The following is a 117,554-nucleotide window of genomic DNA, read 5'->3' on the forward strand; positions in this document are numbered from 1 at the left end:
ACGTCTCGGACTGCACACCATTAGAGAGGCAGTTTTGTTACTTACAGGCTTATTTAAATCCAGCTTAAACAATACAAAACAAGGTAACCAGAATTTAGGGCTAACTTGGATCATACACCTTTACACAAAGGCAGTGTTGTAATTTATACATTCAAGTCCAGCTAAAACACTAAGTAAAGGGTCTCGTGGGTAGGCTTCGGTGAGAAGGGCTGACAGCGGGCCCCGGGGCTATTCTCGTGCACATGAGGGCTGGGTAAGGTCTGGGGCAAGAACCTGTCATGCGGCAACCAGGTTCAGCATGGACGTGCTTGACCACTGGCTTAGACTTGATGCAGAGGCGACGTGTCACGCTGGACTCCAGGACGAGCAGCACCCAATGGCCTGGGGCTCACCTCATTTCCTGCTTCCCTTCTGTCAGGCTCACAGCATGTGCCTGCCTAATTTAGGTACATGACTAATTTGGGGTGGACCTTTGGATGCATGTAGTACTTCTCAGAGCCCTGAACATGAAGGGATTGAAGCTCTGCCACCCCATCTGCCAGATCTGACATCTTGACCATTAGGTAGAGGGCAGTGGTGACAGGAAGCAGTGGTCATACCAGACTGGCCCAGATGCAGGCTGCCTGGTAATCTTTACTGTTTGCCAAGGGGCTGAGGGGACCAGCTGCTGAGGCCTCTCAGGTAACAGAGATGGGCCACGTCAGGTCAGCTGAAGGGGGAGCTGTCTGAGGCCAGTCCACTGGGGAATGCACCCTCCCTCGAACCTGCAGCCAGAAAGCACTTGGTCACGGAAAGACAAAACCTCCAAGAATTTAAGTGTAGAGACTCTATTCCTCTCCACGGCTGGGTGAGGCCTCAGGCCTTGGGAGCACAGGAGCTGACTAGGGACATATCCAGAAGGCAGAGTTCCCTTCGAAACCCATTAAATCCACATTCTCCTAACTGGGGCGAGATCTGCACCCTACGAGGCTCTCATCAGGCTGACCCTCACCGGGAACAGGTTTTTGGTTTGTTAGTTTTGTTTGGGTTTTCTTGCACATTTGCTCAGGAGGGGCGAGAAACAGAGGAAGTACACCAGGATGAGTCTGGAAGTGAGAGGTTACAGGTCAGCTCTCCCCGCTGGTGGAAACTAGAGGAGGTGGGTCCCTCCTTACTCCTGGGAGAAGAGAAGCTACGCTTTGTGTCCATTATGTAACCAGTCAAAAAACAGTCCTCTAGTTAGTAGCTACACCAGGGCAAGGAATGAAGTGAAAAACAAAAGGGAGTTTAAAAACAAAACCCAGCAGCCTGGTGGGGCGCTTCCCTTCTCCCTGGCCCACCCCCATGTGTCTGCCTTACCAGGTAACCTGTCTCTCCCACTCCTGGACAGGCTGTGTTATGAGGAGCTTGGGGAAGCAAGAAAAGTAGAGGAGCTCCTCAGTTTACCTACCTCTTTGGGATTTCTATTTCCTCAGATGTAAAGGTAATGTAAGCGTGTGAACCCCTGAACTGCCACGTCAGTGCTACCGCCTACTCACAGTGGAAGTAAAAGCACTGTGTAAACGTGATACAAGTGTTATGCAAATTGTACACGACTCAGGCTAATAGCGGGGAAACCTTCCAGGGCAGGAAAGGGGTCTCCGGGGATACTCCTCCAAGCTTAGGAGCTATAAAATAACTCCCGGCCCACAGGCCAATCATCCAGCCTGGCTCTGGAGAACCACACACCCTCAACTCCCACCAATAATACTCTGGAATTCTTAGCATCCCTTGCTTGCTAAAGGCCAACCAATGCAATTTCAGACCTGAAAATCCCTCACAAGTGGAAAAGATTAATTTCCATTTCACCAAGATATGTGAACTGAAACACAGGGGTTAACTCACCTAGTCACTAAGTGACCAGGCCAAGATGACAAATGGTGTTCCTAACGCCAGCCTTTTTCTTTCCACCGAATCCCAACCCAAGTGGTTCACGCAGGCAGCTTTAAAGAACTCAGATTCTCAGAGACGGACTCAGAGGTGTGCAGTCTGGGCTTCTATTCAGGGGAGGCAAAAAACCACCCCTTTTTGGGGCTTCCCATGGGCATATGGGCTTTGTGGACTTGCTGCTTAAGGAGGAAGACAAAAGTACCAGCAGAATGAGACCCAGGGAAGGAAGAGAAACCTTCCCAGCAACAGATGGCCCACAGCTCAGCCCTGGCTCCAGAATGCAGGAGAGACGATCAAAAATAGACGCTCAGCCAGAGGCATCTGCCGCGCACCATGCAGCTGCCACAGCTCTGACTAGGAAAACACTTCTCATCCCACTTTCCACACAGACTCTCCTGAGACGCAGTGTGGACTGGGGGGGGGGGGGGGGAAGGGGGAAGGTATGGCGGCAGCAGACGGAACAAGAATGAACGCAGCTGAAAGAGCCATTCTCCTCTCGCTTGGCAGGATGGAGAGGCGAGCTGCTCTGCCACCAAGTCCGGGCAGGAGGCTTCGCTCAAGCCATTTCCCCCCCGGGCCTCAGCGCAGTGGGAATCTGCCTCGGTGACCAGACGGAGATCCCAACACCTTTTTCAAGCCCAGATTTAGGACTTGAGACCCCACCCCAGGATCAGTCTCTTCCTCTCCGCCCACCTCATTCTCCAAACCTTCTCTCCCCTGCGCCCTCCAGGGTCCTTATAAAATGACCAACAGCAGAGGGGGAAGGTAAACCTTTATTTAGAAAAGAGAGTTTAAATGACCATTTAAAACCCCCATTTCATTTCTAAAACAGAAACCAACAAGAAAACAAACAAAACAAGATCACCTAGCAAGCTACCTGCCTGCCCCCTGCCACCTTCAGCCATTCTTAAACGGCATTTCCTTTCAGAAGAGAATAGCGATGGGCCTAATCCTGGAAACCAACAGGGCACTGTCTTCAGACCATGTCAGGAGGTGCCCAGGGAGAGACAGAGTGAACGGTGGGCTGTAGACAGGCAGGCCCAGGGCTCACACAGACACATGTCCAGTGCCCAGGAAACAATGGTTAAAAACACACACGAATAGATAAATTCCCCAGAACCTAGGTATAGAAAGCTTATAACCTCAAATGCAGCAGCAGAATTCAAGCTGGATCTTTGGCTTTCAAAGCCCAAAAGGGAAAGAACATCCATCTCTGGCTAAATGTCCCTAAGTCCAGCCTCTCACAGACTCCTTCAGTCCTTTCTGGACACCAAGTGAGGCACCAGCAAGTCCAATCTGCAGAGGAGCTGGCCCAGAACACCCCAGCAACAAAATATTAAGGCATGAGGGTGACACGTGTGGGCACGGGAGTCCCCTGGGTGGGCCAGGTACCCCTGTGCTAGGAGACGGAGAGCAGAGGCAATGAGCAGAAATCCTCAGGCACTGTCACCTTGAGTCCTTGAATCAGTTTTGTCCAAGGTGACCTTTCTACTGAGAAGGTTTGGCCTGAGCTAAACAGCAGCTTTTCTAAGGAGAGAATGGGCGAACATGGAGGCAGCAGCCAAAGTCCAAAGTGGGAGGAGAGGACCGGAACACTGCTTCCGAGGTGTGCAGAGGAAGGAGAACCAGTCCAAGGCGGAGAGTCCTAGCTCAGCCCACCTGCTCTTCCCCTACTGGGATTTCCACCCTCGCCCGAGTTCTGCAGACTGCAGAGTCCACTGAGACAAGAGTTTCCTGAAGGTTCTTTCTCCTCATCCTTAAAGAGTTTTTAACCTCAAAACACTATCCCAGCCCACTGACCCCCCACATAGGGGTCCAAACCTTTGCCTGGGGAAAGGGACTAGCCCTAGAGAAAGTATGCCAGGCCTGCGGGGTGCTGTGGGCAGGGAGTGCCTCCCCGAGTCTGTTGCTCCAGGATGTGGGGCCCAGTGGTTCCCAGAGCCCAAATGAGTGTGCCCTGGCTGGCGTGATGAACGCCTAATGAAACATGGAGGCTGAAAGGAGAGAAGGCTCCATGGTCCTGTGCTACCTGGCATCACACAACTACCAGGTCATGCTCTCTACCTGCCCTCGGCCAACAGCCCCAGTGTGGAGAGCGGGCTGATCAGAGGCAGGCATGGCCACACAGAGCAGTCCCACCTTGAGACGACGCACACACACTACACACAGTTCGTATGTGTGTACTTGGCACGAAGGCTGGGCCCAGAGGTGATGAAGGCAGGGAGAGGTCAGATTAGAAGGTACCACCAAGAAACGGCCTAAAACCAAATAACCAATGAGATCAATAGCTCCCGCAACCCTGGTAATTAAAAATCAAGGGGGAGTGCTGGATACATGGAGGGAAGGCGGAACCCCCCTTCTGCCTCTCCCAGGGCCACTGAGTATGTGGCACCAGATTAGGAAGAGGTTGGGTGGGGCAGGAATCACGGGCGGAGAACATGGACAGGCCTGGAGAAAACCTAACCCAGGGAAAACGGGAATAAGGAGGGGGAAGGGAGAGGACGGAGTTTCTTGGCTCTAAGTTTCCAGAAGCATGGGATAGTTCCACAGTCTCTGATTCAGTGAGCTCTTCTGGAAGAGAAGCTCTCTTCCCCTGGGAGCCCTGTCATGGGGCGGTGACTTCCATCCCGAAGCTGGCCAGCAGGCAGAGGTGGTCTGAAGAGCAGAAGGGGTTGGGTAAGCCATTGGCAGCCCAGAGAATCTCTTCAGAGAGGAGGGAGAGACGGCCCAGGAGCTTGAGAGTTCCATCTTGATACAACCTGCGATCTGGGCACAAAGTGGAAGCCAGTGGGTAAAGCAGCCACAGCCCGGCTGCACAGGGCAAGCGGGGCTTGTGGAAGCTGTGCCTTATGGAGGCCGACCCCTGGCTGGCCACCCTCCCTCACCTCCTCCTGCTGCCTCTAGCTGAGACCTCATTGTCTCAGCTACTCCACGATATATCAATACATGAAGCAGGGTGGGTTCTGAGGACTGCCCAGGCCCAGCACTACAGATCTTCTCATTTTCCAAGAGAAACAGGAAATCCAGATTTTCCATATAAAATCTGATTTGTAAGCATAGGTGATCAATTTAAACATTTTAAATGACGTGCTTTAAACAAAATAGATGTGGGGCTGGTGGACTGTTACACCGTGACTACCAGTGTGGGGTGAGGCCACAGGAAATAGAGTTTCTAACCTAACCAAGGTCTTCACTAACCAGCTGCCATTGAACAAATCCAATAACCTCCGAGTGCTCTATTTTTACCTCTGAAACAGGGATGGAGAGTGCTGTTCTGCCCACTTCTCTAATGCTACAAGGATAAGAAGAGAAAGTGGACACGTGGCCTAAGGGAAATATGACGAAAATGATCCGTGCCAGGTAGGAATGAAATCTGCCCCTTTGCTGGTCAAGCCCCAGCTGCCCAAGCCATGCCACCAAATGTCTGACCTACCATCAGCTGTTCCAAGGACTCGTGGGGTGGCTTCTAGGAACCCAGGATCCACCCACCAGACTTACCAGTTCTGTTCCCATTCTCGTAGGACTCAGCTGAGAAGAAGATGTAATCCACCGTCGTTCCAAGACCCAAGGGCATTGTAGTGACCTCTGGGCGGCCAAGCTGGGGCAGGAAATGTGTATATACCGAGGTCAGGTGGAGGCAGTGCCGGATGGTGCCTGTGGTCCTACAGGGATGGAGGGGAAGATGTCAGTCAATAAATATTACAGAATGTTTTTCAACGTCACTTTTTCTATGGGTTTTATAAAGCATTTTTAATGAATGATCTCAAAGAACTCAGTCTCAGCAAAAATTCCTTGCCATGCTAATAAGAGGCTGACAGTCTTAGCTAAAGTCAGCCTAGAAACGTTTACACTCAGTCGCCCCCACTCACCTCGTGACACCTGGGCAAGTGTACCTAACATACCCCTGTCCATGAGTCGGCAAGCTCCTCTGTGAGGCCGTACTCCCTTGAGGAAAAGTACATGGTGAGAAGTAAGTTTTTCATCTGCAAGGACCTGGGTGGGCCACCTCTGGCCTCTGCACACCTGTCTGTCCCTCCAGAAGCTTAGCAGGTATTAGGGGAAGAGAGAGCTCAGCAAAAAGAGCTCCCCCAAATTAGCCTCAGGAAAGCCAATGGGAATCTCTCTCATACACTTAGAGAAGCTGGAATGCAAGCTGAAGGGAACAGGAAGGAAGGTTACCTGGGACAGACAGGCTCAGGCTCAGATGTGTCTTCCTCAAGGACTGACTCGGCCCAGCCAGCAGGTCGCTCTGTAGAAGATGGGAGAGAAAGAGGTTTTATCTTTCCCAGACAGTGAAGTGGGCTCAGAACCTTGCATCTTGAAATCTCCCTCAGGTCTTTGACTGGGTTGCTCCAGAAGGAAAAAGGAAAAAAAAAGAAAAGGTGAGGGGAGGAAGAAAAGAATGGACCAAAGTCAAGAATCTTAAGAAGGCAGGTAGACAGAGGCCTCGAACATAGACATTGCCTTCCTTGGCTCAGCACATTTTTTGGAAATTAAATTTTTAATAGGTAATATAGTCACGTGGTGCAAAAATCAAAATGTAGAGAAAAATATGAGTAAAAAGTCTCCCTTCCACTCCAGGTCCCTTACCACGAATTCCCTTCTCCAGAGGCAACAAATGTTAACCAAATTTCTGGTGTATTCCTCTAGAGATTTTCTATCAGACACCATCCACTGTGTGTGTGTGTGTGTGTGTGTGTGTGTGTGTGTGTGTGTGCGCGCGCGCGCACGCGCGCCTATGTATGTGTGCACATACACCTGTACGCATACACATGTATGTATACATACTTATGTACATGCACCCATGTATATACATATATGCACAAAGAAAAAAGACACGCATTACCAATATCAGGAAAGAAAGAGGGGATATTATTATAGATCCCACTGATTTAATGGGTGTGATGAACTGAACGTTTGTGTCTCTCCAAAACATGTTGAAATCCTAACCCCAAATGTGATGGTATTAGGAGGTGAGGCCTTGGGGAGGTAATTAGGTGATGAGGGTGGAACCCTCATGAATGGGATTAATGCCCTATGCAAGGGATGCCAGAGACCTAACATCGTACTTAATGGTAAAAACAACAACAAACAGGTCTTACACTTCTCTATTTCAAACTTATACAAAGCTAAAATAATCAAGACAAATAGATGAATGGAATATAACTGAGTCCAGAAACCTATACGTCCATGGTCAACTGATTTTGCATAAAGGGAGGAGTGAATGGAAAATGACTGCTAACGGATATGGGTTTCCTTTTGGGGGTCATGATCTTGGTGATGGTTGCACAACCCTGAATATACTAAAAGCCACTGACTTGTACACTTTAAATGGGTGAATTTTATGGTATGTGAATTTAATCTCAATAAAGTTCTTTTTTAAAAAAAAAAAAAGGTAAGGGAATGTTATAGATAACTTCATGCCAATAAATTTGATAATTTAGATGAAATGAAATATTCCTTTATATGCCTTACATTTTCCATTAAATTAATTCGTTTTTTTTCTTTTTGTTGCTATTATAGAGTTGTTTTCATTATATTTTAACAAATATGTCATTATTTCTCTATAGGAATACTATGGATGTCTGTGTATTAATAGCTTCTTTCCAGAATTATCATAATGCTTATAATAGTCCTTAGTTGATTCTCTAGGATCACCAGTTTTATAAGAGTATTAGCAACAAGTAATACTTTACCCCCTCCTTTCAATTTTCACTTCTATTTTCTTACTTATATTTCTATTTTCTACTTCTAATTATGTTGGCTGTTACCTCTGAACTCAGTTGAATACAGACAGTGATCAGGTCATCTTTGCCTTGTACCTGACTTTGCTACTAGAGTGTCTTCTTCAAGTAAGATGCTGATTTGGGGAACAGAGATAAAACTTTTCTTTTCCGGCCCCAGGCAGCTCTCCCACTCCCAGCAGCCTCGGCGCCTACCTCCCACCAGTGGATCACTGCCACCACCACTCGCTCTAAGATAAATGTATATGAATGTCATAAGGGATTATCTATTATTTCCTTAATTTATGAGGGCTCTTGTAAAAGAATCTAGACTAGATGTTGAATTTTAACAAATGTCTCTTTGACAGCTATAGGATGCTTTTCATATATTTAAATAGATTTCATACATATATTAGCATGATAAATTATATTAATAGATTTTGCAATACAGCGCTATCTTTATATTTCTGATCAACTCCATTTGGTCATGGTATATTGCTCTTTGAATGTGCTGCTAGATTCTGTTTCCTGATTTTCTAGTTAAAAATGTTTTTGCATCAATATTCATAGGGGAGAATATTAGAGTCTGTAGTTTTCTTTTTCTGTGTAATTGTTGTCAGGTGTTGGTGTCAAAATACTTGCTTCATAAAAATAACTTGGTCCCTTTCTTCCTCTGCGCTCTGTAACAATTTAAATAGTAGTGGACAGAGCAGTAGTCAGACCTGAAGCTGAAGCTGAAATATACTGCATGTCAACTGTAATTTTTAAAAAGTAAAATTATATACACTCACACACACACGGTCACGAGATGTTCAGTACAGCACAGGGAATAGAGTCAGTAGAACTGTAACAGCTATATATGATATCAGAGAGGTAGGAGATTGGCGGAGGGAGGGTTATCATTTTGTGAGGGGTATAAATGTCTAACTATTACATTGTTTTGTACACCTGAAACTAATAAAAAAAATAGTAGTAGAATTACAGGTTCTTTAAAAGGTTTGATGACCTTCTCCTATCAATCTGAGTGTGATATTTTTGTGGGACTGCATCTCTGAGAACTTTTAAAAATTTTTCCCCAGGTGGTAGGTAGTCTATTTAGATTATCTCTCTCCCCTGCAATCATTTTTAGTAAATTACATTTGCTAAAATTAATGTATACAACTAAGTTTTCAATTTTTTTTACACTTAGTTGAGCAAAGAACCCCCTTATAATCCTATGAATTCTTGTATAGCTGGATACTTTTGCTTACTCCTCCCAAGCCCCCGTAAGTAGGTTAGCTAATGGACTTATCTAATTGACAGCTGTTGTTTTTTTTCCCACCCAAACCACCAATGCTTAAGAGTTTATCAGTTCTATTATTTTTCTGTTTTCTAAATTATTTTCATTTTTATCTTCTTTCCTTCAGCTTTCTTTCAGTTCATTTGTTCTTTTTCTAACTTACTGAGTTGGATGCCTAATTTACTCACTTTCATCTTTTCTTATTTATATAGTTCTATGATTCTAAATATTCTATATAATTCTATGATTTTTTTCACTGAACATTGTTTTAGCTATAATCCCACAAATATATGGTATTTTCATTATTGTTATTTTCTAGATATTCTGCAGTTTATTTAAATATCATCTTTGACCCAAAAGTTGTTCGAAATTTTTTAAATGTCCAGATGATAGTATTTTCTTGTTGTTCTTAATTTCTGTTTTTACTGCATGTATGATCAGAGAAAGTTGACTATACTACTTCTGTGGTTTGAAAAATATTGAAGTTTTTAGGTGGTCTAATATATGATCAATTCTTAAGAATTTCCTATGGATACTCAAAAAGATGTCTGTGCTCTGCTTTCATTGTTCAGAGTTTGATACTATATCAATCAGATTTGCCATACAACATGCTACTTATGTCTCCTATTCTTAGTTCTCTTTTATCTACTTGATCTATTGGGAGTGAGAAAGAGGAATTAAAACCTTCTACCCTTGAGCAGGACTGACACAAAAGTGTTTTTCTTAATGAGCCACTGATGTAGTCAATTATCAAAATTCACATTATAATAAATGCTGTTCTAAGAATTTTGATTAACCTTTAAATAAATGTTACTTTGGGGTGGGGGGGGAACAAAAACGTTCTACCTTTAGTTATTTCTATTACTCTTTAAAATACTACAGTTTCACTCTGTGACTGTTGATGTGATGTTATTTGGAGCATAAATATTCATAGCACTAGTATCTTCAATTTGAGTCACCTCCTTTACCATTATGACATGCCAGAAAGATCACAGTGACCAGCAGGACATTGAAAATGGTTTCCCTCAACCCCAGGCTCTGCCCACACAGCACCGTGTACAGACAGCATTGCTCTGGCCGTGGCACAGGACTCAAGGCCTCAGCATGGCCCACGAGACCACAAGAGCTCATGGGCCACAGCTGCCTCTACCTGAGCTGCAGCACCTTCCTGGCCCATTCAGCACCCAAGCCAGCAAGCAGCAGCCAAGCGAGGAAGTTGTTCTGCAAGTACTGCAAAGGGATAACAAGCGCTGTCATGCACCGGCCAGAGGAGAAGCTGGATGCAGAACTCTCCTGGTTAGAAAACTGATCAGACAGCCTTTGCTCTGTGGCCCTCTGGTCAGTTTGTAAGTAGTGCTTTACAAAAATCATCTCTTAGCGATTGTTTTTTTTTTCCTGTAACGCACTTAACTGGGCACACGGTTTGTTGGTCGGTGTTAAAAGACCTGAAGCTCCAGAGTTCAATATAAACATGTAAGTGCTCATGTGAAAGAAAACATAATAACCCATCTCAGTGACTTTATGAACCATACTGGAAAGAAATCATTAATAACTGAAAAAAATGTGTAATGTGGGGGACTTAAAATTTAGATACTCTTCTGATGAATTATTGCCTCACAGAAGGAGTTGGGGAGAGCGCAAATCACAAAGTTTTTTATTATGCAACTTGGGGGTGATGTAGAATGCTCCGGTGCAATGCAGTGTCAATGTCAGCTCGTGGAAAAGTTAGGCCATCACTGCCAAGCACTGCAGCTCCTTTTGCAACTTGGATGTTACCCATTAAAGTCAGCGGCAGTCAAGCTGGCAGGTTTTGATGTGCACAGCTATGCTGGATGACTCTGGTGATGCACTGGAAATATTATTTGCTAGGACATCTAAACACATCCTCTAGAAAAAAGATTATATACTATGATCTCCTTATACTGTGCTGGAGTCTTTCTACTCATGGTCTAAAAATGGTGGTGGCTTTTTACATTTGGGGACTTTAGAAGAGATCCATCAGGAGCCTGTCTGCCCTCGGTGGGGGTACTGAACAAATGCAAGGGCATGTTCACAGTCTCTGGTGGACGGGTGAGTTTATCTAAATTTAACCTCAATTTTGAAAATACCGCTGTTATTTTGCATTGTTAGTGAACTGGGTATTTTCCCCCTATATAATAATTCTACTTACAAAGTGATTATCAGTATATATTGTAAAGGTTCTTGGTTTAATTTTATTATCAAATTGAAATGTTTATGTTTCAAGTACAGCACTGATTTTTTTTTTTTAAATAACCTATTTTTAACAAGAAATTAATTACCTGTGTGGGCTCCTACTACTGTTTAAGATTTTATAATCTTCAAACACTGAGCCACTGCTTGCCTGCCTGAGCCCAACTGACACAAGCACTTATCCCAGTTCTTGTCACAATGCAGTCGCTCAGTGTATGGCAGCCTTCATCATTTATCATTGCTATTGCCAGTTATAATAATATTTTACCTTTGCAATTAAAAAAAACAGAGCCACTGAAATGTTCGCAGCTCTGTGCAAAATGCCACTCAAATTAAATTCCTACAAGAAAAAACAATTCATTGCTTACCACCCCTCCTTCTACTATATTTTTTCCAGTCATTGCTTGGTTGTCTTAAGTTAGTCTTCTAGCATCTCTTCAAGAAAGGCTTTTGGTTGAGTATAAAATTCTTGAGCCATACCTTCTTTCCTTGAAGCCTTGCTCATCTGTCTTCTAGAGTTGAATGTTAATGTTAAGAAGTCTGAAGTCAACCTGATTCTTTTCACCCTTAAAAGTAGCCCAATCTTTTCGGTTTAACTGCCCAAATGATTCGCTTACCTTTTACTTCTAGTAACTTCACTAGGATATCTCAGTGCTGATTCTCCTATGGCATTTTTTACTGAGACATGGTATATCCTCTCGATCTGAAGAGTCAGATCTTTTTGTCTTTGGAAAATCTTCCCTGAATCATACCTTTAAATATGTCCTTTGTGCCACTATATTGGTTTTCTTCTTGGGGAACTCCAATTATGCGTATGTTGAATTGCCTTATTTTCCACCACTGTCATTTGCTCTCTAGTGCTTTCTATCCTTTTACTTTCTTTTTATTTTGCTTTCCCCACCCTGCCCTCTGTCTTTTATCTTGTTTTCAGCAGTTATCTATTCTCTCTTGTGCTGCATCCAATTCTGTCTTCATTTTATGTGATTTTTTATTTTATTCCACTTCTTTCCTCAGCTTTGCAGCTTACATTTCATATTCTGATGTCTTGCCATGTGTCTGATCTTATTTTAAAAAGGAAATTATATTATTCTTGTGCTCTTATTTTATAAAGGCAATTGCTTTATTTTTTTATTTATGGGAAAATAAGCATAATTCTCATATGCTCCAAGGCAAGACATTTTACCTTTGAAGTATTCTTTATTTGCCTTTTATTTTTCCTGTTCCTTCCACCTTTTTTTCTTGTAGTCTTCTAGTATGGTTCCTTGCAGTATTTTATGCTGGTTCCTTTTGGGCAGCCCAGCTGTGAATGAGCTGAGGTTTCTCTACCAGCTATTTGTACAAAGTTTATATAGGGAAAGACTGAGTATGCATTCCAAGTGACAGGAATTTTCCTTATGACACAGGGCTGTACATGAGTCCCTTTCATCTTCACTTCTCCCCAGCCAAGAGAGATATGCAGCTCTGTATCCCATCTTCCCTCACCACTTAAACAGACTGCTTCATGCAAGTATGGCTTGATTCCTTGAGCAGTCTTTCCTCCATTGCCTCTTAGGACCAAAACGGGCTCAGACAAGCTCCTGTCACAGCCTGTGTATGCTTTTCTTGCTGATGAAACAATGATTTTGGTTTTGTGCCTCAAGGTACACTCCTCACCTTGGAGAAATGCACTCTGTGGTTCTTTTTAAGATCCTTACAGCCCCACAGATAAGTCTCTCCATACTTCCTCCTGCACCCCTGCATGATCTCCAGTGCTTCTTGCAGCTATTCCGCTTGTGTTGGGGTTCATGGTTCCAGATATCTTCAGATCTCCAGTTTTCTCAAAGATGGAGTTTACATTTCTTTTTTCCATTCTCCTTGTTGCTTTGGCATTTCAGAGACAAGAAGGGTAGAATGTCAAGTATACTTTGCTACGTTCAATCTGGAAGTTCTCAGTATGAATAACTTTTTATTACAACCAGGACTACTTTGATTTTCAAAGCCCTAGCATGCGGCTCTGCTTTCCTATATATGCTGTATACATGCCAGTTACTAGCAATTTAAGCCTAACAAGGTTAAGTGGCTACTGGAGGTCTCAGAGCTGATAAGAACCCAGGTCTTGATTCCTGGTGCATGTTCTTGCCACACTGCACATTCATGCATGCAGAAGGCCACTGAACTCCACCGACCTTCCTTCTAAGCACTTATTATCAGAAGCTGATCTTTAAGAATTATACCTAAGAAAGACTAAGAATCGCATAATTGACAGATATGAGGGGGTAAAGAAGAAAGAAGACCAAGCAAACCAGTTTAGTTCTCATTACCTGGCTTAATGTCTGTCACTCCTTCCATAAGAACCAGTCCTACTGGTCGCTGACAGGCGATGTGGCAGAAGCGGAAACGGAGCAGGAAGTCTCGGCTATACTCATGTCTCTCTGTAAACCAAGAAAAGCCATACAGTGAAAGACAGGAAGAGGAGCCACATGCTGAGACCTCCTCAATATCAAGAAGCTTCCGGTGTAGGGACACAGAGGAAGTCTGGCTCGGAAGACAAAGAGGCTTTTACAACAGCTATGACTTAAAGTTGTCCGTTTCACTAGGTGACCATGAAGGGGTCAGTGAGAAAAACAAAGGAACTTGCTAAGAGAATTGAAAAGGTTGCATTATGCGTCACTGAGATGCCAGCTTTCTCCCAAAAAGAGCATGGAGGCATAGCCAACCAAGAATGTGGCACATGCTCACCTGATGTCTTGGGGTGACAGGAGGTGACATATTGACAGCAATCAGTGATGCCCAGGGAGCTGGGCCACAGCGGGGCCTGCAGCTTCCTCTGGTAAAGCTGATGGGAGAAGTCTTCCTGTCCAGATACCTACAAAGAACGGGTGGGAATGAGGAAAGCGAGATGGGAAAAGGGAACAGCTCATGTTTTGGGACACGCGGACAAAAGGCACACACACATAATCATACACGACATACATAATATAAGCAAAATAACGTAAGTCTCAGGGGAAGGTTAGAAATAAGGAGATAATTAAAACTTATTATTATTATTTTTTTTACTACAAACACTGAAATGCCCATGAGACAGGAATGAGGGGTAGGAGAGTGAGGTATGTGAATCAAAGAACAGAACTGTATGAACACGTGGTCCCGAGTTTCACCTCAGAAAAACCTTCACGATTCTCCACAGGGAACGTCAACTTTCAGGGGCTCTAACATGCAATGGGAAAAGGTTTATCCTAATCTTCTGGATTAAGGTCTAGCTTCTAAAACCTATTACTGGGAAACCAGGGATCAAACCAAACGGGAAATACACCACAGCACTTTACCATACGTACGTCACCATCCTCCGTCAATGAGCAGCGTAGGAAAGGACAGAGCATAGTAGGGGAAATACTCAGCAACATCAGTCATCTGTACACCTCCAATGTGTAGCACAATTCCCTTTATTTCATTTACTGACAATAAATATTTCAGTGCCAACTATGTGCAAGACACTAGCTAAGTGCTGGGGAGGCAGCAGTGAGAGACACACTCTCTTCGCCCTTAAAGGATGTAGGTGTTCAATACGCCATCCAAAGTATTGGGACTTATGGGCCGTTTACTAGCTGTGTGACTGTGAGCGAGTTAGTTAACTCTCTTGGGTTCAACATCCTCTGCAATCAAGTGGGATGATACCACATATACTTAAGAATCTTGATAATAATAACCACCACCAAATTACTGACTGCTTCCTTTGAAGCAGGAACTGGAAAACACTTCATGTGAAGTATTTTATTTACTCCACCAAACAAAACAAGAAATCCTCTGAAATAGGTTCAGTTATATCCCCAGTGTAAAGATGAGGCAATGGGGCTTGAGGAAGGTAAGTAACCTGCCCAAGGTGGCACAGCAGGGATGTGACCCCAGGACTGTCTGGCTTCAGAATGAACGCTCTTACTCATCACGCCTAATGGTACCTGTCACGAGGTGGGCACTTAGTAAATGACTTTGCCTATTCCCTGAGCTCCTTAGTTAAAGCAACTTTCAGGCAGGATAATGCCTTTCTCTGCACACATGGCAAGCAGGACATTGCTGGCATTTGAGTAACCTCATTAAAATAAAAGCCCAAAGTGCGCTACAATAATTCAGTCATTTTGCATCCTTCCTCCACTGTGCCTTGCCAAAAGTGAAGCCATAGCTCGATCAGTAAGGGCAAACAGAGGAACAGGGAGATTAAGTGACTTATAAAAAATTATCACAAGCTGAACACCCATCAGCACGGCCAAATAAAGTATGATAAGCTATGAGATATATATGCTATGAATATTCAGCAGTTAAAGGGAATGAGATCCATGTATACGTCACCAAGTGGAAAAAAAAAGCGACACAAGGAAATGTACGGTAATCTACCATGTTTATAAACACACACACACGATAGACTATATGTCAGCTGTTAGAAGCAATCACAGCAGACTAGTAATGGAGGGCAAGAGCTCTGAGACCAAAGCACCTGGTTACAAATCCTGGCTGCACCACTAACAACCTGCAAGTAAGCCAATTATCGAACTTCTCTGTGCCTTCATTTCCCCATTTATAAAATGGAAGCAATTAAAGAAACTGTGAAAATTAATGTGTTAACACATGTAAAGTGCTTAAAATAGCGCCTGGCACACAGTGAGTGCTTAATAAATGTAAATTATGATTAAATTATCACAGGAACAGAGATTATCACTGTAAATGCATACAAAACGATCCGCAAGAATATTACCAAACTTCAAAGTTATTCCTTGACTCTCAGGGGAGAGGCAGGGAATGTAGGTAATAAAAGGCACTTTGGCCTTACTTTAGGGTGTTGCAATTCTTGCAAGGATGTTACTTATGTATTACTTATAAACTGAAAATAAATTAATGATAAAAACGGAAAGGATTCCAATATGCCAAAGGCACTCAAGCGCTCCTAACTTCCAGACTTTGGGGACAAGAAAGCAGGAGGGAGCCAGAGCAGGTGTAACCGAGGTCCCTGCCAGAGGAGCAGCACTGAATGCCAACAGCTGAGTCTCTCCCTAGGCCACACTCCCACCCCGCAGGGGCCTCCCCCATTTCACCTTCCAGGCCGGCATCCCATGGTATTGGAGCTCTCCGTCCCTGATGAAGTTGTAGAGAGGTGAATCAGGGACAGAATTCAGGTCCCCACACAAGATGATGGGGCAGTGGCTGCCATCTGACAACCTGGCCACCTTGTCCACTTCAGCCAAGAGAATGGCCATCTGGGCCAGCTTGACATCGCCCCGGCGTGGGTTGTACAGGACGTGCGTATTTGCCACACATAAGGGGGCCACTGCGACTTGCCCCAGGCCTTCTGGGACTAGTGGCTGCAGCAGCAACACTAGGGCCACGTTATCCCGGTTGAGGAGCTCCAAGCCAGGCCGGAAGTACTCCACGGGGCTGGCACAGAGCAGATGGAATCTCGTGGGCTTGTAGCAGACAGCACAGCCATCTGTCTTACACCCGGTCCTCCTCTTGTAGAAACAGGTAAAGCCTGCAAATAACACCCCGCCCAGAAGAAGGATCAGAGTCCTTGAAGCCTGCATGCCTCCAATCAGTGGCAGTAACCCAGCGTGTGTGCGTAAGGCATTGCGCTTGCCAGTCAATAAGGGGAGGACCTGCCCTTGCCAATTCTTTGGTTCTGCAGAGGTTCCCTTATAGCTTTAACCAGATGACCGAGAGGCTCTACGGGGAAGGACAAAGGGTATGAAGCAATATAAGTTGATAGGAAAAGCATGGAATCTGAAGTCAGACAAGTTGGTGTCCGAGCTCCACGACCTACCAGCTCTGTAGCTTCGTGACCTTGAGCAAGTCACAGAAAATTTGAGAACTTGTTTCCTCATTGTAAAATAGGCATAATAATTAATACTCAGCCTCACAGGGTTGGTCACTTCAAGGATCAGGGCCCAATTAGGGCACAATTGCTTTAAAATTGCAGAACGCTGCTTTCGTTCTCACCCGCACAAAGAAGGAGCTAGCTCACAGGTGAGACGGGGGACTTACTAAGACAAAAGAAAAAGACAGTGCCTTCAGGAGAGAGCAGACAGGGCAGTAGGAAGAAAGAGCAGAGAGCTGCATTACCCATCATGCGCAGGGAGGGCTCCAGCTGCTCCCAGTAGTGATCTTCCTGGACTTCCTGGAGACACAGGATCTGGGCAATGGACAAGGAAAGCCATCAGTCCAGAGTAGCCAGAGTGCTGAGTGACTCCCACTCGAGGAGCAGGCACGGAGGCCAGGTGGGAAGCTGCTATGGGCACTCCCCACAGGGCTGACTCTTCTCAGACAGCCACACCCAGTAAGGACAGGCCCCGAGTTAAGCTGAGGAGACCAGACGCATGCTCTGGATTTTCCCAGTGCTTGAATCCCGCAAGTCTCCCTCCCTGCATAAAGGTGCTGGAAAGCGCACCTAGGGAGAGTCTTCTCACTGTCTGCCAGAACTCATTTACTCCAGGCAGGCAAGCTGCAGTCCTAGGCATGACTCCAGTCCTACGAATGGCTATGGGAATGAACTCATTTCCTAAGAGCGTTGGGAAACAGCCGAGGTCCAGAGCAAATGCAAGGTGGCACTCCGCCTAACCCCTTCACTCACGTCAGGGTCCCAGTGCTGGAATTCCTGCATGAGATTTGCAAAGCGATAGTTCCAATTAAGGATATCCGGGTGGCAATGCACATAGAGCTCGGAGCTCTGCTGCATCAGGTCCTGGGCCAGAATGTTGTAGGACATCAGAGTGAACTGGAACTGAGGGCCATCCCCTGCCTCCAGGCCCTGAGCATCTAGCTGAGTGGAGAAGTCCTCCCATTCTCGCCACAAGATTTCTGCAAAGGGGTGAGAAGAGGTGCACAGCCACATGTTACCCACAGGGCCCACCATCTCCACTCTTGACTCGGTGTGACTGTGTCTGAAGTTCCTTTTTTCATAGTCCATGTCACCCATCCCTCGCTGTGGTGATTTGAACAGTGCTCTAAGGACATTCTCAGACTAGACAGGAAGCTCCACAAAGCCAGAGGCTACCTTGGCCTGTTCACCACTGTATCCCCAGTACCCAGCACAGTACCTAGCACCTAGTTCATGCTCAATAAATACAGGCTGATCATTTCTCACTTGTGACAAACCCTTGGGTCTCTGGGGAATTATTCAGATGAATATGCTTAATAGTTACCTGAGGTTAAAGACATTTCTAGAGTAATCTCAGCCTTGGGTATTTCCTAACTCTACACCTGGAAAAGTCTGTAGGGTAGAAACCACAATGTGTCCTCTATCTCCCGTAAAGCATGGAGCTGCATAGTGGATTCCAAACCTACTTGAGCCACAGAACTCATTCTTCAAATTTTAATGGAAGCCCAATATGTAGCACAAATAAAACAAGCTATTCTGGTTGAGGCAGAGAGTGGACGCCCTCCACTCTCCACCCCCACCCACCCCCCAGAAAGCCCTTCGGTCACCTCTAGAGAAACAACAGCACTGAGAATCAGAACTAGGGTCCACTTTCTGTTCTGCCTCTAACCTAGTGATGTGATTTAGGCATGTCCCGCTACCTCTGCACCAGGGTTATTTCATCTGAAAGACCACGGGGCTGGAAGAGAGGGTCTCTAAGGCCCCTCTGTATGTGACACGGCAAGATTCTCAGAAAAACACAATGCAGTGGCCGAGCTCCCCATCAAATATCTTCTTTAGCAATCGCTCTGCCCACACACACCACAACCTACCACTCTGGCTCGCTCAGTCCGTTGTCAAGACTCACCATGATAGGGAATTTCCATTGGGGGAGGCTGCAACTGCTCCAGGCCCTCAAAGGACCAGATGGGAGCCTCTTCCTGGGGCACAGGCTCAGGTGCTATGCTCCAGGCCACCACTGCAGGGTCCTCTTCCCACTGCTCTGCAGCCAGGGCACCCAGTGGGAGGACAGCACAGTTTGCATACTGGAGACCGGTCTGCATGGGGACAGCTGCCCACATTGGGCCCTCGACCTCTGGCAGTGGCTCCTCTCCTAGCACCTCAAGGAAAGGCTCCTCCAGGCTCTCTGCTGCCCGCAGGTCACTCAGCTGCCTGCTGGACCACTTATCCTCTGAAGCAGCATCCTGTTCTCTGGGATTATCCATCAGGAGTGCCAGGCTGCTCTGGGCTAGTCCCTTGTCTACGAGGGGACCCTCGCTCACAGTTGAGAGCACCTGGCTCGATGTTTCTTCTTGCCACTGCTGCAGCAGGCCCTCACGCTCCTCCTGGTCTGGGCCCCGAGGAGACATGGCAAAGTCACTCTCTACCTGAGGGGACGAGCTCTTTGCCAGGAGGGCACTTTTTCGACATGTGAAGAAAGCATCTAAGAAGAGAGCCAAAATACCATGTTATAAGATGACAGCATCACCCTAGCCACGCTCCTCTCCCAATTAGAGGTGCATCCCATTCAAGCAAGAATCATGTGCACCTTGCTCGTCATTGTGTCATCACCAAGCCCAGCCCTTTTGGTGCCTGGAACACCATCATCATCCGAGGGCAGTGTTCACTGCGTGCCAGGCACTGTCCTAAGTGCTTCACAAGTATTAACTAATTGATATGGTTCACGAGCTGATAAATGTTCAGTGCAGGAATGAAAGAATGGCTATCCCACATAATCTAGGACAGAGATGGTCATATATAACACACCTTTTTATCTAGAGGTTAAGACTCCTCTTAGATCTCTGGTTCTAAGAGCCACATTACATTAGAACCACAACTTGATCGAGAATCAGAGCTGTGTGTTATGGCCTAGCACTGACATTAACAACACTATATGACCTTGGACAATGCCCCTAGTGAGATGGACTCACTCTTGACTATAAAATGGGGACAAGGGAAATCTGAACTTGGTAATCTCCAAGAGCTTTTCTAGTTCTGTAAATCTTCTAATCTATGAATGCATTCCAAAAGAAAAAGTCCTAAAGTGGACTAAAAAGATGTCTCAAAATCTATACAATTTGCTTCTTAACAAAGGTCTTTGGTCCTCTTCTCAAAGCTATTTATTCTACTCATAGACGTTCACAAACTTCATTATTAGCTTTCCCATTCCATAGCACAACAGAGGCTATAAATCAGAAGGGGCCAACAACTGACAGCAAGAGACAGCTGTCATCTCTCTGCTACAGCAGCCACAAATGACAGGCAACAGCCAAGAAAGCAGGTGGGAAAAACTCTAAAATTAGAGCCCCCAAATTCCAAGCACAGTATTTTGGTGCAAACACCCCCTACACACTAAATCGCTTAAGTTATGACACAGGACAAGTGACATGCACGATGCTGACCCTCAGTCACCAGCGATTCATTGTATCAGCTCTATTTTTTTAAAAAAGGCAAGAACAGTATCAGAATGGTTCAAATGTTGAAAGACACTATCTTATTTATGGCCTGTGTGGATTTACCTCTCTCTAAACAAGCAGTTTTCAATCAGGAGTGATTTTGCTCTTAGGGGACATTTGGCATTGCCTGGAGACACTGGTTGTCACACTGCGGGGATGCTACTGGCATCTAGTGGTTAGAGGATAATGAAACTGCTGAACATCCTACAGTGCAAAGGACAGCCCCACAGCACATTATCTAGGCGCAAATGTAATAGTGCTGAGACTGGGAAACCCTGCTTTAAACCCAGCACTCCCTGGCTTTAGTCTCAGGAACTTGCTGATTTCCTGCTCCGTAAGACATCCTCTATGTATACCAGGTGGCAGAGTTTCTTTGGTTTACATGTGTGCTGTTACTAGTCTTCAAATTTAGGTTTTTATTGGTGGTAGTGGTTTGTTTTCAGCAGCAGAATCGCAGAATCCTTTTATTTAAAGGAAGGAAAGGAAGGAAAGAAGGAGGGAGGGAGGGAGGGAGGGAGGGAGGGAGGAAGAGAGAGAGAGACTGTAAAAACCAAGTACTCAAAGTTAATTTAAGTGGAATTACTTTAATGGGGGGGGGGGGGGAGAGATGGTCCCTCTTCTGAGATCGCTAAAACAACAGTCTAGAAACCTCTGGACTAGTATATGTCACTAAGGTGCCATTATGGACATTGGGAGAGCTCCAGAAATGATAGCAACATGGTTAAAGGAATGTGCTTCAGCTCTCTGAAAACAACTACTTTTGTGGAGTTTCTCATTCCTCAGAGTAAGTACACACAGGCCATTCCTAAATTGAGGGCTCTCTATATTCTGAGTAGTGTGCTTAGCACTAGAGACACGGTGAGCAAGACAGAAATAAACATTGTGCCAGACAGAAATAAACATTTTATACGAAACCTATATATATAAATGTAATATAAATTACACACCCAGCAAGGAAAAGCACAGAATGCACAGTTGGAGCCCTCATTTATAAAAACTTCTTGGCCCTGTCCTGCTCCCTAAATTGTCAGAGAAGAGTCTGGGAGTTCTGTGGGGCCTCTGGGAGGAAGTGATGGTCACCTAAGAGCTTCGGGAATTTAAAGACCAGGAATGAAAAAGCGCAGCCAGATCACGAAAAAGTGAAAGAACAACTCTCTCTTCTCTCTCTCAAGTACCAGCTGGGCCTCCACGCCACTTCATCTCTAAACGCTAAGTGCACGGGAGACTGCTTCAAAGCTGAGGTTTAAACGCGGCTCTGGATTCTGAGCATCCGTTTTTCAACCCAAGACTCCGCCGACAGAGGGGAACCGAGAGGCAGCTGTGAATGGTGTGGAGTCAACCCAGGGAAAGACAAGGGACGCACAGGTCTTTAGCCCACGGTGCCCCAAGGCCGACTGGCCCCTACCAGAGAACTGGGACATTCGCCTCGGCCCCGAGTTCCCAACCCTCTCCGACACCCCCAGGGCAGTGACTCAGCAGACCCCAGAAACTTTCAGCATCCCCGGAACCGGGGAGGGGCGGCTTCTGCCTCTTCCCCAGCCCCCCTCCGCTTAACCGTGGCCCAAGGACACCAGGCGGCAGGTGTGAGCAGGGGGCCACCCACGAGGGCCGAGGGCCAGGCCCGGGACCCATGGAGACCAGGACTGGCACCGTGGCCGAGGGCCACCTCCCCACACTTCAGCACTGCTGGGGAGGGCGGATCGCACGCCGCCTCAGGCCCCGTGGGCCGGCCCGGGCCTGGCTCCCGCCTCTCAGCACGCGGGGCCAGTACCTGAGAGGGCACGGAAGAGGCGCGCGGCCGGCAGCAGCAGGTAACACAAGCACGAGGCGATCATGGCCGGAACCCGCGCCTGCACCCACCGCCCCTCCTCACCGCGGCCAGCTGGGTCTCCCGCAGCTCGGCCCGCCCCGACCTCGCCCCGCCCCGGGGCCGTCTCACGTACAAGTACCGCAGCGCTTCAAAAACAACTTTATTGGGAGCGTAGGGATACACGGACGCCCGCACGGGCGGCGGGGGCGGGGACGGGGGGGGGGTGTTCCCATGGCAACGGACGCGGCCTGATCGCCGGAAGTCGTCCAAGCGCCAAATTAAGTGCCTTCTTGAAGGCTCCACAGTATTATTCAAAAGCCACTTCTGCCACCTAAGGGTCCACCAGATAACCTCTCCGCCCCTCAGTTTCCTCATTTGTAAAATGAAGAGCTGGACTTTCTCTAAGGCCTCGCCCAACGCTGAGTTCTATAATCTCACTCTTCCCAGCTCATAAAGAGGAGAGAGGAACTTCTTCCCCATGTTTCTTTTTTTCCTGACTCTACTACTGTCTTCCCCAGCTTAGATTCTAAGTCACAAAATGAGTCCACACCTTTGTCTTTCTCATCCTGTTCCAAAAGGGCCCTCTTTTACAACCTACTCTGTAAAAAAGAAGGTGGGGTGGGGACGGGTCTAATCAGTAAGGGAGTCGAGAAAGGGGGAAAAGAAACTTCCAAAATGGCAGGGACCAAGTCTGTGTCTTTGATTGGTTGGTTTTCATGAAGGTGTCTCTCTAGTGCCTACGACAGTCTCAGGCACATAGTAGGAACCAAATAAATCTTTGTTTACGGATTGAACAAAGCATATGTCTCTAAATTAAGGCCAGGACTTCTATTAATGCTACGCTACCCAAAGACCTCTTTGAGTCTCCCCCATCTCTCACCCGCAATCTTCTGCCCCCACTACCCTCTGAAGAAGGGAGGACTGTATAAGGCCACCAGTTTCAGTACCCTGTGTCTGAGCTGTGCAATTTTCAATTTGTGCCTGGAGCCTCGGTTGTTCAGGGAAGCCTTCTGGGGAGTCACCAGATCCAGGACCAGCTGGGTACATCATAACACTGAAAGGCTAAAAGGAAGAAGAAGGAGAGTTAGTACGGTGATCTTCCCGTTTTCCCTTAGCTCTAGAAAAGTGTCTGCCTTCAGGTAATAGCACTCATGCCTTGGCCTGAGATGAAGCAGAGACTCCCAGGGGCAATCTGAAGGTTGGGAAACCTCTTGGAAACTCATGTATAAATGTTACCTAAGGAGCCCCCAAAGCAGGCCCACTCCTTTGATGTGGCTTAAATAAACCTTCCTTGTACCTTCCTGCCATTTTGTCTCAATAGTTACCGAGAAGTCCAAGTTCCAAATCAGACCCTAAATCAAAGTACTTAGCTAGAGGCTATTTTTATCATTTTATGAAATTCGGGTTCCTTATCCAGTTGGAAAATGTCTTAAAAATATAAATTCCTAGGCCCTACTTCCAGGGTTTTAGCAGGTCTGGGGTGGGGCCCTTAAACACTGACCAAGTTATTCTCGTGTACATTTGGGAACCTCTGCTGAAGGACCTAACCTCAACTGGGCTATTCAATTCATGTGTGGGCAAAACATGTCAGGCCAACTGATGCCATGTTCTGTCAGAGGCTTTTCCTGAGGCCAAGTAAGCAAGGCCGCCTTCTTTTTGTTTCCGAATCCATAATCAGCTCTGTTGAAAAGTGTGGGGTAATGTGAGCATCACAAGCTTTGGAGTTAGACCCCCTGAGTTCAGATCTTAGTTCTGCAACTTCCTACCCATGGAATTTCTCCAGTTACCTAATGTCTTGGAGCCTTAGTTTCCTCACTGTGCTCGACCCACGGTAAGCTCTCAAATACTATTATATTTTTAAAATTTAGGCCCAAAACAGCTCTGGCTACTGCTAATGTAAGGTCATCTTCCACAATCCCTGGCAGAAATAAGGGCCTTCCAAACTGTAATATCACATTGCTAAGCGAACCATAACTGCAGATTCTAAGAAGACGTGGCCTGGAGAAGTGCCTCAGGCTTCCCGGGTCAAAGGAACATTACAAGTATAATCTGTACTAACTGCAGCCTCATTATGTCAAAAATATTCCAAGAGAATGGAGGAGCCCCTCAATCCACCCCAACTGATAACAGTGGAGGCAATGATAGACCTCTGTGTCCACTGAATGGTTTCAAGAGTGCAACCTGTCTAATTGGCAAGTTTTGCAATACCGTTAGTGGTTTAAAATGTTCTTTTAGAGGCAAATTGTCTATATATAGGAAACGTAAGCCCTTGAGGATTTAAATTTTACTTATGCCAACAGATACGTATGGAAGTTCAGCACAGAGGCTGTCTTTATTAATTCATTGGTTATTATACCAGGTGGCATAATGCTTCCTTCCAGATTGCAGAGACTACTGACCAAGGCCCAGAGCAGTGCTGCCAAGGAGAAATATAATGGGAACCACACATGTAATTTAAAATTTTCTAGTAGCCTCACATAAAAAGTAAAAAAAAAAAAAAAAAAAAGCAGGTGATATTAATTTTAATATGTTTTATTTAACTCCATATATCCAAAATTTTAGCATTTTAACACATCATCAATATTTAAAAAGGAAATATTTTATGTTTTTTTTAAGAATGTTTTGTACTAACTCTTTGAAATCCAGCATGTGTTTTATGTGGACAGCACGTCTCAGTTCAGACTAGCCACGTTTCTCGTTCTCAGTAGCTATAACGGGCTAGTGGCTACATATTGAAATGTACAGGTTGAGAGGGCGCAAACAGCCTCTCAGATAGGATAGGTTGAAAAAATTGTCCATGTTTAACTCTTATAACCTGAGACCCGTACGTTCCTAGTAACTTGTCTTCTCTGAGTCTAGTGTTTCCTCTGGGATCTCAGGATGTATGGCTAGATATCCCCAGAATGTGCCAGATTGGTCTGAGTTGATGCATTCGTTCACTCACTTATTCACTAATTCATGCATTCATGAACTCCTTAGTGATTTATCAAGCACTCATCAGTGTCTTCCCCAGCCTCACCCCTGTCTTTTCTCGACCTCAGGCTCACGCCTCCTCTCTCATTGAAGACCCTAGCCCTGAACTCACAATATTTCCTACCTCAGGTTTTCCCATCACCAATGTGGATGAGCCATCCCACATCCTAAAAGGTCATCGTCACCTCCTCCTCATTGATCTCATTCCCACTGTGCTTCAGACACCCTTGATGTGTCACTACTGGGTACTGCACCACCTTCGAAATGAGAAATTCACACACACACTCTGATGGATCACCCTGTGGTTTTCTGCCTTTCCTACTTGCACTTCTGCACTGTCTGTTCTTTAACGTTATCAAATCCCTGGGTTCTGTATTCTGCCCTCAAGCTTCCCCCTCCGTCATCATTTCTGTCTCTCTCCAACACGGAATCCCTATGACCCGTATATTAAATCACTCTCTTCCCAATATCAACTCTCATGCCCACTGGTCTTTGATTATACCTGCCTAGGTTCAGTCAAACCACTCGTTTTTCTTGGCTCTTACATCCGGGCTGCTGAGCACTGGTGCGTAAAATTAACAATCACACGAATTGGAGTGATTAGTGTGCTGGTCTCCAACCTCACTTCAGGCCTCAACCCTCCCCAGCAATCCTGTGTTCTTAATTAGCTTTCTCTCCCATTTCCACAATGACCATTCTTCTCAAACTTGCTGTCTTATTGCCTTCCTTCCTGCTCTCTGGAGATCATCTCCCTATCAACTTTAGGGAAAAAAAATAGAACCAAGTGAAAAATTCTCTACTCCCTGTTGCCACACCAACACACTGACCAGCATGCATAACCACCTTTACCTCTTTCCTTCCCAACACCATGGCTGACCACTGTGCTGGGTTTGGAGTTCCCATCCTTCTGCCTCCTCAGAGATTGTGCCCCTTAGGATCACCCCTCTTCTTTTCTTCCCTGACTCCTTCCATCAACATTTAAACATGCTCAAATTGGGCGGCCGGATGGCTCAGTTGGTTAGAGCGCGAGCTCTAAACAACAGGGTTGCTGGTGCAATTCCCACATGGGCCAGTGAGCTGCGCCCCCTGTAACTAGATTGAAGACAACAAGCTGCCACTGAGCTTCCAGAGGGATGGCGGGATGGCTCAGTTAGTTAGAGCGCGAGCTCTCAACAAGGTTGCCGGTTCAATTCCCACATGGGATGGTGGGCTGCACCCCCTGCAACTAAAGATTGAAAACGGCAACTGGACTTGGAGCTGAGCTGTGCCCTCCACAACTGGATTGAAGGACAACAACTTGGAGCTGATGGGCCCTGGAGAAACACACTGTCTCCCAATATTCCCCAATAAAATTTAAAAAGAAATAAAAATAAAAATAATAAACATGTCCAAATTGCTCCTATATTATGAAACCCTCCCTCAGCCCATGCCCCTCCCCCCAGCCATCCCTCCATCTCCTCACCTCTCCTTCACAGCCAGGCTTCTTGAAAGAGTTGTCTGTTCCTGCTGTCTATAGTTCCTCCTCTCTCTCATTCATCTTCATTCCACTGAAATATAGCTACCACTTTCATGACTCCACTGAAACTCCCTCACACAAGTTTCCAGTGCCTTCCCTGTTGCTAAATTCAATGGACTCTCTCCAGGCTTTATTATTTCTTGAATAGTCTGTAATTTTGCATGCCCCCCCTTCTTGTAAGATTCTCTTACCTGAGTTTCTGTGACATTCTTGTTTTCCGTCTAACTCTGTGGGCACTTTGTCCCAGTATCTTTCATTTCTGTTCCTCTGAACATCCCCCTTTTAATGACGGTGTTCCAAAGATTTCATCCTTGTTCTCTCTCCTCTCATTTTAAAGTCCTTCCCTGAGAAATGCTTACCACTCCAATGGCTTCAAGTACCATCCATATTCTGACAACTCACACATCTACATTTTAACTGCTTTCCTGGGCCACTGACACAGAAATCCTTTTGCCTGTGAACCTCTCCAGTGGATATCCCAGGGGTACCCCAAAGATTCAACATACACAAAGTTGCGCTCATCACCTTCCCCAACCATCCTCCAAAAACCACTGCCTGGCTCATCTTCCTCTTCTTTATGAACGGCACAATCATCTATCAAGTTATACTGGCCTGCTGCGTTTTCTTCTCCCCTTTACTTTCAGATCTGATTTATGCCCAAGTCTACGTGATTTGTCCTTCTTTATATTTGTTTAGCCAGTCCACTCTATCCCTGCAGCCACTCCTAACTGGTGTCGATCCTCTTCCTAGCTTCAGTCCACTCTCCAGCCTGCAGCCGGAGCGATCTTTCTACTATGCAAGTCACGCCAGGCCACACGCCAGGCTGCTTCAAACCTCCCTGCAAAGCCCCACTATTCTCAACTACAGGCCAAACTCCTTAGCAGAGCATTACAGGCCCTTCATCGCTGGCCTCTGCTCACCTCCCATCTCATCTCTCAGCTCTTCCTTCCCACCACCACTCTCCCCACAATGAGAATCACACTCCAGTCTCACCAAACTACGCGAGACTCCTTCAGCACACCATAGGGACTTTGTATATGCTTTTCTCTCAGCCTCAAATACCTTTCCTCCTCCACTGGCTCTACCCCATCTCTCTGCCTTCACCTAGTAACTGCCTGACGGGCCTTCCTGTCTCAGCCTAGACATTCCTTCCCCGAGGAAGCCTTCCCAGATCTCCAACACCCCCACACACAGACACACCACTGCCCACAATCTAAACCAGAAGTCTCCCCCTATTTGCTTCTGTATTGCCCGCCCTCGCTCTGGGCTCAACATTGTCACTATCTGTTTACTCATCAGGACCCCTCAGTAAACTGTACTTCATGAGGTTCACCACTCTTATCTTCAGCATCTAGCCCAGCACCAAGGCATTCAATGCATTGAATGAGTGAATGAATGAATGAATGAATGAATGAATGATCCTTCTTTCTGAAGAGCTTCAATTTCATACAAAACCAAGCATAATAAAATCCAAACTTGCAAAAGTGGACACAGAATGGGGTATTTCTTTGCATTTTCCAAAGATTTTTGTTTTACAAAATAATTCTGAAAATGCCTTTCTTTCAAAGATTCCCACCCCTGTATTTGAAATCTGACTTGATTTACAACTATCATTAAATAAATAAAAGCCATTGCATAACATTTGACATTATTACACCTAATAATAATGTCTTCTGTTTCTTTCTTTGTTGTCCTTCCTCATTCGCCTCCTAATGTGGTTCGTGCCAACTTTCTTTCTTTGATTCTTTCCTCTCCATTCTTTCCCTTGGAGAACTAGGACCTTCAGTAACTATCTTATGCCAATGACCATCGCATACAACCACAGACTTTCTTGTAAAGGACCAGATAGGAAATAGTTTGGGCTTTGCCGGCCATAGGTCTCTGGAGCAATTGCTCGACTTTGCCTTTGTAACATGAAAGCAGCCACAGAAATACTTAACTGAGTGATCATGACTGTGTTTCAAAAACAACTTTATTTACGGAAACAAACAGTGAAGCAGATTTGGTCCTCAGACTGTTGTTTGCCAACTCCTGAAATCTATCACCTGAGCCCTGACCTTTCTGAGCCATGAGCAGCAGTTACCCTGAGTGGGGAAGCACCTTGTTATGTTCAATGAACAGCAAGGGGATCAGTGTAGAGAGGTAGCATAAGCTCTGCAGCCAGACTGGCTTTACTTATAACCCAGCTCTGCCACTTTCTAGCTGTGTGACCTTGGGCTAGTTAGTTAACCTCTCTGTGCTCAGTTTCCTCATCTGTAAAATGAGAATACAAATAATATGTCATACTAGCATAAGAACAGTTGTTACACAATTTTAATGTGTTTATACATATAAAGTCCATAGAACTTATAAGTGCTGTATAAATGGCAACTTATAGGATAGTAAAGTGTCCTTCTGCCTTGATCCCCACTAGTGGAAGGGTTGTAGCAAGAATATTGGCAATTAAGAAGGAAATTGTTATTCCCTTAGTATTTGGCCATACTTTGCCCCAGCTGACATTCTCTTTGACTCATTTCAAGTCAAAATCACAAATCACTCTTCCCCTGGGACTGTCTCTTTTGCCCTTACTGTGAATTAACTATAGAGTCAGTTCATCTCCCACCCACTAAGTGTCTTAGGCCTACCTCCCAGCATGATGGGAGCTATTCTCATAAACTGGTAGTTTAAGAGTACAACAGTTCCCTTTCTCCATGGTTTTGCCTTCCAGTTTCAGTTAGCCACGGTCAATCAAGAATTGAAATATTAAATGGAAAATTCCAGAAATAAACAATTCAGAAGTTTTAAATTGCCCGCCGTTCAGAGTAGTGTGATGAAATCTCATGCCATCCAGCTCTGTCCCACCCAGGACATCAGTCATCCCTTTGTCCAGTGTATTCACGCCGTTAGTTACTTAGTAGCCATCTCAGTTATCAGATCAACTCTCACTGATGGCAGTGCCTATTCAAGTAAACCTCATTGTCAGAAGGTCAATAGTAACCTAATACTATGTCACAGTGCCTACGTCATTTACCTCACTTCATCTCATCATGTAGGCATTGTATCCCATCATCGAAAGAAGGGTGAATACAGTACAATAAGATATTTTGATAGCGACCCCATTCACATAAATCTTATTATAGTATATAGTTATACTTAATTAGTTATTGTTAATCTGTTACTGTGCCTAATTTATAAATTAAACTTTGTCATACGTATGTATGTGTGAGAAAAAAATATAGTATCTATAGGATTTAGTATCATCCGTAGTTTCAGGTATCCACTGGGGATCTTGGAACATAGCCCCATAGATAGGGGTAGAATTGCTGTACAACATTTTGTTTAAATAGTACATCACATGCTGGTTATGTGGTTTCTGAAATACTAACCCCACAAAAACACAAAAAGGATGCATATAGTCAAGTGATTTTTAACACTGATAAAAAGACAATTAAATGGAGAAAGGACAGTTTTTTCAACAAATGGTGTGGGAGCATTTGAACACCCACATGCAAAACAAATCTCGACCAATACCTCAAACCTTATACAAAAATTAACTCCAAATCATAGAAAAAGTTCTAGAAATGGGTGGTGATAGTTGTACAACATTGTGAATATACTAATGATACTGAATTGTACACTTTGAAGAGTTAAAGTCATCAATTTTATGTTAATACAGTATATTTTACCATGATAAAAAAATTTTAAGGGGACCATAGACCTAATGGAAAAGCTAAAACTATAAAACATAGAGTAAAACACAGGAGAAAATCTACATGAGCTTGGATTAGGCAGAGAGTTTTACTATGGCACTATAAAAAAAATGATAATTTTGATAAAACTTGACTCCATCAAAATTAAAATTTGAACTCTGTGACAGACAGTGTTAAGAGTAAGAAGCTAAACCACAGACTGAGAGAAAATATTTACAAATCACATTTCTAACAAAGGACTTAAATCCAAATATTTCAAGAACTCTCAAAACTCAGTAAGAAAGTAAACAACCCAATTTAAAATGGGCAAAAGATCTGAACAAACAACAAAGGAGATATACAAATGGCCAATAAGCATATGACAGGATGCTCAATATCATTAGTCATTAGGGAAATGCAAATTAAAACCACCATGAAATACTGCTACACACTTATTAGAATGGGAAAGCATAAACAAAACTGGCAATATCAACTGTTGGCAAGAATGTGGAGCAACTGATGCTCTCATACATTCCTAGCGGGAATTCAAAATGATACAGCCACATTGGACAACAATTTGACAGCTTCTTACAAGGTCAGACCTACATCTACTACCGTGTTTCCCCAGAAATAAGACTTAGCCAGACAATCAGCTCTAATGCGTCTTTTGGAGCAAAAATTAATACAAGACCCGGTCTTATTTTACTATAATATAAGACCGGGTCTTATATAACATAATATAATGTAATGTAATGTAATGAATGTAATATAATGTAATATAATATAATACCAGATCTTATATTAATTTTTGCTCCAAAAGACACATTAGAGCTGATTGTCCGGCTAGGTTTTACTTTCAGGGAAACAGGGTATGTGACCCAGCAATCCCACTTCTAGGTATTTATTCAAGAGAAATGAAAACATGTTGACACAAAAAATCTGTATGTGATTGTTTATAGCTGTTTTGTTTATAATCACCAAGAAGAAGAAAATACGATGTCATTTAGCAGGTGAATGGATAAAGTGTGGTACATCCCTACAACAGAATATTACTCTGCAATAAGAAGGTACAAGGTACTGCTTCATGTGATAACATGGGTGAATCTTAAATGTACTCTTTCTAAGTAAAAGAAATCAGACCCCCCAAAAACTACACGTTGTATGATTTCATTTACATAACTCTGGATAAAGCAAATCTATAATGATGGCAAATGGAACAGGGATTGCCCCGGGTTAGGGTAGGGGCAGGGATTAATCATAAAAGGGAAGCACGAGGGAAATTTTAAGATGCTGAAACTGTTTTGAATGGAAACATGGTGGTGGACACATGACACTATGCATTTGTCAAAACCTATAGAACTGTGTACCACAAAGAATGAACATCACTGTATGTAAATTAAACAAAATCAATGAGGATATGAGGGGAGAGATGATATACAGGCTGTGACAAATGACTCTATGATATAACTGAATCAAATAATAACAACGAAGGGTATAGGAAGGAAGAGTTGAGGTAAATAACTTGGGATAGAAGTGTTTTGACTGGATATTATAAGGATAAACACACACAAAAAACTGCATACTAACGAACAGCTGTACCTAGCTGGTAAATTTGTGTCCAGGGATATGGTTTAGCAATTCTGAAACTATCTTATATGTACAGTTGACCCTTGAACAACATGGGGGTGAGGGGCCTATAACTTTTGATTCCCCAAAAACTTAAGTTGTATCTGCAAGCGATTGGTTCCAGGACCCCCCATGGATTCCACAAGTTGCAGATGCTTAAGTCCCTTGTATAAAATGTCGTGGATCATGCGTACAACGGCCCCACACTTCTGAGGACTTCCAACTGCAGATCGAAAACAGTACAGACATTTATTGAAAACAGTTCGTGTATACGTGGACCCACGCAGTTCAAACCCATGTTATTCAACGGTCAACTGTATATTAGAGAGGAGCGAATAAGTACAAATATTATAGAAAATGAGAGCGGGGTTTCTGAGGAGAAAGAAATGATAATTATGAAAAGGGGGAAAACATGAATGTCTCCTGTGCTGCTGACTTGGAGTCAGAAGTATCAGGACAGATTTACCGTTTTTGTTTAATATATATACAGATAGATGAATATAGAAATAAAAATAGATGTGGGTATAGAAATAAATAGAGACGTGTGTTATGCATGGATTAGTATACATACATGCATATATTTCCTAGCTCTAGCCTCTGACAGGGATTAGAAGCAGTGACAACCTAACTGCATGTTATCCCCGAGATCTAGGCTTCCATTCTCCTTGGAAAAGGGGTTGATTCCTGAGGTGCCACAAAGAAAGGAAGGGATCAAACAATAAATAAAAGGGGAGAGCATGTCAAAAAGGCACAAGACCCAACTTGAATGAGCTCTCATAGCCAAAGTTGGAACCTGAACAGCAAAATAAATAATAGCATTATATGGTAACCCAGAGAATAAAATAAAAATCCATGAGCCTCTATTAATATAAACAATTGAATAAACAAATAAATGGGGGAAAGGGACCACTTTCTCTTACAGAAGAATACCAATGAACAAATGAAGAAGTATTATAAGAATTAGAAAATCACCATCAGAACACCACAGTAATAAATGTTGAGGCAAGATACATCAATGGACCCTAAAATTAGTGGGCAAATGTTTAAGCAGATCTAGGACATTTACATAGTCTTAAAGCATCTTCTCCAAAATATGGGCTAATTACAAAAGGGAAAATAGTAACTTTACAGAACAGAAACCTGGAAAATACCTTGACCAAGTGACCAATGTTATACATATTATGTATCCCTGAGATGCACTGAGAAGGTAACCTTCCCAATAACCCTGACAAAACACCAGACAAACCCAAACTGAGGGACTTTCTACAAAATATCTGACCAGTACACTTTAGAAGTGTCGAGGTCATGAAAGACAAAGACTGAAGATCAATATCATAGATTGGAAGAGACTAAGAGAGACATGGTTAACAACGCAATGTGGAATCCTGGATTGAATCCTGGAACAAAGAATGGACATTAGTGGAAAAACTGGTAAAATACAAATACCGTCTGCAGTTTAGTTAATAACATCGTACCCATGTTAATTTCTTAGTTTTGATAATTTTCCGATAGCTATATAAGATGTTATCTATCATAAGGGGAAGCTGGGTAAGAGTATATGGGAACTTGACTATTTTTCTAACTCTTTTGTCATCTAAAATTGTTTCAAAATAAAAACATTTTTTAAAAAAGATATCTTGCAGTAATAGTGAAAATTTAAAAATAATAACATATAAAAAGAAGTTGCAGATATTACATTTCATGATCTTTAAAAAGATATAAAAGTTTAAAATTATGGTCCTTGAACATTTTCATTTCTCCAGAATTAACTCATGCAAAAAAATATATTGCTGGTTACCATTATAAAGAAAAGCTCTGATTAAATCACATTCCTGTTCAAAAATCTTCAGTGGCTCCTTATTGCCTTTTAATTACATTCGAATCTATCCCTGAAATTTCTTTGGTCCTTGTGGCCACCATTTACCTACTACTCGTTGCACCCTGTACTCCCACCCCCCCTGGGCTCTGCTGCCTTCCTTGATCCTCCATTTCCGGAAATGACTTCCTCCAGACGCTACTTGTCTAGAGCCCATGAATACTCCCCAGCATGAAGAAACCTCAACCTCCCTTGAACTCCCAGAGACTCTCCATCACGACCCTTATCGGTGCCTTTGCCCAGTGGCTATTTGGAGTACCTTCCTCCAAAATTTTCTAATTTGCTCTTTGTACCTGAGACAACATGGTCCTATCTAGGCAGACCACTCAGAGTTTAGACCAAGACCAAATACTCTCTAGTCCCCATTTCTCTCCTTTAAGGACACTTTCACCAGTGTGGGGTTGACCAGATGATCCAAGGGTCTCCAGGACTCATGCCTACCGAGTTATCTTAGAAGTTGATCACTCCCCCCAGCCTGTCTGATATTTATTTCAAGAAACCACAAGAGATTGCACCACTAGAATGGTTACCATGCTGTTTAGGGTGACTTAAATTGTTTATATGAACAGGAGCTCGCCAAAAATACTTGCCCGGGACCCGCACACTCTAAGGGTAGCCCTGTCAAATTCTATCTTGTATCTATAATATGCCCTGAAAGGTTCCTGTCTAGATCATGTCGACATTCCGTCTCCAAAATGGTGGCTATCTTAGTGCCTTGTACATAGTAGATGCTCCACAAATATTTTTCAGAATGAATGCCTAAAGGAATGAGTAGTATCTCAGATTTATATATTTCTCTTGATCCAAGATTCTATGTTTTTCCTACACAAATTCCTAGATCTTCATCATTCTTCTGAGTGGCAAAAAGGGAATTTCACGTCCCCAAGCCCTTCAGTCACTGACCTGACAGTTGATGTGCTGCAAGCTTATCAAGAAGGAACAAACACGCCTCCAAATTCTCTTGACAGTAAACTGCAAGTGAACTTCAACTCCAAGACATGTGAAAACAGCCAAGCGTGGGAATGACGGTTGAGTAGTTTCAACTTAGGCAGCCCAGTAGTTTGAACTCGACAATGGTTTGGCTGCAACAAACCATAGTGATAGAACGTAAGTTTGTCGTGCTTTGCTTTTGATCTTCTACTCCAAGGTGGAGGACACTCTCCCAAGGGGGAAAGAAAAAAGGAAGAAGAACTGCATAGGAGAAAACGACTTCACCCATCACTGAAATATTTCGTACCTGAAGTACAACCACCTTGAGAGAAGAACATGGTGGTGGCTCTTCACGGTCACCCGATTAAGGGGCTTGGGTTTGGTCCTGAGTTAGAGGGAAATACAACACCTCTGACAGCCCCCCACCCCCACAGCACCTGCACACTCGCAGCCAAGCCTGGGCTTGGCCCCAGTGGACATATGAGAAAAGATCACTGCCAGAGCCACCAAGAGGGTGGCAAGATTGCTGTTGCCAGGTCCACGCACATTGATCACAATGACTGCATGAGGTCATGGAATGTTGAAGCTGACATGAAAGTGGCTCCTACGTCACAAAGTCGTAGGCGGGTCGGCATCCTTTCAACAGGGCTCCTGGGAGCGATCCCATTCTCCCTGATGATCCCAGGAAGTAGTTACCTGTCCCAGACAGAGGTGGGGTCACATTCATGCATGTCCAATTCCCACCAAAGCCCACTCTCCCCAGGGGTTGCTGGGATGGAAGGATAACTTTAAGCCCCCCTGGAATTTGTCTATGTGAGGGCAGAGTGCACAAAGTTTGAGACAGGGGTGAATGGACAGGTGTGCTTCTTAGGGAAGCAGTAGAAAGGTGGCAAAAAGCTGGCAGCATCCCCCAAGAGGGACCTGGCACCATGGACGATGACGAACCTCTTGAACACGAAACAACAGGTGAAAAGACATCCCATCTCTCACCACTCAGGCTTCCTCAGTATTACACCTAGTGATCACGTGGACCCAGAAACGCCCTTCCCTCCTCACCTGGGACCCTCTAGACTTGGGATAATGTGTTACATTGACTTTGCCTCAGGGCTCGCCAAACAGGGAGTGAGAGAGTTGAATGCAATGTTGTGCTGAAATTGGCCTCTACCAACTCCAGCCGACTTTAAATTTCATTTTTTGAGCTGGTCAGTGTCATGTTGGTAGTTTGAAATTAGCCATGTCGGGAACATTTACACCCCTGATATTGGCTAACACCATACATCAGGATTTCTTTTTTTTTCTTTTCTGGAGAGCCAGTTAGATATTTACCAGTATTCCACTGGTTGGATGGAATTCTAAAATTGTTCAACTAATGAGAAAATTAAGACACAGAAAGTCAACACTTCTTCATGGCTAAGCTTTCTGGCTAAGCTGCTGTATATCTTATAAATCTTGTAACTGTCAGGCCATTAGCAATTCCGCCACATATCACACAGACCTGTCTTACAGGCTGGGAAATAAATGTTGGAGCTTGGGTCTATGGACAAGCACTAAGAAAGACACAGACCAGTGTGGATTCATTAGGAACCCCATTATCTTAGAACCTGGGTGGTCAAACTTGGGATCCCTGCCACGAATATTCAGCCCACCCAAAGCGTAGGTTAGTTAAGTTCTGACAGGCCACCTGGTGGTGCAGCGTGGCTTCCCCAAACCACTGCTTCCCGCTGATGTGGGAGGACAAGCTCTGGACCTTTGTGTGTGGCTTTCAGGCGCCCACAGCTGGTCCCAGATCAGTGGCCCAGCAGCAGAAAAACCACGTCTAGCAAGTGCAGGGAACTGGTGTGAGGGAAGCTCAGGACATGTGTGTTTAATCATAGCAATGAACTTCAACCCCAGGGAGATTTTGCAAGTCCTTCCTTCTTCATGGTTATAAAACAAATGTTAGATTGGAAGGGGGAGAAGCGAGGTCAAATTCTTAGGAATCCAGTCATCCGTCCTGCTTCCTGGGACTGTTCCTGCTCTGGTTTATTTTTCATTGGACCCGAGTTGCCTGCCCTTCCCTCCCTGTCCTTCCCAGAATCACTGTCCCTGCCAATGAGGGAACCTAGGTATTGGCACACATCCTTTCTCCAAAAGAGTAAAACAGACTCTGAACCCCACCGAAGCCAGTAAGAAAGAAAAGAGGGAGCAAGAAGCCAACATCCAAGGCAGGACCAAAAAGGGAATGGGGCAGAGCAGTGAGTCTCCAGAGAACACAAGCGGGGGTAGCACAAGACCCCACAGATTTGGCTGGGAGGCAGCAGTGTCGGGGAGGGAAGGCTTGCAGAATGGAGTCCCCTGGCACCTTGAGCCACTTGAAGTGGGGGGGGGGGGGACAAAGGCTGCAGTCAGGACCTGACACAGAGGTGTAGGGAATCCAGTGGTACTCCACCTGAAAGGCCAGCAGTTTTCATTTCTAGAATCAAGAAGATGAGTTTTTCTTCCAGATGAGACTGAAGCTCAGCCAGCACCACAGAACAGTGATGAAATGTTCTACTGTGAGTTCGAAGCTCCCCCGGCTGTTGAAAAAAATAAACCAGCCCGGGAGAGCTCAGAAACAGACCTTGAGATTGAAGGTAAGAGTGGGCATTCAGGGGTGACGGGAAAACTCAATTTTGTCCTCCAGCTGCAGAGATCTGGTTTCCCCAATTTGCCATGGCCCTGCCTAGCAGGTCGCCATGTTGTCCTGCAGAGGGAAGGTGACAGAAACACCTGTGCTTAATTCTGTGCCATGTCTTCCTCAAAGCTGCCCTGGTGACAGCAGCTGCAGCTGCCCCCATACTCGTGGTCTTGCTCCTAAGCCGAGTGGCCACATCAGCTTATTGAAAACTGAACCAGTAAATGAACAGGGATTTCTGGTGTTCTAAATGTTTCCACATGTGCATCTTACATCATCTTTGCCATAGCCCCAGGAGGGAGGCATTATCACCTAATTTGACAGAAGAGGAAACTGAGGCTTAAAGAGATTGTATGAGTTTCCCAAGGCCATGGAGAGCTTGCCAATGTGCGCTGATCCTATGTTCGCTCTGCTCTGCCCATCTGCCTCCTGTGTTCCATATACCAGGGGCCCCTGGAGTGTTTGTGGCCCATCCTGCATCCCGGTGACTTTCCCCTACTCACGTTAGAGTTCTTGTCCCCCATGGCCAATCCAAGCCCCGAGGTATGGGGGTTGGGGGTCGGAGGCTAGCTAAGCTTCAGCAACGACTCTCTTACTGCAAACAATACCTCCACCCTCTTCTCCTTCCCAGTTTCCCCAAGAAGGGAAGTGCCACAAAGAACACTTGTGCAGCAAGGCTTGAGAACAATGCTGGCCAGCCTCAAACGTCTCAGGCTGAGGCTAGCCCGGTGACCTTTCCTCTCCTGTGTTCTGGCAGCTGAGGGGTGGGCAGTGACCAGAAGCAGCAGAGATGCAAGGAAGTTCCTCTGTACGGTCAGCTCATAACCTCCCTGCCGTGTCAACATGCAACTCTTCCTCCACGCAGACCTCCTCCCTGCCACCCTCTTACCCCTTCCCGGCATCTTGTTGCTCTTTCTTTGACTTCTTTTCCACTTCAAGGACACTGCGAATGTTGCTTTCAACACTGAATTTCACCTGGTTGGAGCAGGTGGCAGGTAGAAACACTGGATGTGTTATCCCAGACTCCTGCTTCTACTCAGCCCCCTCTTCACTCCCCACTCCCTGCAAGTGACAGCACTGTTACAGCTGCTTCTAAAATATAACCATAGTGAAGCTAGAAGGGATCAGCAGAATCCAACAGAGCAGAAACAGTGCCAAGGATAAAGCTGGGGTTACAGACGCTGCCTTGGCAAACAGGAACGTCTAATGTTTGAATTTGGCACCAACAACTCCGGGCTGGGACAGAAACTTGGGGCTCAGCTGCTCCGCTCCAGTGGCCCCTGCAGCTGGGGCTGAGACGCTGGGAATGGGGCAGGAGGGGCTTCCTAGGATGGCCTGAGACATGAGCTGGGGTGGGCATCGGAAGCTAGTGGTGGTGAGGCTACAAAAGAGGGAGAGAAGAGAGCAGAACTTGCTCACCCACCTCATGCTGTTTCTCACTCAAAGGTGATGTTGCACCTCAGGGGGCATTTGGCAAACTGGGGTGGAGGGCTGCTCCTGGCATCTCATGGGGAGACGCCGGGAATCCTGCTAAATCTCCTACATTGCACAGGAGAGCCCCTCACAACAGAGAATTATCCAAATCCAAATGTTAATCAATAGTGCCGAGGTTGAGAAACCCCGCTCTACAACCATGGCAAAGAGAAGGTCAATTTGTAACTGTGCCTGCAAAATCAACTTGCTTGTCAAGTTGTCCCATCACCAACAAAGCTCTCATTGTCCGCCTTAGAAATGTTTGGCGTGAGTTGGCAAAGGCCCTGGGATCTGGAGGAAAACTAGATGCAGGTTTGGACCCCAGCTGGCCATGGGAAGCCCTGCCATTGACGGGCTTGCCTAATGAGGATGCAGCTGCGGGGGCGTCTGGAATCCAGGCAGGCTCATGCCCACTGTCCTCTGCCCACAAGCCAGGCTGGTCTAAGCCTATGGAACAAAGTCCCCAAGAGGGTGGAATGGAGAAGCAAAATCCCCAGTTCTGTTAGCTGGCTTTAGCACTGATCAGTTCTGTATGCTTTGGGGCCGATTTGTCATTGGTAAAGTAGGATGACAGTCCTTTTTGGAGGACAAACAACAAGCATGTCTTTGAAAGAGGAAACTCACATGAAAGTTTCTTTCTGGCTGATTTGGGAGTCTATCCATCTTGCACTGATTTACCACCTTGAGAAGCCCACTCTGTCCTACTTGGACTTATTAAAGTTGGTACTCCTCCGAATCGTTAGTAATGCTTTACTTATGGCTCCCATTTTAACAGTGGTAGCAAAACTAAAACTGAAATGGAGACTCCCTCAACCACCACATATCACCAGCTTTTTGTCTGTTTGGCCTTTTGGAGCTGTCACAAGGTGGGCAGGAAACCTAGGCCTTCAGACATCCTTGGTGACCAGTCACTGAATGCAGCCAACCCAGGAAGGTGGTGGGGAGGGGGGCACACTGCTTCTTCTCCTAGGAATGTGTGGGACCTAAAGCTGGGAACCTATCTCTTACCCAAAGGGAGACGTCCATTTGAGGCTTTCCGGAGTTAAGGTCTCCCTCTCCCATCGCTGGCTGACTTCCCAACTGGAGTTGCTCTCTCGAGCATATACCCATAGGGACGGGTCCTGAGAAGTGAACGCGGCCTGGGGTTAGAGAGGAGATAAGACAAAGGTAGAGGAGAAACCTGCCTTCATCCATGTGCATCTTTTCTTGCAGATACCGAGAAATATTTCACCGCCGGACAAAGGGAGCTGTACATGGAGGCCTGCAAACTGTTGGGCGTAGCACCTGTCTCCTACTTCCTCCGCAACATGGAAGAGTCCTGCATGAACCTCAACCACCACGGGCTGGGACCCAATGGTACCAAGGCTATTGCTATAGCCCTGGTGGTGAGCATGCCAGTGGGGGCACACCAAGCCTGGCAGAGGTGGGGGTTGACAGGCTGGCGGGCCCAAGAGTCAGAGAGGCCCCCATGACACCCAAAATGTCATCCTGCCCACCCTGCCCTAAGCTCTGCTTGACTGCCAGTTGATTTCCCCAACAGGCATGGACTTCCCACCAGGTTCTGGGAAGGAGGCTGCTAGAGAAATGGGCCTTGGAAATCTATGCTCCTTCTTATTCAGGAAGCAAAGGAACCAATCTGTGGGTCCAAAAAAATAGCTGGGCTAGTGCTTGAGCAAGAGCACAGCACAAAATATCAGCCTAGGTCTCAATTCCAAAGTTCACCTTTGCTATAAATGGGTTCACTATCGAACCATTGCATTCACTGTCTGCCTTTTGCAATGCTGTAATTCTTAAGGGTCACATTATCGACTGGATCATGTTTTCCCATAGGAATAATGTTCTCTCTCTCTCTCTCTCTCTCTCTCTCTCTCGGCTTGGTATGAGTGAACAAGGATTTGACCTTGAATTCATCATAGTTTTATATAATTATAACTGATTATATACAGAACTGACTCCCATCCCAAGAAAACAGAAAATTTAACAACTGTATGTCAGCACTACATTGTTTGTTCACTCAGGACAGTAAAGAGAAAGTTTGGTTACAATAGAAAAAGCATGCACTTATTTTTGGAAACATAGCAGCATCTGCATTTAGTACATGCACATTAAGAAATTCCATAAAATGTGAGATTGTGTTGCTTCTGGGGAGGGGGCGGAAAGGAAGGGAAGAACAGAGAAAGAACAAAGCCATCTTGAAGTTTATTGAGCGTTGAAAGACTGATTAATGAAATGCTAGGAATGCACCATTACCTTCTGAGGTTCATGGGAAAAAAGTGGATAATAATGATATCCTCTCAGGACTTGGGCCACATGTTTCTGGTGACAGCATTTTCAGTCCGGGGGGAGCTTCTTCTCCCTGGATTCTTGGTACCACATGCAGTGACAATTAATCACTGCGACGTTCTGCAGAACTGACGTTTCATTTATCTTTTGTCCTGTTTAACTTTTCACATGTTGTGTTTCCCTGGCTTAGACTAAAAGCACTCTGACAGCAGGGATCACATTTCACATTTCTTCATGTCTATTCCTCACCCACCTGTGTCCATGCCCTCGCACTTGGCAGAGTGCAGGCCGCTGGAGAGCAGTGACGTTCTCTGTTTATCTTATTTCCCCAGCAGGCAGCACAGAGGGTGACCAATAGATACTCGCCTGTGTAAGATGAATGTGGATGGACTTAGTGATCAGACCACCTGCTGCGCCCCACTGTGCTGGTCCCCAGAGTGACTCCAGAAGTGGTCATGCCACTCCTGTTTCTGGACACTGCTAAATGACGCCTAGACTGGGCGGCCATCTGAGCTAGCTGCTTTACCTTTAGCATAATGGAATTTTGCCCACCCAAGAGAGCTGAGGCCAGAAGGCGTTTCATGAAGGCGCTGGGTGGGCCACCCTGCATTGCAGTTACTCGAACTGTCACATTCTCCTTTTCCCTGGAGCCTAGAACGCCTTAGCACTTGCTACTTCTCTCACTATTCGGGGTGCTTTGAAAATGTTCACATCCAAAGATGTGTTTGTTCTCTGTGCCTTTCTGTACTGGGAACGAGGTGGGAAGGGAAGAATAAAAGTTTTGCTTAGGGCTAACCCTAGTTCCCCATGCTTTAATGCCAATCATTCCCTCCCTGTGGCAATGCAGACTAGTTTGGATATAGATATTTATTTAAGATTTAAGTCCAGCTCCTTCCAAACAGCCTTGAAGCAATGTCCTAACTAAAAGAGGGTACCAGATAAGCCTGAACCCTCAACTAGAAGAAAGGCTTTTGAGGGAAGCAGACAGAGCAAATGCTTTGTGCTTAAAGCCTTATGCTTAAATATCTTTATTAAATGTATCAAGTTCTTTTTCCTCTGGGATCAGGTCACAGGCCTCTCTCCTTGAGGCTAAATAGTTAAAATTTGTTCTCCTCCTTGCATCTCTTACTTTTCAGGGCTTTGTTTTAATGTCCCTGTTTTAAATTCCCCTGCAGAGCCCCTTTTCCTGGAGGTGTCCAGCAGAAGCATATTGCCCTAGCAAATATGCATATAAAATATGAGCATGTAGTCCTAGCCATCAATGGGACAGCTCATCTCCTCCACTGTTCTTGTTCCTATCTCCTCCTCCAGAATTGCTAGACTGTATCCCTGTACCCCTCTGACATGGCTGGGATGTTTAAGAGAGGGGATAGGTTCTGGGCAAGGGCAGTGAGCTGACTAGGTCACCAACCACCTCTGTCTTTCTCTCCCTCCACTTGGGGCTGAAGTCCAACACGACTGTGATCACCCTGGAGCTGGCAGACAATTGTATCATGGAGATGGGCGTCCTGAGTCTGATGGAGATGCTACAAGAGAACTACTACATCCAGGAGATGGTACTGTGTCCTGCTTTGCTGGTTCCTACCACCACAGCTGGCAGCTCAAAAACCACTTGAGATAAGCCAGAGGCCCCCGCCTGAGCCCAGGCCGGCCTGCAGGCTTTCTGCAGTGAGTCTGGGAGCCCTTCTCTTCTAGAAGTGACTTCTCAGAGGAGGGCCACGCCTCAGATGCTGGTCAATGGGACAGTGTGCCCTGTGGCTGTAGGTAACCCTTAGAAACCATTTCTGTCTGGACCTCAGAAGCCCTAAATAGATGAACTTCCTTCTACTGTATAGTTGCCTTAAAGAGAAAATTTAAAAAATAAAGACCTGAAATAATGTCATAAAGTACAATGTGCCTGGAGAGAGATGATGGTAATAGTTGCATAACAATATGAAGATACCGAAGACCACTGAACTGTACACTTAAAAATGGTTATGATAGTAAATGTTGTGTTATGTGTGCTTTGCCACAATTCTTAGAAATTGAAAAAAAAGGGGAGAAAAACAAGATAATAATGGCTGGTTTATATAAATTCCCTCCCACGAGCCTGAAAGGACTATGTCCATTTCTATCCCTACCTCTTCCTAACAGTGATTTCTGCTTCATGAATCAATGAATGGAATTTCCAATGATGATTTACTCTAAACTCATTTTCCAATAGTTTTATGCCAAACTCTTCAAATAAAGCTATCTTGGGTTTGGGGCAGGGGCGGGAATGTCACAATGTGCTTATCTAAAGTACCAGGGCTAAATTGGGGACTGGAGTGTCACTGAAGCTGAGACCAGCCCGAGGGCCTCCCAGCCAGGCATTAGAAAAGCAGAGCTCCTGTCTCCCTTCTCTCCTTTGCGTCACCCTAACCCTTCCCATCCTTTCACCCCAGCCCCCCTCCCAGACCTTACCCCCTCAGTTTAGGACTTAAGTCAGCCCCAGCCTGACATTATTTGTTAATGAGGGCCCTTCAGTGGGATTTGTTCATACATAAGTGTTTTCTTGCCTTTTAGAATATATCTGACAATGATCTTGGTTTGGAGGGAGCCAGAATCATCTCAGACTTTCTCCAAAGAAATGTCTCTTCGCTCTTGAAGCTTCAGCTTTCAGGTGAGCCCATGGAAGCGGTGAGAAAGGACATTGGGAATGAAAAGGAGAGAAGAATAAGGAGAAGGGCAGAGAAAATCAGGGTGTAACTGAACCCGACCAAGCCCTTCTGATTTCAGAGACCCTGCTAAACCTTTCCGGTCATCCGTGCCCCTTCTTCACAGCTGCACTGGCTTCTAGCTTTCCTGGACAAGCAACTTCTGACTCACTTTGCAACATTCCTTCCTCTGCTTTAAAGTCTCTTCCCCCAGATATCTCTGAATGACTCACTCTCTCACTTCATTCATGTCTCTTCTCAAATGTTATCTCCTTAGGGATGTCATCTTCTCGGACCACCCTGTCGCAGCAGCCCCTCTCCATCACCATTACTCTCTATCCTGCTCGCCTGCTTGGTTTTCCTTAATGGCATTTATTGCTACCTGACCCCCTACTATATACCTATTTTTAACTAGTTTATTATCTGTCTCACAGCAAAATAAAAAGTCACTTGAGAATTCTAGTACCCACAGACCTGCCCTAACTCAGGTTTGTGGTTTGAATTTATACTATCCACAGGGTCCTAGAACCCCAAAGTCAAGAAATTAACATTAAAAGTGATCCCAGGCTGGCAACACCTTGCAGCATGCAACAGAAACAAACATAAAACCTCTTTGGAGGAATAACCCCTTGACCCAAGCTCCATGTTGCTTGGGATTCCCACAGATAAAGCTCTGTTAAAAAATGGGCTCACAATCCAAAACTGCAAAACAAGGAAACAAAACACCATGAGAGTTATCCGATTCAACAAGTGGCAGCATCAGGCTCCCAAGAACTTCAGAAAATAGAATCATCAGATACATACTGTATATTGAGTGACCATATAATTTATCCTCTAAACAGCAGAGGAGTACTATTAATTAAACTGCCAGCAAACAGATATCTTGCACCCAATTATAAACTATATTTAATATGATTAAGAAAACACAAATAAAAATATACGAGAACAAATCACTATTTTTTAAAAGATTGCCCCCTAAAATAGAACTTCTAGAAATGAAAAATATGTAATAATTGGAATTAAAGACTCAATGTATAAATTCAACAGCAAATTAGATACAAGTTAATAAAATTAGTGACCTGGAAGAGAGATAAAAGGATATTTTATATAATTTGCAGTATAGAAGCAAAGATACAGAGAAAGAAAAATATATATATATATTAAAAAATAGACCCAATATAATTAATAGGAGTTCCATGAAGGAGAAGAGAATGGATGAGCAACAGTATTTAAACAAATAATAGCTGACATATTTCCTGAGTTGCTGAATTCTAGAATTACCTAATTTTAAACATTGACTAGCTTTTTATGTCATTTTATTGCACTGGTACCAGACACAGCCAAAGAAGTATTTGTGTTTTGGTGGTTGCATTCATTCATTCATTCATTCAGCATTTTATTGAGCACCGGTTATGTACCAAGCACTGTTTAGGTATTAGAGATACAAAAATTATTAAGAGTTCAAAGGAGAGGGCCAGCCGGGTGGCTTAGGTGGTTGGAGTGCCTTGCTCCTAACACCAAGGTCACCGGTTCGATTCCCACATGGGCCAATGAGCTGCGCCCTCTACAGCTAAGATTGTGAACAACAGCTCTCCCTGGAGCTGGGCTGCTGTGAGCAGCCAGAGGTCAACGTGGGCTGCTGTGTGATGCCATGTGCTACCGTGTGCTGCCATGAGCTGCCATGAGTGGCCGTCAGCCAACGAGAGCTGCCGTGAGCTGCCGTGAGTGGCCGATTGACGACCGACCACCAGTGACCAACTGCCTCAGCCTGGGGAGCACAAGGCTCATAACACCAGCATGGGCCAGGGAGCTGTGTCCTACACAACTAGACTGAGAAAAAACGGCTTGAACTGGAGTTGGGGAGGAGGTGGAAGAAGAGGGGGGGAAAAGAGTTCAAAGGAGAAATTTGGGGATAAGTCTCTGTGTCATTTATTTCCCAGAAATCTTTTAGAGTGCTTAGACTGCTTAGCAGGGCCAGAGCTAGGGTAAGATAAGGGAGCACAATTTAAAGGGCACGAAATAGCTCAGGAACTAAGTAAATATCTTGATCAATATTTTTAAAAGTCAAAATTAAGGCAAAAGGATTAATAAATCTGGGGTGAACAATATCAGCACTATAAATGCAAAACAGGATCCAAAAGGGACAGATGGGGGTGAGAAGAGTAAGGCTTAGCCATGCAAGCACAGGGTCAGATCCTGCCTTTATTTAAAATTTAAAAATTTTGTTCATCACAGATGTTTTTGCATTGGTTTCGATTTTTTAAAATACTAAGCTATTACTCATTTGATCACTGAGTTTTTCAACACCCTAGATTTTGCACGCAAGACAAGTGCTTCACTTGTGCCCCTCTGGTCCAGTCATGCTGCTCAGACTGGATTAGCATTTTTTATAATGTTACAGACTTGAGGCACGAGGTTAGGGGTTGATGCCGCCAATGACTCACAGGGCATGTGTACCAACTCCTGGGACTCCCTGGACAGTCATGGCAGAAAGAGAAGGGGACATTAAAGAGGACGGTCAATAGTTGCCCTTTCTTCTCCTGTTTTCTTCTGTGTTCATACATTTGCTTTCAGTGCTTGCCACCGTCTCTACGTCTGATCGTCCAAAAGGGGAGGGGATGGCAGAGCCAGTCCTATGGGAGGGTAAGGGAGCCCTAGTCTGCAAAGCATTGCTAATGCCCAACCTTCTATACAGGAAATAACTTCAAGGATGAATCTGCAGAGCTGTTCTTGCAGGCCCTGTCGGTAAGCAAGGGGTGGGTACAGCCAAGCCATGTGGGAGATGTCCCTGGAGCCCTGGGTGACCTGGGGGTGGCTCTGGGCATAGAGAAATGAGGTCACTTGTATGGTTTAGGCTGCTCCTGAGTGTTTGGGCCCTGGCAATGCTGACAAAAGCCACCGCAAGTGGTAGGGCTGCTTGGATGGTACTAAACTCTCCCAGTTGTCATCAACAGTTAAACAGAAAATGAACCTCAGTCCACCCAATTTGGGGAGTATGGGAGCCCTCCACCACACTGCCCAGAGGTAAGTAAGGCATTTGCAGTCATATGGAAGATTCAAATGACCTCTCTCCACTGTTTTTTCTCTAGGTCAATTACCGAATTAAGAACATGGATCTCAGTCACAACCAATTCTCTGATAAGGGAGGGGAGCTCCTGGGACAGATGCTGGGTGAGTCCCATAGAGGGAGGGGCCAGCAAAGGAGAGGGCGTCATTTCCTGTTTTTGATTGTTACTGAGTGCTCTGGTTATAAAAGTGATGTAAACCACACCCAAAGTCCATTTCAAATGTGGGAAGTAAAGCTTTAAAAGGATTAGAAGAACATATAGAGAAATAACTTGCTAACCTCAGGGAGGCTAAGGATTATTAAATATGCACAGTGAGTATAAACTGTAACAAAAGTGATTCATATATTTGACAACAGTAGGTTTAAAACTTGCCTATGATAAAAGACATTGTGGGGCAATGTGAAAAGACAAGCAGCATTGGGGAGTAGATATTTGCAGCATTTGTATAATATAAAAGATTAGTATTCAGACTGTTGATAAAAGATCCTGTAGATCAATTAGACAACGCCAAATGAAATAATGGTCAAGGCATATGGACAGTGAAAAAAGAAAGCCAATGCCAACCTCTTTAGTAATTAGAGAAATGCAATTAATAAAACAACAAAAAGATCCCCCCTGTCATCTACCAAAGCTGCACAATTTTCAAGTCAGAGACTATCCAGCACAGTGAACACAAGGGAGAAGGAAGAACACCCAGAAGCTGGTAGTTAAAGGTACTTTGGAGAGCAATTTGACAGTATTTGGTACAACTGAAAATATATATATTCTAGTATGCAGCAGTTCTCGTCTACATATCTCAGAGAAGCTCTCACACATAAGAGAGAGCTGTCTGTAGAGGTTCATTGCAAACGGCTATAAAAGAAAAAAAAATAGAAATAACCTAAACGTTTTTTATGGGGGGACACTAATTGTTTCTTCAAAGAAGAAACAGCCTTGCTCAGTTCTGGAAGCTCAGCCTTCCAGGAAGAAACAGAGCCTGGCGTATTTGAGGAACATGAGGGGACAGTGCGGCTGGAACAGACTGGGCAGGGGAGGAGAATGAGGGAGAGATCACTGAGGTGGCCTGCAGCCACTCATGTCAGTCTTTGTGGGCTTGGACACACACGAAGTCTGGATTTTCTTCATGTGATGAGAAATCATTGAAGCGTGTGACAGTGGGGAGTGACACAGTTTGAGTTGCAGTTTTAGGACTTCTGTATGAAGAATGCAACTGAGACCAAGAATGGGAGAAGGGGGGCCAATTAGGAGGCTGGTGCACTGGTCTGGGCAAGACAGGAGAACAGCTTGGGCTCAGGGAGCAGGTGGTGATGGAGCAGAGTGGATGGATTCAGAATGTATTTTGGAAGTAAAGCCAAAAGGACTTGTTGATGTGAAGAATGAGGGAAAGGGAGAGATAAAGATAGACTCATAGTTATTTTGTTTCAGCTAGTGGTTGGATGGTGGTGTCATTTACTTAGATGGGGAAACAGGGAGTCACAGGTATAGAGCAGCAGGAGTTAGGAGCCTAGATTTGCATTTTGGCCATGAAATGTTTGTGCTGCCCATTCCACGCATATGTGGAGCTGTCAGGAGGCCGATGGCTTACATGAGTTTAGAGGTTGGTCAGGACTGGACATATGTACATTTGGAAGCCAAAGGCATATAGATGTACTTAAAACAATGGGACAAGGTGAGATTGTCTAGGCAAGGAGTGTAGATAGAGAGGCCATCACACTGACCCTGGGTCCCTCCAACATTCTTAGGTGTCACAGAGGGGAAGGAGGACCCCGACAAGCAGTGCTCAGTCAGATGGGAGGGAAAGTGAATCACACAAAGGAATCACAAGGAATCACACAAAGGAGTATTTCAAGAAGGAGAAACTGGTCATCTGGTCAAGTGTTGCTTACAGGTCAAATAAGATGAGTCCAGAAAAGTGACCACAAAACTTGGCAACAGGGAGCTAATTGGCGACTTCCTTGAGAAGTGCTATGTTAGTGAAGTAAGTGTTTATGAAAACCTGGCTGGAGTGGGTTGCGTTCAAAATGGGAGGCAGAGAAGTGGAAATGGCAACTCCACAAGCTCCACCGAGACAAGGCTGGAACAGAAAGACAGGTGACAGGGAGGACAGGAAGGTTTTTAAGGATGGAAAGTGCTGAGAGAAGAAAAGAAGAAGAAACGGATGATGCAAACGGAGGAGGAGATACTTACAGGAGCAAAGTCCTTGAACAGACGGGAGGCAACGGCATCCAGAACAAAAATGGAGGGGTTGCCTCACAGAGCAGCAGGGACCTTCCATTCACTGAAAGAGGGAGGAGGCTGACAGTGGGTGCAGATAAGGGGAGGCTGGTAGCTTTTGTGGGGGGAAATGAAGCTCTCCCATCTCATTGCTGCCATTTTCTCAGTGAACTATGAGGCAAGATCTTCATTTGAGAGTGGGGTACAGACAGAGAGGTTTGAGGAGAGGGGAGAAGGTATAAAATAGCATTGAGGAGAGGAGAGGAACAAAGGGTAAAAGAATTGTTGGGCAGCCTGAGTCTCCATTTGAAAACACTTATTTTCAAACATTTTAAACGAATTTTTGAAACAAATTTAAAGTGAGAAAACATTTTGTTTTCATCAAACTGTATATGCAGCTTTAAAAAATATTAATTATTATTAGAGTTACCAAGTATTAAGTGACGAGCATCCTGCTAGAAGGCATTTTGTATGAATCCTCACAACGACCCTTGCACAGGTTAGTATCTCCATTTCACCAATAAGAAAACAGAAGTAGGAAAAGGTTAAGTAATCTGCCCAAGGCCACACAGCTAGTGAGTGGCGAAAGCAGAACGAAAATTTAACTTTTGTGGCCATTTAAGAGATGCAGGCATGCGAGGTATGACGGGTGAGGGAATTGGCAGGAAAGAACAAGGGCAAGAAGAGAATGAGGGAGAGAGGGAGGGAGAACGTTTGTCCTCAAAATAATGAAAGGTATTGTGCCCTTTACTGAAAGTACATCTGGGTGATTGACACGAGACAGACGTGATCAATACACAGGGCACAGTCCGTTAAAACAAAATAGAATAAGGTGTTTTCCCGGGCCTGAGGCCTAAAGGCAATTCTTCTCATTCAACAAAGCTTCAAGGGTGTTTTAGCATCTACTCCAGTGGTGTCCTCAGTATATCTGCCCTCCCCAGATGAAAATAACAATGATAATGTGTTTAAATAAGGTGTTTCCCCAACCCTGTGTAGTTGTAAGCATGAGTATCTTTAAGTTTGGAAACAAAAATTCAATTTCTATGCAAATCGGCTTGTAAACAAGCCTCGCCACTTTCAACTGATTGTGTCCCTAAAGCTCTCTGGGATAGAAATACAGCCACCACTACTCTCATACATCCCCATGAAAAAGACATCATGGGATGAAATGGGCCATGCTCATCACAGCCTCCCTGTGGAAATACAACCGGTGTTTTCCATGCTATGTCCATCTACTTTAATGCTTGTATGATATTCCACCAGATGGATATTCATGATCTACCTTCCCCTTCCCCTGTGAGTCACAAGTCTTATTTTTGTAAGTGGTGCCATGATAAACATCCACAAGCATCTAGCTCTTCTCATATCCTGTCTCCTTGGGAAGATTCTCAGAGGTGATACTGCCATGTGACCAGGCACTCACATTTTAATGGGAAAATATCTGTGACCAGATATTTGCCACATAGATTGTATCAATTTGCTTGCCCCCTGCAATACATGAGTATGATTATTTTACTTCATCACTGCCAGCATTGAGAATCACCTTATGATTTTTGTGTTTAAATGGACAACGGAAAAACGTTACCTCAGTTTTTTACTTTGTATGAGCATTGAGCAATCCTTAGCCCCAGTGGCATGGATGCCTGCCAACTCTGAGAGTAAGTTTCTGGGATGTGAGGGATGCTAAGTTGACTCCCTCCTTCCTCCAGCCCTCAATGTAGGGCTCCTGTCACTGGATCTGAGCTGGAACCACATCTGCTCACAGGGAGCTGTGGCCTTCTGCAACGGTCTCCGGGTAAGATGCTCCCTGGCAGTGGTGTGTGGAGCCCGGCTGAGGACAGCCATGGCCTCCAGTCCTGCCATCTTGAACCTCTTCCTCACGGTTACCACTGATGGGGCTATACTGAGCTCTCATCCACTGCTCTTCACATTGTTGGTCTCCCTCCCAAAATTCCTGGATGCACGTTATTCTTTACTATAAATGCTGGGGCCTACGTGTCATCTCTGAGGGTACTTCAAGAGAGCAGTTTAATTATGGGATAGGGAGTGACCAGAACCCAAAAGGAATGAGTCTCAAGAGTACTTGAGACTCTGAGAGACCAGTTGGGAAAGCCCTGCAAAGATCTGGCAGAGATCTCTCATGGAGACCACTGATCTCTCATGGAGACCACTGAGCTCCTAGTCTGGACACCAACATGGGATAAAAATTGGGGCCCGTTTGGCTAGAGTTGTCATGTTTCAGGCAACCTTGATTCTGGTGCTCTTCTCCCCTCTCCCTGGAGGTTAATGTGACACTCAAGACACTGGATCTCTCCATGAACGGCTTTGGAAATGAGGGGGCCGCCGCCCTAGGGGAGGCCCTCAGATTCAACAGCTCCCTGGCCCACCTAGATGTCAGCAGCAACAATATCAACAATGAAGGGGTCTCCAAAATCAGCAAAGGACTGGAGTTCAATGAAAGCCTGAAATTTCTGAAGGTAAAGTCTTTACCTAGCTGGGAATGGGCTGTTTTGTGTGCGTGCGTGCGTGCGTGCGTGCGTGCGTGTGTGTGTGTGTGTGTGTGTGTGTTGGGATAGGGGCAACAGGGTCATGGGGCTGGATATTGCTAAAGAGAATCATTGGGAAAATCTACTTTGTGCTTCACGTGTGTATATGCGCAGCAGTCCCTCTGCTGTAAACCCAATGCCTCACCTGGTACATCCAGGTAGTCATCTCCTGACTGGTCTTCGTTCCTTCCATCTGGGTCTCCTTCAGGCTCTTGAACATAAATCTGATTTCCACCCCAACCCTCTATGTACTCTCCTCCAGCCTAGGTCCCCCACTGGCCTCCTGCCCCTCAAATCCAGTTCTCTCATCCCTGTGTGCTTCTCAGACCTCGGTTTACCCGTGTTTTCCCTTGCTCCCACCCAAGGCCTCCGGGGCCCCTTTCGCCTCCTCTCCCCCACTGCTCTCCTCCACTTGCCTTAACTGCTTCCTGCCTCAGAGGGCAGCTCGGGCAGCAGTTCCTCAGGGAACTCTGCCAAACCCTCAGAACCCTTTTCACCCCTTCATGGAGAACTTGCCAGAGTTTCTCTTTATACTCTCAGTTGAATGACTCTCTGTCCCCGACTAGTGTGAGAGCTTCATGAGAACAAAGACTGTTTGCTGTTGCTCATTTTTATACCCCCTGTACCTGGCATAGCGCTGGGCATGTAGCAGGTGCCCAGTGACTGTTAGTAAATGAATGAATGAATGAATACATATTTCATTTTAAATTAATTTGCTTCTAGATGCTACTGTATAACATAGAAGCTTATGGGCAGTTGGAAAACGGATGTACGATGAGGCTGGCTTTCTGGGGCTCCTAGCATGAGCCAGCTCCTTACTCACAGCCCAATCCTTGAAAGTGGGCTCCATTAGTTCCACTCGTCAGATGGGAAAACAGGCTATGTGACTTGCTCAGGCCACACAGCTAACAGGAGGCAGAAGGAAGTCAACTCTGACTTTCTACTGCAACTCGGATGTCAGCAAGATATGGGGTGGCTTAGGGAGGACCATAGATATGGGGGTCCTGGTGGAAGAAGAATGGCAGTTAGAAATCCGTGAAGGTGAGCTGGCATCTGGGTGGACAACAACCTTAGAGTGCTAAGGTGACAAGAGGAAGTCAGATTCTGATGAGAGGAGGGGGCATGGTGACTGCAGACCAGACCAGACAGCCATCTAGTGACAAGTAGAGCTGAGCGTCTAGCCTGGCTGGAGTGGGACCAAGTGCCACTCAGAGAAAAGAGATTGGTCCAGCCTGTGAACAATTCAGCCTCGGTGGCCAATGAAGTCAAGGAAAGTTCAGAGAACCTGAATTTTAAAAGACTGAAGAGTTGCCTCAACAAAATGTTGGCAAGGGTTGTTCCTGGTTATTAGGATATAGGTAAATTTAACATTTTTTCCTACTTCTTTTTCATTTTTTTCTACAGTGACCAAGTATAATAAATACATTCTAATTTTTTAAAATGTTTTTAAAGAGAGAAAGAAAAAAAGCTTAAACTATAACTCTCAGTTTGGTCAGAGGTGGAGGCCACATCATTTTTGCCACCAGAATTATTACTCTCCACATCTGGCCCCAGCCCTCTTTTCCCTAATCTTGGAAAAATAATTCCCCCTAGGAGGTGAGTCAAGCAAAGAATTCTATATGCTAAGCCCTCTGAGAGCAGGGCTCAACTCTATCTTTTCTCACTGGAGTGCATTACAGCTGACACATAGTAGATGCTCAATAAAAGCTTTGGCCTGCTTCGTCATGAAACCACCCAGCTGAAAGCCTTCAATAATAACTAACATCCATCGGCTGCTTACTATGCACCAAGCACTCTTTTGAATGCTTTGCTTTCAAAATATATTTATTGAATGCTCAGAGCAGTCCTAGATGATAGTTCTACAGTGGTCAGGGAATTTACGCAAGGCTGAAAGCTAGAACGCAGAGCCACTGGGCTCCATGTTCCCCACTATAGCTTCACACCACATTTCAATGGTTCCCAGCACCGTTCGGGTAGTGCCCTGAGTGCTCAGCTAAGCTCACAAGGCTGTAGGTGATCTGGCCAGCTCTGTGGCTTTCTTCTCTCGACTCCTACTCACAAAATATTTGCTGTTGCCCAAACACCTCTGCTCCTCGGCACTTGTTCTTTTTGCTGCATCTTATTGCCTCCTCTGGTCCTTCCCCCGCCCCACCTTCTTCGTACCTCACTAATCCCCATTCATCCTGCAAGGCCTGCTCAAGTGTCCTCTCCCCTATACGGGTTTCCCCTTTCCTTGCTCCCGCAGTACCAGCGTGTACCCCTGTCACTGTCATCACACTTCTGATGCCATTTGCTTGTTTGTCTGTGCCCTCTCTAGAACATAAGATACCTGAGGGCAGAGACCTTGTCATGTCTGCCTGTGCATCCCTCAGTGCTTAACCCAGAAACTGGCACATGGCAGGGCCCCAATAAACGTTGGATGGATGGATGGATGGATGGATGGATGGATGGATGGATGGATGATGGATGGATGGATGGATGGATGGATGGATGGATGATGGATGGATGGATGGATGGACAGTGAGATGACAGGTGGGTAGATGGGTAGATGAACAACGAGATGAACAGGCAGACGGATGATTGGACAAACAGATGGACAGGGAGACAGGTGCTTACCGAGGAGTCTGGGTGGATGACAGATATTGTGATTTGATGGGAAGAAATGGAAGCCATGCTCTGAGCCAGTCTCTCCTGTCCCCATGTCCCGCTTCCTGTCTCGCCCCACCTCCCACAGCTTTTTCTGAACCCTATGAGTGTGGATGGGGCTACTTTACTGATCCTGTCCATCAAGAGGAACCCCAAATCCAAGATGGAAAAGCTTGACATTTCCGTAAGTAATCGAATGGTAGTTGCTCGCACTGGGAAGCAACCAGTTACCATGACCACTCTGTGTCAGCAGGCACCAATAGCTCCCTCCCTCACAGGCCCTCACACAAATGCTCCATGAAAATATCACTCCTTTTGGAGTACAACTCTGCTCTTTCCAGGGGTCCTTTCAACAGGAGTAGCCATTCACAATGTGAAATCATCTACCAGTTCCTGGGAACCCAGGACCTGAGCACCAGAGAGAGGGCCTGAGAGTAGAGATAAGAAAATGACAGAAACAAAGGCGGGAGGACCCCAGAACAGAATTGTTGACTGTCAGCTTTGCTGAGAGATGGCCCTGGATCCCAGAATGGTTCCAGAATCACAGGAGTTTTAGAATCTGAGTAGCAAAACATGGACAAGCTTTTATTTTCATTTCATAACTTAGCCTACTTAGAGTAGTATTTGAGAGTAAAACTCCCTCGATGGATGAGAAAAGCCTGAGGAAGTGACTTCACTCTGCCTGAATCATGCTAAAGGTGGTAGCTGATAATAACTATATCCTATGCTTGTCTACCATTTTATACTCTTTTTTTCTCCAAAGTAATTTTGTATATGTCAGCCTATTTGATCCTACTCTGGGAGGGAGGTAGAGCGTTTTGTGTCCCAGAGCTGCTGTGGCAAAGTACAACGAACTGGGTGGCTTAACAATAGAAAGTTATTGTCTCACAGTTCTGGTACTAGAAGTCAACACCAAGATGTTGGCAGGGTTAGTTCCTTCTGAGGGCTGTGAGGGAGAATCTATTCTGTGCCTCTCTCCTAATGTCTGCTGGTGGTTAGCAATTGTTGGCAACCAGAGCTGGTTGTAAGGTACAGACCTAGGCACTGCCTTGGGGTTTCTGAGGGAACATTAGAAATAATGCAGTTTAGGCCACAGATGGCTTATAAATCCATGAGCTAAGATCACACTGGCATTTAACAAGCCTACCAGAACAAATAGGTCTGAATTAGCCTTTTCCTTCCCTTTTGTCAACTATGCTGCCATAACTCTAAACGGTACTGGAATTCCTTTGTTGTAGATACTTCTAGAACTTTCTCTAGAATATCTATAATACAAAGGGAAGGGTAAGTTTTCAGCCCTTAAGCACAAGTTTAATTCTTTAAAAGGCAAAAGATACCCAGAACCACACCTGAGGAATGAAGCAGGTTGTTGATGAAACCTGTGGAGGCCAGGTTTGACCAAAGGCTATTTCATAGAACACGTTTTCTCCTGTGTCCTATAACCCAGTTCTGAGGACACTTCACAAAGGGGAGTTCCCAATGCGTTTTGAGCCATGACTGGATGGTTGGAATGAGGGATCTTCTTCCAGGGCACCTACTCTGAAGACCAACACTGGTGTAGAAATCGACACTTCATGGCACTGGTTTTGGGACCCGTCTCGCTACCCTGTAGCTGGGCCTCATCTGTCACACACAGAGACTTATGCTCAGAGCTGAGATGATAGTATGTGACAAGCCCTCAGCACTCAACTAGAACATCTGATCAATCACGGGGGAAATGTACAAGTCAAACCACAAGCTCGGAGAAAAGGTGAACTTCCCGAGTATCAGAGCAGCACTGCAGAACAAACTGGAAAAGACAAAACGCTCTGACTTGGGCTTGGGCAGGCTGGTGGGCAGGGAGACAGCACAGTGGTGATGCCCTCCTCATGATGGCTCCCCTCTCTTCCTGCCTCAGAATGTGCTGGTGTCCGAGCAGTTCATGAAAATGTTAGATGGGGTGCATGCTGTCCATCCCCAGCTAGATGTGGTATACAAGACAACATAAGACTTCTGTCAATAAAACCATCTTCCTGTGAACAAACCCTGTGAAACTGATCCAGGTAAGCCCCTGCTTTCCGTTCAGAACCCCCAAGGATCCCAGGAGAAAGCTGTCCTCTGGCTCCAAATCAGCTATCTAGAGTCTCCCCTCCCCCACAGGGTCTGAGACAAGGGATGTCTCAGACATGGCACAATCCCTGTGAATTTCGGATCCCTCAGCAGTGCTCCCCGACTCCCAGAGGAAGGGAGCTGCTGAGAGCTGGCTGAAGTGGGAGCGGCTTGGAACAGGATGGTTTCTACCAGCCACGCTCTTCCCCTTTCGCTTGTAGGACCAAAGGCAAGTTACTGCAGCTTTCAGTACTTCAGTGTCTTCCCTTTTAAAATGGGTATAATGATAGCACCTACCCCAGCAGGGCTGCAGTGAAGATTCAGTTCTATAATATAAATGAAGTGTTTAGAACAATGCCTGGCATATAATAAGCACCAAATAAATGTGGGCTCTTTCCAATAGCTGGTAAGGATGCCAAGATGCCCCTGGGGTCAGGACAGCTATTTGGTGGCTTCAGCTACAAAGGGACCTTCAAGTTCTTTATATTAGGGGTAACCTGGCTCAAGTCTTAGGTTGTCTCTGGCAATCACAGGAGACAGAAGTAAGAGTGAAAGTTTAAAAAAAAAAATCAGAGAATATTAGAGCTGGAAGGGATATTAGGGCTCCTCGGTCCAATCGCAGGGCAGCAAGCAGCCCCAGGCCTGGTGTTTCTGCTGCTGGCTGTCACCCCGAGGTGAAGGAGACAGACCCGCTGCTGGATGCAGACCAGTTGCTACCCAAGGAAGTGGGAGTGGGGATGATGACATGCAAGTGTGGGTTCTGCTGGTGTGTGCCCCTGGGGTTGCTCCCGGACCCTGCTTGGTCTGCACTGCGCCTAGCTTCCAGGATTAAATCCAAGAGCTCTTGCTTGAAAATGACTATTGTGTGAAAAGTTCTAGAAGACAAAGGGCTATCAAGGATCTTTATAGGTCAGATGACCTCAGGTGGAACCAGGGGAAACCTGTTTTTCAAGGAAAGCAGGATACTCCAGTGAACAGGAATGGAGTTATCTGGTGCAAAGTGAGGGGCCCTCCCTTTGTTTAAAACAACACAGAGAAGGGATCTCCCAGTAGAGTCCAAACCGGACATTCAGTGTGAACCATACTCCTTCCCTTCACGGGGCCAACGATCTGGTTGGGAAGATGGGACACATACAGTAACTGCTAATAGAGAGTGGCATGTGATAAATAAGAAGTGGCAAGGCAGCAAATATCATCAGAATCCAAATTAGAGGTCATGTAAAATGTGGCAAACAGAAAAGGACGCTTCCCAGCCGAAGGGCCCATCAATAGACAATTGGATAAAGAAGAGGTGGTACATTTATACAATGGAGCATTACGCAGCCATAAAGAAGAAAGAAATCTTACCATTTGCAACAACATGGATGGACCTAGAGAACATTATGTTAAGTGAAATAAGTCAGACAGAGAAAGAAAAATGCCATGTGATTTCACTTATATGTGGAATCTAAATAACAATACAAACAAACAAATAAAACAAACAGACACATAGGTACAGAGAAAAAAACTGATGGTTCCGGACGGGAGGAGGGTTGGGGAGCTGGGTAAAAAAGGTGAAGGGATTAAGAAACACAGCTGGCAGTTACAAAATAGTCACAGGGATATAAAGTACAACATAGGGAATATAGTCAATAATATCGTAATAACTACTATGTATGGTGCCAGGTGGGTACTAGACTTATCAGGGGTGGGGGGAGTCACTTCGTAAATTATATGATTGTCTAACTACTATGCTGTACACCTGAAACTAATAATATTGAATATCAACTGTAATTGAAAAAAATTAAAATTAAAAAAAGAAAAGAAAAGAATGCTTCCTGCCAGAGGTGGGGTTGGGGAAGGGACTTGAAGAGCAGGAAGGATTCAGGTGAGCAGTGGCCAAGGGAAGAGTTCTGGAAACAGGAGTCCCACCAGCAAAGGCACAGAGGTGGGGCTGCATGCCGTGTGGGGGGGGAGGGGAACAGCCACATGGCTTCCTCAGAAGAACCGTGTGGCTCCTGGCTCACGGGGAAGCCTGGGAGTCAAGCTGGAAAGGGAGGCTGGGGCAGGATGTGGCAGTCCTCAGATTGTAGGTCCGGAGTCGGTTTGATTCCATAGGGAGGAGGGAGCCAGCACAAGTTGAGCAGTGGGTGTGGTGTGAACCCAGCAGGGCTGAGGCATGGAAGAGGGAGATGAACTAAAGGGGCTGACAACCAATGAGGACACTGTTGTAGTATCCTAGAGGTGGGGTGACAACTTGGCTGGGGATGACAATGGAAGTGGAGGGACAGATGTAAGAGATATCACTTGGTGAAGTCTTTTTAAAGAGTATTTTTAAACTACGCTAACGTAGTGGAGCATCTCTAGCACTTGGAGAATGGTTAGTTGTGTGGTGCATGTGGGCGTGAGTGTGTTGAGAGAAGGGAGGTCTGTGGTGATAGGAGACAGCCAATGGTAACCCCACAACTTCAAGCCCAATGGACTAAAAGGAAGGTCGTGACTGCCAGAGGTAGGGACGCCCAGCAGGGAAGACGGGCCGCCCGCAGGCTCTGCCCCCTCCCTAACCCCAGTGCTACCCAATCTAGCCCTTCCTCCTCCACTTTTCAAGCCCACTGAATTTCTCCCTATTCTTTTTTGTCAGCAGTTCTCTTAACTGCAGGCCTGTGCACACACAGGTCTGTCTGCCTGGAAAACCCTTTCTCCTGCCCTCTGTGCCTCACTCACTCCGATTCACTTTCTAGGTCTCTACTAAAGTGTCACCTCCTTGGGCAACCCTTCTAAGATTCCCTACTCAAGAGTAAATGCCCTTGCCATATGCCCCACAGCCCTCCGCTTTACACTTTCACAGCAAGACTGTGAACCCTCCAGGACAGGAGATTCATTGGAGGGTGCTTATTACCAGCACCTACCAAAGTAACAGATCAAGTTTCTTAGTTGTTGACCACAGAATCCACTCTGACTCGGTTAGGCGGGGAGGGATATATTACCAGACATAGACCACAGAAACATTGGGAGGGCTGAAGAAACAGACTCTTGGTTTAGATTCCAGAAATGGCTCCCCAAACACCCCAACTGAGTTGCCAGGATGACTGCTGCTTCTGCCAAGGTCAGGAAGCTGCCCAACCAGGAATCACCCACTAACTCAGAAAGCTACCCCCACAGCTGCCCACGGCCTGCTCTCTCCAAGTCAGACCTCTCACACGGAGGTTTCACAAAGTGCTTGGCAAAGTCCATCCCATTCTGACCCCTAGCTACAACAGGGTTTGGGGAATGTCCATTTTTAGCTTTCTAGCCTCTGCTTTTATAGAGAGGCATGCTATGAAGGAACCGGAGTGGGTGTTGAGGGCTCACTGTGGTGTGTGCCACGGCACTCAGTCACTGTTTGCAGAAACTGCAGGGTAGCCCCAGGAGGAGCAAGGGCTCCCAGCACAGCACCAGGCTCCCCAGCCCAGGGTTCCAGTGCTGGGGGGAGAAATCCCCATAATTTCTGGCTGTGAAAACAAGCAGAGATTGTGGCTGGGTGAGACAAGAGAGGCTCGAGTCCCAGGTGCTCCTCTTAAATGGACCGCCTTACTTACTTGCCAACAGACTCACTTGCTCTGAGCTCCAGCACTGGGGCAAAAGCTTGAAAGGTGACGGGGACTTCGGGGAGGAACTGCATTGTCTGGCCTCAGGGTGACGGTTGGAGGGGCAGCTTTCTCCCAGACAGAGGAGCTGGTAGAAACCGTTTTTTCTTTGTTGAGCCCTCCCTCTTCCCTCATGCAGACACAGGCAGCGGCCAATTCTGAGTATCCACCAAACTGGCTATGCCGTTGTCTCCACCCTGGTGATTCTGAGACCACGCCCCCACCCAACTTTCAGGTGCACCTGAGCCGCTTCCAATGGCTTTTTCGTACAAACTGCCTACATTGGCTCAAGCTGCAGACTTTCCTAAAGTCTCTCAAATGTTCACAAAACCCAAACAAGCAGCATCTGGTTTCAGCATGTCCCATACCGCTGGCTGAGCAGCCCCAAGCCCGGAACTAGTGGCCGCCAGCCTGGGTCCGTGGCTTGGCCTCTCAGGGCACCTCCAAGCACAGCATGGGCGGCCATCTGCAGATTGCTTTGTGGCTCATGCCAAGGGGCCCTGGGCAGGGCACAGACTGGGCTGAAGTTGGCCTACAGGGGGTCCCTGGGGCTGGTATGCCCAGTGGCCAGCTTGGAACAAAGCTGGAGCATCACCCGCCACCTCCAAGGATGACACACCACAGGGCACACTGGCATGAGAGCCCTGCTAAAGCAAATCCTGCTCCACGGGGTCAGTCCCTGAACGACAGCCCCTTCCCTGAAGACACGGGCAGTCTCACAACCGATGAGCCCGAGGGTCAGTCCCTCTTACTGATGGGCAAACAGCAACCAAGGCTTAACTTTAACAGGAGGACACACAACCCACACAAGGGACATAGAGCACCTGGCTCTAGTGACCAGGAAGACTGTGCCGCTGGGCCCCACAGGACACCTACTACATAAGGCCACTCTACTAAGACCAGGAGACATAGCAGCCCTACCTAATACATAGAAACAAACACAGGGAGGCAGCCAAAATGGGAAGACAAAGAAACATATACCAAATAAAAGAACAGAACAAAGCTCCAGAAAAAGAAGTAAACAAAATGGAGACAAACAACCTACCAGATGCAGAGCTCAAAACATTCGTTATAAGGATGTTCGGTGATCTCAGGGAGAACTTCCACAAAGAGAACTTTCAAACATCAAATGGAGACAGAAAACAGAAAAAAGAACCAGTCAGAAATAAAGAATACAGTAACTGAAATGAAGAATACATCACAGGGAATCAACAGTAGATTAGATGACGCAGAGGATCAAATCAGTGATTTAGAAGAGAAAGTAGCAGAAAACACCCAAACAGAACAGCCAAGAGAAAAAAAGAATCCACAAAAATGAGAACAGTTAAAGGAGTCTCTGCAACAATGTCAAGCTTACCAATATTTGCTTCATAGGGGTACCAGAAGGAGACGATAGAGAGCAAGGAATTGAAAACCTGTATGAAGAAACGAAAATGGAAAACTTCTCTAACCTGGTGAAGGACATCGATATTCAAGCCCAGGCAGCACAGAGTGTCCCAAACAAGATGAAGCCAAAGAGGCCACACCAAGACACATCATAATTAAAATGCCAAAGGTTAGAGACAAAGAAAGAATCTTAAAAGCAGCAAGAGAAAAGCAGTTAGACTGTTAGCTGATTTCACAACCCAAGCCACTTCCAAAGGCTTTTTCATGCAAACTGCCTGCCCGGGCTAGTGCTGCAGGCTTTCCTAAGGTCAGCCCAGGCCCAGCAGTTGATCTCCACCCGCTCCTGTCCCAGGCATGCCCTCAGGTGTCTATAAGGCACCCTGGCTGGTTTGGTTTGAGCTCCAGGGGCCACCTTGTCTGCATTTCATTAGATCTGACCTCCCCCATCTCATCTACACTGCACCTGCACAGTGGGCTGCCTTTCCCTGGATCCCAAGGCCGGCCCCACTGTTCACCCTCCTTCTCATCTCCCACTGGCTCACTCATCCACGCTTCAGTCTCAACCACCAGTTGCTGGCGTTGGGACCAGATTCTGGGGACACAGTGCTCATAGCAGATAGGAGGTGACACAAGGAAGCAAAGGGTTAAGCCTTGACATAGTGAGAGAGGTAATGGGGTGTGTACCAGGTACCACAGCAGCCCAAAGAAGATGTGTCACTCAGGCAGGGGGTGTCCATAGACATAAAAGAGAGGACAGAGGGGCAGCAAGTACCAAGTACTGAAGTGTGAGCCGAGCACGGTGTGTTGGAGATCTGTGGGTAATTGACCTCGGTGGTAGTTAATGGGGTGACGCAGTTTGTGACTTAGGCTGAATTCCTTGACGAGATAGAAAAGGATTATGATAATGGTAACAATGATAACCAACACCGTGAGTCCTTACCATGTGCCAAGCACTGTGCCAGTCACCAGACAGGCACAGGTGCTGCATTCTCATTGAGTGCAACAGCAGTGCTAGGATCACCCACCCCTGTGCTATAAATGATGGAACTGAGCTTTAGAGAAGGGAAGCACAGGCGTTAAGTGCTCACAGCCAGAAAGGGACAGCAGTGGCCTTTGAACCCAGGTCTACGTGGTTCTAAACCTGCTCTACCTCGTTGGACCTCCTCTCCAAAGCCACAGAACCCCTCTGGGTCTGCCAGTTGGGACTCCCATGGGGTCTTGCAGCGTCATATCTTGCAGTGTCCTTAAGGGGCTTCATAGAGGAGACCCCGTCTGGTCCTGCCCTGCAAGCCTTCTCCCAATACCTCTGTCTTCTGCCTCGATCAGCATCTCCCATGGAGAGAAGCCACAGCACAGACAGGAGGGGCAGATTGACCCTTCTGTAAATCCTGCTCTTGGTAAGCATGGGGCCATACGCAGGGCTCGCAGTCTCCAAGTCTTTAGAATAGGGTGATAATCACAGCGCCCAAGAGGGTTTTGTAAGGTCAGGTGGGGACAATGCACTGAAGAGGTGAGCACGTGTCATACAGCAAGGGGACCCACCCCTCGAGATGGCTCAAGCTTGCACACCATCATCTCCCACTCCCCATGCCTCTGTCCTGAACCTGCCCATCTGCCCTCCTGAAAGTGGTGCCTCTTGTTCCTTAGGATGCTGGTGGGAAGTGCCCAAGGCAGGGGTCAAGAAACCAGGTTCCAGGTCCAGCAAATCCTTCTGCTTTGCGGATGAGGTCAAGTGGCCATCAAAGAGGCGATACTGGGACCTGGGCCTCTGAGTTTCAGGAACTGAGTGGGGGGCTCTCATGGGCACCTCAAATTGCCCCTGAGATCACATACTGCAGCTCTATTAGTTCTGACTGAAGAGCAGAGTTGTATTTTTATCGTTGCATGAATTTCTGATTTTCATTTTTTGTTAGAAACAATATCTACTTGTAAAAATTCTGAATACAGAGAAGTATAGCAAGGAGAAAATGAAGGGCCCCTTTTATCTCACTCCCCTCCCACAGCTCACTCTGCCTCCCAGAGTTACCTCATGAACTATTTCAGGTGCATATTTCTATATCTTTTCCCACATACTTGCAATCAAGGTGTGTGTGTGTGTGTGTGTGTGTGTGTGTGTGTGTGTGTGTGTGTGACATAATGGTTAAAACATGGGCTCTGGAGCCAAACCACCTGAGTTCCAATCCCGGCTCCACTCCTGTGGAACCTTGGGCAAGTTACCGAATCTCCCTACACCTCACTTTCCCCAGCTGTATTATGGGACTAAGAATAGTACCCATGGCATAAGAATTTTTGAGGATTAAGTGAATGAATGTTTATAAAGCATTTAGAACATTACCTGGCATGTGTTAGGCTCAGAGCACACATATGTTTTATTATATATTACACATATATTACACACACACGCACGCACACACACAGTTTCTTATTTATCATAAATAGATGCATACCAGCACGTTTCTCTGCACTTGCTTTGTCTTACAGTATATCTGGTGATCTTTCCATGTTAGTACATTTAGAGCTATCTCAGTTTTTTTAGCTGCCACATGGTATTTCATAATATAGAAGTCTTGTAATTTAATCTCATTTTTATGGATATGTAAGTTATTTCCAATGCTTTGCTACTACAAATAATACTGCCACCAACATCCTTTGTATACAGTGTTTGCAGACAGTTGTTTCTCTAACATGGGATCGGTGGAGCAGACCCAGCTGGGCCGAAGGGTGTGCACATTCTGAATTTAAATCTATTGCCAAACCCTTGTCAACAACTTAAACCAGCTCTTTACTCCATCCTCGTGCTGACACCAAACCTTACCCATGTTCGGTGCTCTGCCAAGCTTAGAGATGGGTTTACAAATGACCTCGCTTGGGGTTGAGCTTGTCTAAACATTCTCGTTAATCAGCCACGAGGTTGCATTGGTGCTCAGCATTATCTCCTTACCTTTCAAACCAGTTTCTTGAAATGGTGAAGTCATAGCAACAAGTCTGGCCTGGAAAGAAGTCTCAGCAACAGAGAAGTCCTGGCAAGTCGGACGGTGGCAGGGAGGAAGCGAGAGCTGGCTGAAACCTCAGTGGACACTCACCAAAGCTAAGACTGTCAGCGAGCCAATAAAGCCTGGCTTGGTCTTGGTGTCTCTAGGCCGCTGGTGGTGTGCCCTTCACCAGGGGAGCACCCACTGGTTTCTGCGACTACCAGGGAGAGCGTCCTTGGCGGCCTCTTTAAGAACCACGAAAACAAATTGGGAATGCAACGGGGTTGCTAGGTGGCAGGAAAAGAGCAGTGGGGAGGAGGTCAGTGCACTAAGTGGTCGTCATAGTAATTGTAAACTGTGTCAAGGGGAGAGATTTCCGAGATGCCGGAGGCAGTGGCAGAGGGAACAGATGCTCAGGAAATGAGGACAGGGCCCTTTAGAAACCAATGCCCAGGGGTCACGTGGACAGAGCCCAGGATGGGAGAGAGACCTGGCCTCTAGTTGAGGCCCGGCACTGCCTGGCTACCTGAACTTGGAGCTTCATGGCTCCACCTGAGAAGTGGAAGAGCTGCAATTAAGGCTTTCCAGTCTGTTGCAGGGCCCTACCATTCTGCATTTCTTTTTTAAATTCCTTGGGAAACTGGGGAGACATGAAGAACTTAGCAAAAGAAGAGCAAGAATAGTCAAAACAGCATACGCGGAGCAGGGGAGACCGTGGGGGCTGGTGGTGGGGGGTGGGTAGCTTAAATGATTTTCATTAACCTTGGCAGTCTGCGGATGGAACTGTCTCGTACATCTCTGTAGCACCGTGTGATGCCTGGTATATAGTAAATGCTCAATAAATACCTATGGAAAGAACAAACACATTCACCTGGCAATTGTTTGGGGCAAGTGGTGGAAAATGGGACTGTTTGGGCGAGCTCCAGGAGCTCACACTTTAGCGCACCAGTGGCGTGCCAGAATGGCGTCTAGGGATCAAGTCACCAGTCCTTGGGTCTTACTTTGCTGCACCCAGGCTGGGGGCAATGCCCTGGGGGCAGAATCATTATTGGAAATAATTTATGTCCCCCTCCCCACAGCATATTTCCTCTCCCCTTTCCCTTCCTCATTCAAGGGTTTATCCTGAAGTTGAACTTCCATTAATTGGGTGGTACAGGGGCTCAGAGTCAAAATTAGGATGATAAAAAGAAAATCAAGAAATGTGATAAGGAGTTTGTGGGATGAAACTCACGTCTACCACACCCATCAGGGTATGTAGATGTTTTTGCTCCAAGTCCCCAGTAAATCAAATCCATTTGAAGTCACGGACCATGTCTTTTACGTCTATTATAATCCATAAAATTCTCCATCAGGTCTAATCGCTGCTGGGGTCTGAGTGGAACCCTGAGGATAATGAGGCCATGAAGTTCAAAATTTGTTATGGACTGTAGGTTATATAGATCAATAAAAACTGCAAAGGTTTCTTTTGCATAAAAATGAAAAGGCAGCAGCTTTTTAATCAAACGTTTTTTGCTTTGGTAGCTACTGGGGAATGATGGAGATAGGGAGAAGCTAAAATTGGCCCCCCACCACCCCAGAACCTCCAGGACACCCTTTGACGCTGCCATCCCCAAGTAAATAAAGGGCCTCCAAGCCAAAAACCTGCCTGCAACAGCCCTGGAGCCTTCCCACTGCTGGAGTAATTCCTACTTGTGGCCACTAGGTGTCAGGTCATCTCCAAAAGTCCTTGTGAAGGCTGTTCCCTGAACTCGCACTGCTTCCCCCTCTGCAGTAAACTTTCTCTGATCTCCCAAAATTCTGCCCGCCAGGAGCCTGGCATGACATCTGAACCCCAAAGGGCCAGAAGCCTGACACCTAGGCAGACCTCTCCAAGGCTTATTGTCCTCATTTCGAACCAAGTTTACTAACAGCTACTTCCTTGTGAGGAAGAAAATCAGGCACCAGGTAAAAGCACCAAAAACATTCAGTCCCTCCCCACCCCCCACCCCGCACCAGACAGCCCAGCCTGGAGCTGGGCAAGACCAGAAGAGATGTGCTCCATTTTTTTGGGGGGTGGGGGAGTTGGGGGTACTGCACAATGCATGCCGCGCTCTCTGACAGCGGGCTGCCTCACACTTTAGCAGCCTGCCAAGTCTGGAGGCCGGCAGGCAGGAGGACCTCAGCAGGAGCTCAAGACCAAGGCAGAGGTAGAGGGAACGATGGTCGAGAGGCGCTGGCCCACAAGCCCAGCACTGAAGGGGATCAGTCTGCATCCGGGAAACAGCGCCCTCCTGCCACGCCCAGCTCAGTGCGGCCTCATGCACTCTCTGTATCCTCACAGTGACCTTGTGCAGTGAGGTGTTATTATCCCCATTTTACAGTTGGGGAAATGGAGACATGGAGAAGTTAAGCATCTCATCTAAGGTCTCCTGCGAGGAAGTGGCAAGGCCAAGATTCAGACCCCAGATTCAGGCGATATGGCTCTGGCTCCCTGAGGTCTTAACCAGTGTGCTTCCTGCCCCCTCTGTGGATTCCATGCAGCTTCCTATCAGCAAGGGGGAGGTTAAATGCACTTGCTCTGTTTACATCCTTTCTGCAACAAAGTGAGGAATAACTGCATTGGTAAGCACGCATGAGCTCTAGGCCAGGCTGGACGGGCCAACGGCAAAGCAGATGGTGACACTCTATTGTGGCCGATTTCTCAAGGTCAGGTTAATATGCCCTCCCCATCGCTCTGCATTGCTCAGAAATTGTACCAGGAGCGATAGGGTGGGAGAAGAGAAGGAAACGTGTGGAATATCTCTGTGTGCCAGAATTGTAAAGCGGTTAAGCATGCAAATTCTGGCACTTGACTGTTCTGGGTTTGAATTCTGTCTGGCTTCATCAATTTCCAGCTCTGTGACCTTGAACAAGTCACTCAACCTCTCTGAATCTCAATTTCCTCATACATAAACAGAAATGATAATGGTACCCCCTCCCCTGTAGGGTTGCTGTGAAGATGTCATGAAATTTTGCATGTGAAACACTGAACCCAAGGCCCGGCACACAATAAGTGCTTAATATAAACATGACCTTCCTACAGTGGAGTTCCACTCCTAAGAGGGAGAGGTGTGGGGAGCTGTAGGTCCAGCAGGGCATATCAGGGGCCAAACTGAGCAGCCATCTTTGAAACAGTCAAATACTGGGGTCTTTGAAACACCGATGGAAGCATTCCAAAGCCATTCAGGCTTTCGTTTAAGGCTTGCATAAAAATCAAATGAATTTTTCCAGAATCTTAAGAATTATAAGGAGGTAGGAGGCCACGAAGAACGGTTCTGTGTGGGCAATGCAGGGGACACAGTGGACACCTGGCATTTTTCTTGGCTGCTGAGGTCTGAATCCCCTTCCTGGGCTGGGGATGCCCCACCTTACAAGTTTCAGGAGGGGCAGCTGTGACTTGCAACTGGGACACAGGACCATGCCTACACCAGACACTCACTCTGGGCTAGATTCAGGAGCTGGCGTCCCAAAGAACCAAGGCCACAGGGAATTCCCTCTGGCAGCTGTGTCATTACAGCTGGATGGAGCCCTCACAGTAGTTGGATGCTGGTGGGCTTGTTCAGGGTCCAGGACCTGTGGGTCAGTGGTGCAAGCTGCATCCTCTGGTGTGTGGCCGAGGTGGCAGCTGCGGTGTCCTCAGGAGACCAGGCTACCTTGTCAAACAGAGGACTTGAGATTAGGTTTGTTTTGTTTTGTTTTAAACAAAAGAAAACAATGATTGGCAAGGCAAGCTTTTGTCCTAAACACTGGCTGCCTACCAATGGCCTTGAACTAGAGAAGAGAAACAGTTCTCCTTCCTGAAACAGACATCCTGGAGGGGAAGGGAAACCGAGGACAGCTTGGGGGGCGGGGGTGAGTGTGAGGGGATAGAGGGTGTGGAGGGGGCACCTGGGGCCCAGTGGTACCTTTTAAGGAGGGACTGTGCTGTGACACTTTGAGGGCTGTTTTTGTTGCTTTCCACCCCGTTAGGGAGTCTTGATGAATTGGTGTGGGACTGGCTGGCTGGCTGCTGTGGTGACTGGATGAATGAGACAGAACTCCATGCGTGCGCACATGTGTTATGGGAGAATCAAAAACATAATGGATCTTTTTCCCAGTTTCTGGCTCCAGAGCTTTAAAAAGCCTTGGAATTTCCTGAAAGGAGTATCTGTTATGCTAATGAGGTGACTCATGGTGAGCCCCTAGCTAGTTTCTGGATGGGGCTGGTCACCAGAAAGACCAACCACTTGAGCAGAGGTTGGGACTTTCAGCCAACAGAAGGAGAGGGGGTTGGAGATTGAATTCAATCGTGCAGCCAGGTCAATCGGTCATGCCTATTTAGTGAAAACTCTAGACTCCTCAAGGCTCAGGGTCACTTCCTGGGGTGAGAACACATCCACATGTTGGGAGGGTGGTGCCCTGACTCCACACGGAGAGGGCAGAGGGCACGGAAGCTCTGCACTCCCTCCCAGATCTTGCCCTGTGTGTCTCTTCATTTGGTTGCTCCTGAGTCGTATCCTTTATAATAAAACTGTAATCATATGTATAGCACTTTCAGTGACTTCTGTGAGTCATTCTAGAGAATTATCTAAATTGGGGCGGGGGGGGGGGGAGTCATAGGAGTTCCCTAATTTGGAGCTGCCTGGTCAGAAGTGCAGGTGTCCTGGGAACCCCATTTGCAGCTGGTATCTGAAGTGGAGGTAGTCAGTCAGTGGGAGGACTGAGCCCTTAACCTGTGGATTCTGAGACTAACGCTGGGTGGTTAGTGTCAGAATTGAAATGCAGTACACCCCAGGGGGTGTCACCTCAGGTGCCACAGAAGTGGAACAAGTGTGCACAAAAAGCATGCTCAAATTTGAATTACAGAGACATGGTGTGTGTGCTCGAATATGTCCCTGCCAAGTAAGAGGTTGTCTGTGCCCAACAAGAGTGGTTTGCCTGTGTGCTAACCCCCAGACCTCCCTGCTCTCTTTGCCAACATCTTACCAGCTGGGCTGCAGCAGGCACACTCAGCTTGTACCCTTCTCCTGGCTCTACCCCCGTATTGCCAACAGAGAGCGCTCCAGCCTCACAAGTCCTCCAACTGTGTGTGCAGTGTCAGCTCTCTAAAGGGTTGGGAAAAGCACAGAAAAAGAAAAAAGGAGCCCAGACTGGCTCTGGGAAATCAAATTCATATCAGGTGCCTGAAAAAGACAACAATGCAAATGGCTTAAGGGACACAGGTCACACGGGAGAAAACTTCTAGGCCAGAACTCTCAACCTGCCTGGGAGCAGGTTTCTCCACTAAGGGGCAGACCCAGGTTCTATAGGGGCTGAGCTTATCTAATTTGGGGACCCTCATTTTAAAAATACCATGTTAGGTATAGAAAGTGGATGCTCATTTAAAATGAGGGGGGAAATTACAACAAATGACACATTTTTAAAAATTCAACGATGACATAAACCTCAAATCCTCCCAGGGCCTTGGAAGGGGCCTCATCGAGTGAGGGTCCCAGCAGCTTGTGTCTCCTCACATTCTCAGTAAGGCTGCTGTCATGCAGGGTCCCTGGTCCCCTACTCCACATAAGAATGCAGGATAGGGTGAGGCCAAAAAGGAACACCCACGGAGCCATGGATAACGGGTTCAGACCACTATAGTCTCTCTGGCGGCTGGTTTGCAGATACAGGACACAGGCTCCACGTGATGTGCAATCCGCTATCCACTTCTCTGCCAACCAACCAACCCTCTAGTTTAGCCACGGCAGTTATGTTAGTGGCTAATGGCTATCCGGTAACAGCTGATGGTCACCCAGCCACAGCGGATGGCCGTCTGATTACAGCTGATGGCCATCTAATAACTGAGCCAGCACCTTTCCACGTGAGGCCAAGAACCTGGAAACTGCTCTCTGGGACTCTGTCCCCACACTCCACCCCTCCAGAGTCTCGCCTCACAATCTACTCAACAAGCATCTTCCGCAAGGGGCCCTGTGTCAGGAACCAAGCTCATGAGAAAAAGTTTCAGTCCAGTTCAAGTAATGTCCAGGGGGTATCCCTCGATGTCCACTTACTTTCTAGGCACAGACAGACTTCCTGGGCACAGCCAGGGTTCTCGGGGCACCGTGCTGGAACAATAGTGGCTCATAGCCAAGGTGCTTACATACTCTTGACGGCAGCCGGACGAGACACAGGAAGTAAACATCCATCTGCACCCCAACAAGGAGTCCTCCTGCACCACAGTCTCGCTGGCGGCCGAGCGAGACACAAGAAGCAAACATCCGCCAGTTCTACTACATAGTGATATGTTCCCAGGTAGACAGTCAGACGATCCATCAAATCGTGTATTGAAGGTACTGCAACGTGCAAAGGTGGCATCACCTTATTTAACTCCCTATAGTCCACAGTCATTCGCCAGGTCCCATCTGGCTTCTTGACAGGCCATACTGGGCAGTTAAAGGGACTGTGAGTCGACCTCACAACATGTGCCTTCTCCAATTCCAAAATTGTATGACCAACCTCCTCCTGCCCTCCTGGCAGGCGGTACTGTCACACTGTAACCACGTTTGGGGCTACGGCAACACTTGAGGAGGGTGGTGAGCATGCCCGTGTGTCACCGCTTTCACCACCCGGATCCGGAGACAGAACTCTCCCACCGACGTCTGTAAACTGAGGCCATGTAGCATGTCCACTCCTAGAATATACTCCGGAACAGGGGAGACATAAACCTTGTAGGTACGAGGGGGAAGCCTACCTCTACCCAGTGGTAAGGAAACGGTTTTTACCATCACAGTCTTTCCCCCGTAGCCATCAATGCAGATTGCTGGTCTGGGGAACAGTTCTGGGTTCCCATAAACAAGACTGCAGTCTGAGCTGGTGTCAACTAGGGCCACTTTTGCACATTAGAAGGGGACCAATGTATGGACAGTTCCATGTGGGGCCTCCGGTCCCCGCTTGTCCCCTCTGACCGGGAACCTTGTCCCCACCCCTGTCCCCCAATCAAGCTGAAAGGAGTCTGCCTTAAGCGGCCACATGAAGTCCTGGAGGGACACGGGTCACACTTTCCTGGACTTCCCCTTTGGGCTTCGCTGGAATTGCTGTTCCGGACACAACTATTTCCAAAGTTCCAATAAGAGTGCGTTGGGTTGTCAGTTTATTTTTTCCTGATCGACCCCTGCTGCCACAAGATCAAGCCACATCTGTGCGCGTTACTCTCTGAGGCCCGTGACCTCACCCTCTTGCTTTTGACTTGGGCTTCCAGGCCTTGACTTCTCGGACCTCATGTCTTAACTTCCCTTGCTGCTGGCTTTCAACATCCCCCAGGGTGGCCATGACAATGGTAACTTCATGGATCTGCCACCCCACATAGGGCGTAAGAATGGCAACCAAGGATCCAAAAGCACTCCCAGGGGCAGTATCCAAAACCAGATCTCTCAAGCTGGTTGTAAACCGCTTGTCATTGGCCCCCGCATATTAGGGTTGAACATAGCGTGTTTCATACCCATTTCACGGATGATTTGAGTAAGTTCAGTATATGACTGCCATTGACTCACAGTGTCTGGCAGCTCGCCAGCCTGTCCCCATACTGTGCGTACCACAGCAGGGAGCCACTCCATTAGAGCGTGGTTGCCCTGGGCTTGGGCCAACCTATGGGAGTTCTGTAACCTTTGTCGCAGGGTTGGATGCCCAGCCATGGAGGCTAGCTTTTCCATTTTGCCTGGGGAGCAGAGAATGCTGTCTGCCCCCTCATCCTATAATTGCAGCAGCCGAGCTGGGAGCGGCTCTCTAGGGTGCTGTCGGCACCGCCTCCCCAGCTCCTGCAACTCAGTGGGAGTGTATGGGGTGTAGGTTGTGAACTCAGTCACAGCTGGGTTGCCGGCAGCAATGCCTCCATGGCCCAGAGGGTGCTCATGCTTCACCTTGTGCAGCACGATGGGCCGGGCTTGGGGGTGGGAGCTACATCGCTTCCACTCGCATTGTCCGCCTCTGCCTCATACTCTCCACTGTGGGGCTCCTCCTCCAACAGGCGGACGTGAGCTTCCAGCGCCTCCCACCGGGACACCTGGTCCGGCACCTGGGCTATTCCAGCAAGTGTTTCCTCCAAGTTACGATGCAACGCGGTGAGGAATATCCAGTCCACACCGTGGCTGTACCCTTTGCCTCCTCCAGCAACCGCTCAGCCAGAGCCTGCAAGGCCCTCTCCACACTGGCCGGAGAGCCATCCATGTCCTCCCACCCCTCCTCGGGGGTCCAACTCCTGAGAACAATGGCTACCAGGCACCACACACTGTGTGGGGGCCACACGTCCTCCTGCCCAGAGTCAGACTCCTTTCCTACCTGGTCGGAATCCTGCTCACCATGCCAGGTATCCGAATGGGTGGAGGCCTCCGTGTAAGATGTCTGCAACCCTTGGGGCCTACGGCAGCAGCAGACTACCAAAAGGAAGGCGATGCCTTCTATAGCCAAGAGAGTGGTGTGCCATCTGGAGGCTCGGGTCTCCCAGGCAGACCCCACCTTGCGTTCCCGGTACAGCTCCTCACGGGCCTCCTGAAGCTGAACTTTCAGACATATAAACTGTTCCGTTGCCCCTTTGGGGATTCTGGCCGGTGGTGTATCCTGCTCGCTGCACCATGTGTCATGCAGGATCTCTGGTCCCACTCCCCGCATAAGAACACAGGATATGGTGAGGCCAAAAAGGAACAGCAATGGAGCAATGGATAGGGGGGTGTCACACAGGAGACCCTGAGGGGTCTGAGCTCCCGCTCCCCACATAAGAACGCAGAAACACCCATGGAGCCATAGGTAGGGGAGTCATACCACTATATTCTCGCTGGCGGCTGGGTTGGAGACACAGGAAGCAGGAGCCACACTGTCTGCAACCCGCCGTCCTAACTGCAATCCACGCTTGCCAGCCACCATCTTCTTGCTAGCCCCCATTTGCTTCTAGCATAGTCATAGCAGTTATATTAGTGGCCAATGGCTCCCTGGTTACAGCTGACAGCCAACTAGCCACAGCTGATGACCATCCAATCACAGTTGATGGCCATTTACTACCTGAGCCAACACCTTTCCACGTGAGGCCAAGAGCCTGGAAACTGCATTCCTGGGGTCTGTCCCCACAGGGGGTCATACCACTATATTCTTTCTGGTGGCTGGTTTGGAGACACAGGAAGCAGGAGCCACACGATCCGCAATCTGCTGTCCACTTCTCTGCCAACCAACCAATCCCCTAGCATAGCCATGGCAGTTATATTAGTGGCCAATGGCTAACCAGTAACAGCTGATGGCCGCCCACCCACAGTGGATGGCCATCTGATTACCGCGGATGGCCACCTAATAACCGAGCTAGCACGTGAGGCCGAAAGCCTGGAAACTGCTCTCTGGGTCTCTGTCCCCACAGCTGCCCCGTCTCCATCTCCTCCAGCAGTGACCAGACACCTTCCTAATGCAGAGTCCACTTTGCTTCCTGAGCCTATCCTGCCACAAAAACAGGCTGAAAGGACACACCTTCCAAGGGTTCTGCCCTGTGAGCTGCTTGTCTCATGCCCCATGCCTCTCCTCACTGCTGTCCTTGGGGCAGCCAGCGGCAGTCACACCATGAACATGTGTGGGACGTTGTCTCTCCCTCTCTGCCACACCAGTGTGGGGGGGTCACTGCTGCCTCTATCCCCTCTGCTTTTTAAGACGCTTAAGGCAGTTCTCAGTATGTTCCTTCTTTGAGTCCTGGCTTCACAGTGGGTCATTGATCCACTTGGTCTTATTTCAAGACTGAAACCCACAGCCCCCAAAATGCTTTTGCCAAGGGCACTGTGACGCAGGAAACAGCCCCTTTTGAAATTCATGCCATGAGACCAAGTGAGGCCCCTGAGGGTCTAAGTGTACACGGAGAAGTGAAGGGACCAGAGCCCTGGGCAACCCCAGAACTCTTAATGAGGTCCATGAGGAGAACCAGCAAAGGGGACGGAGAGGGGGACACCATCAAGGAGGAGGAGACCACAGAGTGTGGGGTTCTGGAAGACAGTTGAAGAAAGCGGCCAAGCAAAAAAACTCACCCAAAGCCTTTCCCAAGAACGGTGTGAGTAGGTGGGCAGCACAAGGAGAGCAGGGCACATGTGAGGTGACAGAGGAAGAAAGGGACGGGGAGGGGCCACTCAATAGCATGCATCTCCCTACATGGCCCCACTTTTGTTACTTGCAGCCCAAAGCATCCTAAGCGATAGAGCCACCCTCCCTGTACACAGCATTACTCTGTGTGTCCACTGTCTGGTGGCACATGGCCCTCCCTTACTGGACTGTGAGTCGGGGGCTGTGTGCCCATCTGTGGATTTCCATGCTTGGCCCTGAGCCTCAGAGATATTTGGTGAATACACTTAGAGGATGGAAGAAAGAGTGAGTGGATCCCTGCGCTCAGCAGCCATGCTGTGGGGTTTCCTGAGAGCCCCTCCAGCAGACAAACCGCCCAGCAGCCTGCCAGGGCCTGGATATAAATACGTCTGGGGTGAACACCCACAGATGGGTGGGACATCAGAGGCTGAGGCTCGAGCAAAACTGAAAGCAGACGCTCCCAGTGCCCTGGGAAGGCTGAGGACTGAATTGCTCCATGGGTCAGAATGGAAGCACACTGTAAATGCCTGTGTTTCTTTCTGAAAAGGCCTCCTTATTGACACATACCAGCTACCCAACCTACACAGACGCAGACTCTTCCAGCTGCCAGGCCCCTGCTTTACAGGGCTAGGTAGGCAACAAGTCAGCCAGGAATCAGCTGTACCAGTGGAATCTCCCGTGTAGGAGGGCGCTGGTGGACCCCTGAATGGAGGTGTGGAGGGTAACAGGGCCTCATTCCCCCTCTCCCCAAGCTCCTTCCCTGAAGCCAGCTTGAGCTTGGCGCAGAGCTCCATTGCAGTTTGCTACAGGGACCGACCCTCGCCTGGCAGAAGTTTATCACGGGAGCCCTCAGGTGAGAGGGAAACTATTTCCCAGTGGTTAGGGCCGCAGGCATGGCATCAGGCTGCCTCCTTGTGTTGGAATCCTGACCCAACCCCTTCCTTCCTTCCTTCCCTCCCTCTGTTCCTTCCCTTATTATTTATGGAGGACCTACTATGTGCCAGACACTGTGTGTGGCTCCAGGGATACAGCTTTTAGCATTGCAATCAGCCAGACATGAATGCAAACCACAGCTGTACTGGATGACGTGAAGCTTAAGCCCTAAGGCAAACACTAAACAAAAACCCATGCAAACATAGCCATTGTAATAACTTCTGAGAAGGAAGAGCACGATGGCTCAGGGACGTGGCAGCGGTGTGAACGGGAACCAGTTCTTCAGTTAGTCTGATTCTTATTATGTAATAATAGGTCCCATGGTGGATGGCTTTGTGAGAACCAGTGGGACACTGCACACAGACCACTCAGCCCCTGGCCAGGCCCTGCCAAAGTGTTCCGACCAGAAGGGGTGGTGGGTATTACCGTCCCTGAAGCTGGTGGCAGGCTCGAAGACTGGGAACGGGGCTGCAGAAAGGACTGCCCTGCACAGGCTGTGGCCTGAGGTGTCTGCCAGGGCAGAGCAGCAGCTGCTCTCTGGTCTCTGTTGGGCCCACCTTCCCTCTGGCCTGACATTGCCTGGCAAGTGGACCAGCACCTGCCTGTTCTCCCTGATGGCCCAGCTACCACTGCCAGCGTTACACAAAATTCCCAAGTCATTCCTGGACCCAAAAGCCCACCAGCCCCCTGGCTCAGGGGGCTGAACAGCCCCAAGAGCAGTCACCCTGCCAGGTGGTGGCTGAGCCAGCTGCTGGGCAGCAGAGACAAAGAACAAAGCAATCAGACTTGGCTGCGTGGAGGCCTGGTCTGGTGCTGGCAAAGCAACCCTGAACTCCCCCGCTCCTTCCCCTTGGGAAGAGTGACACAAATGGGGAACAGGAAGCCAGGGCAGGAACTTCTCTGCCACCTGCCACCCACCCAGAGCACGGGGGTTGGCACACCATGGGCAGCTGGGGGGAGTCCTAGATCCAGGCACAACCCCTAACCTCCCCTGATAATCTGGGATGGGTGGCACTGCACAGGATGGAGAGGCCTCAGGCCTCCCTGCTGCATCAGTTTCTCTGGGAAGAAGGTCAGGGTGAGGCATCAGACACTGGCCACCGAGGACAGTGTAAGATGTGAAGGAGCAGAGAGGGTGCGTATCTGCCCGGACCCCCTTCCAGCCAAAGTCTCAAAGACATTCTGTGATCCAGGAGAGAGATGGGGTGGGGCATAGGAGGGCCAGGGGTTTTCTGGGAGCAGGGCTGGTTTATGGGTACAACCTATGCAGTCACACAGGGCTCATTATTTAGAAGGGCCTGGAGTTTGGCTTCATGCTCTCTTGTCATTGTCTTAACAATTCTTAATAATTTTTAAACAAGTTACGCAGCTGGCCCTGTCTGAGGGTGTGGGCATTTATACATAAAGGGCCTTCCTGTCTGGGAAACAGAATTGGAAGGTGTTGGAGCGGCCAACCTATCATCCGCTGCCCCTCCCCCCTTGCCCCACCCCCACCCCTCCCCCAACAATGCCAGTGAAGGTGAAGAAACTGGAGAGGCCTCCTCTGGACTTTGGCCAGTTGGGGTTTGTGTTTCTGGAAGGAAGAAAAGAGAAAGAACAGCCCTGACCTCAACAGGATGCATGTAAGGCCAGGAAGAAAGAAGGGGAGGGGGCCAGGGAGGACGTGGCCCTCCTTCTTAGGCCCTGGCTGCCTCTTGCACAAATGGGGACTGGGGGGCACTGATGATTCCCTTCAGCTGGAACTCACCACTGGAGGAGACTGCAGTTCTGAGGCGCACAGACAGAGGGGAGTGGGGAGAGGAGGGTGGAGGCCGTGAGGCCTCAGAGCCAGGAGAATGGCTCCTCCAGGGCCTCAGCCAGCTGGGCCAGCCCAGGCCTGCTCGGGCTTCTGGTCTCCAGCCAGCAGGTAATTCAGAAATTTCTCCAGAATGCTGCTAGGACCTGCTGGCCTTGCTCCTGCGGCCTGAGCCAGCCTGCATGGGCTGGGCAGACTCCTGGTTTCTACCTCCCACAGGCCAGCCAGCTGCTCCTGTGGCCTCCCCCCTCACTCACAGCTGGTCCAGGGTCAAACAGTGCCGGGAACAGAGCGGGCAGGTGGGGAGCTGGCCCTGCGTCCCTGGCCAGGGCTGGCAGGATCCAGGCTTCACAGAAGAGGGTGAAGATGGGACCTAACCCTGTGTGTGTCAGGGAGGATGGGGAAAGGGGTGAGACTTAGGCTTGTGTGCCTGGGGCTCAGCCTGCAGCCTGGCCTGGGTCTCAGAAGCCAGGCCCAGCAGAGTCTGCACTCCCAGGTAGAAACCAGCCAGGCCAGGTGGGAGCCAGGAGCCCTGGGGCAGGACCTGTCTCAACACCCCCCACCTTCTGTCCCTGAGGCTGAGAACTGGGCCACCCAAGACTCCTTCCTCAGCATCTCCCAGGATCCTAGGTTACTAATCCCTTCACCACTAAGATGCAAATGTTCCTGGGAGACTCGACTCCTGGGCCTTCCTTCAGGCTTTCATTCTCACATGTGTGGGAAGTTTGTAGCCAGCCAACCTCAAGTAAGACCCAGAGAAAAGGGCATGGGAGGGGATTTGGTGAAACAGGCAGTGAAGACTTCCTTCTGCGGGGGGGGATGGGAATAGGCAAAAAGGTGGGTGAACTTACCAGTTTCAAACTGTGTCCTGGCAGGCTTCCCTGATGTGGCACCCCCCGCCCTTCACAACCACATGCCAGTCATCCGTTCCCTCCTCTCCCCGCCTTTCCTTCTTCTCCCAGCACAAGCCAGCATTTGGGCTCCCTTCTAAAGCCAGGACAGTTTCAAAGCCTCTCACAGTTTCAAAGATTTGCCAAGGCTACTTCTCTTTTGCTGCTCTGCTTCCGTGTGCCCTCCCATTGTCGCAGACAGGAAAACCAAGGCTCAGAAATGCTAGGGGAGGTCAACAGCTAAGTTATAGAGTCATAACCAAAAAGCATGGCTTCTGCTGCCAGCCTCACGGAGGGCCTCCCCGGACAGAGCAGGAAGGGCACAAAGCTCAGCAAAGCTTTGGAGTCAGAGCTGGACACAGGGCCTGGGCCAAACACTTGCCATCTCTTAGCTGTAGCTTCTTACCATTAAAGGGGGAACGAACAGTTCCCTCCAAGGGTCACTGTGCGCCCAGACTTCACTGAAGGGCTTGGTTCATGCCTGGCTCAAAGGAAGCTGTCACTCAGCTGATACTGCCCACCCATAACCTGAGCTGCATCCCCAGCTTCCCACGGCTCAGTGGCAATTCCAGGCCGGATTCTCAGACTCGGGGTGCTACCAAGCTAGAAGGGATCAGAAAACATCCCTGGAAGAGCTCCCCAGGCCCCAGCTGGAGCTCTGGCCCCCCAGTGCAGTAGAGGCAATGTTTTCCTCTCTTGCCTTTCCTTGGTCCCATGTCCGGCTACCACAGAGGAGGATGAAAGGTGACCTGTTTCTGAACTCTGAAGGCCCCAATTTGAGTTGCCTTCCATTCTTGAAAGAATCTAAAAGTATCTTGACTCACTTTCAGGTCTACCAAATCTACAAAAACTGCAGAACACAAATCTTCATTCATCATTTTCTTTAAGAATAAGAGGGTCCCCAGGGTCCTCTACATCTGCAGGGCCTTGGAAGATCTGAAAGTAAAGCACAGTTATCCTGGAGAGCAACTCTGCCAGCTGCTCCCACCTGACCAAATGATCCTTCCCTAACATGGTCCCAGCCTGAACCTCTGACCTCCACCGCTCCCACGACCACCTGCTGTTCCCCGATTCCGATTCCCCGAAAGCAGATATTTTACCTTGGCTGTGCTCCTTTCTTGCGTTGACCTCTGTTCCTGCCTGAGGCCTGACTCTTGGCCCCAGAACTCCAGCCATAAGCTGGGCAGACAGAGGATCTAACTTCCATGCTGTTGTGAATTGCCCAAGGTTGAAGGTGGGGAGGACACAGAGGGACTCAGAACACAGGCTCCAATCCACGGGCTCAGGCACCATCAGGTATTTGCCCTGGGCCAGGAGTCACCTGGTTTTGTAGCCTGTAGGTGTGGGAGGCTGCAGATCTTGTTACTCGTGGAGATGAGTGGCAGGGACCTGGGGATTCCCCACCCCTCACACACACAGAGGTACACGCACATGCACACACAGGCACACAGAGGCGTGCACACACAGAGGCATGCACGCACACACAGGCACACACACACAGAGGCGTGCACACACAGAGACATGCACGCACACACACAGGCACATACATACACATGCATACATGTGCACACACACACACATTCACACACCTGCTTTGGAGAGAGAGGATGGAATCACAGGTTCTGTCAAAGTCTTTAGAGATTACCTGGCCCAGTGCCCCCATTCTACAGATAAAGAAACTGAGGCTCAGAGAGGAGAAAGGCTATGTGTCAAAGGTCACACAGCCTGCTGTCCAGTCTTTAGCTTCTGGACACCTGGCCAGGTCACCAAATAATGGGCAATCCGAGCCCTAGCTTGCCTTTCCCTGTGGCCGGCGGTAGTGGCTTTGTGTATAAAGCTTGGAAACAGCTGATAAAATGGGTGTTCTTGTCCTCTTGGTGGCACAGTATTCATGTTTGGCAGCTGAGAGATGGAGAGTGAGACCGAGCTGGCTCTGTAGGGTGCCCAGGAGCTGGGGTGAGCAGGGAACCCGCTCAACATCTGGAGGTCCCCCCAGGCTCTGTGATTCAGCAGAGTGCGGACACCTTGGAGGGGGTCCCACAGACAATGAGAGCACAGAGGCGTCGGGCAGGGAATTTAGACCCTCAGTAAGTGAGCTGAGGAAAGACAGAGGGCACAGATTTTGGCATCAGAATGACGGGGTCCAAATCCTGACTCTGCCACTCATGGGTTTCCATGAACTTAGCCTCACTGCGTCTCTGTTTCTTCATCTGTAAGATGGGAACAATTGTACTGACCTCCCAGGTTGTGGTGAGGCGTAAACGCTGTGTGTGGTCCTCAAGTGAGATGGTGGATTCATGTGTGGTCATTTGTCAATTTGTCATGGGGCTGCCCACAACCCCCTGCAGCCATCATTAAACCTCAGGGACTGGCTGGGCTCCCAGGGCTACAGCCCGAAAGCAGGGTGCTGGTCCCTCTACTCTTGGTTATGCAAACATCATCGGGGCTTCTAGTGTCCGTCCCCCAAAAGATTCAGCCCAGCTAGTGGGGAGGTGAGAAAGTCCAGGTACATTTCCCCACCCCACCCCCAGCCTTCTTCCTCCCTGACCTGGAGACCATGTTTATCCTGGTGATTGATGGGAAAAGGAGCAAAGAAAGGAGATAATTAGTCTTGCCTGATCGTATCTCCCAAATCATTCCATCTTTAACCTATAAAAAAATATATAAAAGCCGCAAGTTTGACTTTTTTTTTTTAAAGATTTTATTGGGGAAGGGGAACAGGACTTTATTGAGGGACAGTGTGTACTTCCAGGACTTTTTTGCAAGTTAAGTTGTTGTCCTTTCAGTCTTAGTTGTGGAGGGCGCAGCTCAGCTCCAGGTCCAGTTGCCATTGCTAGTTGCAGGGGGCGCAGCCCACCATCCCTTGCGGAGTCGAGGACTTTGAACTGGCAACCTTGTGGTTGAGAGCCCACTGGCCCATGTGGGAATCGAACCGGCAGCCTTCGGAGTTAGGAGCATGGAGCTCTAACTGCCTGAACCACCGAGCCAGCCCCAAGTTTGACATCTTTATTCATCATCTTGCAGCTCCATGACTGAGGAGTGTCCTAGGGTTAAATCATCAACTAGTACTCACCTATCATCACAAACCCAGCAAGAGGGACTGAGTGTAAAACTTGCAGAAGCCAGAGCTGAGCATTCAGAACCTGCAGGTTTTCTCCTGCTGTGAGCTTGGGCCCAGAGCCAAAGTGTGAACTGCTGAGGGGAGAGGCTGAGGGCTGCCTCCTTCCTCTTCTAAGGAAATGATAAAGATGCTGGTCCCTCTGAGCCCTGCCCCCTCCCTGTCAGTCAGAAAGAGCTGCCCCAGCTGCCCCAAAAGTGTGGCTTTCTGTACCGCCCCCAGCCCGCTCCTTTCAGAGAGACTCACTTAGATCCTGCTCTGGGCTCTTCCTCCCACTCACCGGGGTCCTCCCCTGGTCCAGAATATGAGCTTGGAGTGGGATAGGTTTGGCTTCACCTGCTTTCTCCACCCCCCTGCGTGACCTTGACAGGCTGCTTAAAACTTTGTAAAATGGGAGTAGTACTCACACTTTCTTCTTGTGGCGGTGAGAATTAGACAAGATAATGTGTATAAAGTGCTAAGCAGAGTGCCTGGCTTAGAGTCCAGAGAGGGTAGTTATTTTTAGTCTTAATATCATTGTCCCCATCAGCTCAGGGAAACAAGTTCATAAACTGCTCCCTAACTGAGCCACTTACAGGAGACCTGCAAGGCCGCTGTCCAGATACTAACCCAGGAGGAGGCTCTAACACTGGGCGCTAAAACATCGCTGGTCCTGTAGCAGGACTGAGAAAGCCATGTTCTCCAGCACCTCTCCAGGAAGAGGACCTGGGAGGGGGGAGAGACCCTCTTGCCAAGGAGGATGCTAGATACGAAAGCTGTTTACTGACGCACCTTCCAAAGATGCTGTGATCACTGGCAGGGCATTTGTTAGTGGAGAGGGGTCAGCAACCTAGGGCAGGGCCCAACTCCCCAGGCGGGTAAAGGAGAAACTGAGGCTGCGGCCAGCCTCCCCTCCTCTACTTTGTATCTCCCATGCAGGGCTCAGCCTCTCCCCCAAACAAATGTTGAACCAGGACTTAAATAACACAGTGTGGAGGCATTCTGAACTAGGAATGTTCCAGGACACCACGTGTCCCAGCCGGGCCCTCCTTCCTTGCAGGGCCTTCTAGCAGACGTGCAATCGGATACCAAGACGGGGAGAAGTCCCGAAGTGGGGGCTGGGGGCTGGGAACACCCTTCGGATATCTTCTCTGGATATTTCACCACTTGGCTGTCTGGGGCTCTTCTGGAGCAGGGCTGCTCAAAATTTGGGCTGGCGCCCTTCTGCAAAGTGCTCGCTCAGACCCAGGATGAGATAAGTACAGAAATTGTCAGCGAGCATTGAGATCCTTTCAGAGCAATTCGAGAGAATCATTTTATGTCAGTTGAATTTAATAATAAAAACTTTTGGCTTGTATTTTTATATGTCTCTTTGTTCATTTCATTTTTTCCAGCCATTCTTTTGTGTTAGATTTTACAAAAGAAATGGCCCATCCTTGATGGGAAATTAAAAAGCAAACAATTGGGCCTCGACTACAGAGAGTTGGAAAAGCTCTGCTCCAGATGTCTTTTCATCTCCGTCTCAGCAACCTTGATGTCAACATAGTACATTAAAATGTGCCACTCGGGGAAATGGTGCACAGAGGGTGCAAAACACCCCATCTCTCACCCTCCACCCCAGCAACGTGCCTGACCCTGGTTAGTTCCAGTTCACAGCTCCCCTTTCCTACCCTGGAAACCATAGGACTTTCTGTCTCCACCACTCATTTGGCAATTTAACTAATTAAAAATAATAATAATAATTGAGTGCAAGGCTTTGAGCTATGAAATTAAACATGCTCATCCTCAAACTGGCCTCCTGTGGCTACTTTTTAGCCCCAGTTTCTGACACAGGACTGCTTGTGTATGCAATCCTCCCCTCCTAGCTTTGAGGCTCCTGGGGTGCCAAGCCCACCACCCACCCTTCTGCGCACCCACCCCCTGCTGAGCACAGGGGGCTGCAGGAGGCAGATATACAAGTATCTAAACAGAGCCAGCAGTGGAACTGCCCAGGGGGTTGGCAGCGGGTGGGGAATGGGAGGAGCAAAGAAACTTCTCTTTCTTCCATGTTCAGTTCCAAGCACCAGGGCTGTTCTCTTGTTTTAAAACATACTGACTTTTTAAAGTCATACACGCACAAGATAAAACATTCAAAACTGACAGAGAGCAGACAATGGAAAGGGGGGGTGCCGTCCCCCAGCCCCAGGACCCCCCTTCAGAGGCAACCACTCCTCCCCTCCCTTTAAAGATGTTGTCTGCATCTCCCAGCTCTGTTGTGCAGCCCTGTCCCACTGTTTGCACCCCACGCCCTTCTGCACTGAGCCTTTTGTTTTCACAGATCATGCAGCCAGCTACTGTTCTCACGTGCTCTTCTCAGAACCTTCTTTCTCATAGATCTAGAGCTGGAAAGTTCCTCCAAAACCTGCTCTTCCAGAGATGCCCAGATGGGTCCTCAGGGGCAGGTGCCTGCCTGCTGTTTCAGTCACCTGAGACAGATCTGGAGCACACCCCCAGCCAGGGGGTAGTGGAGGGGGCCTGGAATTGGTATGTCTTGAAAACTTCCCAGCCTGGGAGTCTCCTGTGAGCTTCACGCCCTGTCAGATTTAGAACTGGCTGGTTGTCTACCCCTCTCTAGTTACAAGTGAGGAAACTGGCTCAGGGAGAGAAAATGATTGCTCAGGTCACACAGGAAGTTAGTGGCAGGGAGACCCCCAGCCTGGGGTGGTGTGTGGTCCACTGCACCAGGCCTTAGGGCCCGTCTTAGTTTCCTAGGGCTGCCATAACTGGGTGGCTTAGGACAACAGAAATGTATTCTCTTGCAGTTTAGGAAGCCAGAAGTGCAATTCAGGGTGCCGGGGGTGGGGCGGCCACAGTCCTTCTGCAGGCTGCAGGCAGGACCTTCCCTCGTCTCTTCCAGCTTCTGGTGGCCCCAGCACTCCTTGCCTTATTGGCTCATCACTGCAGTCTGTGCCACACAGCCTTGTCCCTGTGGTCTCTGCGTCGTCTCATCTGCTTACAAGGACACTAACCACTGGATTCAGGGCCCAGTCTAAATCTAGGATGATTATACCTCAAGATCCTTAGCTTATTATATCTGCAAAGACCCTATTTCCAAATAAGGTCACATTCTGAGGTTCCAGGTGCACTTAAATTTGAGGGAGACATTATTCAACCCACTACAAAGCATTCCTTCATAAACAGCTCCATGGGGAGACTGGAGGCCTGTTTGGGGCTGCCATCCTCCAGCCTTACAGGTTCCCGGCGGCCTTAAACCTGGGGCACTGGCGGACCCAGAGGGGCAGCTTCAGGCCAGGAGCTGGGCATAGTGACCCAGACCCCTTGTGCCAGCTTGGCACCCCCACCCCCAACTGCTGTAACCCCTTCTTCTGAGAATTGCCCCAGCCTATTGTAGCTGTCTGGTCTGAAATGCTGGTTATTTGCACACAGAGGCAATGATTGAATGATACCGGGGCAAAAAAGGCCAGTCTCCTTGCCTTTGGAGGGGACAAACTTGGTGGTGCCACTCACACTCCAGAGCTCTCCGTGAAAAAGGCTGAGGCAAGACCCAGCTGAACCCACCTGTTCGCCAAGCGTCCTCCTGCCCCGCCTGCTGCCCTCACTCCCTTACAAGTTCACCTGACATCCTTCCTCAAAATCTCTCTTGCATGATAGCACCTGCCTCAGACTCTGCATCTAGATAACTGGACCCAAGCTCATAGTGAGACAGCGAGAGCCTGTGTGACAGGTAGGGGAACAGAGATGGTGGCTCTCCTTCCTGAGTCAGCAAACCACCCAGCCCTCCACCTCACCCAGCCCTCTCTCTGCATTCAGTGGGTAAGCATTCTTTGGGCACCAGGCACACTCAAAGAGGAGAGGTGGGGTGGGTGTGGCAGTGGAAGAAGGGATAAAATAAATAGATATCACCATGGAGCTTGTATTATGGAAAAAGATGCACAGACGTGAGCCAACTTGAGAGCAATTACAGAGCCATGTGTTTGGCATGCCAAAAACAACCAGCGTCTCTTGCTTATCTCTGGAACAAGTCACAAAGGGTTTCTAAGCAGAAATTTATTTCTAGGTACCCTCACGTCCCACCCTCCTCCTCACATTGGCTGTACTCTCTTGGCTAGAATACTAGGAGAAGAGGGTTAACAGGCCAACTAGAGTCTGTCTGCAACAGACCCCCTGGGTTGGATAGTTAGTTAGTTAGTTAGTTAGTTAGTTAGTTAGTTAGTTAAGGAAGGGGAAACTTTGGGGTAATCCAGGCAGAGAGAACAACTTAGACAAGAGCCAAAGAAAGCATAGTATTGAAGGAAGTGCCAGTAGTTCTAGAAGGAGTGTGAAGACAATTGTTGGAAATAAAGCTTGGGAGTGCAGCAGAGAGACCACATGTAATGTGGAGGGCCTTGTCTGCTAAAGGAAGGAGTTAGGACTTCACCTTGAAAAGTGTGGGTAGCCACCAAAGCACTTTCAAAGGAAAATTACTTGATTGGATTTTCATTTTAGAAAAATTACTTTCTCAGTGGTTTGAAGGGTATTAGTTATTAGCGCATGTTATTTTTTGCTGCATATCATTACTCCAAAACTTGGCAGCTTAAAACATTGACATTCATGACCTGACCTGGTTTCTGAGGGTCAGGAATCCGAAAGCAGCCTAGTTGGGTGGTTCTGGATCAGGATATCTCCTGAGGTTGTAGCCAAACTGTCTGAAGGCTTGACTGGGGCTAGAAGATCAGCTTCCAAATTGGCTCACTCAGTGCTGTTGGCAGAAGGCTTCAGGTCCTCCCTACCTGGGCCTCCCCTAAGGGCCACTCACAATATGTCAGCTCACATCAAAGCCAGGAATCCAAGAGAACAAAAAGGAAGCCACAGTGCTTTATGACGTAATCACATACAGCCACTTGCGCCATCTTCTGTTGTTTGAAGTGAGTCGGTAAGTCCAGCCTACACTAAAAGGAGAGGAATTAGCCTCCACCTTTGGAAGGTGTATCAAAGATTTCTGGACATGTTTTAAAGCCACCATAGGTGGTTGGTTAGCCTACCTAACCAGCAGGAGACTATAGGAGTATTCCAGGAGAGAGAAGTCATGGCCTGAACTAAGGCAGGGGCGGTGGGAATGCAGAGGAGCAGGCATCTTGAAGAGATACTATGACAGGATGGCTTCTATGTAGTGGAGGGAACTGTGATAGGTCAGGAGCCAGTCGGCAGGAGCAGCATGTGTTCAACAAGCCTTTGGAGGCAGGACCCCCGGCACACAGGGGTGGCCTGAACAGCCTCCACCTGCAAATAGGAAACAGGTAGCGGGCAACCAACAGCCACCAGAAGGGTTTGGATTGTGGTAGGTTTCTGCACAGCTTGGGGGATAGAACCAGCACTAACGAGGCTGAAAAATTCCTGGCTTCGTGTAGGGCAGACCCCTCTACCAGGCTCCAGGAGCACAGGACCCAGGCCTAACCAATGGGGCACTGTGTGTCCTTGACCACCACAGTTGATCAAAAGTGGGCATTTTTGCTGAATGATTAGAGAAAAAGTACCATCTTGCTGCTGACGCAAGTCTGAGTTGCTGATAGCCATCTGTCCACCATTTAGTAAAAAACTGCCTGAGAATGAAGCCTACCCAGGGAAAAGCAGCACAGAGAGATGGAAGGAAAGCGGTTCCTGATGACATCATCTGTGCACCTGGATCCAGCCATGCCTGAAAACAGCGCCCCTAAGACTTTTAGTTAACTGAGTCAATAAATTCCCTTTGGGGGATTTTATGTCACTCATAACTGAAAGAATGTTAAGCGACACACGTTCCTGGAGATAACAGCATAGAAGTGGGAGACACAAAGTCAGAATAACCAGATTATCCATCCAGCCATCACCTTCCAACCTCTGGGATTCTCCTTCCAGGGCTAGCCTAGAGCTGGTAGTTGTTTTATCAAAGGAGACTTTATTCCCTTACGTGTGCATCTGGAAAAAGGCCCAATCCTGCAGACTCATAATTAGGAGGGCCATGTGATGACGGGCTGAGCCTCTCAGGTGCTCAAATATGCAAATGTCATCTGGTTCAGCCTTTATCCCATCCAGTGTCTCCATCCAGCCCCAGTGAGGGCCATCCAGTTTGTGCTCAAACTCTCCCATGGGTGAGGACGTCCCTGGCTCACCGTCAACTTTTCCATTGAGCTAAGAACAAAGAGCATAGCTAGAAGGCTCTTCTTCCATCTGACTGAGCCAGCTTTTGTTTCCCTGAAGCTTCCACAGTCCCTAGTGACATAGGAAAAGTCCAAACCCCCTTCCAAAGACAGTCCTTCAGGTCTTTAAGGAGAGCTGTCGTGTCCCTTTTTACTAATAGAGATTGAGTTCAGCTGCATAAAACAGAAACCAGACGTCGGCGGCTTGACCAAATGCAGAGATAAATATTTCTTCACAGTACAATAGGCTGGGCTAGGCAGCCCAGAGTTCGTGTGACAACTCTATGAGGCCCTCAGTATCCCTGTTCCTTTCTATCTTTCTGCTCCACCATCCTTAATAGATAGCTTTTAGCCTCATGGTGGCCTCACAGTTGCAAGGTGGCTGCCCCACCTCCAGGCTCCAATCCATACTCCAAGCAGGAAGAAAAAAGGAAAGCAACAAGGAAACAAAACTTTCCCAGAAACACCGGCAGATTTCCATTGATGTCGCATAGGCCAGAATTGTGTCGCAAGGCCTCTGCTAGTTGCAAAGAAGTATAGGATATCTTTTTGTTTATTTGTTTAAATCTAGACTCACTAGTGCCTCAGATAAAATAATGGTGCTATTGGTAAAGAAAAAAAAGGGGGGGAGAATAGGCATTGGATAGGCAACTAACAGTTGCTTCAAAAGCTTTCTGCAAAGTTCTTTTATGAGGAGGCAGCATTGGAGCAAGGCTGAGACCTTGACGTGTGTGGGGGGTGGGGTTAAATAGACCCCAGTTCCAAGTCCCCACCCCTTCCTTACCTGTGTGATTTAAGAGATATTATTAAGCTCTTTGAGTTCCTGTTTGCTCGTGTGTTTAAAGAGGATGAACGTGTTTTTCTCAAGGATTTCTGGAGTGATTAGAGCACCTCTGTGCAAAGCACCTTAATATTTAGACACTCAACAAATGTTAATTCTTCTCTTACTGCCTGTAATTGCTCGTCATATGACATGTTTCTAGTCTCCTTTCCTCCTAAACATGCTCCCTGGATCTACTTTAATGTCCCTTTTAAAATGTAGCTACAGATGGAACACAAAACTCCATCATGTCTCCTCAGCATGGAGGATGATGGGGCTGGTTACCGCCCTCACTCTGGACACCGTTACTTCCTTCTCACGCCACCCAGCTGACTTTGGGGGTCTCATGAGCTCATGATTGTGGCAGGTATGGGGAACTCTGCACTCACTTCTCCTCCGCTCGGGCTCTTGGTCCATCAAGAACACACCAGAAGGAGCTGAGCAGGGGCCTGCCCACAGGGCAGCTTTATTAACACAGAGCTGGACACAGAATTGGCAGCGTCCTCCACTCCCTTCTCAATTCTAGACTCTACACAACCCTGACGTGATGTATCCTCCAATCAGAGCCAGAGAAACTAGGACCCAGGAAGCAAAGGCCTGGCTGACCAGGCAGCCTGAGAAGGCCTGCTCAGTCTGTTTGATCCAGGGAGGCCAAAAGTGAAACACCAGCTGCTCCCCCCACCACAGCTGAGATGCAGCCATCCCAGGAGTGCCGTCTTTCCCCAGGCTATCCAGTCAGATTGGTGGCTTTGCCTCCAGCAGGGAGGAAATTGAGAAGGGTGGTAAAGGAGGATGTAATAAGCCAGATAATGGCCCCCAAAGATGTCTATATCCTCATCCTCAGAACTTGTGAATGTTACCTTAATGGCAAAAAAAAAAAAGACTTTTCTTATGCGATTAAAGATCTTGAGATGAAAAGATTACCCTGAATGATCCAGGGGGACCCTATGTTATCACAAGATTCCTTATAAGAGGGAGACGAGAAGGTCAAAGACAGAAGAGGAGACAGAATGATGGAAGTGGAGGTTGGAGAGATGCGCTTTGAAGATGGAGGAAGGGGACCATGAGCCAAGAAAGGTAGGTGGGCTTAGAAGCTGGGAAAGGCAAGGGAAATGATTCTCCTTCGGCCAAACCAATGCCCTACCTTGAGTTTAGCCCCAGAAGACTCATTTCAGACTTCTGGCCCCCAGAACAGTAAGAGAATAAACTTGTTGTTTTCAGCCACCAAATTGGTAGTAATTTCTTATACAGCCATGATAGGAAACTACGAGAGGGGCTGGGAAGAGAGGGGACTGTAAGAAAAGGGGAAGAAGAAATTTTCCCAAGGATGCTGCATCTGTGGTCACCCAGGACTCCCAGGGCTGTCCATGAGCTCACGCACGTCCTTCTTCCCTGGGTCAGCCAACCAGATGTTTCTTCCACCCTTCAAGGCCCAGCTCAAACATTGTTCCGTTATGTAGCTTTTCCTGAGTTAACAGTGACCTGGCAGAGTTAGCCGTCCCCTCTCCCTGGCATGCACAGGGCACTCTGTCTATACCATTGTTCTGTACGTCCCAACTCAGTACTGTAGTTTTCTGTCTGTGTGTCTGTCTGACTCCCTCATCAAAGCGGGAACTCCTTGGGGATTGGAGCTACAGTAATTTCTCCTAAGTGTATGTTGGATTGAGGAGAATTTAGACTTGCCCTACTGTGTGTCTCTGCTTTCATTTCAACCCAGCCCAGCCGTCTGCAGCTCAGCACCCAAAACAAGTGCTCTCCTTCTGTATCTTTGACAAGCTCTCTTTCCATGTGCTGTCTTGGCCATCAAGATAAATGTCACCATGGACACCTAGTGTTTTATTTGCATACCTACAGTCAAAGTCCTTCCTCAGGAATTTTGAATCAAAACCAAGAGTTTCTGGGGCCGGCCCGGTGGCTCAGGTGGTTAGAGCTCCATGCTCCTAACTCCGAAGGCTGCCGGTTCGATTCCCACATGGGCCAGTGGGCTCTCAACCACAAGGTTGTCAGTTCAATTCCTCGAGTCCCGCAAGGGATAGTGGGCAGCGCCCCCTGCAACTAAGATTGAACATGGCACCTTGAGCTGAGCTGCCGCTGAGCTCCCGGATGGCTCAGTTTGTTGGAGCGCATCCTCTCAACCACAAGGTTGCCAGTTCGACTCCCGCAAGGGAAGGTGGGCTGCGTCCCCTGCAACTAGCAACGGCAACTGGACCTGGAGCTGAGCTGCGCCCTCCACAACTAAGACTGAAAGGACAACAACTTGACTTGGAAAAATGTCCTGGAAGTACACACTGTTCCCCCCAAATAAAGTCCTGTACCCCTTCCCCAATTAAAAAAAAAAAAAGAGCAACTTTAAAAAAAAAAAAAAAAACCAAGAGTTTCCAGCCCAGGCTGGTGGCTCCTTTGAATGAAAGACACGTAAATCCAACTGCTGTTGTTTTCACTGGACATTTTCTACAGCAAGTTCTGTACATCCCAGAAAGCAGGGCTACAGAGGAGAGGTAGGAAGCAGATGGCAGAGGCGGGGGAAGGGCTCTGTGCTCCCACAGGGCCCCTGGCCCTGGTTGCAGTGCATCCTTGAGGCCCAGTGGCAGGCATGTCCTGGAATTTTTGAGATACCTCTGGAGTCTTTCCAATAGAAATACATTTCCTGTTTTGCTTAGCTCAGCCAGAGTTCATTTTCCATCACGCGCAACCAAAGAAGTCCTGAAAAATTTGGAATGAACAAGCCCGAGCCAAGAACAGAGTGTTGGCACATCGTGTATACAGTGCGTTCCCAAACCAAATATGGTGAAGCCTTGCTGACCCAGAGGTCACAACCCCTTTGCCTGCGCAGAACAGCGTGGAAAACCCAGAAGGAGGAAAGAGGCCTATTCCATCAGCCTGGCTGCAGGGTGGGGGCCAGGAGGCACCAAATCAGGGCGGGGGCCAGTGGAGTGAAGCACGCGGAGTAGCTGTGAATTGGAACATGGGGAGCAGAAGTCAAAGATGCCAGGATCCAGTGGCCAAATACAATAGACAAAACCAAAGAAGAGAAGCAGGCCAGAGTCCAACCAGGAGGGAGGAAGGCACCCTTCGGGCACCAGAGAGCCCCGACAAATGTCCAAGGCCAGTCTCTTCTTGGTGTGTGGACACCCCTCTTGAAGGCCCAGGACCCTTGTCACTGGCACCTCCCCACCTTTGCTAGAGCCACTGAGCCCCAATCCAGCCTCAGTCAGGCCCACAAAGCTCATGCACTTGAATAATAGGTAGCCCATGGCGCTGGGTTTCACATCTCATTCCTCTTCTTTAGGAACCAGTCCTGGCAAGCTTGGTTAACCAGTTTCCCAGCCCACAATGGATTGGAAACCCCACATAAGAAATGGGGAGAGAGGTGCAGCCGGTTGGCTCAGTTGGTTAGAGCACAGTTCTCAGAACACCAAGGTTGCCGGTTCGATTCCCACGTGGGCCAGTGAGCTGCACCTTCCACAACTAGATTAAAAACAATGACTTCACATGGAGCTGATGGGTTCTGGAAAAATACACTGTTCCCCCATATTCCCCATGTTAAAAAAAAGAAAATGAGGGGAGAGAAGCTCTTAGAGGAACCATACAACAGCAGTCAGAGCTACTAAGCCACAGCAGGGCTTCTCCACCTCGGTGTGAATGACATTCGGGGCCAATTAATTCTTGTTGCAGGGGGCTGTCCTGTGCACTGCAGGATGTTCACTGGCACCCCTCCACCCACCAGATGCTGGTAGCACCTCCTCTATTTGTGTCAAAACCAAAATGTCACCAACGTTGCCACGTGTCTGTCCCTGGCAGACAAAATCACCCTGGGTGGAGAGCCACTGTGCTCCAACAAGACAGTGAGAAACAGTTAAAAAATATTCAAAAGAATCAAAACAGAGCAACAGCCTGGGCCACTTAGTTACGGGAGAGGGCCCAGCATCTGTCGGTGCCCCTTCAGGGTAGTCGCTTACGGCAGAGAAACCGCAGTCACACTGTGCTTGCCGCTGACCCAGAGCTCCCCCAGCCGATGGGAACTCCCCAACGGGACAGAGTGATGCTGACCACTTCGCTTAAGAAGCCTTGCCTCAGAAAGAAGGTGGGGGAAATGTACCCCCAAAGGGTGACAGCACTTCTTGAGGGAGGATGGAACACAGGGGACGTTTTCTTCTCTTTAGCATCTTTAGTGCCTGGCACAGAGTAGGCTCTCACTAACTTGACTTAAATTCGATTTTAAAGGTTTCTACACTGTATTGTTTTTGGACTAATTGGGGAACGGATGTTTATTCCTTGTCTGATGATATCCTCTAAATACTTGGAGGCCCATCTGCCATCCCACTTCCTTCTTGAGGCCACACCTGCCTCCCCGCCCACCCCGGTGTTCTCTCCCAGGGCCCTTTCTCACCTCTCCCAGCACTTTGATCCCCTACACTTATCAGGTAGGTCAAGAGGAGACAAGAGCATCTTATCTCACTCAGAGCCCTGCACGTGGTACAGACAGGCAGACAAACAAGGTCACCATGGGCAAGCCTCATCTCATTTCTTGTTTGCAGTGCAGGCCTCTTCTCCCTCGCCCCTCAAGGGGCAAGGAAAATTAAGAGCTGACCTACAGAATCATAATTAGAAAAGACAGACTGAAGCCTGGCAGCGGGGGTTCTCTCAAATCATAGTCTCTTTTTTTTTTTTCTCAGAACATTATGACCAAAAACCTAAAACTGAGTTAGATTAACTGCTGTCTGGCACCTGCCTAGGGGTGGTTGTGTGTGCACAAACGTGTGTGTGAGAATGTGTGAGTGTGGGCATTCTCGAGTGAGTAATTAATTGAGTGTGGGAGGACCTGGAGGAAAGCTTCGTGTGTGCACGTGCACACAGGACCTGTATACAAGTTTTCTACTTGGGTTATTTAGGGCCTGCATTTTGGTTGTTGGAAGCAGATACCATGGCGGAGAAGAACCAGGGGCATGAGCCTGGGCATTTCATTCTGCAGTGGAAATGGATGCTGGGATTACTGACGCCAGTAGCGAGACAATGGGAGACCTGGCTCAAGAAACAAGGCTCCCCAAGCTAGTCCAGGGCAGGCATGGCCAGAACTTCGCATAAGGACAGCCCTGGAAAGAACGGCCCATGGAGGGTATGTGAGGCTCCTGGACCGTGACCGCTGTCCAGGAGGGTCCCATCTCTAGACATCAAGGTGAGGGAACACATAGCCCCTCATGGGCCCAGGGACTGAGCAGACCTGACACTCACCTTGGAAGAGGTGAATGGGCAGTCATTCCTGCAGGCCCAAGAAATTCATATCTCAGGAATTCCCAACAGCTCTTCCCTAAGAGATCTGATTTGATCCAAACTCAGTCATGGAAGCTGGTGGCCTGGTCACCTTAGTCCAGTCCCCACCAGCTGCTAGTGTCCAGTCCAGAGTCCTCTATAAGCTCTCGTTCCTGCAGCTGGGAGACAGCTGGGTGTCTGGCCGGCTGGGAGGCAGACTTGTACACTGAGAATGACTGTCCCAAGAAGACCTTGGGGCAATCTTTCAGGGTGGCCAATATGTACAGGGAGCTCCTGAACAAGCAGGAAAAGGTGCAGCAGAGAAGGGGCCGAAGATCCACATTGAGAAAATACTTTGGGCGACGTGTCCCAGGCCCTGTGCCAAGCACTGCGTCACACGCCACTCTGGGATCTTCAGAGCAATGTCCAAGGGCACTGGGGCATCAGACGACTCAATGGACAGATGAGCAAAGTGAGGCTCAGAAACAGGAGGTGACTTTCCTGATAGCACACCGCTATTAAGCAGAGAGCCAGGATTCAAACAAGGTCACGAATAAGGTACAAAATGTCCAGCAATCGATAGACTGGTTAAATAAATCATGGTTTATTTATGGAGTGCTGGGCAGCCATTGACATTTCTTGGTAGAAGAATATTTAACGACCTGGAAAGATGTTCAGGATACACAGTTGGGGCGGGGTGGGGACGCAGGTTACGAAACAGCTTGCGAAGATGGGTTGTAAAAAGAAAATACAGAGGTATGCTTTCCAAGGAAGAAACACCAAAATACTAGCAGCAACTTTCGCCGGATAATAAGAGTAGACCTGATTTCTCTTCTGTGACTTTGTCCATTTTTTCTTATAATGATTATTTTGTGGCAAAGACAAACTTGACAGAAAGAGCCCAGACTGTATTTCTATCAGGGGAAGGGGCTGGAGTTAAGACCCACACTGCAATGCAGGATCCTGGGGCTGAGCCGGCTGGAAGATGGGGTGGACAGTAACTCCCTTCCTTGGAACACATAAGATGTTCTAGATGGGGCAGCAAACAGGGGAGGCGGGGTGCCTGCCCCACCTGTACCCCTGGCCAGCTCTGCGTGCACACTCGATTGAGTTCCACTCTGCTTCGGGTCCTGAATTTGCAGGGCTAGGGGCCCCAGCCAGCTGGGGGCAGGCGGGGTGGGGAGAGAGCAGAGTTGGACTCGGTTTATCCTGGGTGCACATGGAGCGGGTGCAGAGAGCTGGTGAGAGCTGCTTAAATTGTGCCTTCATGCAAAGTCTTCAGTTTAGGGGACGGGGAGCCCTTGCTCAAAAATAACAAGAGTGGCAGTACGAGTGCAGTCATCTAGAATGGCAGTTCTCAACCCGTGAGACCCAACAATGCTCCTTGTCAAACATTTTATAATACTTTGTAATAACTTAACAACCTGAAAGTAAATTTGTCAATCATATAACCTACCTACAGACATAATATTTTTAATCAATCTAATGCCCTAACTGTATTATAAAGAAAAAATAGTTTATAATAAAACCTGTATTTCGATATATGAATACTCAGACATGGCTGCAATAAGACTACAGCCTTCCCAACCACCTCCACCACCACCGAAGGCACACAGAAATTTCCAAAACCCTCCCTAGGGAAGATTCAACCCCGAGACCCACTGATTAGAAGAGTAGTAGCTGGCACATAGTGAGTGCTTTCTCTGAGCCAGGAACCCTCATTCTAATCTCTCTCTATACATATGTTTTCTCCCCCCACAACACTATGAGGTAGATACTCATTAGCCCCATTTTACAGATGAGAAACAGAGGCCCAGAGAGATTGAGATACTTGCCCAAGGTTACACAGACAGTGAGCAGGGGAGCTGGGATTTGAACCCCAGGCAAACTGGCTTTTCTTGGAGAGGGGTCTCAGCCTGAGGGAATTGGATCAGAACTTAGCAGCACTGCCCCAGGCGCTCTAACCTGCAATGTGTCTCTACCTCAGCATCATTCATATTATGGGTTGGATAATGCTTTGTTGTGAGGGCTGTCCTATGCAATGTAAGATGGTTAGCAGTGTCCCTGCTAATAATCCCTGCCCATTAGATGCTAGGAGCATCCCCTCCATTAATGACAACCAAAATGTCTCAGACATTGTTAACTGTCCCCTGGGGCAGGGGCAAAATTGAATTTGAGAGTCAGTGGGCTAGAGTAATCGAGGCAGAATTCTAGAGAAGACATAATGTGAGCCAGGTCCTGAGATATGGGTAGAGTAGCTGGAGCTAGAGAAAAACGGGCATTGTTCTGAGGGCGAGGGACGAGAATGCCATAGGTACAGCAGGAAGTGGGTGGTCATACGGGAACATGTGAAAGTGGGTCCGCCTGGCCGTGCACACAGGGATAAAGAGAGAAGCTGAATCACATGGCAAGGCGGGAGAGGCTGCCTTCCTTCCTGCCTCCTCTCCTGACTTCACATCCTGCCCTGGCTGAGGACCCCTGGTTAAGACGGCACCTGAAGACGATTTGGGTGAGGATCCATGTTGATCGGAATTTACCAGGACGTTCCAAGGATGAGCCCACTTCACCTCCCTAGGAGGTTAGCGTGACTTTCAGACCCTCCGATGAATCACACAGACACACGTGAGGTCCACCTCCCTATTGTGTAATCTCCCCTCATTCTGAGCCAGTCTCCCAGCCACACCTTCCTGAGAGACATTTGCAGTTTCCTTGGCCTCAGCAGGCAGAGAGGGGTATGGGGTTCCGGGCCTATAACCCTGAAAAGGGCAAGAAGCAGGGGAGAGAAATGCCTTGAACTGATTTAAGTAGCCTCCTGCGACACCTTCTCACCTCCTGGCTCTCCACTGAGCCCCTCTGGAGGAGGAGGAGATTCTCAGACAGCCCTTTGGCCACTGCACTTGACTTTTCCCTGGAATAATTAGAGACGAAGCCAGGGATGACGTCATGCCTCTGCAGGAGAAGAGAGGGTGACTTTGAACAAGGCACTTACCTTGGCCTCAGCTCTCTCTTTGTCAAGTGAGTTGGGGTGGATTTGACAAGTTTTCACATTCCTGCACTGACATTCTGATTTGAAGATGAAAGTCCTCTGAGTGTGGCAGCCATGACTTTGCATACCCAATGCACTTCCCCTCCTCCTCACTACATTCCCTGCAGAGCTTCTCTGACACTCCAGGAGGTACTGATGCAGCTCTCAATCATGGTGTCCTACCCCCTTCCAAGAATGTAGGGGTGGGCAAGTGTTCCAGGCTGCCCAGTCAGAGGTCCCTCCCTATGTTGGTTGGTTCATTAACGGACATGGTCCTAAGCATGCCAGGTAAGACTCTTCCTTAAGACCCTAATACAGAAAAGACAGAAATGATATTTCCAGGGACTTATTAGCCTGGAAAAGTGTGAGTCTAAGGCTGCCAGCTGTCATCTTCCTGACACAGGAAGAAACCCATCTACAGGAAGCCAGTATACAGAGTGAGACAAAGCAGGGAGCCCAAGGAGGAGATAAAGCCCTCACGATATTGTTTAAACCCCTGGATCAAACTGTGCCCGAAACTGTTACCTGGTTGTGGGTTAATAAATTCCCTTTTTGTTGCAGCTTGTTTAATTTGGGTTTCTGTAACTTAGAACTGAAACGAATACAACCCTTCAGCAACAGGGCTATGAGAGGGGCATTGAGCCTGTGGAGAGGTAGACTCTGCCAACTTATCCCTCCAGGCACATCTCTCCTGCCATGTGCTTTGACAGTCTTTCAGCTTCAGCCTGTGGAGCGTAGCTCTCCTAACCTAACCAGTGCCATCATGCACATTTTTCAAGCTCAAATTTGATAGCAGCCTTGAAAAAGGCTGTCTTGCCCCCAGCCACACAGCACCCCAGGAAACAGGCAAGTGGAATCTGTTATGCACAGCCTGTAGCAAGCTCTCCCCACAGATGGAAAGCAGGGTACTCAGCATGGGCTCTGCACTCAGCACTTGCCCTCATCATAGGAGGTGCATGCAGGGACCCAGTACACCCGGCCAGGTGGATGCCTGGCAGGGTGGAACTGTCCTTCTCACTGCCTGAAGCTGCTGACTGGGAAACCAGCCCCGGCCACAGGGCCAAGAAGAGCCTGACTCTCCGTGTCACTGGTTGCCATGCCCACCACATCTGCGTTCTTGGAGCAGGGTTCCACTCTGCTGTGGATGGAACTGTGTCCTCTCCAGATTGACATGTTGAAGCCCTAACCACCCCTATGACTGTCCTTGGAGAAAGGCCCTTGGAGGCCCTTCAGATTGAATGAGGTCCTAAGTGTGAGAGGCCCTAACCGATAGGCTTGGTGTCCTCCTAAGAAGAGGAAAAGAGAGAGTACTGTGTCTGCAGCCATGCGGCACGGAGGCAAGGCCATGTGAGCACACAGTGAGAAGGCAGCCTCGGCTCGCCAGGAAGAGGGTTCTCACCGGAACCCGACCATGCTAGGGATTTACAGCCTTCAGAACGGTGAGAAAATAAGTGTCTGTTGTTTAAGCCACTCAGTCTATGTTATTTGGTAGGACCAAGTCACACTCCCCTCGACCTCCACAGGAAGGCCCCACGTGCTCCCTTCTGTGGGAGTGGGAAAACCATTCTTAGTAAAGAGCTCTCCGCAGTAACCATGTTGCGGGCACTGTTCTCAGCACTTTCCATGAATCCTCATAACGACCCTGTGAAGCAGGCAGCATTATAACCATTATACAGACGAGACAACAGAGGCACAGAGAGCTGAAGGAGCCAAGGTCACCCAGTAATACTGTAAAACTGAATTCCAGCCCCAGCAGTCTGAATCCATCACTCCTCAACTCTGAGGAACTGAGAGAAGAGATAAGGAAAAGATGGGCCAGGATCACCTGGGAGAACTGGCAGGAATGAAGGCTGTGGCCTCTCAGTCTGGCATTTAGACGCCCGGCAACCCTGTCCTGTGGAATGAACTCGGATTCCATGGCTCTTCACAGTCCACAGGAGGTGACCTGTCCCAGTGGCCCTCCAGGGAGGTGGCCCTCGGGGCTGTTTTCCTCTCGGTATCTGTGTGACCTTGCGTAAGTCACCACAACAAGGCTGCTCAAACCCTTCCCGTTCATTCTGTGGTTCGAAAAACACGTAGACACAGGCTCTCAGTGTGGGTGGTGCTTCCAGGGGATTGTGTGGAATCAGGTCACACTATGTGTCCCGCTCGAAGTGTGTAATCCTGGCTCAGGGCCTGGCATGGATTCCGATTCGGCCCTGAGGAGGGCAGCAGAATCTGCTTTATGTCCAAACTGTCCCCCCTGCCCCTCCCACCCAGGGCGGGCAATGCTGCTGAGGGCTCACCCCAGGCTCAGTCCCTCCCAGGCCTTTCTGGAAACCTCATCCAACCTTACTACGTAGCCAAATGCCACAACATTACACCCTGGCCAGGCCCACAAAAGTCCTTGTGTGATGCGGCATTGAATCCTTCCAAGACTCATCTCCCTGTCTCCAGTGGCCCCCAGGGCCCCGGATTCTGGGCAGAAGGAAAATGGTGGATTTTAGCCCCTGGGGGAATGGATTGAGACAGCAGCCCGGAAGCCCTGTGGGGTGCTGGAACGAGGGCTTTACCCACGAGGGGCTTCTGAGATCTCCTTGTGATGGCGCTCAAGACCCACCAGGTGTCGCTGTGTCGCCGGCGGGATGAAGGGTGATGGCAGGAGGCTTTTCTCCAGCACTGATCCTGAGGGCTGGGAAGCAAAGGCAGAACCCGGGTGAAGCAGAGGAGTAGCCCTGTTCCCCTAGCCTCAAGGCCAGCAGAAATATGCCTGCAAAGGCACCTGTCATGGTCTGCGAGCCTGGAGACAGAGGTCTCCATCGAAGGCCTGAAATGAGTATGAGGAGGAAAAACAATTCCCAACCTGCCTTCAGGGCCATGCCTTCTCATCCCAGCCAGCCACTGGGTGGCACTGGAGGATCCCGCCAGCCTCAGCATGCCCCTCTCCAGGAGCTCAGTTCAGCTTCCTGGGGCCCTTCCTGCAGCTACCTCCAGCCCCCACCCCACAGAGGGGGTCAGCGGTTGGCCATGTAGATGGCACTGCCCAGTGGCTGGGGAAGCCATTTGCCTCTCATCAGTCCCAGACAGCAGAGCCCCCAGCCCTCACCCCAAACAAAGCTGGTTCAAAGCCAGGCAGGGCTGAGAGGCTCCCCACTGGTCATGTCCAGCCTAACCTGAGTCTTAAAGTCCTGTCATCCAGAAACCAGCAGGCCCCCACACGGCCTTCCCTCCCATGCTCCTTGGGCCCACGGAGGCAGACTAAAAGAAAGCACGCTTTTTTCTCCTCACCTGTTCTAGCCTCTGAAGCCTGAAGCTCCACACACAGGAGACAGTGGACGTGGCAGTGGAAGGATTTGGAACATTTTACTCTCCTCAGGACCCATCCCACCTGAGGAGTCAGGGGATGAGTTGCAGTTCTGGCACTTTTGGTGCTCCAGTTGGACCTCAGGGGAGAGAAAATCCAAATGAGGAGGGGATGGGGCCCCTAGGGCCCAGCCCCTCCAGCTCCAAGCCCTTCCCTCTCCGACAGCCGTAGCTAGCTCTTTGTTGGAAAGGAAAATCAAAGGAAGTGAGAGGGAGAGGAAAGGCAGTACCTAGTGGTACTTGGTTTTCTAGCGTCGCCGTTGACGAACATTTCAGTTTATGAACGCCATAAATTTTATGGATTTATGTTATCATTAGATAGTAAAATTCATGCTAAATTTGCAGTTTTAGGGGTTGGTTTTAAAGGTCTGGAATGGATTAATGCATTTTGCATTACTTTCTATGGGGAAAACGTGCCTCGGTTTTCAAACGTTTCAGAACTCGAACGGTCTTCCTGAATGGATTACATTGGAAAACGGAGGTACCACTGTAGTTCAGAGAGTGTACTCAAAGCTCTGTGTGTGAGCTGGAAAAGGAAGGGCTGGGCAGGGACCCAAGAAAAGCAGGGGATGTGGGGTACACCCTTCGCAGGTATTGGGAGATGGGGGGGAACAACTGTGTGAGGAGCCAGCTTAGATAGGACGTTTTGGTCTGGGTGACAGCTATTGAAGGCAACACAGGGATGGCAGGTGCATCTAACAAAAAACTCCCATAGCTCAAATCATCCAGTGTCTTTCCTTTATCCATCAATGCACAGATACAAACCGATCGCCAACAACAGGCTGCATTGTGCCAGGCAATGTAGGAGAGCCACCAAAACACATCCTGTTCTCAAAGAGGTGACAGTCTAGACTCGGCAGGAAGACAAATTTTATGAGCGAGAACACATGTGTGTGTGCACTGCCCATGATGCTGGCTGGGAAATGCCTGTGGAGACTGTACAAGTGTGTGAGACCCCAACTATTAAATATTTGCTTGGTACTGCTCCCTGATCATTACTAAAATTTCAAAAATAAATAAAGACAACAAACCTGGAAGCCTTCTGGAAAGTCTGCCCCATGCCCATAGAGTGTTTGTGACTCTGTTCAAGATCGTGGGCCTGTATGTGCGTGTGTGCATGACCGCGCATGGTGGTAGCATCTGCCAGCTTGTGCTTGGGAACCCTGGAAGAAAGGAGTTTCTAAGAATTGCTGCATGTCAGAGCAGCAAAGGAACTGAGGGGTCCCCTAGGCCTCATGCTGTATAAAAGGGAGAAGGTCCAAGGGTTTGAATCCTACACCTCAGGTCAGTCAGCAGTGAACGTTAATAGAAGTGGCCGTGAGGCTTTCTCAGCTGATATGGGAGCTCCCTGGAGGTCACAGGCAGAAGAAGCATTGGAAATGGAACATTGGAACACTTGTCTTCTGCCTGTGGCAACAGTTGGGAAGGTGGTGACACCTGGTGTCAGCTGTGGCAATCTGGAGCATGACAATCAGTGGGAGAAAATGAAGGGACGTGGTTAAGTGCTGGGCCCTGGAGACAAACTTCTTTGGCTGGAATCCTGGTCCTATTTACTTACTAGATGCTTCTTAACATCTCTGGGCCTCAGTTTCCCCATCTGGAAAACAGAGATGATAACCTCACTGTTGTGAAGATGAGATGGATAGATATAGGCAACAAATTCAGAAAGCTACCTGGCATTCAGAAAAGACTGAATCAAGATGCATCGTTATGATTATTCTCTGCTTGCATGCTGGCCAGCAGGTTTCCAGCCTGCCCACCTCAGCTAGACAGTGCTGCTAGGGCCCAGAGCTCACCCCTCTGGGCTGCCAGCTCACAGGCTTCCCTTTTTACTCATTTACCTCCTAATTCCCAAACCTGACCAAACAGGCAACTCAGGCAATTCCTCAACTCTGAGGAATCTATAGAAGCTTGGGCCACCTCCTGGTGGAACTAAGGACAGCAGGCATGTTGCTTGGTGCCAGCTTTGTCCTATGGCTGGAGTGGGGAGCATGGGTGGGCCCAGAGTATTGGGCAACAGACTCACGGGTCGTGAGCGTGGAGGCTGGTGTCCTCAGAGCATGATGCTGCTGTGTGTTCTCCCGCCCTGGGACTCTTTATTCTTGTGGTGTTCTACAAAATAATCGTCCTGTAAAGAGCTCCTGCCATCCGGAGCTCACATGAGGCTGCTGACGTCCTCACAAAGCGTTCTCTCTTTGTGCAGCTCATTTTTAGTTTTCTCATTTGCTTTCCTCTCTTAATTTCCACCCCCACCCTGCATCGTTGCATGTCAAAACCAGCAGGAACCATCAAGACGGCCTTGTCTTTATTTTAGGAATGAAGATCCTGAGCACAGACGGATATTTTTTTTGTGGCTGGTGTGAGCCTTGCCGAGCCTGCTGAATCCAGTCTGGCCACAGCTCATCCCTCGAGGCCGGGTACCAAGCCTCCCTTAGCAACCACCGTGATTCACAGCCAAGAGCCCTCCTGGGATCCCCCGAGGTGGGTCCCTTTAAAGCAGCCACACTTGAGCCTGAGCTGGCAGAGCTGGTAAGGGAAGGAGTGTGGGCGCCGTGCTGGCACGGGCTGCCTGCCCCTCCGCCCCTTCAAGAACCCGTGATAAACAACCTTGCCTGCTGCCCAAGCGCCTGCCAAGCCCTGCCGCGTTGAAACCCTGGCAGACTCAGCAAGGAGTCCAATTTCAGCCCAGCAGGTGGGGAAACCAAGGCAGCAAGAATCCAGTGTGACCAAGGTCACACACAGCACTGGCAACCAGGCCCTGGAGGCTGGTGTCCAGGGCTGCCTGCTGAGCACTCAGGCTCACCCCCAGCCAAGACGCTGGGCCCAGCACAGAGGAGGAACAGACATTTCCTGAATCCTGGCAGCAGCAGAGCCCAGAGAAAAGCCAGCATTTTCCATCCATGAGTCCTCACAGGACTGCCGTCTCTCCAGAGAAAACAGAGGCACGGAGGCTCCCAGAGAGTCCCCGAGGGTCATCAGGTCCAGGCCAGGAATCTAGCTCTAGAGGATTCTAGCTCCCAGCTGAGTACCTGGCACAGAAGACATCAAAAACCTGTCAGGCCAAGGGAGAAGGGAAGATTAATTCACAATAGCAGAATGAAGGAAACTGAGGGAGAGGAGGACGGACGGAGGCCAAGAATGTTTCAAGGCAACCTGCAAACTCCAGATTAAAGCAAGCCCAGACACTGGCAGTTCCCCCGCAGTCTGAGTTACTGGGCCTGTGGACAACCGGGCATGTCTCTGCCCCTCTTGGCGGGCATGGGTGTTCGTCCATATACATGTGCTCGCATTAGTTCCTAAGTGTTCCCATGAAGGTGACGGGAACAGGAAGTCTGTTTTGGTGCTCTGTGTGCACTCATACAAACACGCATGTGCGGGTATCGGGCTAGGCGTGCGAGCCCACAAGAGTGTATGCGTGTGTTTGTGTGCAGTCTACAAACATGTTTTCAGCAAGCTCAAGGAGAAGCAATCAGTCATCTCCGAGGAATCTTAGCAACAGCCATCCCCAGAAAAGGCTTCTGCCAGCTGGAGCCGCGATGAGTCAGCAGAGGCAGCTGTGGAAGGAGGCGAGCTCTCACCCTGGAGCTGGCCTCTCCCTTCTCCCGGCCTGGCTGCCTCGCCTGGGTCACTGCTTTGGCGCTGATATCCCAGAACACATTCCTGGAACTAGCCAGCACAGGCGGCTACAGGGTTTTTCCCTCCTCCTCCCTGTCTTTCTCCCCATCCTGTCCAGCCCCACGCCCTCCCTTTTATTTTTCCTTCTTGCTGCAAAACCAAAACACCACATTCACAAGTTCAGGAGCTACAGCCAAATGGCAGGAGCTGGCAGCGGAGGGGTTTGGACACATGAGCTGCCCAGGCCCAAGTAAGCCAGGGGACGAAGACACTTCCTGTCTGCTAAGCTCTGCTTACGTCTTATGGGGGGCAAAAGTGTCATTGCCTGGAGCTGCAGGGAACAGGAGGTCAGGGTAGTGGCTCCCAGAGAAAGCGGCCGTGTCTGCCTCCGCCCAGCAGCAGCAGCAGAGACTGAGGTTGCTGACACCGAGGACGGGCCAGGAGGGTGACCAGAACAGAGAGGCACAATTATGAGTCATGGTTCTACTGCCTTAATGTGTATCCATCTTCCCAGTAACTTGCGGAGGTGGGAGAATTATCTCCTTTTGCTGATAGGTAGATGGAGGTGTAGACAGGTAAAGGGATTTGGCTCAAGGTCACACAACTCTTAGCAATGGAGCTACATGAAATTAAACCAGCTGGAGCCACCCTGGCAGTTTTAACCGATGGGCCACATGGCCTTTCTTCCTCGGTTGTACCTATACGGTGTGTGCCAGTAGCACGGTACCTACAAAAAATAAATACACTAAAACCAGAAAATGCTAGTGCTTTCCCCTCTCCCTGTCCCCTCCCACAAGCAAACAGATCTGGGTGAAGAGCCATCTGCAATCTCAGCAGCAGCAGCAGAGGCCGGGGCAGTTAACAGCCTGGCCCAGTCCAAATCCCTGGCCTCTTTACTGGAGGCAGGAAATGAATAAAAGCTAAATGAGTTTGAAAATGCCAGGAGGCAGTGTTTATCCCCTTCCCCCTCCCCCTCCCCCTGGCAAGGACCGTGTATAGTTACAGTTTAATCTTGGAAATGCCAGACAGCTGTTCCCCGTTGCTAAGAGACTGGCCCACATTATGCAGATGTCAGGGACCTCAAATGTCTGCCGGAAATTACAGATCATGTTGGAGGAGCAGAGGGGCCTTCTCTAGGCTGGGGAAGCGCTGCGGGAGACCCCCTGGGGGGTGGCAGAAATAAGGGGCCCACCCCTTCCAGGTCTCCCCCTCAGAGGCTCTAGATCCTTCTCTGTGCCAGCCGCCCTGGCTCCCTCCTTCCTACAGCGTCCACCCCGCATCCGGGCCTTCTTCCTTTGACAGCAGTGGGATGCCATTTCACCCTCCCCCTCCAGTCCTTCTGGGGCATCTTTCTTCAGTCCAGTGTCCCTCTATCTGTCTTGCAACCTTCCCTGTCACTGGGATGGCCCTGGTCTGGCTGCAACTGAGCTGGAAGGAGGGGCCAACCCCACCCTAGGAGGGTAGGACCTCACTCCCTGAGCCCTCCTCACCTGAAAATGGACACACACACATGCATACACACACACCCTCCTTGACATGCCCCCCCCCCCCCCGTGGCAGAAACCCAAGCACAGCTGTTGTCTTGGCAACCACAGGCTACCTGCTCTGCTGCACCCCTGGTCTCTGTGGAAGTGGAGCTGCCATCTAGGGGTGGGGGAGAGGAGGGGAAGTCCTTTTCCAAACCTTCCCTCTAATGTGGACCCTGATTGAACGTGACAGGGAATCTACCAGGGCCCTGGAGCGTGTCAGGGAGCCGGCACAGCTCCTCACTCGGGCTGAAGCCGAGGGAATTATGGCATCCGCAGGGTCTGCAGGACGACCCCTGGGTAGTGTGGGTGTGGGAAGTGGGCTGGGGCCTGGGTGCAGAGTGGGTGCTGAGTGCCGGCTGTTCCTCTGAGAGCCCACAAGGTGCCTGAGGGCAGAAATGTAATCTTACTGCCCATGGATCCAGGCCACATCCACTCTCCCAAGCAAGGTCTAGCCATGTGACCTTGGCTTTCTCCAGCCATACAAAATAAAGCCAGGAACACTCTGTGTGCCATTGGAAGGTGGCTGTGCAGATAAGACGTGTGTGTGTATGTGTGTGTGTGTGTGTGTGTGTGTGTGTGTGTGTGTGTGCATGTGTGTGTGTGCGTGTGTGTGTACCCATATATGAAAGTGCTTTAGAGAAAGGTTCATGGAAGCCCCGTGAAAGCAAGGCAGTATTACCACCCATTTGGCCTTCCCTGGAGATCCTGCTGAGGCTAATGGGAGAGGAAGACTATTCACACAGCTTTCTTTCCACATGCCTAGATCTTCCTCCCTCCAAGTGGACGCCAGCCTCAGAGAGAGCATCACTGACTTTGTGTCCTGGCTCCTCTGGTCAGCTCGCCCTCTGGTACATTTCTACAGCAACTGTGATGTCTGGTGGGGAAACTGAGACACAATTTTCCAAGACCATTAGCTTTCCGTGGCCCTTCAGAACTGCCAACCCCCTACCTGTACCGTCCAACCTCTATCCCTGCCCTGGGTTTAAACCCCAGAAGGGCTCGAACCTTTGTCCCCACCAGTTAGACACCCAGTTCCTCTTCTTATTAGCTGTGTGAGCTGGGCAAACAACCTTAGCTGTCCTTGCCCTTCTGGAAAAATGGAAATAATAATACTGTGGATTTCTTGGCTTTGCTGTGAGGTTGGAATGAGATAAAACATATAACCCACTTATCTCCTGCTAAGATCTCAATGCATTTTAGTTCTTAAAGTGGAGCCCCTTGCTGAGCACGGCCTCCTTAGAAAGGTGCCAGGCTTTGGCAGTGAAAGGAGGGGGAATTCCTTGAGCTGCATGCATCCCTGCTCTCCCCCCAGCACAGCGATTCTTTTATGCCTCTTTGGAAGGTTGTAGAGGGCCTGTACAGGACAGTACACTTGGGAAAACTCGGAGAGCAGGCACCAGCCACAAAGACCGCGGGGGGGGGGGGGGGGGCGGGCTTCATGGCGCCTCAAAGAGGATGCTGTACCAGAAAAGGGGTGGATAGTGGAGAGTGGCATCCCCTCCCCTGTGGAACTGCCTCCACAGAGTGCCAAGCCAGGAAGGTGGGCAGGAGTGGCCTGAGACTGAGTCATGGCTGGCTCCCAACTCATTCAGACACTCATGGCCCTCACTTGGCGGGAGCAAGGACCAGCAGCCGCTCAGTCTCTGTCTTTGTTCCTCTTTCTCTCTCCCTGGCCTCTCCCCATGCTTCCATTTCCTTTCCCCTAGCTCTCTCTTTCTCTCTCTCTCTCCCTCATTCACTTTCTCGCCCTCCTCCTCCTCCTCTCATTTTCCCACCAACCTCAGTTCCCTCCCCCGTTCATCCTTCCCTTGAAGCGGATTTCTTGCTTTCTCATCCTTTCTTCTTCCTCAGAGCTCAGAATCACACTTGGCAGTCCTCTCCTCCCACCTCCCTCCCCTCCACCTTCTCCTCCAGCACTCTCTCTTTCCCTCCCCTTCTCCAGTTCTGCCTTCCTTCTCCTTCCCGCCTAATTCTCCTTTCTCTCCCACATTCTCCCTAGTCTTCTCTCTCTGTCTCCTCTTCACCTACTGGAGACACTTTGAGTCCCCAAACAAACAAAGCCAGGTCAAGGTCATCCATCAAGTCCTCACCAGCCCTGGTCTGGGAGGTTGGGGTCCAGAAACCAAGGTCAGCGCTGAGCTGAGAAAAATCAGAATGGCTTGGGAAGAGTTTCTCTCTGTGCCCAGAGAATCTCTACCAGCACCTGGAACCCTCTCGCTAGCTGGAGATTCCTATGCGAGTTCACCTACTTCGTACAAACACCCTGCCTGACTTCCAGCTCCCTGCCGCATGAAAGCTCCCAGTGGATCTGGGAATGTCTGAATCCTGACCCTCCCTTGTTTTGCTTACCTCCTTCCTCTCTGTCCCAGTGCAGTGAGAAGAAGGCAAGAAAGCAACCAGCAGCAAAAATAACCTGCTTTGAACTGGAAGGAAAATGGCTGGGGGTGGGTTGTACATGCATGAGGTACGCATTGTGGTAGAAACAGCAGGCAGCTTTGAAACCAGACAGGCTGAGCTTAAATCTTGACCTTGCTTCGTATTAGCCAATGACCTTGAGCAAGACACTCACTGCACCTCAGTGCCCATCTCTGTAGAATGGGCATAATAAGAGCGCCTCCCTCCAGAGGCTATTTGGAGAATGCAGCGAGAAAATGCGTGGGAAGCACTTGGCACAGAGTGGCTGATCCTAAGTGCGGACTCCACCCTCCTTAGAGAAAGAAAGGTTTTGTGGAGGAGATGTGGTTTGTTTTAGAGGAATGGATAATAATAGTAATCACACTTCTGTTTTTGTTGACACCAGGCGCTATGCTAAGCACTTTGAATGCATTGTCTCATTTAATCTCCCAGCAACCCTATGTGACAGTTATTATTCCTGTTTCATGGAAGAAGCAGTTGAGGCACAGCAAGGCTAGACCATTTACCCCAAGTCACAGAGCAAAGTAGAGGAGCAAAACTCTTAACTTCTCTGCTATCGATTGGAACCGGCGTGGGAGACACAGCAAGAGTAACCACAGGCAGGCAAGATCAAAATCAGTGCCACCTAAACCAGGCGTGAGCCCGGGACAGCGAGGACTTGGGTGAGTTTGAGGAAATTCTCACCAATGCAAACCCACCTCTCACCCTCGGTCGGACTCAGAGCTTTCGTGTTCCCAGCATCAGCACTCTACCCTGCCTGAACCCTTGCTATTGAACCATGGTAGGGAGAAGAGGGGTGGGGTCCAGGATCCCATCTCTGGAACACTGTATCCCCGCTGCCCTCCTTCCCCCCCACACACCCTGCAATCCTGATAACCCCTGAGGTTCTGTCCCGCTACTTGTATGGCACAAATGATCTCGCTTGGTTTTTTTGTCACCCTATGTTGTATAACAGGGATAATTGCTCCTTCTCTGGGGAATCAGGGCAGGACCTGTGGGGCTACTGCCTGAGACTACAAGCTGGTGCAGGGAAAGAGGGCAGTAGCTGTGGGACCACGGGAGGCAGGTAATTTATGGGAAATATAGGTGGTGCGGCCTTAAAACAGATGGCTTCTGGTGGGAAGAGGTAAGCTAGGAGGACACAAGACAAACAGGTGTAGTCGTGCCACCTCTGTGTCCCAGCCCCAGCACCCTTCCCCCAGCCAGCTCAGATTACACTCGTGCTTTGCTTTCAAATAGAACTCCACAGTTTCCATGGCAACTCACCACGTGGTTTCTGCCTTAGAGGCTGAAAGGGGGAGTGGTGAAGGGCAGCTGACAGGAGGTCTGAGGTGCTCCTGGAAGGTGAGGGCAGAAGAATCCCACCCTCCCAATCCCCTGTCATCCCTCCTGCCGTTCACCCCCACCTCCAGCACACACACAACCCACCTTCCACCCCCTGCTGAGGCCACACAAAGTCCCCAAGGAAAACAGTGATGGCGCTCCAGGACAAAGGCAGCAAGATCATTTCCCCAAAACGTGTCCTTGACCTGCAACATTCTGTGCCACTGCCCTGGGGCAGCATTTTGTCAAGCTCACCTTGGTCTGTTCAAGGAGAGGCCAGGAGCATCCAGGGCAGGAACACGCCTTCTGTTGTGTCTCCTTTTCCCTTCCTGTGAAACAGGGTTAGCATCCGCTTCTGGAGCTGGGGTTGGAATTCTTGTTTGGCTGCTTTGATCAGTATGACCTTGGGCAAGGGGCCTAACCTCTGAGACTGTGTCCTCATCTTTATGCTGGGGATGTGCACATTTGTTTCTCGGTGTTGTCAGAGGGGAGCAAAAGAGATGACATTTGGGAAAGTGCTTTGGGAAAGAAGAACCATATGAAAGAGATAAAAGCAGAGATGCTCCTGGTGAAATGAGAGGGCACACAGAGGCCACACTTTGCCTCCTCTCTCTGGCCAAGGGCCCAGCTCTACTGCATGGAACCCTGCAGTTCAGAAACCCTGCATTAAAGCCCTCTTTATTTTAAGCCCTAACCTTCCTGTACGAACTGTGTCTTGATTGATATCAGATTTGACCCCTACCAAGAGCATCTCCTGGCCAAATATCTGGTCAAGAAGTAAGTGTCCTGTGGACTTGCCTTACTGTCCCACCTCCACCAGGCTGATGTGTTACGCAGGTGAGACTTTCCCTGGAGAAGGCAGACAGCTTTCTCTGGGCGTTTCCCACCCTTCTCACCTCTCCTGTCTTTAGACTGGGAGGCTTCCACGTGGTTGCTGGCTGACAATTTTCTCCAGCCCTGCTCTGGGGACTCATCTGGGCTTGGTCCCCTGAGAGACAGCCAAACTCTGGGAAGCCAAGCTCAGCAGAGGGGTGGAGTAAAGGGAGGGGAAGAAAGAGGCCAAGACACCTGCCACGTTCCTCACTCCAGTAAAGGGGCTTGAACTTGGCCATTTGTCTCACTCTTCCTTCCCAATGTCCATGCACTGGCTCCTGAAGACGCCCATAGGCTGCATTCAGCCATCCTATAGAACCAGCGTGTCCCTTCCTTTCTCTCGAAAACCCCTGGGTTTCCCTGAGCTGCTTCCTCCTGCCCTGGGACCCTGAGTGAGGTGCCTGTCCTCGGCCTCCCTCCCTCATCCATCAAGTGGGGGTGATCTCCGAGGCCCCTTGGCTCTACAACACTGACTCAACAATTCTCTGCAGCAGGCAGAAGCACCTGGCCATGCAGCCTCTTCCCCACAGCCCACCCCCTTCTGTCCTTTGTCACCTCACTCAGCAGTGCCCCTGAGTCCTAGAGAGGGTGGCTTTCATTATTTTTTCTTTATTTTTATCAAAGGATTTTTTTTTGTAAAAAATTGTGTCTCCCCTGAGACAGCACAGACTCTGAGCAGGCTCCCCTTGTTTCCATAGCAACAGCAGCTGGCTCACATGTGTGGTTGCTATGGATACAAGGCTGGTTCTCCTCCCCTCTCACTTTCCCTTCCTTCCTCACCATCTCACCACCCACCCACCCCCCTCTTTCCCATCACTTGGGATGCAAGAAAGGCCAATGGGAGGCCCTGGGCACTGTGGCAGCAGCAAACTGGGTCTTGGCCCCTGGCTGGGCCATCGCCCTGTGGGTCAACCCCTATGACCAGACCTTTCTCTGGGGCCAGGGGGCCCATCCTTCCACACACTGGGATGTGGCTTTTCTGATACAAGGCATGGGGCACACGCAGCCTTGAGCACTCTAGACAAGAACCCAAGCAAATCCTACCTCTGACAGGTGGAGGCTGTCTTCTCCCCCCCAACCCCCACAACCCACACTCAGCACAGAGCCCACCCCAGATACGTGCCCAGCACCTTTGAATTGCACATGAAGCCTTTTTTATACCTCGGCGTGAATGTGCAAAAGAAAAGGAAGGCTTCTTGGGGAGGAAATCAATGGTAGCAGAGCTAGAGACAGAGGGGAAAGGGAACACAAAGGGAGAGCGCTGCCTTGTTGTTTGTCAGTGGATGTTATATAGATGATGCGTAGTTTCTACCACTGACATGTGAGCACCTAAATGGTAGGAACCCTGCCTGACTTGTCGCTGATGAATCCTCAGTGTCTGGGGAAGAGAGAAAAAACAATGCACAGCAAAATGCTCACAGCGATTGTTTCTTCAGTGGTGATTCCAACTATAGCCTTTTCGCTGCTCTTCTTCAGCAAACATGTATTAAATGTATAAAAAGAATACACAACGTGTTTATTTGTTTGCTCTTAGCGAACAAGGGAAGGGAACGGAAAAGAGGTCAGAGAGCAGAGCGAGCCAGAGGCTCCTCTCCCCCAGCACTGGAGCAGGTGGTGTGACTGTCTGACCTGGTCTCTCCTGTCACACACTGGGGCCCAGACGGGTGAGGTGATGCTCAACTGCGGCACGAAAGAGGCACCCGGGATCTTAAGGCAGAGCAGGAGGGAAAGGCTGTCAGGCCAAGTAAGGAAAGCCAAGAGTGCGACTCTGGCATCTGCTGGACATTGAGGTGACAGCAATGGTGCTGAGAGGCCCACAGACACACGCCAGCACCAGGACTCTCCCCTTTTGTACCGCAGCCCAGTCCCCGTGTAGCTGGGGACTGGCGTCCACTTCCCGACACCCCACCGGCACCCTGTCTCTCAGGCCTGAGCCTGGGAGCATCGCTCCACTGTGCTAGAGAATCCGTGACAGCTGCAGAAGGGCCGACAGTGCCACAGGGGCAAGTTCCCGCTCCCTGTCTCCCCTGAGTGGCAGGGCAGGAAGAAGGCATGCTCAAGGTCAAAGAAAACAGTCGTGCACATTCTTGGCCTCAGTCAAGGGCACTCTGCTCTGTGTCCTCCCCCTCCGCCTGCTGTCAGCACACTGAGATTGGACCCAGACACCTCAGAAATCTGGAAATCCAAGCCACCTGGATTGTGGGGGTGCAGAGGCCTGTGAGATCATGCTAATGTGCCCACCATCCCCCCATTTGATGGACAGACAACAGGGGAGGTGAGGGCTCGTTCTGCTCATCCCCAGCCAGCTAATGCTGCCAGCTATGGAGAGAGAGAGAGAGAGAGAGAGAGAGAGAGAGAGAGAGAGAGAGAGAGAGAGAACAAAGAGGAGAGGCAGAGGAGGGAGAAACATGAGGAGAAGTGGGAAACTGCTCTCCCTGCTGTCACCCCCACCCAGGAGAGGCCTTGCTCCTCTTTGCAACTCTGCAGTGAGGCCACTGAGGATGAAAGCAGAGGCCCTACAGGTCAGGGGTGAGGGGAGGCCAAAGATGGCTAGGTGGGCATGAAATGGGGGAGGGTCAAGAGATTTGATCATGAGGTGTGGCATTCAGGGCTTGGTAATAAAAAAAAAGCTAAAAAGTTCAGTTAAGTTAGGTTTGTCCTTTTAAGGTCACGAAAACTTCGTGGTGAGAAAACCGCCACATCACGAGATTCTGATTTGTCCGGTCTGCCCAGTCTAAACCTAAGTCCTGAAGCAGTGCTGTCTTTCTACTGCCTCCTCACCAAAGCACAGCAAGAATGCCTCTAGGGTATCGTCTGGCTTCTCTTCACTAAGGTGGAGGAGAACCCAGGGTTAGGGCGCCAAGCAATGAGTAGTAGGTCGTGTTCACTATAAAGTCTCAGAGGAATCACCTCTACGACACCCCTGATGAGAGGTTCCTCACCCTCTACTTGAAGGCCTCCTGTGACAGGGATCTCACCCCTTTACAGATGCCTCATCTCCCCAATCCTAGGTTTCAATTCTCTCTTGCTAATATTTGTGCTACCCTTTCGAGTTTTTGACAAAAGAATTGTGCTTGCTGCCCAGTCCATTATCTTTACAGAGAAGACGAATGACAAATAGCATCTGAGTATATCTGTCAGCCGTGAAGACTAACTTAGCACCCACCCCAAGCTGGTCTTCCTGATTCTAGCAAAACTTGAAGCACTCCCTACTTTTCCTTCCCCCACTTTCCAGAACAGGGCTTTGCTCTTGTCCCCTTCTGCAAGCCTCAGCCCCAAGTGGGGTGCAGCGGACCGGCACTGTGGCTCCTATATTCTTGCCCTTGGCTCTGCATCCTTCCTCCAGCTTTGAATATGTCTTTCTCCGGTCTGAGCTCATCTGCCAACTCTGCGATGATGCATTTCATCTCTTAGGCTCCTCCCCTTGTCCTTCTCATCAAGACCTTTCATGATGACCCAGGCAGAATTTCGTTTTCGAGAGCCTCCCAGGCCATCTCAACATTTTTCTTTTAAGGCTCCTCTATTGAATGGTACCTGCCTTTTCCTTCTGTGTTTTGAATGTTACCTGACCATGTTAGAAATGCTACCATGCTCCTCTCTGAGTCTGTTTCTTTCAAGTGGGGTGAGTATATTAGCTTCCTAAGGCTAGCCTAACGAATTGCCACAAACTGGGTGGCTTCAAACAACAGACTTTGATCCTTTCCCGATTCTGGAGCCTGTGAGTCTGAGATTAAGGGGTCAGCAAGGCCATACTCCTTGTGAAGGCTCTAAGGAAGGACCCTTCCTTTCCTCCTCCAGCTTCTGACGTTTGCCAGAGTCCTTGGCATTGTACACTGATTACTCCAGCCCGAGCCTCCATGGTCACGTGACTTTCCCCCTGTGTGTCTCTCTGTGCCTGTGTCCAAATTTCCTTCATCTTATAAGGAGACTGGTCTTTGGACGTAGGGCCGACTCTACTCCAGGATGACCTCATCTTAACTGATCACTTCTGCAAAGACCCTATTTCCAAATAAGGTCACATTCACAGGTTGCCAGTGCACATGAATTTTGGCGGGATACTTTCTGACCCAGGACACTCCCTCGTCTGTGATTTCTCCCTCTCCTTTACCCCCCCTCCCAAGAAGCTTTCAAGTTAGCCTGACTCCTCCTCTTTAATATCCTGCCAGTCTGAGCCATCTTTGCCAGCCTGACAGCCAGGCTCTTTCTATTCCGTGCAGACTCTGGGCCCAGACTGAGTCCTGGCTTCCCTGCTTAGATATGGGAACTTGAGAATGTTACTTTACCCCTCTGGGCCTCAGTTGCCTGGCCTGCAAAATGGGGATAACAGTAGTACCTACTTTATAGGACTGTTGTGATGATTAAGTGAATTATTCTTTGTAAAGAGAAGAACAATACCCGGCACAGACAAGGCGACAGAAGTGTGAAGTGTCATTTCAGGCCGGCATAATTTCAAGCATGGATTACTGCCATGGAGTCCTAACCAGCTGTTTCCCAGCTCCAGTCTCCAGCACCCCTGTCTGTCTTCAAAACACAAATCTTACCATGTCACTCCATGTGCTCTACTGCATTCAAGTTAAGGCACAAAAATTTGCAGCAGAGAACACCAGGCCTTTGGCAAGGTAGCTCTTACTTATTTGTACAGCCTTAGCTCATGTCTTACCTTTCTATGCACATAGGTGCACACGCATGCATGCGTGTACACACATACACACACACACACACAAACACACAAACACACGAACCACTCTCAAGGCACAACGCTGGGATCTAACCATAGCTCTCAGGAAATACCAGGCCATTTCCTGCCTCTGGGCCTTTGCACAACTGCTCCTCTTCCGGATGTCTGTTACTTCTCCCTCAACATAGACTCGGCTGGGTCCGTCACCTCCAGGACACTGACCCCTACCCCCACAGCTTTCTGCGCATCTTCAGAACATTCCCTGTAGCACAGCAGGTGTGGGCACAAATGAACTATGTGTAAATAAATGATGCTTTATTTTCTACACACCATGGAGACTCCTTTGATCCACACTCCTCTATTTCGCATTTGACTTGACACCCACCTGTCTTCACCAGGTTCCTAGGACCCCCTCTGCCTCCTGCCAGCACCAAAGCCTTCTCCTCTCTGACTGCCCTCTGTTCTGGGCCTTTTCCTGCATTCTGGGCCTCTGCAAAGAGCCTGCTCTCTCCCCGTCCCCCCCAATCTCAGCTGAACTTGTTTCCTTTCATCCCCCTTGGGCAGCTCAGGGCTGCCCTTCTCTCTGGACGGCTACTGCTCCTGTAATTGGATTATTTTTGTGCACATGCAGTTTGAGAACATGATTGTGGGAAATCCTTTCCATGGTGCAGTTGTGCGGAGTTGGGCGTCAGCAGGAAAGTAGCCCAGGAGCGCCTGGGGCTGCGAGGCAACATAGAGCATAAACACTCACCCTGAAGGATGGGTGCTCAAGCCCACCACCCAGGGCACCCCTCAGGGTTTGCCAGGGCACCCGAGCCCCCAGGGCTTTTTGTTAATAGAGAAGGAGGTGTGTGGCGGGGAGGAAGACTTTCTCCTGGGGGGTTGCCTGCAGGAAAGAGCCTTATGCGGCTGCTCCAGGGCCCAAACGCAGGCACAGAGAAGAAAGGCCTCAGGGTGCCCTGGGCTTCAGAGTTTGGAGGAGCAAAGGCAGTAGAGGGTCCCCTACTGGCAGGGAGGCTGTGCTAGGTGACCAAATTACCCATAGCCCTAGGCCTTTAACAGTGGACTAGAGGGACTTTCACAGGATCCTAACCTCACCCCTTCCTTCTTGGGGGCTGGGGGAGGCAGGAGTAGGTCACAGCACCCACGGCCTGTCTGTACTCAGGACCCACTGCAGCCACAAGGCCCTGCCTCCTACTCCTAACCCCATTGCCCACTGCCAGCTGGTGGTCTCACAGGGATTTCAGAAACAGCGTCTTCCCTCCATGCCCCAGCTCCAAAGCCTAAGTGTTTCTCTTCTGGATGACAGCCAACCCCACCCATCCAATCACCCAAGCCAGAAAATGGGGGTCTCCTTTGACACCTCTCTCCCACCCTGACCAATCCAGTCACCCAGAGTGGTCACCTCCACTTCTGCACACTGCTCCAGCCTCACACTGTACTGCTTTGACAGTCCCTTAACTCATCCCTGCTTTCCCTCTTTCCCAAATCACAGTGCGACCACCAAGTCAGGAAGCAGAAGTGAGTACAGTATAAATGGCGTGTTGATTTAGCATAATACACGATACAATATTATCCATGTTGCCAGATTTTCTGGCCACCCTGCAGTCTCCACCTAGCAGCCTGAGTGGATTTGCTCACTCAAATCTGATCTTGTCTCTGTCCTATTAAAATCCTCAGTAGATTCCCACTGAACTCAGGAAAAAAGTCCAGAGGGATACCTTTGAGGTCTCCTGGGGCAAGTTGGCTCTGCCTGTAAGGAGAGGTGAGTAACTTTTCTACCCAGATCTCCTGATGGGACTGACTCCTTTGACTCTTAAGCAACACCCCTCCTTTAGAATGGCCCAAATCTCAAACTGCTAGAAGTGTTTCCCCCTTAACTCTGGAATCTCCCTCAGTTTCCCTGAGAAAGTTCATCTCCAAACCTTCCTTCCACCCTGCTTGCCTGCCAGCTCCTCTAAAAACATCTTGACAGGTGGGCACTGCCTCCTACAACCCTAATGAGGTCAAAGGCCAGGCCTGGGGCAAGGCCCAATAGTTGGGCATGGTCTGCTCTGGATGTAACAAGAGGCCAGTGTCGGGACCTGGGCCCAACAGAGGGACAATGGGTCCCGCAGCCCAGAGGCCGAGGGCAGCACTGAGTTCTCCCTCCCGCGCCAGCCCCCCGTCTCTCCTCCATTTGTATTCAGGGCCTGTCCCCAGCTTCGATGAAACAGTAACCATTTTCTAGCTGCCCTGTGCTTCTTTCCGCATTATTCATGGGCTCCGCTGTCTGCTATAGGCATGAGCTGATCTCATGCTCCATTCAGAGAGTGAGAAAGTGAAGGCCCCGGGGAAAGGGTGCCCCTCCCTGCCTCTCCCACTGTCCCTTTTCCCCTTGCCCCTTTCTTAAGTCAAGAAGGCCCGTGTCTGCCCACTCTCTGTACCTGCTCCGTTGTCCATTCTTCCCCGATCCGTCCCTGGGCTGCCTCCCCAGCCCCAGCTTGAGCGCTGGGGACACCAGGCAAGTGTGTCAGGGCTTCCTCCTGGAGCAACGAGGCAAGAGAGGTGCCACCTCGTCTGAGGCTCCCCAGTGGCCTGCCTCAGGGACCCACACTGCTTCCCTGGAGGACACACACACACACACACACACACACACACACACACACAGCAGGGTCCAGAGGGCCCCAACTGTGCGGGTGGGGGCAGGGAGTTCAACTCTTCCAGTCCCTGTGCTCTGAGTGTTCTGTTCATATAATTACCACATTTACTCTTAAGCTACTCTTTGAGGCAGGAGATATTTATTTCTCTTATAGATAAAGAAAGAGGCTCAGAGAAGTTAATGTGACCAGTCACATAGCCAGCAAATGGCAGGGCCCAGAATCTCTGGCTCCAAAGCATCCCTTTGAGCCAACTCCTGGCAAGGGGGTGTCCTTTTGTAAGCATTCCCCACGCCACCCCCAAATCCTCCGGTGCCACCTTTCCAAGAGGCAATTCAGGAAGACCTGAGCATGCCACGCCCAGCTGGCTGGGGATGCCGCAGCTCTGCCTGCCCCAGAAGGACCCAACTGCTAATCAGAAGCACTGGTAACCAGGCAACCAGCCTCCCTGGCTTCAGATAAGCAGAAACAGCTGGGAGCTGCAGGCTGGGACGCTGTCAGTGGGGAGGGAGGAGGGGGAGCCAGCCAGCCAGTCAGCGGGTTATTTTGAGCCTGGTATTCTCGCCTTCCCAGACCTCAACTTGAGCTCGGGCCTTTCCCAAAAGCTTGTCCTTGCCACTGCCTCAGGGAGGGGGTCTC

The 117,554-nt window shown here is 48.6% G+C and overlaps 2 protein-coding genes across 5 annotated transcripts; one reads left to right on the forward strand and one right to left on the reverse strand.

Moving 5' to 3' along the window:
- Positions 1–2,662: 2,662 nt before the first annotated feature.
- ANGEL1 (angel homolog 1) lies at positions 2,663–65,139 on the reverse strand. 4 transcript variants are annotated; one of them, XM_019733478.3, is made up of 11 exons: positions 64,432–65,139; positions 23,212–23,326; positions 18,867–19,442; positions 17,714–17,940; positions 17,206–17,275; positions 16,185–16,618; positions 13,840–13,966; positions 13,422–13,532; positions 6,088–6,157; positions 5,407–5,570; positions 2,663–4,674 (listed from the first exon to the last, which is right to left on the reverse strand). In XM_019733478.3, exons 2-11 carry the CDS (start codon positions 23,312–23,314, stop codon positions 4,514–4,516), a joined length of 2,043 nt encoding a protein of 680 aa, XP_019589037.3. In that variant the 5' UTR covers positions 23,315–23,326; positions 64,432–65,139; the 3' UTR covers positions 2,663–4,513. The 4 variants fall into 4 exon arrangements, with proteins under 4 accessions (XP_019589037.3, XP_074183270.2, XP_019589040.2 ...); XM_074327169.2 differs by lacking the exon at positions 64,432–65,139 and adding an exon at positions 34,827–35,005; XM_019733481.3 differs by lacking the exons at positions 23,212–23,326; positions 64,432–65,139 and adding an exon at positions 22,328–22,412.
- On the forward strand, positions 35,783–62,547 carry LRRC74A (leucine rich repeat containing 74A). Its single transcript, XM_088797067.1, is given in 14 exon segments — positions 35,783–35,819; positions 37,325–37,465; positions 40,192–40,364; positions 42,711–42,818; positions 43,807–43,903; positions 46,633–46,682; positions 47,027–47,108; positions 50,929–51,014; positions 51,502–51,696; positions 54,500–54,595; positions 56,309–56,391; positions 56,393–56,453; positions 61,928–62,068; positions 62,070–62,547. Coding segments are annotated over 14 exon segments (1,398 nt in total). The 3' UTR covers positions 62,118–62,547.
- Positions 65,140–117,554: the final 52,415 nt, after the last annotated feature.

Source organism: Rhinolophus sinicus, chromosome 3 (genome assembly GCF_057876585.1).
Source record: "Rhinolophus sinicus isolate RSI-liver-muscle chromosome 3, RSI-T2T, whole genome shotgun sequence".
NCBI classification, from domain to species: domain Eukaryota; kingdom Metazoa; phylum Chordata; class Mammalia; order Chiroptera; family Rhinolophidae; genus Rhinolophus; species Rhinolophus sinicus.

Bases quoted from the DNA above. Each gene is read 5' to 3' on its own strand.
- ANGEL1 (XM_019733478.3), bottom strand. From the start codon at position 23,314: ATGATGTACCCAGCTGGTCCTGGATCTGGTGACTCCCCAGAAGGCTTC. The intron at 17,276-17,713 runs GTGAGTGAAGGG...TCCATTGCCCAG, and splicing joins TCCAGCACTGGGACCCTGAC to ATCCTGTGTCTCCAGGAAGT. The intron at 4,675-5,406 runs GTAAGTCTGGTG...CTTTGTGCCCAG, and splicing joins CGAGAATGGGAACAGAACTG to ATCGCAGGTTGTATCAAGAT.